The sequence below is a fragment of the Cervus canadensis genome, chromosome 1 (genome assembly GCF_019320065.1).
Source record: "Cervus canadensis isolate Bull #8, Minnesota chromosome 1, ASM1932006v1, whole genome shotgun sequence".
Taxonomy (NCBI): Eukaryota; Metazoa; Chordata; class Mammalia; order Artiodactyla; family Cervidae; genus Cervus; species Cervus canadensis.
In genome coordinates this window covers 48,946,015-49,077,234 of record NC_057386.1, presented here as the reverse complement: position 1 = coordinate 49,077,234, position 131,220 = coordinate 48,946,015, and the positions used below count along the sequence as shown (strand labels likewise).

The following is a 131,220-nucleotide window of genomic DNA, read 5'->3' as shown; positions in this document are numbered from 1 at the left end:
TAAACTCCTTTTAATTAGTTCAGGCCTCTTCACTTCCTGCCTGGATTACCACCATGCCCCCCACAAGTCTCTTGGCATCTTCTTTCTAAAAACAAATCTAGCTCGGCACTCTCATGTTTAAAGTTTTCAATCATTATTAGTTCTCTTCTGGACTAAATCCAAACTCTTCATGATTTGGCCTTGGGGGTTCTTTTTTTAGCCAAATCTTTTCTTACCAGCACCAGGCTTTCCAGTCTTCCCCTGCGCCTTCTGTCTTTCTCTATCCCCTCTCACCTGCATTTCTAGTTCAACCCACTCATCCTTTAAGATTTACTTTCAACTGTCCCTGCTGGAGGTTTCTCCTGAGCCCCTCATGGTAGATTAGCATACTTTACAGACCTCTTTGAGCTTCCCAGGTGGCTCAGTGGTAAAGGATCCACCTGCCAAGCAGTAGACGCAGGTTCGATCCCTGGGTCAGGAAGATCTCTTGGAGCAGGAAATGGCAACCCACTCCAGTATTCTTGCCTGGAAAATTCCATGCACGGAGGAGCCTGCAGACTACAGTTCATGTAGGTCACAAAAGAGTTGGACCCAACTTAATGACTAAACAACACAGACCTCTTTGGCCTTAGGCAATTTGCTCTTTAAACCTCAGCATCACAATCTAGGGATCCCTGGAGCAGGAAATGGCAACCCACTCCAGTATCCTTGCCTGGAAAATCTCATGGACAGAGGCACCTGGTGGGCTGCAGTCCATGGGGCCACAAAGAGTCGGGCATTACTGAGTGACTAACACTTACTTATCCCAACCTAGAAAACTGGAATAATATATCAGTAGTGTGTACTTACCTCAGAAGCTTGTGGCGAGGATTATATAGATAATTAATGCAAAACTAATGTGACAAAATGACAAAATGTGGTCCACTGGAGAAGGGAGTGGGAAACCACTGCAGTATTCTTGCCTGGAGAACCCCATGAACACTATGAAAGGGAAAATGATAGGACCCTGAAAGATGAACTCCCCAGGTCGGTAGGTGCCCAACATGCTACTGGAGATCCTTGGAGAAATAACTCCAGAAAGAATGAAGAGACAGAGACAAAGCAAAAACAACACCCAGTTGTGGATGTGACTGGTGATGGAAACAAAGTCCGATGCTGTAAAGAGCAATATTGCATAGGAACCTGGAATGTTAGGTCCATGAATCAAGGCAAACTGGAAGTGGTCAAATAGGAGATGACAAGAGTGAATGTCGACATTTTAGGAATCAGCGAACTAAAATGGGCTGTAATGGGTGAATTTTACTCAGATGACCATTATATCTACTACTGTGGGCAAGAATCCCTTAGAAGAAATGGAGTAGCCATCATAGTCAACAAAAGAGTCCAAAATGTAGTACTTGGAGGCAATCTCAAAAATGATGGAATGATCTCTGTTCGTTTCCAAGGCAAATCATTCAATATCATGGTAATCCAAGTCTATGCCCCAACCAGTAATGCTGAAGAAGCTGAAGTTGAACAGTTCTATGAAGACCTACAAGACCTTCTAGAACTAACACCCAAAAAAGATGTCCTTTTCATTATATGGGACTGGAATGCAAAAGTAGGAAGTCAAGAAACACCTGGAGTAACAGGCAAATTTGGCCTTGGAGTACAGAATGAAGCAGGGCAAAACGAATAGAGTTTTACCAAGAGAACGCACTGGTCATAGCAAACACCCTCTTCCAACAACACAAGAGAGGACTCTACACATGGACATCACCAGATGGTCAATGCTGAAATCAGATTGATTATATTCTTTGCAGCCAAAGATGGAGAAGCTCTATACAGTCAGCAAAAACAAGACCGGGAGTTGACTGTGGCTCAGATCATGAACTCCTTATTGCCAAATTCAGACTTAATTTGAAGAAAGTAGGGAAAACCACTAGACCATTCAGGTATGACCTAAATCAAATCACTATGATTATACAGTGGAAGTGAGAAATAGATTCAAGGGATTAGCTCTGATAGACAGAGTGCCTGATGAACTATGGATGGAAGTCTGTGACATTGTACGGGAGGCAGGGATCAATACCATCCCCAAGAAAAAGAAATGCAAAAAAGCAAAATGGCTGTCTGAGGAGGCCTTACAAACAGCTGTGAAAAGAAGGGAAGCAAAAAGCAAAGGAGAAAAGGAAGGATTTGAATGCAGAGTTCCAAAGGATAGCAAGGAGAGAAAAGAAAGCCTTCCTCAGTGATCAATGCAAAAAAATAGAAGAAAACAATAGAATGGGGAAGACTAGAGATCTCTTCAAGAGAATTGGAGATACCAAGGGAACATTTCATGCAAAAATGGGTTCAATAAAGGACAGAAACACTTTGGATCTAACAGAAGCAGAAGATATTAAGAGGTGGCAAGAATACACAGAAGAACTACACGAAAAAGATGTAAATGAGCCAGATAATCACGATGGTGTGATCACTCACCTAGAGCCAGACATCCTTGTATGCGAAATCAAGTGGGCCTTAGGCAGCATCAATATGAACAAAGCCTGTGGAGGTGATGGAATACCAGTTGAGCTATTTCAAATCCTAAAAGATGATGCTGTGAAAGTGCTGCACTCAATATGTCAGCAAATTTGGAAAACTCAGCAGTGGCCACAGGACTGGAAAAGGTCAGTTTTCATTCCAACCCCAAAGAAAGGCAATGCCAAAGAATGCTCAAACTATCGCACAATTGCACTCATCTCACACGCTAGTAAAGCAGTGCTCAAAATTCTCCAAGCTAGGCTTCAACAGTATGTGAACTGTGAACTTCCTGATGTTCAAGCTGGTTTTAGAAAAGGCAGAGGAACCAGAGATCAAATTACCAACATCCATTGGATCATATAAAAAGGAAGAGAGTTCCAGAAAAGAGTCTACTTCTGCTTTATTGACTATGCCAAAGCCTTTGACTGTGTGGGTCACAACAAACTGTGGAAAATTCTTTAAGAGATGGGAATACCTGACCACCTGACCTGCCTCCTGAGAAATATGTATGCAGGTCAGGAAGCAACAGTTAGAACTGGACATGGAACAACAGACGTGTTCCAAATAGGGGAAGGAGTACGTCAAGGCCATATATTGTCACCCTGCTTATTTAACTTATATGCAGAGTACATCATGCAAAACGCTGGGCTGGATGAAGAACAAGCTGGAATGAAGATTGCTGGGAGAAATATCAATAACCTCAGATATGCAGATGATACCACCCGTATGGCAGAAAGTGAAAAAGAACTAAAGAGTCTCGTGATGAAAGTGAAAGAGGAGAATGAAAAAGTTGGCTTAAAACTCAACATTCAGAAAACTAAGATCATGGCATCTGGTGCCATCACTTCGTGCCAAATAGATGGGGAAACAGTGGAAACAGTGACAGACCTTATTTTTGTTTTGGGCTCCAAAATCACTGCAGATGGTGACTGCAGCCATGAAATTAAAAGACACTTGCTCCTTGGAAGAGAAGTTATGACCAACCTAGACGGCGTATTAAAAAGCAGAGACATTACTTTGCCAACAAAGGTCTGTCTAGTCAAGGCTTTGGTTTTTCCAGCAGTCATGTATGGATGTGAGAGTTGGACTATGAAGAAAGCTGAGTGCTGAAGAATTGATGCTTTTGAACTGTGGTGTTGGAGAAGACTCTTGAGAGTCCCTTGGACTGCATGGAAATCCAACCAGTCCATCCTAAAGGAAATCAGTTCTGAATATTCATTGGAAGGAGTAATATTGAAGCTGTGACTCCAATACTTTTGCCACCTAATGTGAAGAACTGACTCATTGGAAAAGACCCTGATGCTGGGAAAGATTGAAGGCAAGAGGAGAAGGGGACGACAGAGGATGAGATGGTTGGATGGCATCACTGACTCAATGGACATGAATTTAAGTAAATTCCGGGAATTGGTGATAGACAGGGAGGCCTGGCAGGCTGAAGTCCATGGGGTCTCAGAGTCAGACACAACTGAGCGACTGAACTGAACTGAATGCAAAATACTTACCACAGTACCTGACATATATTAAGTATTGCATATTAGGTGATTAATCATACCAGTTATTTAATCTGATCTATTTCATGAGGTTTGAGGAAACAGACATCCAGAGGAGTCAAAGACTATCTCAAGTGGAATAAAGATCCGGGAGCGGCATATCTGATTTGCTTACGAAGGCTTACAAGTCTCATTTCAAAGTAAGGAAATTAGAGGGAACTGACTTCAAATTTAATATTAAAATAAAACATTTATCCAGAAATAGACGAGGTTGAGAGAATGTTCGGTTCAGTTCAGTTCAGTCACTCAGTCGTGTCTGACTCTTTGCAACCCCATGAACCACAGCACACCAGGCCTCCCTGTCCATCACCAACACCTGGAGTCCACCCAAACCCATGTCCATTGAGTCGGTGATGCCATCCAACCATCTCATCCTCTGTCGTCCCCTTCAGGGCAACTTTCAAGATAATTCAGGATATTTGAGACCTGGAACTAATAAGTGTTCTTATTGTCTCAACTTGCTAATTTACTATTGTTGTTCAGTTGCTCACTCCTGTGGACTCTTTGTGACTCCATGGACAGCAGCACGCCAGGCTTCCCTGTCCTTCACTATCTCCTGGAGGTTGCGCAAACTCTTGTCCCTTGAGTCAGTGATGCCATCCAACTGTCTCATCCTCTGTTGCCCCCTTCTCGTCCTGCCCTCAATCTTTCCCAACATCAAGGTCTTTTCCCATGGGTTGGTTCTTCGCATCAGGTGACCTGAGTATTCGAGCTTCAGTTTCAGCATCAGTTCTTCCAATGTATACTCAGGGTTGATTTCTTTTAGGATTGTCTGGTTTGATCTCCTTGCAGTCCAAGGGTATCTGTTTATTTCTATCTTCAACTAAGTAGTGTCTGTGCATTCACTAAATAAAATAGTTTGTGATGCCTCAGCGTTTTGTTTTCTATTGAATTAAGTACAACATTAAACCATTAACATGACCTTAAGAAAATCAATATTGTCCCCAGGCTGAAGACCGTTCATTCCACAGCTTAACTGGTCCTTAGCTTTAGCTTTTGACTGTAAACTTGTATTGTCCACCACACTAGCACTAGCTATATGTGGCTATAAGGCACTTGAAATGCAACTAGACTAAACTGAAATGTGCTATAAATGAAAATATAATACATAAAGATTTTAATGTTTTGATTGAAAAACAATATCTCAATGATAAATTTTTATGTTGACTACATGTGAAATAGTATTATTTATGTTATATTAGGGTAAATAGAGTGTGTGCATGTTAAGTCGCTTTAGTCATGTCCTACTCCTTGCAACCCTATAGACTGTAGCCCGCCAGGTTCCTCTGTCCATGGGATTCTCCACTGGAGAAGGTTGCCATGCTCTCCTCCAGGGGATCTTCCCAACCCAGGGACTGAACCTGGGTCTCCTGTGACTGCTGCATTGAAGGCGAACTCTTTCCTGCTGAGCCGTCGGGGAAACCCAAATATAGTACAAAAGTAAAATTAATTTCACTTATTTCTTTTTTTCTCTTTGAATGTGGCTACGAAAAACATTTAATTACTTCTTTAGCTCTTATTATTGCTACTGCTTGAGACCCTGGCTTTTTTCAGAACCAGGAGGGGAGCACTATCCTAAGGACAAACAATGCCCTTTCCTGGACTTTCTCAGCCTCAGGTGATGTGACTTTCACCCTTCCTGGAGGCTTGGCATCTCCATTTTCTCACTCAGGATGGAGCCCATAAAAGGATGAAGAAGTTAAAGAACAGTTTTAAATTGTAGATCATTGAATCCACAATTCAGAGTAGAAGACAACCCAAGGCACCTCTAGATTCATCCTGAGATTTCTGGTTGGCTCTGCTCTTTTACTTGAATTACCTCTTGTCATCACAACAGTAAAATGTAGGTGCTATTATGACATAGTAATACATTTTACAAATGAGTAAATAGAAGTGAGGGGACTAGCAAGCATTTTGTGGAGTTTTGATACTACTTTGTTCAACTGTCTAAATGCCATATCTAGCAAGATTATGAATGAGTTCCTTGTATATCCTGTACCTTATCCTTTCATGACCTGACTGACATTCTAGATGCCAAGTATGTGTAGTAAAATGTATTATGGTATGACTTCAACCATGTAGGGAATATATATATATGCATGTATATATATATATATATATATATATATATATACACATACTCCCTATATATACACATTTGACAGTTAATTGTGAATGGTGATGTGCTCATGGCATTTACAGGGGGAGGAGGTAGCATGTGCATTTAAAATGTTTTCACCTTTACACTTTCCTGTGTCTTCCAAACTTTTGACAATGTACACATACTGTTTTTATTTCTTATTCTTTACATCACACAAAATGCCATTTTAAGAGAATGTGGATGGCTATGATATATTGCTCTTTTATCTCCTCCCCAAGATCTCAAGATGTTTCCATTCCTCTCACTGTTGGTGTCTCTTTCTTCCACTTTGCTTCTCCTTTCTTTCTCTCTCAATTTTTCTTTACTTTTTTACCTCTTCCTTCCATTCTTGGCCACCCCCTATCCCTGTCTTTAGGGGAAGATTGATACTCAAATGAAATGCCAGTCAAAATATTACTTCCCATCAGGTGGGTTTCAGGCAGATCCTGTCTGCCTCTGGAGTCCTAAGGAGGGTGCTCAAGTTGGGGGCAGGACAGTGGAGGGCGAGACTTCTAAAAAGATTGGTTTTAGATAAAATAAATGATGGGGGAGAACTTTTCAGAGTGACAAAAGCAGTGGGAGCAAGGGCCTGAGGATTCTCTCTGGGAAAGAGAGATGAGCAGAGGGTCTCTTACCTTGTTGGGTCTGGAGATTGCAGTCTCCCAGTGCAGGAACTTAGTTAGAAAGGATGTGAACTTTAGTTGATTTGAGCTCCTGGATTGAATTAGTCCTGGTTGCATAATTGACTTTGATATGTGGCCTTTGGATCTGAATTGGGTTTAATAAGATTTAACTGCTTCAAAGGGCTTTATAAGAATTCATTTTATCCTTCAAATCTGATTTCAAATGCTACCTACTTTGAGCCGCCTTCTCTGACTTTGGTGCTCCTCCCGCACTCCTATTGTGCCAGTTGATACATACCTTATTCAAGCAATTACCTACATTGTATTTTATCTTATCCTGTGGGAAATGGTTCCTTTGTTGCCTTGCTTCAGGAATCTTTAGTTCAGTTCAGTCAGTTCAGTTGCTCAGTCCTGTCCAACTCTTTGCAACCCCATGGACTGCAGCACATCAGGCTTCCCTGTCCTTCCCCATTTCCCAGAGCTTGCTCAGTGATGCCATTCAACCATCTCATCCTCTGTCGTACCCTTCTCCTCCTACCTTCAATCTTTCCCAGCATCAAGGTCTTTTCTAATGAGTCAGTTCTTTGCATCATGTGGCCAAAGTATTTAGGGTTATGCATATATCTCATTCATATTTGTATCCCAGGCCTAGCACAGACCAGGAACACATTCATATGAGTAGTAGGTGCTCAATAATGATTTTTTAAAGTATATTAACGGCTAAGATTTAGCAAGCACTGTGGCAAACCCTATGTCTGCAATGTTTCATCCACCAGACACTTTAGGAGGAAAGCTACTTTTATTATCCCTGTTTTACAATGAGAAAATTGAAAGCAGGAGAAATTAATTTGATCTAAAGTCAAATTTGATCCAAGATCAACTAGTAAGTGGCAGAACTTCTCCTGTAGGTATTTGGCTTCAAGATCTGGGCTCTTCACTACCATATATGAATCAATACAGGAGGAAGGCTTTTCAATCTGTGGCTGAATAAGGAACATAGAAGAATCCACCATCATTTTACAGAGGCACCTAAGATGAAAAATTATGGTAAAGTCCTAACTCGATGATGTCTCCAATTTTTTGAATCACCTTTACTTCTTCCTCCCTCCCTTCTTACCCCTTTCCTTCCTTTCCCCTCACCCCTCTCTTTCCTTTCCATCTCTCTCCCCTTCTCTCCCTTCTAAAACTTAGGAAAAGTGTCTTGAGTTCCTTCGTTGAAGTATGATCCAATCAAGAACTGAAATGTTTTGTGGGAACGGGAACGAATGTTTAATTTGGCTCCTACTTCTTTCCATTCAGTCGCAAATTCACAAATATCAAGCACCTACTGTGTGCTAGGAACCTTTTTTAGCCACTGGAGATACAGCGGAAAAGCAAAGTGTGTGCCGGTTCTCACGGCGATGACTGTCAGTGGGCATTTTACAAACACTGGGTCCCTTACTCCTCACAATAACCACATGAGGTAATGATGACAACAGTAACAGATAGTCTAAGCAATGTTTATCTGTGCCGGGCACGGGGCTTACCTACATGTTTTCTTTGTATTAACTCATTTACCACAACAACCCGTGAGGGAGACGGTATGTCCTCCTCATTTCACAGATGAGTAAACTGGGACGCAGGTAAGTGATCTGCTCCAAGTTCGAACCCAGGCAGTGTAACTCTAACTCCCCGGCTGTGAACCACAAGGCTATATTGTTTCCTGTATGTTTCTTTCTTAATACCCCGACTTTCGAGTGGCCGGGTCCGGTCTCAGAGCATCTGACGCCCGAGGCCAGGGGTTTGTACTGCACCCCAACGGCCTCGAGGAATAAGTGAGAATGGCTTGGAATTTTTGCAGTACTTTTCTCTTCCAAAGAATTCAAACTGATTTCAACGTAATTCTCAGATCTGTGATGTGAACCCTCTGGTACTGTCAATTGCCCGGCAAGGAGAGAGAGAGAGGGCCGGGGCCCGGGTCACCGCACGCTGGCCGGGGCACCCAGCAGATGGCGCTGTCTCGGTGGCCACAAGCCGGCTGCCCCGTCCCCCGGGGCTGAGCGCCTCCGCTGAAAGCTTCCCGGCCCTCCCTCACTCCCTTCTCTCTCCCCCTCCCCACGGAGCCTGGGCCCACGTGACCTCCAGGCGGCCAATGGGCGAGCAGAGAGGGCGAGCTGGTCCCTGTGGCCGCCATTAAAGCGAAGGGAAAACCCGTGAATTCGGATTAAAGGGGGAAAAACACCGCCCGCTGGGCCCACAAAATGGGGGAGACTACGGCGTCCCGGCAGTGAGGCCGCAGGAGAGCGGGCGTTAGGCCGGTCTGGCTCAGGGACGACACGAAGACACAGCCAGAGAATGGTCTGAGCCCGCAGACGCCGCCACCAACCTCCGCCACTGAGGAGACTCTGGGCTTAAGGACATCGCCGCCGCCGGGCCGGGGGCCTGGGCTTCTCCGGGTTCTCGCCCTTCCCGCCCCTCTGCGGGCGCCTCTCCGCCCCGGGAGCACCCTCTGGGGCTCGGGCTCTGCCCTCTCGGACTCGGTTTTCATTATTTATTCTGTAATTTATTATTTTTTCTGGTGGCAGGGGCACACATCCCCTCCGTCCCCCAAAGAAGGACGAGCGTCCGCGGGCTCCGCGGCGGCCGCAGCCCGGCCGGCGGGGCGAGCGCGGCGCGGCCCTCCCGCCTCCGGCCCTCGGCCCCGGGCGGCTGGGTGCCGGCCGGGCGGCGGGGGCTGCTCGCGGCGGCGGGGGGGTGGGTGGGGAGGGCGGGCGGCCCGGCGGCCTCCTCTTCCACCGCCCCCCCAACCACCACCCCCCCGCCCTCCCCGGTGTCTGTTTCTCTCTCTGGTCGGAGGCGGCGGTAATGGCGGATGGTGGGTTGTGGCGCCGGCGGCGGCTGCTGTGAGGGACGATGAGTTCCTCCTTCGTGCCGAACGGGGCCAGCCTGGAAGATTGTCACTGTAACCTCTTCTGCCTGGTGAGTGCCGGGCGGGGGCCGCGGCGGGCGGGCGGTGGGGGAGGGGCTCGAGGTGCGCCCTTGGGCCGTGGGGGAGGGGGTCCGGGTCGGATCCAGATGCCCGAGTCCCCGGGCGAGGCCCGGCCCGAGCCGGCGCCGCGGGAGCCCCGCACCGGCCCGGAGCCGCCGTCCTCGCCTGCCGTCCCGGGCTGCCGGAGGAGCGTCGGCCTTTTCTCCCGTTTCCGACACTTTCCTCACCCGCAGTCCTGTCTCCCAACTTGGGCTCCTTTCCTGGCAGGACAGCAGCATTTTCCTCTTGTGTTGCTGGCTTAACTATTGCTGGCCTCCTTACTGACCGTGTATCCCTTTTCTGCCACTTTCTATTATTGCCCATTCGCCCACTGCCTGGCTCTGCTCCTCTGTTTTCCCCCAATAAACGGGACCCCGGAACTTAGCCGTCCTTTAATTTTACGTTTTTTTTTTTTTTTAATCAAGATGAGTCAAACTGTAGGGGGCTCGTTTGTTCCTTGGGTGACTTCAGACTCTTAAAAAAAAACAGTGAATGCCATTCCGTAGTTTTTCTTTTAAACTTTGAAAACAGTTTGCTGTTTTGACAGTCTCTAGCCGACCTGCTTTTATTAGAACATTGGGTTTGTGAGAGTGGAGCGAACTTATGAAAGAGATCCTATGGTTCTGGACTAAATATTTTTATACAGAAGGCTGCTCCTCCTCTTATTGAAAAGTAAGGGGAAACTGCTTCTACGGATGGCAGTTGTGTTGGTTGGCCCCGGTCTGGGAATAAAGACTTTGAAAAGTACCAACTGTTGCAAATATTCAGTCTGCAGTTGGATAGGAGCTTAGCGTCATCAATGATTTGAAGTTTCGGTAACTTTCTTTTTTTCATTTTCCCTGTCCTATGAGAAATATTAAGAGAGTGTGTGATAGGTAAGTGAGTTGAGTGGGCGGAGCACAACTAGTTGGCAAGTGTAAACTGCCAGTCATGTATCAGCAGTTTCATTTTTGGCACCTTAAGCTTGCACTTTTAAGTTAGATTAAAGAATTACTGAATTCACGCTGATAATTTCTTTTACGATACTAAATTGAGATCTTTAATGCCCTTCCCCCTTATAAAATGTTTCTTGTACAATATCCATTAATCAGCATCTCTTCAGATATAGTAGACAAACAGCAGGTTTTACATTTCTGTCTTCTCCAACTCAGTCTATTTTTGGTACTTTTAGGATCAGGTTCTTTGAAGATAAGACTAGCAAATCTGACGGTTCTTTGTGAGCAGCTATTTGACTTTTCCTTAAAGGGATGTGTAAAGATTTAACAAGAATGTTTTCAATTGTAGTTGAGATTTCTTTTCGTTAGAGCTGTGACTTCTATAAACATGGAATGATGAATCTTTAAAAGTTAATTTTGTAGCAAGTTTGACACCAAGAAACAAATGTAACCAGTAAGAACAGAACTTAGGACTGAGAACGAATTGTCTACTCTGTGCAGTATTAAAGTCTGTGTTTATATTTAACATTATTAAAGTTTTTTCATTTATCCTTGGGACTCATTTATTGACTTGTATTCAGTGACATGTCAGTATTATATGTTTTCATTGTCTTTGTTCTTTTCCTTTAATTTTTGGTTGTTGAATTATCAGAATAAGCTTTTTTTCCCCTTTCTTTTTTGGTCAGTCTGTTTTCAGTATCCCAAGGGTATGTTGAAAAATTGTAATGTCTTAATGAAATAGGGGAATTTAATAGTGAGGACTTTTGATTTTGAGTGAATATGCAATAATAAAAAAAATCATCCTTTCTTTTCCTCAGGCTGACTTGACGGGAATTAAATGGAAACGATACGTGTGGCAAGGCCCGACTTCTGCCCCCATTCTGTTTCCGGTGACGGAGGAAGACCCCATTTTGAGCAGTTTTAGTCGCTGCCTTAAGGCAGATGTACTTGGTGTTTGGCGGCGTGATCAGAGACCTGGAAGAAGAGAATTGTGGATATTTTGGTGGGGTGAAGACCCCAATTTTGCTGACCTTATTCACCATGACTTATCAGGTGAAAGCAGCTTATCATTTCTAACTTAAAGATACAGCAGTGTTGTATATTTTCCCTAAAAACATTTATATTACAAATTAAGATTTCTTTGGTGGAACATTGTTTACTGTGAAACCAGACAAAAATGCAGCTTCATGTTGTATTTCACTGCGGTTATTTTATTTTACTGAAAATGATGCATTTTATGGCAGGTTTTTTGAGCCTCGAATAACTATTCTTTCACCTCCCAGTTTTCTCATGAATTTCTAGCAGACAGAGCCCAAGGAAAGCATGTTAGTAAATTAAATTAAATTAATTAAAATTAAGAAAAATGGAATCAGGGACCATTTCCTAACAAAGTCAAAAAATACTTTTGAAACCAAGTGTAACTCATGTTTGAGTCAGTTCTCCTATGCTCTCTTCTGTGTAAATATGCACACAGTTGTAGAAGTATCTGGAAACATTGTAACTTTCTCATTTGTTTTTTTTTCCCCCTAGGCATATAGTTATTTCAGTATTTTTATTTGTGGTTGTTACATTATTAACAAATGAAGGCATATGTTAATTTTCTTATTCTTGGAATGTGAGTCTTTTATTTTAGGTACTGTTGCATCAAAGACTGTCTTTGATATGAAACAGTGCCAACTTGTTTAGCTTTTATAGTGCGACATGTGTCATAATCTGAAAAGTTCAGGAAGTAATTTTATTATGAGCAAATTGATAAGATTACTTTTCTCTTAATTTCTTGATATTTAGAACCAAATGTTACTTTCAAAAGAGAAACTATAACTCTTCATGTAATACTGAAGCTTGTGTTTACTTTAGAGTCCATGTTAACTGAATCTTTGATGATAGGAATGTAAATGATTATTTGTTTGCTGCAATGTACCAAAGATTTCAGTAAGATGTAACATAATGATTCTTGACGAGAAAATTTGGGATTTTTGGATAACTGAAAAAGTTTCCTTATTGGAATCAAGTACTCTGGAGTTTCTGTTATTGTCTATTTGATCTATAGAACTTATTTTATTTTTGGATGTATGTAATCCAGGTGACTATCTCAGACAAGCACTTAAGACCAGTGTTTGTGCAGGAATGTGTGTGTCACATTTTTTATCTTCAAATGAACAAACCCTTCAGTCTTAATATTTATTTTTGAGAGTGGTTGCAATTCTTTTATGATCAGTGCTTTCCAGCTTTTCTAATAAGATCCTGCTGGAGAGTCTAGCCCTTAGTTTTAAGTATGTAGTGTGGTTCTAAATATATTAAATGATGAGTTTGTATATATGTATGTGTATATGATGCATGCGTATACGTCAGGGTATAATATTCCTTTACAGCATCAGCAAGGTGATGCTTTGTAATTGTCATGCCAAAAACTAAGCCTGCCAGCTTCCTTTTTCTTTCATTGGCTTTAGGTATGCTTGAGTTATTTTAATCTTGACGTGATTATAAAAACCACCTTACTAAAATATTTGAAGACTGTTTCAACATTATTGATAATATAGGTAAACTATTATGCTGACTTGGAAGTTTCAGACTTGTTAATAAAGTTAGAACATCTGAACAGACCATTTCCCTCTCCCCACCCCCTCTCCCAGATTCCATGAAATACATTTTGTGGACTCAAACATAATCTTAACAGTTATGTAGTATTAGTCTTACATTAGTAGGACTAACATTTTGAAATTAAAAGCCTATTGAAGTTAATTGTGAACTGGCGTGATGTATATTAAAATACTATGTGGGTACTTTTTTTTTCTATTTTAAATAGGTTTTCTCCTGAAACTTCACAGCTATTAAATTTTTTCCTCTAGTTTGCTTGTAAGCATAATTATTTAAAATAGTGCTGCCTATACTTTAAAATATTTATTTGAACCATAATGAAAGTAATTTTGGAAGTTTAGGCTTATCAGATTTTGCTGAATGCCAATTAAGAATTTATCAGTGAAAGCAATGAAAATAGTAAAGCTAAATATATTAATGGTTATATGTAATCATACTTTCTGTTCCAAAGTCTGTCTGGTACTATTTTAAACAGTTTGTGTAGCCAATGGTATTTTTATAATGTTTTAGCTTTTTTTTTTAACCTGTCATTTACTTGAAATGTTTTTACTTAAATCAGACATATCTTAAAGAATAATAAGGTCTTTTTAGATGGAGTATATTTGTCTCGCCCTTTTCTTTGCTCCAGGGACACCGTCTGCCTCCCTTTTGGGGTAATTAGTCTGCCGCTGTCTCTCGAGCTAACCCCTTTTTCATTTCTCCCCATCTGTGGCACTCCGTCCCTTCTTTGAAGCTCCCCTGAGAAGAGAGCAGCTGGGCAGTGGGGTGGCCTCAGCTGCTGGAGGCAGCGCTGAGTCCAAGTGGAGGTGTGGCAGCAAGGGGATGGGAACCGGAAGGGCCCAGGTGGCGACTGAGAGCTGCTTAACGCAGCTGGGCCTGCTGTTTGCGGGCAGTGTCTTTCTGTCTGCTTCAGCAGCTACCACATCTTGTTGCTGAAATATTTGTGATTGTGGCAGTAATGTTGCCGTTCTTGGTGAAAGAAGGCAGGAGCCATTCCTTTTTGCAGACGAGAATTCTCAGTTTTTCATATTAAGTCAGTAATAAAAGTACAAAATTGCTTTTGCTTCACCCCCTTAATTCATTTGTGTCATTCATAGTGTATTTTTTTAAAGTAACTTCTTGTTTTAAAATAGGTATAGATTTACATAAAATTTAACAGAGACAGTATAGAGTTCCCTGAGTTACCCTCACCTAGTTTCTTTTATTGTTAATATCTTCCATCAAAATTGTACATTTTTCACAGCTAATGAAACAATACTGATATATTGGTATTACCTAAAATCAATAGTTTCTTTGGTTATCCTTTATTTAATGTCGTTTTTAAATCCTATGATCTCATCAAGGATAGCATATTACATTTAGTTGTCATGTTTCCTTTGACTGTTCTAAACTGTGACAGTTTCTCAGACTTGCTTTATTTTTAATGATCTTGATAGTTCTGAAGAGTCTGGTCAGGTTCCATAGTGCATTTTTAATTTCTGCCTGCCTCTTACATGTAGCACATGTTTGGGTCACCTTCTTTCAAGTTTTGCTAATGTGTAGAAATAGAATGTAAACTAGTTTTACTGCTAATTGGTAAAAGTCTTTCACAGCAAGCCAAATCTGATTTGATATATACTTTAACCCTCAGCTTGAGGTTATTGTTGTCACTATTGGCTTTTAGTTTTTCCCTTGAAACAAAAATAAAAACAACTACCCCCTCTCTGAGGTTTGTATCTTAAAAAAATTATAGTAGCTAGAATGTGATGAGACTCTGAGAAAACTGATACCCTGAGAATTGAAAAAACAGAATCAGTCAGGGCTAAAAATATTTCTTTTTCCTGGCTCCTGTGGTATTTATGCTGGATTTTAGTGATATATTCAAATACTTTTATTATAACAATTTCATTGTAAATACTGTCAAACAGGTCATTGTTTAGTCTTAGAATTTAATTGTGGATGCTTTTACTGAGGGATATTAATTACAGTGGAATTTAACCGTGACAGCTTTAACAAGATTGACAAATAGATAAATAGCAGCCAAGTAAAGCAGTCTAGTGTTAGTCAACTAAAAATTTATTTTATGCCCCAGGTAGCCTGAAGAGAGTTAATTCATTTCTGTCTTCTGTTGCATAATTTACTTGTGATCCAATTTTTTATGTTTGCTAGGGACAACATTTATGTCTTCTAGGGACAACATTGCCATGCTTTTCTGTGTACTATCAAGCAAGAAAAGTGTATTTTTTTAAATCTTCAAATCAAAGATAAACATAAGAGGCTGCTTTTAAACAATGTTTTTCAGGTTTTGCTGATCAATAATGCTGCCAATTTAAGGCTCTCGGCAATTTGTTGAAAGAACAGCTTATGAATGGGCAATTATTATTCAAGACAGGTGCTAAACTAGACACTTAAACATTTCTCTTTATTTTTTCAAGAAATACATAGCATTTTCAACGGTGATCAATTTTGACCCATTTATTATTTTTTAGTATATGCTGCATTTTAGTAGCTTAGCAGACTTACTTAGGTAGATTCCTTTTTTACTGGCTTACCACTATGAGGATATGTAAAGATGTCAGTTTTGAGAAAATTGAGTACAAATACTTAGGTATGTCAAAAATTTTTTTTGTTTTTATTTTTTTCCCCCTACTCATAAATAATTATTTTGATGACCTGTCACATCCTTTTGTATCACTATAATCTGTATCCTCAAAAAATTATGGAAATCAAATTTAGCATTGAACTTACTCATTGTTCAAATATTTTGTAAAAATTTTTCAAGTAACAATAACGGTTAAGAGTGCTAATGCTAAGGGTAACAGAAAAGTACTAGAAACACAGAATTGAAACTGTTTTCTCTGGGGATACAGATAGAAGAGGAGGGAAACATTTATTTAAATACATTAAGCAGACTTTCTCCATTAGGCTGTGGTTAATTAAGTTCAAAAGAGTCAAGATTTGCCTTGTGTTCCCCTCCCACCCTTTTCTGTTATGCTGGTGTTGAGATACAAGGACTTATTTTAATTAATGTAAGGGGTGTATGCCACTGTGTCTTTGGTGGCTTGGTTGTACCATTTTGTTTTTTATGTCTATGAATATAAGATGTGGAGAAGTACTTTTATTATGGTTACTATAATATCAAGATAGAAACTTGACTTAGTAGGCTTCTTTCTAAGTGACACTCCCCCCCCCCCAAAAAAAAAAACCTTCCGACTTTTCACTGAATGTTATTAGGAATTATTCTTATTTCCTCAGCAGTGAAAAATCAAATTGTTATTTAGTGTAATGGTTGCTTAGTTACCTACCGTATAGGTGAAGATGTGCTTAAGAGATTTGTTGGCCTTAGAAAATCCTCTAACAGGTGATCAGATAGATCATTGTTTTATGCATAACTCCCATTTAGTGTTAATGAGCATTGTGGGCATTTGAGGGTTTAATGTAAAATGAGGATTAAGTTCACCTGAGTTTTTCTAGACACAATTAGAGCAATGAGAGAGAAATGCTTGAATATTAATACTGATTAATTTTCTAAGCTATATTTAGTTTTCTTAAACTATTTAACTACATACAGGTTTAACTGAAATAGATTTTTAAAAATAAAATCTTAATATGTGAAAATTTATAAAAATTATTACAGCTTTTACTGTTTTAAAGATTTTTAACTTTTGGGTAAGAAGGTGAATTCAGTCTCAAGTTTTGAGTGAATAATTTTCTGATAGTTGAAGTTTATAGTGACTGTAGATGTTTGAAATGAAATGGTATCTATGTTTTGGTTCTTTGTTGCTTTAAAACTTAGAAGTAGTTTGAGAAAAGATTTTGGTAGGGGCTTCTTGTGTATGACTCCATTGCACTTCCTTAGAAGGTAAGGATTTTTGAGGTAAAAGGCTATAAAAAGTACACTAGATAGTTTATAAAGAAGTGAAGAATTCCAGCATAATTCTTTTGAAATTAAGACTATGTGTACTTTTAGTAATCATAAATCACATAATTGTAGGTAAAACTTTCAATGTAACTTTCATTTTGAAATGATAGAAGCTGATTAAACTAAGCAGATTGGGAAAGGTTTGATTTTTTTTTTCCCCCCCTCAACAACTCACAGATATGCTTGTGATCTAGACTTTTTAAATAAAGTGAAGCCACTGTGTGCCACTTCCCTTTTCTTCTAGCCTCCTGTTTTCTTTAATAAAGTGAAATTTGTGAAATTTTGGCTTTAATTGGAAGTAGATAAGGATGTCTATAATAAATACAGCCGAGTATGAAGAACTTTCTCTGTTTATTATTAATGATTTAAAAATTACCTCAACTCTCAAATATGGTCATTTTATAAAGCTTTTCTCATTTTTAAAAAGCTTATCTTTTGGAAAAACCAGTTGATTTGAAAGACTGACTATAATTTAGGAAACATTTTAATGAGCAACATAAAATCGACATTAACTTTTGTAGTGGCACAAATTTCTAGTGAAGTTAAAGTCCACTGTTACTGTGCTTATTGTGCTTTTGAGTTAATGTTTATTCTACTCATTTGTTGTGTAAGTTATGAATGTTTGCCATCTGTCACTCTTAATATGTGTCTCTGCTTTTATTCTAAAGCATCATGGTTTATTATTTTTCTATTGGGATGGGATATGCATTTTTAGTGTTGAATTAAGAAAGATTTTTTTTTTTTACTTAAATTGAAAGAAGGTCCATGCTTAAGAAATGTTTTATAAAGTTAAATAGACTATAGGAGTATGCCACACTATTTTATATTTGAAATAGCAAATTAAAATATTGCAAAAGTTAAAATGTTGATGGCAGTAGCTCCTATTTATAGTAGGATTCCTTGGATGCTTTCTTACAGGTATAAATGGATAGAGAGTAAAAAGCTTTTTTTCTGAACCACAAGTATATTTATCTCAAAATGACTATGTTATTATTATTATTATTTTGTAACTTCACTTGGAGTGGTTAATAGATTTGCTGGCAAATCTATAGGTTGCAAAAGCCAAGATCATGGCATCCGGTCCCATCACTTCATGCCAAATAGAAGGGGAAAAAGTAGAAGCAGTGACAGGTCTTATTTTCTTGGGCTCCAGAATCACTGTGGATGGTAACTGCAGCCATGAAATTAAAAGACGTTTGCTCCTTGGAAGAAAAGATGTGGCAAACCTAGACAGCATATTAAAAAGCAAGGACACCACTTTGCCTACAAAAGTCTGTATGGTCAAAGCTACAGTTTTCCAGTAGTCATGTACAGATGTGTGAGTTGGACCATAAGGAAGACTGAGCACCAAAGAAATAGTGTTTTTGAACTGTGGTGCTGGAGAAGACTCTTGAGAGTCCCTTGGACATCAAGGAGATCAAATCAGTCAATCCTAAAGGAAATCAACCCTGAATATTCATTGGAGGGATTGATGCTGAAGCTAGAGCTCTAATACTTAGGTCACCTGATGCGAAGAGCCGACTAATTGGAGAAGACCCTGATGCTGGGGAAGATTGAAGGCAAAAGGATACAGGGGCGGCAGAGGATAAGATGGGTTGGATGGCATCACTGACTCAATGGACATGAATTTGAGCAAACTCCAGGAGATGGTGAGAAGGACAGGGAAGCCTGATGTGCTGCAGTCAGTGGGGTCACAGAGAGTTGGACACGACTTGGCGACTAAACTACCAACATAACTTTCTATCAGAAGTGCCATTTAAAATTTGTCTTTAAATTTTTTAACTTCTCCCCCATGTAGAGAATCTTATACTAAATGGTAAGCATGGGAATCATTTGGTTGAAATGAGACCTAAGGTGGCTGATAATGCACTGCTTGTTAGGCTCTGTGCCAGAAGCTTCCTTTTTATCCATCACTTATTTTTATAGTTGAATCATGGATTAGAATGCTGATGGACATAAAATGTTTTGAGTTTAATTATTAACTGTCTAGTTTCTTTTTTTTTGGCAGGGTGAATGACTGGACAAAGTAACTAAAAAGTGAGTCAACTTAGAAATTGGCACTTTAGGTATAGAGTGTGTGGTATTTCCCTTGGTTATACAAATGTCCTGTTCATTTACGCAGAAACCAAATCAGTATGTTTGTGATATATCATTGCCTTTTTATATAGTGGGAAAATAATTTTCAGGTAATTTAATAGAGTACATGGCACTTTGGCCTTTTATTCTCTATGGATTAGCTTTGAAACCTGATGTTTTAGTGTCTAGAGAGATAGCAAAGTGGTCGTAGCTCAATATTCTGAGGTGAAGTAGGGTTTATGAATTTAGGGATTAAACTGTAATACTTTCAGTTTAGCTCTGAGTAGATATAGCGCCTCTATGTTACTTTTTGTCTCTTTCATTTCTTTCATAGAAGAGGAAGATGGAGTGTGGGAGAATGGGCTTTCCTATGAATGCCGAACTTTGCTTTTCAAAGCAGTTCACAATCTGTTGGAACGGTGTTTAATGAACCGGAACTTTGTACGTATTGGCAAGTGGTTTGTAAAGCCTTATGAAAAAGATGAAAAACCTATAAATAAAAGGTAAGCTATTTTTAACCTCTTACTTGATATTTCTTTAGGCTTGTTAATGATTATAGAATGTGTGATAAAACTAATATCTCACAGACATTCAGAAGGTTAACTTTGGCAAAGTACTATAAGTATTCAGTTTTCTTTGACTCCTTCTTTCTCTGTTTTACACATTTTAAGAATTTTTTTGTAGTATGGATAGGCTGTGTGTCAGTACAGTGGCTTAAGTTTTGATTTGGGATAATAGGAAAAATGTGAGATGAAAGCAGAGACTTACGCATTGAAGTATATATATTTTTTAGTACTAGTGGAAATACATTCATGGTACTCTGTTAAAATTAAGCAGTATTAATATCTGTTTTTAGATGATGATCTATAGTCATGTTTGGGTTGAGGTATCCTCATTCTCAGCATCTTTTTGCTTTAATTAAAGTTATTTAAATTTGTATGTTTCTATGTAGGACATGTTTACTTTTGGGGTGCTTATGATTTTCTTTAGCTTTGAATTGAGCAAATTCATGATGCTAATGTGTAGGATAGTTGCAGTTAGAGGCACAGAAGACTTTTAAGATGTATTCACATAAAAGCTTTAGGTTACTACAGTTCTCTGGTTTAAATAATATGAGGCATAATCTGTTAGAAGATTTAGTCGCAAGCAGTTGTTGAATTAGTTAAGACTTCGAGAGAAATGAAACAGTGGTATGTAAGATGGGATATGGGAAAAGAAAAAATGAAGGAAATTTATTAGTTTCCCTGAAAGATGGATGGTTGTAATCATTGTTGAGATGTCATTTTATGTCAGGTGCACATCTTTTTTCATGCACACATGAAATTTTTTGTAAACTTCCCTTTCTAGTTTCATTATAATTGATGAGTAGGTAAGACATATCAAGGCTTTCATTTTTTCTCTCTGAAAATTAAAATAAACCTTTATTGTCAAAAGAATAGTTGTACAAGGTAGGAGTGCATTCAGTTGTCAATGACAAAAAAGTCCTAACTAGCTTATGTAGGAATTGATTTTTCTTAATAATAGTCTGGAGGAAGATACGTTCAATGATGTCATCAAAACTTAGGTTCCCTGGAGTTTTCTGCTGTTTTATCTCTAGCCTTTGGCTTTTATCGTCATGGTTCCAGTAAGTGTTGCATCTCCAGACTTCACTCACAGTGGATTCCAGGCAGGAAGAGGAAGGGAGGGAGGAGATGAGAAGGGGTGACCGTTGGATCAGAAATTAGATTCTTTTCTGGAAATTTTAGCTGATATGTCATTGGCTATATTGAGATAAATACTCTTTATATGGGAACATTGCCACTCTGAGCAAAATAAACCTTGGTTAGTAAGAAGAAATGGAGAATAGATAGTAGGTAGGCGGTTTTAAGAATTCAAGCTGATTACCAGGAATTAAAAAGAAAACCTGTAATCCTGAGCCCCAACTACTAGATGTGCTCCTCAGAGGCAATCCCTTTAAATTCTTCTAACTTAACTTTAATTTACCTGTTTAAAAACTTACAAGCAAATACTAATTATTGAGTTTTCTGTTACTTCAGTTATTCAGGATTTAATCTTCTATTAATAATTTAGCTATCTTACAATCCCCTCCACCCCAGCCATCTCCCAACTCCCATCCATACCACTTGGAGATTGGCATACTGAGATACTCAATTTTCCTGTCCCTTCTTTTTTTCCCCTTATCTTACCAATATAGTTATGAGATTTGTTTAAAAAAAAAAAAGTACCTATTGTTTCTATTATTATAATTTTATAAATATTTAGTGAGTCATATAGCATGTAGGATTACAATCCATTTCCTCTATATAATTTTGTTTTTCCCAGTGTTAATGTGATTACCTCTTTTTTCCCATAATTACCTATGTCAAGGGTTGGTAAATGACCTCCTCACAGGGCAGATAGAGCCTGCCCCCTGTTTTTGTAAATTTCATTGTAACACAGCCTTGTTCCTTCATTTTTTAGTTACTTTATGCCTGCTTTCACACTCCAGCAGAGTTGAATAGTTGTGATAAGAGACTGATGATCCCACAATGCCTAAAGTATTTCTTTGGCTCTTTACAGATAAAGTTTGCTCATCCCCAACCTGTATACTTACTGGTAATTTGCCCCTAGGCTATCTACAGGAAGTATAAGTCTCCCCTCTACCTTTAAGGAGTTTCTGTAATCTTTTAGTTTCTTCTTACTCTCTCTCAGTATCCCTGTTTGAGCCCTTCATTGTTCTTTTCTGGTTTGGACTTGTTCTGTTAGGCCTGTTTCACAGTAGTCATCTTGGGAATTTGCTTTGCCTTCTTGTCTGTGTTGGGTCGCATATTCCCTGGATCTCATGTTTTGTTTTTTTTGTCTTACTATTTTGGTAGTGCCCATCTACCTGTAGTTTCCTGAGAAGAGAGTACATAAGAAGTAATATTTCTGAGATCCTGGATGTCTGAATTATCTCCTTTTCTACTCTTAAGACTTCTGGGCACTAAAATGCTGATTGGAAGTTCTGTATATGTAAATAGCTATGGAGCAAGCTGCAGGCTTTAGTAAGGTGATTGGACAGGACTTGGCCATTTTTATTGAATGTGCTGTTGTTACAGTAGCCACCAATCAGTTGTAGCTATTTAAATTTCAGTGAATTGAAAAATAAAAATTCAGTTCCTCAGTTGTCTAAACCACATTTCAAATACTCTTATGAGTGCTGGTTATTGTATTGCATAGTATAGATATAGAATATTTCTATCATTGTAGCAAGTTCTTTTGGATGATATTGCTTACACCAGAGCCTTTACACTTAAAATAATGCCTTAGCATCACTAAAGAAGTCAGTTAAGGTTTTTTGTGTTTTTGGGTTTTTTTGTGGGGTTGGGCAGTAACTGAAAGACTACTTTAAACTTCATTCGTAAAGCTTTGTTTTCTTTCATACCCCTGTGGCTTTTACACAGTCCCTTCAACTCCATCTTATTTAAATATAAGCACCATGAGATTTAAGGTGGCGTATTAGTAGCCATTTTATATAGCTGTGGGATATCCTTTGGTTGGGTTCCTCAATATCTTTGAAAACTTAACTTCTAGGGAAGCTATTATGTTTTCTAAGGACTCAATTCCTTTCTTCTTGTCTTCTAAGATGGCACTAATAGAAATATAGTATGAGTCACATATGTATTTTAAAATCTTGCAGTAGGCACTTTAAAGAAAGTTTTTTAAAAAGTGAAATTGATTTTCATATATTTAACCCAATATATTTAAAATATTTCAGTATGTAATTACATATGCAAATGATATGAATGAGGTAGTTTACTTCTTTTAAACTAGGTCTTTGAAATCTAGTATGCATTCCGTACTTTAGAATACATCTCAACGTGGTCTGGCCACATTTACAAGTGCTTGATAGTCATGTGTATATTGGTTTGCATCAACAGTGATGAACCCTCTTGGAATTGTATGCTAAACTGGGAGTGTACTTAAGACTCAAAAATAGGGAAACTTCCATCTTCTGTTAAGATGTCCATTATTTGCTAAGTTGGGCATGGTTACTGTCTTATTTTTCCTCCTTTTAGCTTAGTCTATCATTAATGTCAATCATCAAGATTATTCTGAAGTCCTCAGTGATGATAGTATAGTACTTATGACCTAATGAAATTTCTCTGTGATGTTTGAGTCATTAGGATTTGCATGGTCAGTTTTCCCCATTTTCATACTTTCTAGAAACATTTTTGAGAAAAATTGAGTGTGAGGAAAGACTTTTTTCTCTCTTTTTTTTCCTTCCCATTAAGCTTTTCTTACTGTCATTTCTTACTGTGATTCTTAGAGATTCATACAAATCTGTCTTTTTGAACTGTTGATTTTAGATATGAATGATAATAGAGAAATTTTTTTTTCCTGAAGGGGAGAAGGGAATGAGATACCTTTTCATAAGCATAACTATGTGTTAAATCAGTTTTCAAAACAGACCTGTTAGTCCATTTTATAGTTGTTAAATCTGAAGAATAGGGAGGTTAAGGAACTTGTTGGAGTTCATACATCTTGCAGGTATTGGAGCTGGATTATAGGGCATGAAAAAATGAGACAGATTGTGCCCTGTAGATCGCTGTATCTCCTGTACCTACATGTTATTTTATTTATTTTTTATTATTTTTAAAAATCTTTTGGCTGTGTCACACAGCATTGTGGGATCTTAGTTCCCTGACCAGAGATTGAACCCACATCATGTGATCTGCATTGGGCCACCAGGGAGGTCTCACCTACATCTTTTTAAAGTTACAGAAAATAGTAAAACAGAAGACTTAAAAATACTAGGGAGATGCTATATTTGCTGAGCACTTGAAGTTGTAAACCAAAATAATGTCATTGCTTTCTGAGTATTCTTTACTATATAATGTAAGTAATGTGTTCACTAAGGGAGCTGAAGTATATAAAATTCACAGATAAAGGTGTTATATTCTGGATTTTAATATGCATCTTTTGTTCATTGAGATATGGTAAGGATATTTGATATTGAAATTGTACCTATAAATTTAAGGAATTTAAAGAATCACTCTGAGGGCTACAGAAATATAGATTAATGCAGTGGTTCCCAAACTTGTCTGGATATGGAATCACCTTGAGAGATTAAAAAAATAATCTGTGTATTAACCTGGGAATGTGGTCTAGGCTTTGGAATTTTTAAAAGATCTCTGTGCGATTCTAATGAAAGATAGGCAGGTTTGAAAACTATTTAAATCAGTGGAATAAAAATCTTGAATTAGGATGACTAGGATTCTTTTGTGTGTGTGTGGTATAATATAGACAACCCAATTTACCATTTTAGCCATTTTTTAAGTGTATGGTACAGTGACATTAATTACATTCATACTGTTGGGCAGCCATCACACTATCCAGAAATTTTTCATCTTTCCAGGCTGAAAATTTGCCCATTGAATAATGACTCCCTATTTTCTCCCCCTCACAGCCCCAGGTAACCACCATTCTACATTTTGTCTCTATGAATTTGACTCTTGTAGGTACCTTACATAAGTGAAATCAAAAGGTATTTATCCTTTAGTGTCTGGCTTATTTCACTTAGCAGCATGTTCTCAAGGTTCTTATCCAAGTTGTAGCTTGCACTTTCATTTCTTTTTAGAAAAATATTTGCATATTTCTTTATTTGACTGTTCTGGGTCTTAGTCGCAGCATTCTGGATCTTTAGAGGCAGCCTGCAAACTCTTTAGTTGTGGCTTGTTGGATCTGGTTCCCCAACCAGGGATCGAACCCAGGCCCTGAATTGGGAGCGTGGAGGCAGCCACTGGACTATCAGGGAAGTCCACATTTCTTTTTCAGACTGAATGATTTTCCACTGTACTTTTATACCACATCTTGTTTATCTGCTCATCTGTCAGTTAACATTTGGGGTGTTTCTACTTTTTGTCTATTGTGAATAATGCTGCTATAAATATTAGTATACAGATATCTATTCAAGTCCCTGCTTTCAGTTCCTTTGGGAACATACAAGAAGTAGATTTGCTAGGGCATACAGTAATTCTATTTTTATTTATTTTTTGAGGAATAGCTAAAGTCTTTTCCACTATGGCTGGCCCATTTTATATTCCTGGGAGCAGTGTAGGAGGATTGCAATTTCTACACATCCTCACCAACACTTCATTTTTAAAAAAATAGCAGCCATCCTTATGGATGTGAAGTAGTTATCTCATTGTCATTTTAATTTGCATTTTCTAAATGACTAGTGATGTTGAGCATCTTTTCACCTGTTGGGTGGCTGTGTATCTTCTTTAAATGTCTGTTCAAGTCCTTTGCCCATTTTTAATTGTTAGGATGACTAGAACTTGTAAGTCAACACTCCCTTTATAAATAGGCTTATGATTTTAAGACAAGTCAGTTAATTTCTTTGTGCCTTGAATTTCCTACCAGCAAAATGGGATATCATCTTTCTGTGCCTGCCCAACAGACGTGCTGATAATACAGCACTTCCTAAAGCAGTATACTTAACTGTTAGAGGATTAGAACAGCTGACTGTAATCTGTAAGCATATTTCCATTTTATGTCTTAGAAATAAAAAGAATCTTTTGTTTAATTTCAGTACTTAAGGAACATTTTCCTATAACAGATTATGTGTTCAGGTTTCATCTATAAAATTATGCCTTATTCTTACCTTTTTGCTTTGCTTATTATAGTAAAAGCTCCTGGAGAGCAGTTTTAGTCTCCATAATACTTTATGGTAGCTTAACAGTACCTTGGATTCTTACTGTAGTTGCACATATTTGTTTTAACTCCACTTTTCTAAGTGCTGAGTACTGAAAATAAAGTGGTGTTGTAAAATGATCTCTCTCCTCGAAAGACAAGCCATTGTGAATTTAGTATGGTGGTATTACCTAACCTTCACTTTGGCCTATAATATTTTCTGACTAGCTTACCTTTAGTATAGGTATACCTTGGAGATAATTGCTTCCCTGGTAGTTGGTAAAGAACCCGCCTGCAAAGCAGGAGACCCTGGTTCCATTCCTGGATTGGGAAGATGAAGATCCTCTGGAGTAGGGATAGGCTACCCACTCCACTATTCTTGGGCTTCCCTGGTGGCTCAGACGGTAAAGAATCTGCCTGCAATGTGGGAGACCTGGGTTTGATCCCTGGGTTGGGCACATCCCCTGGAGGAGGGCATGGCAACCCACTCCAGTATTCTTGCCTGGAGAATCCCCATGGACAGAGGAGCCTGGCAGACTGTAGTCCATGGGGTCGCAAGGAGTCGGACACAACGAAGCTCAGCACAGCACATAAACCTTAGAGTCATTTTGTCAGTATCTACAAAATAGCAGCTCAATTTTTATTGTGATGGTGTTGAATCTTATTATTCTATAGCTCCACAGTAAAGCGCCCATCATAATAAATTGGGTCGCAGGAAGTTATTCGGTTTCCAGTGCATGTAAAAGTTATGTTTACACTAACTGTAGTCTCTTAAGTGTGCAGTAGCAGTATTTCCAGAAAACAGTGTACATAACTTACTTTATTACTAAAAAATGCTAACCATTCTCTGAACCTTCAGCAAGTCATGATCTTTTTGCAATAGTAACATCAAAGATCACTTACCATGGATCACCATACCAAGTATAATAATTATGAAAAAGTTTGAAATGTGAAAATTACCAAAATGTGACACACAGACACGATGTGAACATATGCTATTGAAAAAATGGTGCCAACAGACTTGCTCAGTGCCAGGTTGCCACACACCTTCAATTGGTAAAGCCCGCAGTTGTCTGTGAAGCACAGTAAAGCAAGGTATACTTGTGTAAGAATTTCAGAGAATTTATCCCATATTTAGAATGTTTAGTTTTTTTCCTCCTATACATGCACAAACTGGGTTTATTTTAAACCATTTTCTATTACAATTAGATCAGTCTGTATAGGAAACATATGCTAGCAGTATATGGTGTGATGTTTTTCCTAAAATAGGCAACTGGAATTGAGAGCTTGCTGCTAAGTAGGGTAGTACAGAGAGTAGGAGCAGAGAGTTTATTTTCTTTTATTTTTTATTTTTTTTATTTTCTTTTAATATTTTATGTATGAAATGAAACGGTTGAAAGCTGTAGTTTTAAGAACTATAGTTCATTGATTAAATATGAGGATATAAAATACAGGTCTCCAAGCCTCTTTGTCGTTAAAGACTGTGAACTTCCCTGGTGGTCCACTGGTTAAGAATCTGCCTTGCAGTGCAGGGGACACAGGTTTGAACTCTGGTCTGAAAGATTCCACATGCCACGGGGCAGCTGAGCCTGTGCCCCACAGCTGCTGAGCCCCATGTGCCACCACTAAGGATCCCAGATGATGTCAGCGAAGATCCTGCGTGCTGCCACTGAGACCCCAGGCAGCCAGATAAACATTAAAAATAAAGAACAATACACTGTTTTAGGTTGTTGCTTAAACTTGCAGACGTTCTTGAAAGTGTTTGCAATTTAGATTTTGGAATCTGCTGTTGGATTACTGATTAAGCACACGGCATTCGTGATGATCGGTATAGCATGTTTACCTTAAACTTGATCAAACTGCAGTTTACCTATGTGTAGATTATTATTACTTGAGTCACTTCCTTAGTAAAATGTTTCCCTTGACATAGAGTGTTTTATTTATTTTTATTTTTTATTTTTTTGGCAATGATTAGCATTTATTTTTATTTTTTCATTTTTTCATTTATTTTTATTAGTTGGAGGCTAATTACAATATTGTAGTGGTACATAGTGTGTTTTTAGTTATTCCCCTTTAAATTCTTAGTTTTTTGTTGGCAAAATTTATCTTTTAATGTTTTCTGAAAAAATTTTAAAGAGTTATAATGTTAAAAAAATATATATTCATTCTAACTAGTTTAATATGAAATTTTCTTAATTTTTTTTTCACCACGTGTTTTCTGTTATCCGCTCTTTGGAGAAGATAGATGCTTTGAAAGTTGATTTCTGCTTGTTTTATGTCAGTACATAAAATTGGGGTCCCAGATTGCTCAGTGGTAAAGAAGCCACTTGCCATTTGGGAGAGGCAGATTCGATCCCTGGGTTGGAAAGATCCCTTTGTGAAGGAGATGCAACCCAGTCCAGTATTCTTGCCTGGGAAATCCCACAGACAGAGGAGCCTGGAGGGCTACAGTCCACAGCATTGTAAGAGTCAGACACAGCTTAGTACCTAAACAACAAGCGATGTATAATGGGCATAACCCTCTCAGAACACTGTTGGCTTGCTAAGATAAAAATACTATTTAAAAATGATGTTGTGTATATATACTTTCTGTACCTTAGCCTTAAAAGTTATAGAATAATTCTGTCAGAAAAGAGGTCACTCAAAAGAAAAGTGTAAATATGGCTTCATAAGCATTCCCACATCTAGTAAGGAGATTGGTTGCATATATTTGTTTAGATACATTCTTTGAGGAAATTGTGTGGCAGCTTGTGAGTAATTTTTAAAAAATCCTAATGTTCCCTGGAGAAGGACATGGCTACCCACTCCAGTATTCTTGCCTGGAGAATCCCATGGACAGAGGAACCTGGTGGGCTACACTCCCTGGGGTCACAAAGGGTTGGACATAACTAAAGCAAATGAGCAGGCACACATGCACAAGCGTATACCCCAGCTGTACAAGAATGGGCCTAATTCTTACTGAAACGCTTTTTGCTTTCACAACACCCGTTCTCCTCAATGTCGTCTTCTGACACTCAGGCTGTTCTTTCTTGGTCCCTTCTGTGAGTGTCTTCTATTATACTAAAGCTGCAGTTTTTAGAGCTCCCTAGGGCCAGTTTCTCGGAGAAGGCAATGGCAACCCACTCCAGTACTCTTGCCTGGAAAATCCCGTGGATGGAGGAGCCTGGTAGGCTGCAGTCCATGGGGTTGTGAAGAGTGGGACATGACTGAGCGACTTCACTTCCACTTTTCACTTTCATGCATTGGAGAAGGAAATGGCAACACTCCAGTGTTCTTGCCTGAAGAATCCCAGGGACAGTGGAGCCTGGTGGGCTGCCGTCTATGGGGTCGCACAGAGTCGGACATGACTGAAGCGACTTAGCAGCAGCGGCAGGGCCAGTTCTTGGGCTCTGTTCAACATTCCCTCTCTAGATAATCACATTCATTCACAAAAATGTAAATACCATCCACACCCTGATAATCCCCAGATATATAATATAAACCCAAGCCTCCACCACATCATAAAAGCTACTTTGTCAAAAACTGATTTCTTGATCTTTACCCCAAACCTGTTCCTTCTCTAGACTTCTATATGCTCTACCCTGAGGCTCATGTCATCAGATAACTGCTTTAATTCTAGGGACCTCCTGGTTCCCGTATATAATCCATCACCAAATTCCCAAACACATTCCAGATGTTCTTTCCATTTCTACTGTCACTACCCTATATTCCAAGTCACCACATGACTCTCACCTGGGCCATTATTGCTGTAGGTCCTGGTGGCTCAGTGGTAAAGAATCTGCCTGCCAATGCAGGAGACACAAGAGAGACAGGTTCAGCCCCTGGGTTGGGAAGATCCCTTAGAGGAGGAAATGGCAACCCACTCCAGTATTCTTGCTAGGAAAATTCTGTGGACAGAGGAGCCTCAAGGGCTACAGTACATGGCATTGCAAGGAGTTGGACTTAGTGACTGAGCATGTACGCATGCACACATATCCTATGGATTCTCCTCTCTAATAATGAGGTCTTCAAGTAAAAACAAAAAAAATCAGATACTATCATTCTTCTGATTGAAAATCCTTCAATAATTTCCCTTTGCACTTTAGAACAAAATTCAGACTGCCTCGTTGTGTATATTCTGACCTGCTTGTTCCTCTCCATCTTAATCCCAGTTTTTTGCTCCTATCTGTACTCCAGTTGCTATTGGTCTTCCTTCAGTTCTTCCAGTAAGCCAAAATCCTTCCTGCCCCAGGGCTTTTGCATTGCTGATTCCTCTGCCTGGAATGCTTTCCTCTATTTCTTGCCCTGTAAACTGATGCATCTTTCAAATTTCAGCACAAACATCACTCTCCCTAAACCGCCTTCCATCCAAATTAAATTAGTTCCCTCTAGTGAATTCTCTCTTAGCATCCTTTTCTTTTGTATCATTCATTACAGTCTTTTAAGTAAATAAATATGTATGTGTATGAACACATGTATATGTATGTGTGTTTATGTATGTGCACATAAAAGGCCTGCCTCTTCCACTAGGTTGTAAAATTCTTGAAGACAGGGACTCTGTCCATCTTGGTCACCTCTGCATAGCCAACACTTTGCATGGTGTCTGACACATAATGTGTGCTTTATAAATATTTGCTGAATTAATTAATTAGTAAAAGTCTCCTTTTCCATCAATACCCTGTTCCAGAAAGCAACCCTTCTAAGAGTTTTTTTTTTATCTTTCTAGATATGAAAACATATGATTAAAGAGAAAAGAGTTCCAACATGATCTCATTTCAGTATGTTTTCCTAGTACAAATTTTTACATTTGAATTAAATCTAATAAAAATAGCTTTAGAAAGATAATTAAAGAGAAGTAGGGCCTAGATAATAATTAAAAGACAGTAAGAAAGAAAAAGTTGAGATTTGACTACAACAAAGTACATAGAAAGAAGCCATTACCATGTAGACCTTCAACACAGTAAGTTTTGCTGAGCATTTATTATTCCCCCCCCCCCCCAAAGGGAGGTGCACCGTTCCTGGAAGTACTGCAATACCAGGTCGATGCGTGGAGTGGACGGAGCAAGCTCCTATTCCAACTCCTAATTCCAAAAATCCATTTAATATATTGTCCTCGGATAGAGGACGTATCAGATATTAAACTGATAAGAACAAATACTACACTTGATCTTAGCCAAAAGGCCGAGAAGCGATGCTGAGCATTTATTATTACACACCAGGTCATGTGGCTCGTGTCCTTAATGGTTTGCCAGCACCTTTTTTATCACTTTTTTAAAAATTTTAAATTTATTTTTTTAATTGAAGGATAATTGCTTTACAAATATCACTGAGTTTTAAAAGGAAGGTGGTAAAGATTTCTTCAATAAAACTGTTATAAGTGGTTAATTTAGGAGTAGGAAAAATAATTTTGTTATTTCACAAAGGTGTTGAATTTTTAACAAGTTGATTTTAGTAGTCCCACTTTCAGAAAAAGAGATGCACATTTTGCTCAATGATAATTAACTAAAAAAGCCAAAATTATTTTTTAGCAAGCCAGTAGTTTCACATTTATTCAAGTTAGCCTTGTCTCCATAGGCATAGAGGACCTGAACTGTCATTCTAATGTGTTTTTTTTTTAATTGAAGTATATTCTAATTGTGTTTCAATTCATTGCATTAAAAAATCTGTTTTAAAAATCCTAATGTTTCAGCTGGTATTAAGAGTAATGTTTGGTATTACCAAGGGGGTCTGAGATTTTGCACACTTTTTTAAACTATGCTGGGTCTTTTTTGCGGCACAAGGGCTTCTCTTGTGGCACAGGGACCCTCAAGTTGCGGTGCACAGGATTAGGTGCCCTGTGGCACATGGGATTTATTTCCCCGACCAAGGATTGAACCCTCATTCCCTGTATTGGAAGACAGATTCTTAACCACTGAGATTCACACTCTTGATTTGGTATTTTTCTTGAGCTGTGCTGTAACGTAGTCCACACTATTGCTTTGTTGAGAAACTTATTTTCCAGCCCTGCAGTGAGTTCACTTAGGCATGTTTTCTGCATTCCGGATTATTTCAGGCAAAGGTTCTGTGAAGTATTTATCTGTTATATTAACATAGGTTACCATTTTCCTGACTGCTTTTCAGTGTTTGTATTCTTTGCTACCAATTCTGTGATCCCAAAACTGAATGCCACATGTTTAGGTTTTTGTTATGGTAGTGCCTCACCTTTGGTGCCAGTTTTTATATCAGATATGGCTGTGCAATAAACCGCCCCAAAACATAGGGATTTAAAACAGATACATGTTCTCACTAATGTACCTACAGATCAGCTAGGGATTAGTCAGTCTAGTCACTGTAAACCGTAGTGTGGGTAGAGGTGTATTTTGTATGATTCTCATCCCTCTTTAGACCAGTGAACCAGTCAGGGCATATTCTTGTGATGACAGAAGTACCAGAGGGCAAGCTAAATTATATGTGAAATATATAAGTATTCTTCAACCTTCTGCTTGGCCAAAGCAAGTCACAAAGCGAGCCTGATTCAAGGGTTGGAGAAGTGTATTTCACCCCTAATAGGAAGAACTACAAAGTCTGGATAAAGGGAAGAATGAGCAAAACATTACAGAGCTACAGTAATCAAAACAGTATGGTACTGGCATAAAGACAGACAGGTAAACCAATGGGAGAGAGCAGAAAGTTCAGAGATAAACTCTTGTGAATATGTTCAGTTGACCTTTGACAAGTGTGCCAGGACCACTCAGTGGGGAAGGGACATTCTCTTCAAAAAATGGTTTTGGGAAAACAAGTATCCACATATAAAAGAATGAACTTGGACCCTTATCTTATACTGTATACAAAAAATAACTTAAAACAGATTAAAAACCTAAATAAGACCTAAAACTATAAAGCTCCAAGGAAAAAAATGTAGTGGAAAAGCTTCATGTCACTGGATTTGGCAGTGATATTATGGTTATGGCGCAAAAACATAGGCAACAAAAGCAAAAATAGACAAATGGGACTATATCCAACCTAAATTTCTTTGTGCATTAAGGATTGGAAGAGAATATTTGCAATCATGTATCTGCTAAGGTGTTAATAGCCAGCATTATAAAGAACTACTGCAACTCTACAAAATATCAAATAACCCAATTAAAAAATGGGAAAAATACTTCAATAGATATTTCTTCAAAGAATATATACAAATGGTCAATAAGCATAAGACAAGATGTTCAGGACTTTGCTGGTGATCCAGAGTCTGCCTGCCAATGCAGAGGGCCTGGTTCTGTCCCTGCTCTGAGAGGAACCCACATGCTGTGAGGCAGCTAAGTCCGTGAGCTGCAACTACTGAAATCTGCACACTTAGAGTCCGTGCTCCGCAACAAGGGAAGCCACTGCAATAAAAAGCCTATACACCACACCTAGAGAGTAGCCTCCTTTTGCTGAAACTAGAAAAAGCCCATGTGCAGCAACAAAGACCCAGCACAGCCAAAAATATAATAAATAAATCTTAAAAAAAAAAAATTACTCGGTATCGCTAATTGGAGAAATATAAATAAAAACGTGAAAGTCACTCAGTTGTGTCCGACTCTTTGTGACCCCATGGATTGTCGTCCATGGAATTCTCCAGGCCAGAATATTGGAGTGGGTAGCCTTTCTCTTCAGGGGATCTTCCCAACCTAGGGATTGAGCCCAGGTCTCCCACATTGCAGAAAGATTCTTTACGAGCTGAGCCACAAGGAAAGCCCAAAATCATATCAGGGTGGCTACTATTGAAATAAAGAATAGCAAATGTTACTAAGGACAGAGAAATTAGAACCCTTGTGCATGGTTAGTGAGATTGTAAAATAGTACAGTCACCATGGAAAATGTTACGGAGATTGCTCCAAAAATTGAAAACAAAATACCATATGATCCAGCAGACCTTTTTTTGAGTGTGTATGCAGAATAATTGAAAGCAGGATTTTGAAGACATTTTGCACATCCATGTTCATAGCAGCATTATTCTTAATAGCCAAGAGATATACCAACCCAAATATCTTTTGATGGGTGATGGCTAAGCAAAATATGTTACATACATACAACGAATTATTGTTTATCCTGGAAGAAATCCTGTCATGTGCTACACTATGGATGAACCTTGAGGACATTATGCTAAGTGAAAGAAGCCAGTCACAAAAGGCAAATATTGTATAATTCTCCCTATGTGAGGTATCTAAACAAAGGGGTAATTCTTGGTGGATTAAGTGATCTCTGTCTAGAGAGTTTAGTGCAAGGGTCAGATTGTGGAAGGATCTAAAATGCTGTGCTAAGGTTTTAGGAGTTTTTTGACTTAGTCCTGAAGGCATTGAGAAACAATTGATTTTGAGCCTCCCAGTTGCATGATTAGAATTAATTTTTAGATCGCTGGCAGTGTTGTAAAGAAAGGTAAATTAGAGATTCTAACAACTACTCAGACCTTAAAAAGACAAAGAACAAAAAAAATTAAGAACTAGAATCAGTAGGAATTAGTGATGGACTAGTTGAAAGTAGGAAGTTTGGGGAAAAGGAAAAAATTTGAGATGATTTATATATCTGGCTTGAACAACTCTGTAGATTTGATAAGAAAAGGAGTATGGTTAGGGGAAAAAAAGATCAAATGTGGATTTTATTCTACAGTATTTAGTATTGTGTGCCAAGGACCTATTCTATCAATACAGGGATACAACATTGTACAAATGAAACAGATTCCTTCTCCAGTAGAGCTTACATTCTTGGTGACTATAAGAAATAAACTGTGTAATAAGTTAGATTTTGATTATTTCTTAAACCAAAACAAATCCCAGAAGAACAATTTAAAGGAGGGTGATCAGTGAAGACCTCGCTTAGGTGTTTAAAAACCTGAGAAAGGTTGATGAAGGTGAATATAGCTATCTAGAGTGTTCCAGATGGAGTAACAGTAGGTACGAAGGCCTGATGTGTTTAAGGAACAGCAGAGAGGTCAATTGAGGGAGAAAGGGGAAGTATTCGAGAAAGATAAGTAAGAAATGAAATTGGAGAAATAAGAGGTATGGGGGGATAGGCTGATGAAAAGTATCATAGGACGTAATAACTTTAATGGCGTTACCAAGTGTGATTCTTTTTCCCTTAGGAATTATATATATATAAAATGTATGTATCTAAGTTTATTTTCATTATTTAGGTCTTGTTAAGACAGTCTGTTAGTATCTGTACATAATTTTTGTTATAGCACTTAGCATAGCTGTAATTAAATGATTGAGATTAACATAGTGTCATGTGCTTTGCTACAAAACACTTTTTGAATAAAAGGAGTAACACTTGTCTTCACTTGGTTGTTTAATATATAGTGCATTTATATCTGAATATAAGGAGATGTCTATAGTCTTTGTAATTACTCAACCATAGTTACTCCAAAGGACTTAGGTTTTTAATCAGAAGAAATGAGCTTAATTTATTTTTAAATAATGTAAATAATTTTATTTCCTATAGAAAGTTATCACTTATGTCTCAACTGAAGCAAAAAAATAATTGGGTAAATGCATTGTGATATCTTGGATTTGATTCTGGAACAGAAAAAGGACATTAGTGGAAAATTCTGGTGAACAAATGAAAAACTGGAGTTTCTTGTAGTGATGTGCCAGTGTTAATTACTTGTTTGACCAACGAAGCATGGTTATATAAGATGTTAGGGATAACTGAGTGAAGGGTATATGGGGACTTTCTATGTTTGTAACTTTTGTGTAAATTCAGAATTACTCTGGAAATAATTTAACAGCAAAAGCTACTGGGATGGGGAAAATACAGTAATTACTTTTGCTGTAACTTAAATTATGCCCTTGTCTCATCCAGAAAAAATTCAAGGGGTTTATAGATGTATGCAATAGATTTCAAGCTTATTAATGGTTATAACTTAAAGAATTGGTTCTTTAAGATTTTTAGGATAAATGTTTGGAGAAGGAATAAGGTGAGTAGATTCTTCTTAGTGTATAATCTCATTCTTTCCTGGGCCACTCGACTTCTCTAAATTTTATCTTAAGGATATATCTGCTTTCCTCTTGGGAACTTTTATTTTCCAATCTGTATACCCAGTCATATGTAAATTTCCTAAGATGTTCTATTTTGCTTGTAACTTTGATTCTAGAATACCTTCAATTATAACGCTCACCATTGCTTTAAAATAACTATTCATTGGGGATGGGGGAGGGCAGCACATTAGCTGCCTGATTGTGTTCAGCTGAGTTTCAGAAATAATATGATAAAATATGTTTGTATTTATTTTTTACTAGACGGGAAATAAAACATTAGATCATTTTTAATTCTGTTGTACACATAGATTTTTTTTGAAACTATGCTAAATTGTACTATTACCTTTCCCATCAAACCCACTCCCCCTCCTTTATTTATTTTGGTGGCTGTGTCATCATTATGTGTGGGTGTACCTAACTTGTTTAACTGGTTCCTTTCTTTGCAGCTTTTCCTATTATAAACAGTGCTGTGAAGAACATTTTTTATAGCTAAATCTTTGCTTACATCTGTGATTTCTTTTTTTCCCTTTAGATGATAAGGTAGAATTTCTGGGTTAAAGAGAATGTACATTTTTGTGGTGTAACTTCTTAAAAAAGAAAAGCAAATTGACTTTGTTTTTGGCTATAAATCATTACTAAAATACTACTTTTTCTTCTTTATTAGTGAACACTTGTCCTGCTCTTTCACCTTTTTCTTGCATGGAGACAGCAATGTTTGTACCAGTGTGGAAATTAATCAACATCAACCTGTATACCTTCTTAGTGAAGAACATATCACCCTTGCTCAACAGTCTAATAGCCCATTTCAAGGTAGATTATTTTATTGGCATAGTTGCTTGATTTTTTATTGTTGTTTCAAGAAACAAATCTTATTGGTAGAGATTAATGAGACTTCCCCCAATCTTTAGCCTAATGATTATTCTGATGTAGTTTACTTCTTTCCCATTAGAGTATTAAGTCAATTAAATAAATTCTTAATGCAAATATTATTTTTAAAAGTTCTTGTACATGAATGTTAGCATATTTTAAAGTGTTCTTTTAAATAGGCTATAGATGGTATACATGTTATATATATTCAAGGTTATCTTTTTTATCAGTTCACATAAGCCATGTTTAATGTAGGTACATCGGACTTTTGATATAATTCATACCATGAAAGTGGTTGAACTCTAGAGGAAATAATTTTGTAAGATTGATGATTTTAAAGAAAAATATGATTTGTTTGTAAGGACTGTGAGTTCTTAGACAAGTGTGTTCTTTGTAAGGCATTGTGTTCTTGTTTTAGTTCCAAGCTTACTATTTGCTCTTTTAAAATTTATATGGCAGTGTATAATAAGGACTTATATGTTGTTTTTCCTTAAATTGCTTTTTCTTAGTGGAAAGGCCAAGAGAAATCGAAGGATATACAAATATTCACAGTTTACGTTGAAACTATCCATCTGAGATTTTTGGGTAGACAGAATCTTAAGTTTTTATGATAAACTCAGTGTTATACTTTATCTTCACTTAATGAAATACAGTAAATTCATTTTCTCTGGAATTGATCATTATGGGTTTACTTTTCTTTGTTTGAATTGCATGATTATTTGCCATACTATTCAGTGTCATCTTATTTGGTATAATTGTCTTTAGTTACTTACTTAATGTCTGTTTTGGGTTTCTAGTTATCTTAAGCCCATTTGGACTAAATGGCACTCTCACAGGACAGGCATTCAAGATGTCCGATTCAGCTACAAAAAAATTGATTGGTGAATGGAAACAGTTCTATCCAATCTCATCTTGTTTGAAGGAGATGTCTGAAGAAAAACAGGAAGATATGGATTGGGAAGATGATTCTTTAGCTGCAGTAGAAGTTCTTGTTGGTAGGGATTCTGGGATTCTGAGTATTAATCCTAAGTGGGAAATGTGTGACTATATATATTAGTTAGATTTAGCTGAATAATACAACTCTTTAATACCTTAGTGGCTTTTTAACATCAAACATTTGGTTTTACTTTCTTGTACCTTTTCATTCTGCAACCTAGGTTCAAGGAATATCCAGTATCTGGGACATAATATTCTTAAAAGAACAGAGGAATAATAGGAACTGAGCCTAAGCATATTAAGTATATTTAATCTTCTGCTAGGATATGATGTATGTTGCATCTGCTCCCATTTCATTAGGTAAAAACTAGTCATATGGCCAAGTCAGTCATTGGGGAAGGGAACTATAACCCACCTAGAGGGAAGCATGCTAAAGGTGAGAAGAAAATAACTGTGACTGAGTAATATTTGGAGGTGAGAAAGTTGACAGCCTGTGTGATGCAGTATCTTAACGTTTGGTAAAACTGTAGCCTCTGATGACTTGAAAGGTCATCAGAGCCTAATGTATACCTAAAGACCTTGTGGCTGATTAGCTCTGTCCAGGTCAGTTCTGCCTAGGTAGGCTGTATTACATGCATCTTCCTCCTCAGGTACCTAAGTTATAACAAGGTAAACTATATTTGAGACATGCTAATCTGAAGGCAGAGGACGTAAAGTAGGAGAGGCTGCAGTGATCCTGCAAGTGCATCTAAAGTTCTTGCTGGGTTGTGGCATTTGACACATGCATGGAGATTCCAGAGCAAGTTGCACATCCAATTTAACAATGAGTGCAAATGTATACTCCACCTTAGAGAGATGTGGAAAGTGTGGGGAATATATGGTTGAGCAGATGATTGGGATTAGAGTTTGCAACACTGTATTTAATGGATTCATATGGTAATGTTATATGAAGATTACCTTCTTTATTTTTTTAATCAAAGGAGTATCAATATTCAGTTTCAGTAAATATATCACCAGAGTAGTTGCATCAGAAATAGGAAGAAAACACGATAACATGTATTAGACTTTTCAGATAGAGATATATAAAGAAGAAAATATAAGGTCCATAATTCTAGTGCCAGTTACCTTTGTTAAAGTTTTAAAATAAATTTGATCAAATTGGCAAATAAAGTTTTTTTTTAAGTAATACACATTCATGGTTAGAAAATCCAAAAGTGAAACGAGAAAGCTGCTTTCTTCTAAGTCTCTCTCTCGAAAGGTGACCACTACCACAGCTTCTTGTGGTTTCTTTCAGAACATTTTACCAGAAAGAGTGTATATTTATAAAAATACACTAAATGTATTTTTATTTTATATTTAATGTATTTTTATTTTAACAAATGTAATCATTTAGTATCTGCTTTTCCATTATTGCACTTTTGAGTGAAACAAATCCTACTACAAACCCAAAGGTAATTGATTTTCCTCTTTTCCCCCCCTTTTAGCTGGTGTCCGAATGATCTACCCAGCATGCTTTGTTCTAGTCCCTCAGTCAGACATTCCTACTCCTAGCTCTGTGGGATCCTCTCACTGTTCAGCTTCTTGCTTGGGTGTCCACCAAGTGCCTGCTTCCACAAGAGATCCTGCTATGTCTTCGGTTACTCTTACACCACCTACATCTCCTGAGGAAGTCCAAACAGGTGTTGTACTAATCTGTTTCATTAGCTCTAGTGGTAAATCTGTTCTCTTAAATATAATAAACACTGAAAAATAATTATTTTGAAATAATTTCACACTTACTGAAGTGTTTGCCAAGTACAGTATAAAAAGCTCTACTCATTCAGATTCCCAAATTGTTAATATTTGCTACATCACCCTCTCTCTATGCATACATTCCTTATCATGGGTCTTTTTCTGAACCATTTGAGAACAAGCTGCAGACATGATGCCTCATTACGCCTAAGCACTAAGTCTGTTTCCCCAAATTAAGGACTCTCTTCTGTATGACAGCCATTTAGTCTTCCAAGTCAGGAAATTAACATTAATATGATACTACCATCAGTTCCCATCTCCTGTTCAAATTTTTTTGCTTTCTGTATTTTAAGTAAAGTGACCTGCTTTTTTACTTAAAATGTAAGTAGGCTTACCAGATAGCTAGAGCAAGTTGTATGAGAAATCAAAGAAACAGAAAACAAAGTAATACTCTTTTAAACCTGCCTTTATTCTCCTACAATCAATTTGTTTTTTGTTTTCAGTTGATCCTCAATCTGCCCAGAAGTGGATCAAATTTTCTTCAGTATCTGATGGCTTCAGCTCAGATAGTACTAGCCATCATGGTGGGAAGATACCCAGAAAACTAGCAAATCATGTGGTGGATAGAGTTTGGCAAGAATGTAATATGAACAGAGCACAGAACAAGTATGTATTTTCATCTTCAAGTTTAAAAATTGCATGTTGGTAGTTACTTGTAGATAAGAGATTTGAAAGTGTAAGTGCTCATTCATAAGATTTTAATACAAAAAAATTGATTTAAAACTTCAATGTTAATGCTTAATTCAAATTTAAAAAATTTTTATGAATTCTAAAGATTATATAATTTCAAATCTTAGGAGGAAGTATTCGGCTTCATCAGGTGGTCTATGTGAAGAAGAGACAGCTGATAAAGTAGCATCCTGGGATTTTGTTGAAGCCACACAAAGAACAAATTGCAGCTGTTTGAGGTAAGTATTTTTTTTCCCCCGGTTGAATGGTGTTAGTTAGAACATATATGTGTGTGGTAGTTTCTTATGCCATTGCATACTTACGCCCTACTTTGTTTGAGTTAAAAATATATAAACACAGTGTCAGGATTTTTCCCAAAAGAAAAAAAATTGAGGAAAATAAAAATTCAGTAATATGGAGCTAATTATAGAAGTACATACAAACGTATGTCATAGATTCTTACAGTTACCAGAACTGGACTGCGAAAGCTTGAATTCACAGCCTAAAAGAATTTTATACTGAATTATGGAATATACAGTATCTATAAGGTAAGAGGAACACAAGTCTCTTGAGAAAAGTGTTCATAAATGGCACTGTGCTTGAGAAATTTCTCCCAAGGGTCCTCATAAAAAAGATGATGCATGATATACTAGATAAAATTTTTCTCAATCTTTTTTATAGTAAATACAATATTGGGGTTTGTGCAGCAGTTTCTTATAACATCCCTTTGGTCAAGCTGTAGGTGAAATGCTGAACTAAAATTCAGAAAATAAGATTCTACAAGGGACCAAAGCTGTAAAATGCAAGCTTTTTAATAGACTGTATTGATTGAAAGGTCAGTAGAAGAATGAATGTACTTGGAATTCTTTAGGGACTTTGATGAGGTTTGTTTATCACAGGCATGCAGATTGTATTGCCAAGAGTTTATTATTTTAGTCTACAGATTAAAGGTAGATCATATGCTTTTGCAGATGAGCAAACAAATAATGGCACTGACACCTCTAACCAGGACTTGTGAATGAATAGTTGACCAGCCACCTCTTCTTGTCATGGTTGTGAGCCGGAGGGAAGGAGGCATGCAGGTTAGGGTCAGGGTTTTTCTTATATTGGCTTTGAGTACAGTGACACCCCCTCAAGTGTTCTGATGTGTTTTTGCATAGATTAAATTTATATTTATATAGATTTATTTGGGTTAAAGACTACACTTTTAAAATATTTGTCAACCTTGTTAAAAACTTGCCTCTGGCCGGAATGGGGGGAGCTCTCACAATCACAGAGCACAACAGAAAGAAGAAACACTCCTCTCCTTTCCTAGCAAGGACGAGGCCAATGAAAAAACATGGCCTCTGTTTACTATAACCCTCCCATCATCTTTTATTCCTCTATCAAAGTGTTGGCCTTCCCTTGCCATACAGGGAACTCACTCTTTGCTTACCATGTTTGTAGACCCCATATTGCTGTTCTCTGCTTACCCTGAATAAATCCATCTATGCTGGAGGAGGGATGGAGGTGGGCCGTGTGCTCAGTCTTGTCTGACTCTTTTGCAATCCCATGGACTGAGTCTGCCAGGTTCCTTTATGAAATTTTCCAGGCAAGAATACTAGAGTGGGTTGCCATTTCCTCCTCTAGGGGATCTTTCCGACCCAGGGACGGTTGGAACCTGTGTCTCCTGTACTGCATGCAGGTAGATTCTTCACCCCCTAAGCCATCAAGGAAGCCCCAGGTTGGGAGGGCAGGTTGGGATGGGGGCGAACAACAAAAAAAATGCGCCCCTGTTGTCAACAGATTGGATTAAAAATATAGATAAGATTAGTTCCTGTTTAACAGTTTAAAATAGTTAAAAGACATACTCACCTTGGAAGGAAAAATCAAACTTAGTTTTGAAATGTAGGGATTCAGTGCATTATTTGTCTGAGACCAGGGGTTGGCAAACTGATCTCTTGGCCAAATCTGGCTCATGTGTTCGGTATGACCTGTGAGCTGAAATGATTTCAGTTTTAAATATTTGAAAAAGAAATAGAAAATATTTTGTGAAAGTTATGTGAAATTCAAATTTTTGTATCCATAAATAAGAATTTATTGGGACAGAACCTCATCTGTTCATCCATGTACTAACTGTGGCTGCTTTTACAGAGTTGATTAGTTACAGGAGAGACTGTAAAACTCCTAGAGCCTAAAGTATTTACTGTCTGGTCCTTTACGGAAAAAGTTAGCTAATCCCTGGTCTAGGACCAATAGAATGCTTAAATGAAATTAGGCTTTTCTTTCCCTGTATTGAACAGCTCTTCTGTTTTAGTTTTAGGCTTAGTTTAGTTCAGTTTAGTTTTTAGTTTTAGGCTTTGCTTTATTCTTTTTGAAAGATTGACACTCAAAGTGCACATTGGTAAACATAGTTTTAATTCTTGGTCTCTAAGTTAAACTTTTATTTTTAAAGACACACTTTGTCTCAGATTTCCAGAAATTCCTCCGGAATACAGAGATTTCATATGGTGAAATTTCATATAATCTGTGTATTTAACTAACTCTGGTAATTTTACCCCTCTAGTAAATAGTGTTTCTAATCATTTACTTTTTTACTATTGCATTTTGTACTTTAGATTCCTGCTCTATCCCTGCCCCTCCCCCCACTCTGGTTCTTTTTCACTTAAGTAAGGCTTGAAGTGGACTTTGAGTCACCATGTGTGTGAGTCCTCTCCTGCCATAGAATGTAGGAAGTAGGGCATACACTGATAACTGACTGTGCCAGTCAGCCAGCTTATTATCACATCTATCTGTATCTTTTCCCTGCTCTATTTTGTATTGCAGGGAATTAACATTTCGTAGACTTCCTTGCTTTCAACATGTTTTGTTGGTTTCCCCTCCCAATTTTATTGTGATAGAATTGACAGTGATACTGTATGATTTTAAGATGTACAGCATGACGATTGGTTAGGCTCACTTGTTTTTTGGAGTTGACTAATTGGAGGCACTAACAGAAGATTAGTTATAATCTTAAGCTTGGAAGAAACCAGGGTATTTCCCCACCCCTTTTTTGAGCCAGCTCCAGCAATAGCTGTGTCCCTTTATCAGCTGGTTCTTCCCTGGTCCCAGTTACCGTTAGGTAGTTGCTGCTGTGGTTCTAGCATCTTCCCAGACTATTGTGATCTGATGGGACTACATCATCTTATTGTCCTTTCAGTCATAGAAGTGATTGACGCTCCCTGCTGTTACTACTTTCTCTGTTACCTCATTTTCCTAAGTGTTTTTTTTTTTTTTTTAAAATGATTCTTTATAGTAAGTTAACTCTGTGAAAGATAGGACTGGACCCTTCTCTTGGAAATTGATTTGAAAAAAAAGTTGCATAGTTATATAAGCAGTTTGCATGAGTATATGTGATTTTAAAAAATTTAAATTATGCAAATAAAGCTGAAGTACCCCTTGACCGCTCCCTCTTTCCATATCCTACTCTTTTCTCACTAGAAATAATTACTTGCCAGTTAGGTACTATTCTTTTGTGTGTGTGTGTGTAATTTTGTGTGTATATGTGTTTTTCCTCCCAACACAGAAACATAATACAGATGTATTTAGCTTTATTTTTTCACTTAATGTGCCTTCAGTCTCTTCATTCTAGTTTCTTGTGAATCTGCTTTATTGTTTTAAAAAACTTCTTGATATTCTACTGAATACAGCTATCACAGTGTTTTTAATCATTCTGGGATTGATGGGCAAGTAGGTTGTTTCCAAAAGTTTTTAGCTTGTGTTTAACTTTTTAAAAATAAAATAACACTTTTGTGACTATCAGTTACTTGCTAAGTCTTTTTGTTTTTTAAACACTCACTTAATGATAGATGATGTCCAGGGCTCAGGATACATTAGTGAACAGGGCTTCTCTTACGAAGCCTGCATGCTAAGGGGAGTGGGGCAGATAATTAATTTGTTTTCAAAAATAATTCTTGATCTTCTAAAATTATTGAGTGATGAGTGCTAAGAAGGAAATAAAATTAGGTGGCTGATGTGATAGACAGTTGTGGGTGAGGGGACCTTTTAAATACTTTTATTTTGACTTCAGAAAGACTCTACCAGTTTTACTTCCACTTTTTACATACAAAGGTATTGGTTTTTTTTTGTGCTTTCACTGATCTGAGAACTGCCCTTAAAATTATTTTTTTCCCATTATACTAAAACATAAAACATATGAGAAACATAAAATTGTTTTAGTTGGCATTTTTTTCGGTTATTAGATTAAAAATTGCACATTTATGGTTATTAGGCTTTAGTCTGGTGGAATGTTCATAAGAAAATTAGAATTTAGCAAGCTATGTAAGTAGAAAATGATGCAATTATTTTAGATATTAACACTGAAATACTAGGAACTTCAGTTAATAGGAAGCATAATCTAAAGGAGTCATTTTGTTGGATTGTACTTTCAGGACAGCTTCTTTTTTAGAAAGATTTCCCCTTTGTTGACTTCTAGTGTGATCTTCACTTGTCTCTAAAGATTAGACTTTTTAGGTGAAGGTCTATATAGAAGAAAGGGACTATGATTTGATGTTACCAAAGTTTTGGAGAGCCACTGCTGTTCTTACATAGCTCAGATTAATAATTTCTTAGACTTACAGAAGGATACTTTTTGTATCCCTTGTATACTTGGAACACCTTAGATTATTAGAGATTGTTTCTCTCCTTAGTGCCTTGTATAACTTGATGAATTCTTAAACTTTTGGTTTCAGAACTCATTTATACTCTTAAAAGTTAAAGAGGCTCTGTATGTGCTTTTATTTATATGGATTATGTCTGTTTATGGAGCTTCCCTGGTGGCTTAGTGGTAAAGAGTCCACCTCACAATACAGGAGATGTGAATTCAGTCCCTGAATTGGGAAGATCTCCTGGAGAAGGAAATGGCAACCCATTCTAGGGTTCTTGCCTGGGAAATTCCATGAACAGAGGAACCTAGTGGGTTATTTAGTTTATGGGGTTGCAAAAGAGTAAACAACATGTCTGTTTATATAATTTTAGAGAAATTTTAAAACACTGCTTAGTTTATTAAAAAAATAATAAGCCCAGTACAAATTAACAAGAGTAAAATACTTTTATAGAAATCAACTGTATTTTGGAAAGCAAAAAAAAAATTTAGATAGTTGACATTCTTTCATAAATGTCTTTAAAAATTAAAGTATGTTTTACATTACAAGCCATGTGTGGCTTTGGATACCATTCTTGGGCAGGACAGCTTTAGAAATAGAGTTCAATATAAGGCTAATACCTCGGTATAGGAAAAATGCGTATATATATACACACACACACATATATATGAATGTCTGACATAGAAAAGACAAGTTTCTATTTCAGTATAATTTTCTAACAACTAGAGCTATTTGATGATGGAATGCATTTCCTCATAAGGTAATATGGTCCTTGTTGTTGAAAATATTCAAAGAGGGGATGGGTAGAGAAGGGGTTATTCTTAACATTGGATAGGAATTATTGTTTATTTTTTAATAGCCAATAATTTTATTAAAAATTGTAAATGCTATTTAAAAAATTAAATAATGCACATGAATATAAAAATTAAAATGACAAGTTCTCCCTCTTATGTATGTATGTAGATCTGCCTGCTTGCTTTCATTTCCACAAAAGGAATCATGCTCTGTATACTGTTCTCTAACTTGCTTTTTAGAAAAACAGTTATCCTAGATATCTTTCCTTGTCAGCATATATAGTTTCCACTCTGTTTTTTCAAGTTCATAGTACTCTATAATACTGTTGATATAATGCTTTATTTGTCTAGTCCTCAAAGCTGCACTCTTACTGAAGGTTTTTAAAGCATATCTTAAGCATCTTCATTTCACTCCTACTTTAGCTTGCAACTCTTAAAAAAAGTCATTATTTTCTTACATAATTCCATTATCATATCTGATACCATTTTATTGGTATCATCTGATACTTTATTCAGATTTGTATCATAAATATTTTTTTGTGTTTGGTTTGACTTCCAGGATTCAAACAAGGAATGTAGAATTGATTATTAAGTTTTCCAGGTCTCTCTTTTAGTTCTCTTCCCCCTTTTATGACATTGACTTGGTTGGAGAAACTAGATAAGCTGTTCTGTAGAATGTCCCACATTACAAATTTTCTCAATTTGTTGTGTATTTTAACTTGTCCTTTGTTCCTTGTATTTCTGAAAATGGAAGGTAGCTCTAGAGCCATGCCCTCCAATACTAGCTAGCTATGTTTGTAACCACGAGTGGCTATTTAAATTTAAAGTACTGGTTTTAAATAAAATTAAAAAGTTTAATCCCTCCATTGCATAAGTATCATTTCAAATCAGCAGCCACATAAAGAACATTTCTGTCATCGTCATCACAGAAAATTATTTTGGGCACTACTGATTTAGAGGCTTAGTTAGATTCAGGTTTAATATTTTTGGTGAGAATATCTCATAGGTAGTGTTGTGTTGCTTGGTGTGGTGTCACATCAGAAGAGACGTGCCTAGTTGTCCCACTTTTAATAATGCTAAGATTGAGAAGGTGGTGATCAGCCTCATGCCTTCATTGTAAAGTTCTAATCATGTGTTCTGTGAATAAAGACAGTTTTCCTTCTTTTGAAATCTTTTTTTTTCTCTTGACTTACTGAGTTGGCTAAAACTTTCAATAAAATTGTTGAAATGTTGAGAGCTAATATTCTTGTTTTGTTCCTAGTCTTAGGGAGAAATATTTAGTCTTTCATCATTAAGTATGATACTGTTATTTTTTTTAACAGTAGTTGTAGTTTAGTCACTAAGTCATGTCTGAGTCTTATGACCCCATGGTCACATGGTCACATGTGGGGTTCTCCAGGCAAGAATACTGGAGTGGGTTGCCATTTCCTTCTCCAGGAGTTTTTTAATAGATGTTTTTTTACTGGATTAGAGAGTTCTGACAAAACATGGTCCACTGGAGAAGGGAATGGCAAACCACTTCAGTATTCTTGCCTTGAGAACCCCATGAACAGCATGAAAAGGCAAAAAGATAGGACACTGAAAGATGAACTCCCCAGGTTAGTAGGTACCTAACATACTACTGGAGATCAATGGAGAAATAACTCTAGAAAGAATGAAGAGATGGAGACAAAGCAAAAACAACACCCAGTTGTGGATGTGACTGGTGATGGGAGTAAGTCCGATGCTGTGAAGAGCAATATTGCATAGGAACCTGGAATGTCAGGTCCATGAATCAAGGCAAACTGGAAGTGGTCAAACAGGAGATGGCAAGAGTGAACGTCAACATTTTAGGAATCAGCGAACTAAAATGGGCTGGAATGGGTGGATTTAACTCAGATGACCATTATATCTACTACTGTGGGCAAGAATCCCTTAGAAGAAATGGAGTAGCGATCATAGTCAACAAAAGAGTCTGAAATGTAGTACTTGGATGCAGTCTCAAAAATGACGGAATGATCTCTGTTTCCAAGGCAAACCATTCAGTATCACAGTAATCCAAGTCTATGCCCCAACCAGTAACGCTGAAGAAGCTGAAGTTGAACAGTTCCTTGAAGATCTACAAGATCTTCTAGAACTAACACCCAAAAAAGATGTCCTTTTCATTATAGGGGACTCTTAAGTCGAGAAACACCTGGAGTAACAGGCAAATTTGGCCTTGGAGTACAGAATGAAGCAGGGCAAAGGCTAGTAGAGTTTTGCCAAGAGAATGCACTGGTCATAGCAAACACCCTCTTCCAACAACACAAGAGACGACTCTGCACATGGACATCACCATATGGTCAATACCGAAATTAGATTGATTATGTTCTTTGCAGCCAATGATGGAGAAGCTCTATACGGTCAGCAAAAACAAGACCGGGAGCTGACTGTGGCTCAGATCATGATCTCCTTATTGCCAATTTAGACTTAAAATGAAGAAAGTAGAGAAAACCACTAGACCATTCAGGTATGACCTAAATCATATCCCTTACGATTATACAGTGGAAGTGAGAAATAGATTTAAGGGATTAGCTCTGATAGAGTGCCTGAACTATGGACAGAGGTTTGTGACATTGTACAGGAGACAGGGATCAAGACCATCCCTAAGAAAAAGAAATACAAAAAGGCAAAATGGTTGTTTGAGGAGGACTTACAAACAGCTGTGAAAAGAAGAGAAGCTAAAGGCAAAGGAGAAAAGGAAAGATATACCCATTTGAATGCAGAGTTCCAAAGAATAGCAAGGAGAGATAAGAAAGCCTGCCTCAGTGATTAATGCCAAGAAATAGAGGAAAACAATAGAATGGGAAAGACTAGAGATCTCTTCAAGAAAATTAGAGATACCAAGGGAGCATTTCATGCAAAAATGGGCACAATAAAGGACAGAAATGGTATGGGCCAAACAGAAACAGAAGATATTAAGAAGAGGTGGCAAGAATACACAGAAGTATACAAAAAAAGATCTTCATGACCCAGATAATCACGATAGTATGATCACTCACTTAGAGAGCCAGACATCCTGGAATGTGAAGTCAAGTGCACCTGGGAAGCATCACTATGAGCAAAGCTGGTGGAGGTGATGGAATTCCAGTTGAGCTATTTCAGATCCTAAAAGATGATGCTGTGCAAGTGTTGCATTCAATATGCCAGGAAATTTGGAAAACTCAGCAGTGGCCACAGGACTGGAAAAGGTCAGTTTTCATTCCAATCCCAAAGAAAGGCAATGCAAAGAATGCTCAAACTCCGCACAGTTGCACTCATCTCACATGCTAGTAAAGTAATACTCAATATTCTCCAAGCCAGGCTTCAACAGTACATGAACCATGAACTTCCAGATGTTCAAGCTGGTTTTAGAAAAGGCAGAGGAACCAGAGATCAAATTGCCAACATCCGTTGGATCATCGAAAAAGCAAGTGAGTTCTTAAAAAACCTCTACTTCTGCTTTATTGACTATGCCAAATCCTTTGACTGTGTGGGTCACAACAAACTGTGAAAAATTCTTCAAGAGATGGGAATATCAGACCACCTGACCTGCCTCCTGAGAAATCTGTTTGCAGGTCAAGAAGCAACAGTTAGAACTGGACATGGAACAACAGACGTGTTCCAAATAGGGAAAGGAGTACGTCAAGGCCGTATATTGTCACCTTGCTTATTTCACTTATATGCAGAGTACATCATGAGAAACGCTGGGGTGGAGGAAGCACAAGCTGGAATGAAGATTGCTGGAAGAAATATCAATAACCTCAGATATGCAGATGACACCACCCTTATGGTAGAAAGTGAAGAAGAACTAAAGAGCCTCTTGATAAGAGTGGAAAAAGTTGGCTTAAAGCTCAACATTCAGAAAACTAATATCATGGCATCTGGTGCCATCACTTCATGCCAAATAGATGGGGAAACAGAGGAAATAGTGACAGACTCTATTTTGGGGGGCTCCAAGATCACTGCAGATGTGACTGCAGCCATGAAATTAAAAGACGCTTGCTCCTTTGAAGAAAAGTTGTGACCAACCTAGACAGCATATTAAAAAGCAGAGACATTACTTGGCCAACAGGTCCGTTCTAGTGAAAGCTATGGTTTTCCCAGTGGTCATGTATGAAGGTGAGAGCTGGACCATAAAGAAAGCTGAGCGCCAAAGAATTGGTTCTTTGAACTATGTTGTTGGAGAAGACTCTTGAGAGTCCCTTAGACAGCACAGGGATCCAGCCAGTCCATCCTAAGGGAAATCAATTCTGAGTGTTCATTGGAAGGACTGATGCTGAAGCTGAAATTCCAGTACTTTGGCCACCTGATGTGAAGAACTGACTCACTGGAAAAGATCCTGATTCTGGGACAGATTGAAGGCGGGAAGAGAAGGGGATGACAGAGGATGAGATGGTTGGATGGCATCACTGACTCAATGGACATGAGTTTGAGTAAACTCCGTAAGTTGGTGATGGACAGGGAGGCCTGGCGTGCTGCAGTCCACGGGGTCACAAAGTGTTGGATACAACTGAGTGACTGAACTGAACTTTATTGGATTAAGTCCTAGTACTTGCTAGTTGAATCTTTTTATATAAATAAGTATTGAATTTTGTCACATTTTTTCTATATTTATTGAGATAATCATATAGTTTTCTGTTTTATTCTGTTAATATGATGAACAATACTTTTTTTTTTTCTTGTGAATGTTACACCTTACATTCATGGTGCAAATCCCATTTGATTATGATGTGTTCTTAATTTATGAATTTCTCAATTGCTTATCTTTTGTTACTGATTTACATCTGTGTTCTTTTTTTTTTTTTTTTTTTTTACATTTTTAAAGTGAAATTTATTGAGGTATAATTTTAATAAAGTAACACTCACCCTTCTCAGGTGGGCAGTTTTGAGTTCTGACAAATATTTACAACCATGTGATCACCAAGTACATGTGTTTCCTTAAAGAATTTTGTTCTGTGATTTCCTTTTCGTACAGTGTCTTTGATTTTGGTGTCATAATAATGATGGGTTTCTCTTGTGTCATTTCGGTGTAACTGCAGTTTTAACTTTCCATGCTTTTTTGCCCTCCTGTACACAGGTCCTAGACTGCACAGAAGTGTATCTCAGTATGTTCCCTCAGTGGAGAGGGTTAAATGGATACATTTGAGTACATTTTATACCTTTTTATCTTAACTAGAATCTTATCTCTATATTCAGATACTGAGATACTTAAATTATGTAAGGCAAATCATCTTTGCCTATCTGATCACATATTAGCATGAGAGAATTGACTTTTATGAAGCTTTCTGCATGGTCTTAGTTTTAGGCCACTAAACAGAATTTTCCTATGTAAACTTAAATAATTTTAGGATTATGTGTGAAAAACAAATGACATCTGAAATTTCTAATACTGTTAACTTATATACTTTGATACAATAGTTATGCTATAAATATACCTTTCTTTTAACTTTCCAGGCACAAAAATCTCAAACCTAGAAATCCTGGACAACAAGGACAGGCGCCATCTCTAAGTCAGCAGCAACAAGTACTTCCGAAGCACAAGACCAGTGAGAAGCAAGAAAAGAGTGAAAAGCCACAGAAACGCCCCTTGACTCCTTTTCACCATCGTGTGTCTGTTAGCGATGACATTGGCATGGACACAGATTCAGCCAGCCAAAGACTTGTGATATCTGCTCCAGATAGTCAAGTGAGATTTTCAAATATCCGAACTAATGATGTAGCAAAGACTCCTCAAATGCATGGCACTGAAATGGCAAATTCACCTCAACCACCCCCACTTAGTCCTCACCCCTGTGATGTGGTTGATGAAGGAGTGACTAAAACACCCTCAACTCCGCAAAGTCAACATTTTTATCAAATGCCAACACCGGATCCCTTGATTCCTTCTAAACCAGTGGAAGATGGGATAGACAGTTTATCCCAGTCTTTCCCAGCTCAATTCCAGGAAGCTGTAGAACCTACAATATATGTTGGTACAGCAGTAAACTTGGAAGAAGATGAAGCTACTATAGCCTGGAAGTATTACAAGGTCCCAAAGAAAAAAGATTTAGAGTTTTTACCACCTCAACTTCCAAGTGATAAATTCAAGGATGATCCAGTTGGACCTTTTGGACAGGAAAGTGTAACATCAGTTACAGAGTATGTATTTTTTTTAATAGTCAATTGAAATTTAAGGGTGGAAATGATGTAAGTTCTTAATAGGCGCCAGAATGGTTTCAGGGTTGGATTTACAATAATAAATCCTTTCAGTAGTTGAGTATTAATTTTGGATAATTTCTCTACTGTATTTTTTCCTCAGGGGACCTCTTTATTATGAAATATTTTAGTCACATAAAAGTGGAGAAAATAATAACATTTATCCATCAACTAAGTTGGTCCATCAGCCAACTTAAGGATTTTACATACAATTAGCACTACTGTATACTATTATTTTTCCTCTATTCTTCCTTCCACTGTCCTGAATTTGGTATTTATCACTTCTATACATGTTTTTATACTTGTGGCTCTAGTTAATTAATTTCACTTGCTTTCTGGTATTTCTTTGTTATGAATATATTAGCCAAAATTTACACATTTATCTACTTTCTTGAGATGGCATGTTGATTATTTTCAGTTTTTCACAAAAGATGTAGCAGTGAATTTTTTTGTACACATTTCCTTTTACACTTGTAAGAATTCTTCTAGAGAATATAGCAAAAAGTGGAATTGCTGTGCCATGGGGTATATTGATATTCAGCATTAAAGGTTGTTGCCAAATTACTTTCTAAACTATACTAGTTTATACCCTCATCAAACAGCAGAGTTTGAGAATAGCTATTCTACATTTTCCTCAGTACTTGGTATTAAGAGACTTTTAATTTTCTATTCTGCTGCATACAGAATGGCATATTATTGTCTTACTATATGTTTTACAGTTTCCTAGTAATGTTAAGCAGCACTTAAAGTGTTTATGGGCCTATACTTATATTATATTTTAGTCTATTTTCTTTTTTCCCCCCGATTTATTCCTTTCATATTCTGGTTATTAATCTCATATTAGTTATTATGCTTTGGATATAATTTTTAGTCCATATTTAGTCTTTCACCTCCCCCCCACTCTGATTTATTCTTTGTATCTTCTGGCTATTAATCTTGTGTTAGTTAGATGTACTACAGATATCTTCCTCTGTTCTATGGTCTGCCTTCTTTGTCCATAAAGTATGTCATACGTATACATTATGTATGATGTACTTTGGGGCAAAAATAGTCTTATTTTCAGGTCCCCTTTACTTTCTCTGTTGTTCTGATTATCGTCTGTCCCAAAGTTTTTGCATTTTTATCCATAGTGGGGTTTCCCCTAGTGTCTGATTGGAGCGTGGTCGATTACAGTGCCGTGTTATTTTCAGGTGTGCAGCAGAGTGAATCAGTTAGTGTGTTTTTTTTAAAGGTGAAAACCAACCATTATATTCGTTTTACTATTATAGTCATTAAAGCTGTCTACCTATTTATCAATACAAGGCCAAGTAGTGTGCAGAGATTACACTTCCTTCTCTGTCTGTTGTCAGTGAAAATTTTTAGGGTCTTTTGCTTAGAATGTTAAAATTTCACAAGAATGTGTGTGTGTGTGTGTGTGTGTGTATACACACACGCATACACGCGTGCACACATATATATGTAGTGATCTTTTATTCATTCCTTGTACTGAACTTTTGAGGAGAGCTGGTTTAGTTTGAAGTCTTTTTTTTTTTTGTCCCATCACTGGAACTTTTTTCTTGGATAATGTCTCTATTTTTCCCTCCATTCTCTGTGGAATTTCTAGAATTCAGATTTTGAACTTGTATATTTTCTCTCATTTTGTTTTTCTGAGGGGATTCCTCAACTTCTAGCTCTTTTCTTAGAGTTTTAATATTTATTATTCATGTGTTTTTAATTTCTAAATTAAAAAAAAATAGCACCCCGTTGTTAAATGTCCTGTTAACTTTTTTTTTTCCTTTAGAAGTACTGTGTTTTGGTCTTTTTCTTTACTATACTGATTCTCATCATATTATTGTTTCATCTTACACATTTTATTATTTATTTGTTTTGGCTCTGCAGCATATGGAATCCTAGTTCCCTGAACAGGGATCAAACCCATGTCCCCTGCATTGGAAGTGCAGAGTCTTAGCCTCTGGATTACCAGGGAAGCTCCTCATCTTACACATTTTAGAATGAGGGATTAGAGGAGCTGAGTAGAAATTTGTGTGTAAAGAAAGAACCTTGTCAATTGGCAGGACTTACTCATTCAATAAATATTTCAGTATCAGTTGTGTATCAGTTCCAGACACTTTGCTTTATGGTAATGGGGTAGGGGATGTTTTGGCGGGGAGGCCTTATACCTAAACTTTGTGCCTTCAGCAGGTTATCCATTTTTCTTAGAAAAGGAACCTTTTCAGGACTGGGACGGGTGTAGAGGAGGGGGATAAACTAGGAGTTTGAAATTAACATATCCATACTAGTATATATAAAATAAACAACAGAGACCTGCGGTACAGCACAGAGAACTATCTTACAGTATCTTGTAATAACCTGTGATAGAAACGAATCTGAGAAAGAATGTATGCACACACACACAAAGCAGAATCCCTGTACACCTGAAAGCCATAGAACATTGTGAATTAACTGTGCTTCAGTTCAGAAATGGGTATTTTTAAAAAGGAACACTGCTTCTCCATTTTCAGCTTTTTCATTTCTTTCCAGAGATAAAAGGCGTTTTCTTTGGTTTTTAGGCAGTTTGGCTCTCCTGTTGTTTATGTGGTTTGCCTTTAGCCCCCTCTTGCATATTCTAAGCTATGAACTTTCTCTACAGTGTTTCATTGGTTTTTTTTTTCTTTTTTTTTTTCATTTTGCTTGTGTTTCATTGATTTTTGAGCTTCCCTGAGATAAAGTAAAATGCCCGATCCATTTATAGCCTCTCATTTTCCCTACAGAGATGTATTTTCTTTTAAAGTTCCTTGATTATTATTTTAATAGATATATCTGTGTGCTTTGTCTAGCAGTTTGAATTGTAAAAGCATTCTAGTATGACTTTTTTAAAAACTAAAATTAATTTGAAATTGAGGGACTTTAGGATATCCTTCTGATCATAGAAGACGACTAACTTAGTTACTAAATTAGTCAGCAGATCTCTTGGAAACAAGTAGTTCCCCTTTACATGAGAATAAAATCCATACTCTTTTCCTCATCTGTAAGGTTTCTACACAGTCTCCTGTATACCTGGTTCTTCACTTGTATTTACTACTCTGCTATTTGCTTCCTGACTTAACCACATCAGCTTTCTTGCTGTTCTGTCAGAAAGTTAGGGTCATTCCTCAAGGCCTTTCAGTTCAGTTCCATTCAGTCGCTCAGTCATGTCCAACTCTGCAACCCCATGAATTGCAGCACGCCAGGCCTCCCTGTCCATCCCCAACTCCCGGAGTCTACCCAAACCCATGCCCATCAAGTCGGTGATGCCATCCAGTCATCTCATCCTCTGTCGTCCCCTTCTCCTCCTGCCCCCGATCCCTCCCAGCATCAGGGTCTTTGAAACTGCATTATGGTGCTGCGGGGGAGGGGGGACTGCTCACTCCTTTTTGTTCCATCGAACTCGAAATTTACCTTCTCAGGAAGTATTTCCTTGACCACCGTGACAAAACTGGGGCTTCTCTTTAGTCCCCAAGTGACTGCCTATCCTGTGAACTGTTTTCCAAATACATACATATATATATATATATAATTATCTGAAATTGCATATCTGTTAATGGTCTCTTCCCCCATTAGAATGTAAACTCTATGAGGGTAAGAATTTTGTCTTGTGTACTACTGTGTTCTTCCAGCGTAAACACATACACAGGCCTGTGTGCGCACACGTGTACACACCCACACCCCTAGAATAATCCTAGGCATTTAGTAGACACTCAGCAAATGTTGGATGAATGAAATGACAGTATGGCCCTAAATTTGTGATTTTAAAACTTATTTCTTTCTAGATGTCATATTTTCTTATTTAATAAATGTGTGTTAAAAAAATAGTGATGTAAATATTTTCAGTTTTAAGAACGTTAAGAGTGAGTTTTTATGGATATAGTCATTAGATCTAATAATTCTAGCTGTAACTTTTAAGTGTATTGGCTGCTTGTGTGCATGAGTTATCTGTAAGTGAAATGAAGGTCTCTTAGAAATTAATACAGCTTAACCTTAAGAGTCTGTTCTCAAATTACTTTAATGTTTTTCTCATTGAATAAGAATGAGAAGCATAGTGTAGAAAGGTAGCATGCAGAGTAGAATGGTTCTGGATCATGTTTATGTAAATGAAGGAAATAACATGCCTCTCTCTGTTACTGGTCACCATTTTTTCTACCTCATAAAAAGCAAACAGCACAAGAATAGAGGTTTTTAAAAAATGTCTCATGAATGCTGTTTGGTTATGCTAGTTACTAAAATGTGTGTTGTATCATAAATTACTTGTAGATAGAATCCTTGTTTTTGTAATACTAGATAAGAATAGGGTAGGTACCGCAGAAAGTCAGCCTTTAGAGGCTTCGCTACTATATGAACTAGGAAACATTTCTGGAGTATAACTTTTATACTTGGTAGGTTAGAAGTTTTGGTCTTTTATGTTTTAATCATCTGGGTGATTTTTTTTTCCCTGGAGTTACTGTTCTATGGCAGTAGTTCTTAACTGGAACAGTTTCTGGCCGCCTTTCACACACACACACACCCCTCCCAGGTGACATTTGGCAGTGTCTAGAGATACATTGTTTGTCACGACCAGAAGTGTCCTACTGACATCTGATAGGTAGAGGCCAGGAATGCTGCTAAATATGTTACAAGGTATAGGATTATCCTGTACAACAGGGAATTCTCCAGCCTGAAATGTTAGTCATGTTGAGGTCCTTTAATGTCACAAATAACTTTTGACAGAAATAGAAATCTAGAATAAGTTATTATATTAGATATACTAAGCATGTTTAATGATTAGTTTCACGTGCGAGCTCTCCCGTACTCTCTCTTTCCAAACCACAGTAAAATACCTGGCATGGTCTTCTGTGTTTGTATTATGCTGAAACAAAAGTTATTTCTTCTCACAGTTAAGGAGATCTTGTTGAAATAACTTACTAGTTCAAGTGCCTGCTCTTAATATTACTTGAGATGGGAAATCATGAGGATTGGTCATCTCCTTACAACAAGTGGCAAAGCCTGTTGACACAGTCAGATGATGTCCCTTGTCATTAAAAATAAATTCTCTGAAAAGAATTATAAATACCCTAAATTACTATTATACTTCCTTAATGGAATTTAAACAGTCTTCTTAAATTCTTTATAGAAGTATTCTATATTTTTAAAGATGTAATATGTCAAACACATTTCTGGCCATATAGTAATCCATTCAAAAGCCTAGTTTGTTTTATATTTTAAAGGTTTGTCAATGTATGACAAAAACCACTACAATATTGTAAAGTAATTAGCCTCCAACTAATAAAAATAAATGGAAAAAAAAAAAAAATAAAAACATTACAGTTCCCCACAAAAAAAAAAAAAGTTTGTGAATTCCTATTACCCAGTCACAGTAAATTTCTGTTATCCTTTTTAATACTGTGAGTTTTGAAAGTCTTAAAGTGTATAACACTTAATTTTAATGAGGTTAATTAATTAGAAGGTTGTTGCAACTCCTACATTATTCTTTCTCCTTTTGTGGGAAGATTATCTTGTTTAAATTCATATTCCTCAAAGATACATTATCAATTTTAATAAAACTGAAGTTTCTGTAATATACAAGATGCTGTAAGATGTTTGAGTATAAGATAAATTTGGTCCTGGCCCTAAATGAAATTGTAATCTAATGGAAAATAATATTCAATTCTCTGATACAGATATATATAAAATATAGTAGGAACACAGAGCCAGAGTGGAAAATAATTCCATTTATAGAGATCAGAAGCTTTAAGTAGCTTAGTATGGAAAGATTATAGGTTGCTGCTTAGTGGTTTGGTATGTCATGATGAGAAATGAAATCTCAAGAGTAGGGTGGGGCTGTATAATAGAGTAGCAAAATATTGCTTATAAGGTGATACAGGGACCTCCCTAGGAAATTAGAAGGATGCAGTAGGGATGGATGGATTTTATAGATGTGGAGTAGACTAAAGAACCTTATGGCCAGTTAGAATAGATCTAGAATACAAAGCGGAGAAGACAATGGCACCCCACTCCAGTACTCTTGCCTGGAAAATCCCGTGGATGGAGGAGCCTGGTAGGCTGCAGTCCATGGGGCCGCTAAGAGTCGGACATGACTGAGCGACTTCACTTTGACTTTTCACTTTCATGCATTGGAGAAGGAAATGGCAACCCACTCCAGTGTTCTTGCCTGGAGAATCTCAGGGATGGGGGAGCCTGGTGGGCTGCCGTCTATGGGGTCGCACAGAGTCGGACACGACTGAAGTGACTTAGCAGCAGCATAATACAAAGAGTGGCAAGAATGCATCAGTAGAAATAAAAAAGTAGTTTATACTAGTTGACTTTTACAGATGTGTGCCTTTTTAGGAAATAATGAAGGAGAAATTTAGACCTTTATTTTTGTTAGTGGCAATTCAGTTTACATTTGGCATAAATAAATGAAGTTTTCCACTGATTGGTATTAAAGGGTTGTAATAGGTGTTAATAATAAGTAGATAAAAGAAAGACATACTGTTTATTTTGCTAATCAGTTTTAGTTGGTGATGGCCACTTGACTTGTGAAGAGTAATTACTTCATCATTTCTAAGCATTTCCTTTATTCTTAGGCTTCATGTGCAGGAGTTGATGCCAAATTTTTTATTTTTTTTTTATTTTTTTATTTTTATTTTTTTGATGCCAAATTTTTTAGTAGCTCAGTTCAGTTCAGTTGCTCAGTTGTGTCCAAGTCTTTGTGACCCCACTGACTGCAGCATGCCAGGCTTCCCTGTCCATCGCCAACTCCCAGAGCTTGTTCAAACTCATTTCCATCAAATTGGTGATGCCATCCAACCATCTCATCCTCTGTCATCCCCTTCTCCTCCTGTCTTCAGTCTTTCCCAGCATCAGGGTCTTTTCCAGTGAGTCAGCTCTTCGCATCAGGTGGCCAAAGTATTGGAGTTTCAGCTTCAACATCAGTCCTTCCAGTGAACACCCAGGACTGATTTCCTTTAGAATGGACTGGTTGGATCTCCTTGCAGTCCAAGGGATTCTCAAGAATCCTCTCCAACACCACAGTTCAGAAGCATCAGTTCTTCGACACAGCTTTCTTTATGGTCCAACTCTCACATCCATACATGACTACTGGAAAAACCATAGCTTTAACTAGATGGACCTTTGTTGGCAAAGAAACATCTCTGCTTTTTAATACGCTGTCTAGGTTGATCATAGCTTTTCTTCCACGGAGCAAGCATCTTTTGATTTCATGGCTGCAGTCACCATCTGCCGTGATTTTGGCGCCCAGGAAAATAAAGTCTGTCACTGTTTCCATTGTTTTCCTGTCTATTTACCATGAAGTGATGGGACAGGATGCCATGATCTTAGTTTTTTGAATGTTGATGTTTAAGCCACCTTTTTTCAATCTCCTCTTTCACCTTCATCAACAGGCTCTTTAGTTCCTTTTCACTTTCTGCCATAAGGGTGGTACTATCTGCATATCTGAGGTTACTGATTTTTTCTCCCAAAAAACTTGATTCTAGCTTGTGCTTCATCCAGCCTGGCACTTTTTAGTAGCCACTTTAAAGCAAAATTCCTTTTCTAATTTGTTAGAATTTAATTGGAGGATAGAGAGATTGGGTGGAGCTTAGCATATCTCCCACACAAAATATACACATCTGTGACAATTACCTTTATTTTCTTTTTGTGTCTAATTAATTTTAGTCTCTTTGTTAATGATAGCATCTGTTTTAGAATAGTGACTTAAGACCTTGTAAATTTTTTTTTAAAAAGCAAAATTTCTGCCAAGAAACATTACAGTTGCTTTTTGACATTTTTTCAAGAATTTAGTTTTAGTAGAATTTGTGACAGCTTAAAATAATCTGCTATTCTGATTCACAAGGAATCTTTCTAAACCCTGAACAAAGAACTGTACTTGAGCATAGTTCTTGTCATGATGTCTTGGTTGGTATAAAGGATACTTCAGGATATCTTAACCATAATGTCCATTAGTAGAATTAGCTTTTATATTGTATCAGTGATATATCAGATTTTTATTGTATGTATATAGTTATTATAATGCATTATTTGATCTCTAAAAGATAGATTTTACTTTGTTTCATAGAAAGATGTCTATGATGAAATAAACTTGCTTTGATTTACTGTATTCTAAATCTTATAAGTTTTTTTTCTCTTTAAGATTTTTTTCTAAGTCTTCCTTATTTGATATCTTACTTTAATGCAATACAGCTATACTTTTGACAGCTAGCTTGACTCAGTTTAAGGATTGGTTCTGAATATTGGAGATGGTATTAGAAAAGGTACTGTTAATTTTTTGAGATTTATTAAATTCATTTCTTCATTAACAGTTCTTGAATTATAGCTTACCTCCTTTTATAATTGCTAGTTCTAAAATATTGTCACATCTTGTCTGAAAGAATTTCTTTTGAATAAAGACATAGAAGCATAAGCTGTAAGCCATGTTAAATTCTCTACAAGTACTTTTTAGGGTCGTGTGCTGCTTTGTCATAGTGAAAAGAAGGAGATACAGTTAATTAATAAAAGTAATTTTGGTTTGCTTTGGGCATTACAAAGGTTCCTGTTCATGGCTGTACCTAATCATTCTTTTCCAGTTTGTCTGTATTTGCTTTTATATCTGACTGAAATTATCTCTGTAGTTAACAATTTGGCTTTATGTGAAAGTTCCTTTTAGAAAAGGAGAGGTGTGTTGTTCCTGTTCACAAAATTGTCTGTATACTTTATAATTGGATAGTGATGAAATGCTAACTTGAGTTTTTAATCTGGCATCTCTTTAAAGAAAAAAAGCACAGTTTTTATTTCTATTAGTTTTAAATATAGAAGGATGTATAATGTAAATAATTTATATTTTTAATTTATTGTGACTTGATACTCTTGATATCATTGACTTCATTTCAGTTCTTTGCTGTGAGATCCATTCAATAAAATAACAAAAAGTTGTCTTTAGGTATTGCATTTGGTTTACTCATTTTTATTCCTAAAAGAGCCCTGCGCAGTAGGATTTTTTCTTTTTACTGTTACTGCCCACTAGCTTAACAACTACTTATGTGAACAGTGTGGCAGTTTTTATGCTTCTGCCAGAGGACAACTTAATATGAAAATAGATGTTTTATTCACCTCAACACAGAGTAGTCTTTCAGGTTAGTGACTGGGGGTGGAGGGGTAGGTTCTTATACTTTCCCCCTATGAATAGTTATGTGTATTTGCATATTTATTTAAAATCTTCCCTGCCCTAACCCTGCCACTATTTGACCATTTCTTCCAACATAATTTTCACATCCAAGTCAGAGAGCACACCCTCTGTTTCCTATTTCATGACTTGTAAGTATTAAATAAGAAAATAGATATCAAAGTAGATACAAATACTATTTTAATGATTTATGTTGGTATCTGATAGACATTTCAGGAAACATTTAGCATCTAGTACGGTGAGATAGAAAACTTATCAAGAAATAAATGCTTATTTATAGAACAGAACCATTCTAACAGATAACTGTAAAACATATATCCCATTGACAGTTGGGTTAGCACTATGTTCCTATGGAAAAAAGGTTTTGTATATTTGAGATTTCAGTTTGAGGATAAATCTGAGGCACATTGAGATAATAGTGACATATATCATATTTGATAGCATTGTGAGAAAATGTCAGTTATTCTTTTGATTACTTCTATTTCAAACCTTAGTTTATAGGGTATAGAGTGCTTCTAGTGCTGGACATTGGTGAATAGATTAGCTAGCTATGATAGCTCTGTCATTCATAGTTTATAAACTAGCAAATACCTTCATTGATTCCAAACCTTATTTCTCGTATGATTTTTTTTGTCTTGATACCCAGGACAGGCAAGTCACAGCAGTAGTATCACTTGATTTACTTCAAAGTACAACATACTTTATCTTAGAAAAATTAATGCAAACACAGTATCTCAATCCTCTGTGGCTTTTAGATTTCATATATTAATTTAGCAAGTATTTATTGAGCACTTACTATGTGCCAGGCACTACTCTAGGCATTCGGGATAGTTCAGTAAATAGAGACAAAATCCCTAACATTTAGAGGCTTATAGATAGTCTAGTCGAGTGACAGACAGCCATGAGCATAAGCAAATTATATAGTACGTTAAGAGAGAAATACTGTGGAGGGAAAAGTGGAGCCAGATAAGGGGGATCAATGTTGAGATAGTGGGTTTATTTTAAATAAAGTCTCATAAATATGTGACATTTAAAGACTTGAAGGAAGTGAGGGAGTTGACCATGCAGCTATTTGGGGGAACAATGTTCCAGATAAAAAGAACAGTCACAAGTGTGGCTGACCTGTTGAGGAATATCAAGGAAGCCCTTGAAAGAACAGTGAGAGAGGGAGGAATAGAATAGTAGAAGATGAAGGGGAAAAGGGGAGACAGATCATGGAAAGCTTTGATAGGATATTATAAGGACTTTGTTTTTGACTCAGGGTAAAATAGTCATTGCAGGATTTTAAGCATTATTTGACTAGAAGCTGGGCTGTCATCGTTTCGGTAGTGCGGGAATCTCAGCTTTGCAAACCATAGAGAAAATGAGTTTAGGAGTCTAAAAGTGTCATGCAAACCGAAAATGAATCATCCTCTCTTCCCATTCACCAAGCACCGTGGTCTTCAGAGATGTAAGGGTCCTGATGCCTTCAGGGTTTGGTGATCCTGTCAGTTTGTTGTGACTTCCTTGGATTTCACTTTTTTCTGGTGTCTCTTCCTAGTAGTTCATCTTTCTAACTTGAGTGTTGTCTTCTTGCCTGTTCTGTTGTTCTTTGTCATTTTATTGGATATTTTAGGAGAGTATAGAGATACGTTTATCATTCATGAAGTAGAACCAGAAGACTAATAACTTATTTTCCAATGTGAGTAGTAAAAACCTCTGAGATAACTTGTGCTGAAACTCCACTTGACATTCTAAAGGTTTTGCTAGAATTATTTACAGTTGATAAATAATACAGTAGAAAATTGTTATTTTCATGAAACACAAGTCAGCCTCTTAAACTTTTTAAACTTAAAGTATATCCACTCATGGCAGTAGGAAAAGGATAATCACTTTAATTGTATAAAGGTGTAAAGGTATAAATTGTATAGAAGTAGATATAAATTTTATAAAGGTATAACTTGTATAAAAGTACAGTAGTCTCACTGTTTAGCACAAATTTTGAGAGTTCCTGTGCTGAAGCAGTTTAGATATGAATCCCTTTCAAGTGAATGAATTTGTACAGGTTAATGCACTTGAGTATTTGGAAGTGGAGTCAGTTACCAAAAGACAACACATTTTGGTGAAAGACTGTGAGACCAGGATTTTAGCTCCATTTCTTTGTTGCTGAATTTGAGACTTCAGTAAATCACATAATCTTTCTATGCCTCAGTTTCTTCATTTGTCAAATGGAGGATTGCAAGTTAGATCATCTCTAAATAATTTTTTTAAGAAAATAATTCTGAAAGCTTTATGATACTTAGTCACTTTAGAAATTTTTATGCTTTTATGGAGAATATAATTAATTTTTCTAATTTTTTTTTATGCAGGTTAATGGTGCAATGTAAGAAACCTTTAAAAGTTTCTGATGAATTAGTGCAGCAATATCAAATTAAAAATCAGTATCTTTCAGCAGTAGCATCTGATTCAGAACAAGAACCTAAAATTGATCCATATGCATTCGTTGAAGGAGATGAGGAATTCCTTTTTCCTGATAAGAAGGATAGACAAAATAATGAAAGAGAAGCTGGGAAAAAACACAAGGTGAGTAAGAGAAAGTACACCAAAGCGTCACTGATGTTTTGTAGCTCTGCATATGGTACCACAATTCTCATTTTAAAAAAAGATTCTTCATTTTAACTTAGAAAAAAATTTCTTAAAAATAGATTAATCAGGCACATTGTACAAAATTTAAGAACTTATATGGCTTTGAAATTATTACTGGTCTCTGATGATAATGAATATATCTTTATTATAAAAGTTTTGAGATTAGAGAAAAAGGACATTAGTTTGTTATATTGAAATCAGAACACTTAGGTAGATGAACTGCTTTGATTCTGAGTTAAACTATGCTCTAAGTGAATTAACAGTTTTCAAAAATGCAGTAAAATACACATCACTCTGTTTATAAAATACATGATATTTTGAATATGTGACTCAAGAAGTAAAGTCTTATATTAATAATGTGTCTTAAAAATTTTTTTTAATAAAATATTTGAGGATCTATTAAGCACAAGATAACTGCTAGAGAAGAGTTTTGCCTTAAACACAAAATTGAAAATTGAAGGCTATAAAATTACAAAAAGGACCCAGTAATATGTTTAATTCAAAGAATTCATTTCACAAAGTTTTGCTTAGCCTTTTTGTGTGCCAGGTACTTGACATTTTGTTCTTTTGTAAATATGAAAACAAGTAGCTGGGAATGTAATAGATTTTGTAGAAAGAACATGGACTTTGAAATTTGACAGATTTAGTTTGAAATCCCAGCTCCACTACTTACTAGTTTATTTCCTGGGTTATCTGTAGAAGTATTTTTTGTCTGTAACTTAAGATGAACATACTTACTTATCCTGTAGGTTAGTTGTGAGAGTTATTGATAATGTCTGTAGAACACCCAGCAGAATGATCAATACATCAGTTCAGTCGCTCAGTCATGTCTGACTCTTTGTGACCCCATGGACTGCAGCACGCCAGGCCTCCCTGTCCATCACCAACTCCCGGAGTTTAGTCAGACTCATGTCCATTGAGTCGGTGATGCCATGCAATCATCTCATCCTTTGTCGTCCCCTTCTCCTCCCACCTTCAATCTCTCCCGGCACCAGAGTCTTTTAAATGAGTCAGTTCTTTGCATCAGGTGGCCAAAGTATTGGAGTTTCAGGTTCAGCATCGGTCCTTCCTTTGAATATTCAGAACTGATTTCCTTTAGGATGGACTGTTTGGATCAATACATAGCTACTCAATAATTGGTATATTTTATTATTGGGAAAATATGTATTTCAATCTAATATGTAATATTGTATGCAGGTAGAAGATGGGCCATCTAGTGTTACAGTGTTATCACATGAAGAAGATGCTATGTCATTATTTAGTCCGTCTATCAAGCAAGGTAAAACTTATTTTCCAGTCAAAGTACTGCATTCCAGGATTGTTACTTTAAAGTAGTCTGATATTGTTGGACTTTTAGTATTCCTTTTTGCATAGTTCATGTTTCATAGAAAGGGACTAATCTTAAAATGATGGATTTTAAGGAGAAGGAGCCTCAAGTGATAGAAATACTGTTTTGAATTGTGGAGCTGCTTTCCTTTGTTTAACAAATAAAAATAACTCCCTTATCTGTAAAAGAAGGAGATAGGATAAGATCATTACCTAAGATCCCTCTCAGTTATAAAAACTCAGTTTATGAATTAGACTTTATTGTAATTTGGTTGTCCTTTTCTCCCCCTCCCCCCAAGTTAGAATAATTATTGCTGAGCTCCTTATATTAACGTAGTTTTCTAGCACTGTTCTCAGCACTGGAGGTACACTGAAGACTCAACTTTGAAAGCATCTGATTTGTCCTCCTTGTAAGTAGAAAAGAGAGACAGGTTGTATTGTTTCTTTTACAAGATCTGTTTAACTTCTGATGGAGGCAAAAGAAATTGTTCTTTGGTATGTATCTATTAGGGACAAAGTTTTGTTTAGCATTTGTAATAAATAGGGAGGATCCATTAGACTCTTTGTAGTCAAAAACGAAATAAGAAAAAACGTCCATCTGAATAAGAAAGAGATGATGGTCTTTCATGAAATAAATTTAATGGTCAGTGGTTGTAAGTATCTTGGTGAGTTAACTGTTTAGGTTTTTTAGTCTGTTTACCTGCCTTAGGATAAAGGAACTGTGTAATTGTGCCTGTGGTGTGGCTTTCTCAAAATGTGGACCATCTGACACTGAGCATCTTTTGAAGTGAAACTTGGGAATCTTGGTGTATTCCAGATGACTTTTACACACTAAAATTTTAGAACTTCTGCTTTAGTCAATCTTTAGGATGGATTTGCAAAGGCACTTGGAAAGTGACTTTAATCTTTCTGAAAGGGAGGGTTGTTTCAAGTCATTTAACCATCCTGAGGATGCTTTGGAAGGTTTATACACCAACTGCTTTTTTTTCTTGTGTGGGAATGCAAGTGGAATATAACTTTCCTTTGTATTTTTATTTTTTCTATAGTAGTCATATATTTTTCACTAAGACTGGGGAGAAAAGCAAAAAGGAAAATAAAATTTTAGAACTGAATTGAAACTTAACTAAGAGGTAATTAAGTGCGTACTTAAGTTCCTGGCACTGGGCAGAAGTGGTTTATCCATTAATGTGCTCTCTCACATTTAATTCTTGTCATACTGTCAGTGCTGGCATTGGAACTCAAATTAAGATAGTCTGTCTGACATAACTAGAGAACTTAATTATTCTGTGCTTCCTTTATATTTCAGAAAGATAAAAAGACTAAAAATGTCTGTGTTTAATTCTGTTGTCCTTACAGTTTTATTTGATGCATTATTAATGTAGATTACTTAGTTATGTTGTGGATTATATAACCTGAGCTTCCTATATATGGTGAGCTTCCTTGGAAAGGTGTCACCATATATTTACAATTTTTATTTCTATTAAAAAAATCTATGGATTTTAAGCAAATCAGTTTCTTTATTGCATAATACCCTTACAAATGTAAATGTACATGTCTAGCTTAAATAAATAGAAAAATACTTATTTGGTCAGTAGTAGAATTTTTTATTTTGTTTTTCTAATTGCCATCTGTAGATGCTCCCCGCCCTGCTGGTCATGCCCGACCTCCATCAACCAGTTTGATTTATGACTCAGACCTGACTGTCTCTTATACTGACCTTGATAATCTTTTTAATTCTGATGAAGATGAACTGACAGTAAGTATCCTTACTAATGATTACAATTATAGTTTATTTTCCTCAGTTTTATAAAAGTTTTTCTTCAGAAGTGATATGTGACTTGAATACTATGTTTTAGCACTGAACGATAGGAAATAATTTGAAATAAAATTTCTGTAATTGATGTCCTTTTTTTAACCTCCCTTATGTTTGAGGTGGTGGTTTTTTTTGTTTTTGTTTTTTTTGCTTCACTGTGCTGCTTGTGGGATCTTGGTTCCTCAACCAGGGATTGAACCCAGGCCCTTGGCAGTGAAAGTGCAGAGTCCTAACCACTGGACCACCAGAGTTCCCTAAGCATTCCATATATAATGTAACCTATAAACTTTAAGGGTTTTTTTTTCCTTTACTTTTTATGTTTGAAGGACATGTATAATTAAGCTTAATTTGATCTTGGCCATATGTTCCTTTTCTGCAGTCCTTAGAAAGCAGAATATTTACCTAATCTTTGATCCTATAATTTTAGAAATGACCTGAGAATTGACTCAATCAGAGAATAAATAATTAACATTGAAGTTATATGCCTTGTCAGTTTATTCAGGAATTTGTTTGGTACCACAGTCATTATTATAAGACATCTATATACTATAATAGTGAAAGAGGAAGAAAAAGTAATATTTAATCTTTAACACCCATTTGCAGAGAAAGGTGAAGATAAAAGAAATTAAAGCTTAAAATAAGAGTCCCTAGAATGTGAAATGGCAACCCACTCCATTATTCTTGCCTGGAGAATTCCATAGACAAAGGAGCCTGGCAGGCTGCAGTCCGTGGGGTCGCCAAGAGTCAGACGTGACTGAGCGACTATCACTCAGAATGTGAAATCTTTGGGAAATTAATGAATTGAGTGTTGCATTATAAAAGGGAATTCCTTTTTCATCTGTATAAAGGTAGCTTGGAAACTTCTATCGTACATTTGGTCTCTTCAATTAAGTGATATAATGCAGATATCACTATACATAAACTTCTACTCCACATCCCATAATATAGTGTAGTTTAGATAACTGGATGCCTGAAAACAGGGCTTCCCTGCTGGCTCAGCAGCAAAGAATCTGCCTGCCAATTCAGGAGATGTGGGGTTGATCCCTGGGTCGGGAACATCCCCTAGAGAAGGAAATGACAGCCCCCTCCAGTATTCCTGCCTGGGAAACGCTATGAATAGAGAACCTGGCAGGCTGCAGTCCATGGAGTCACAAAGAGTCGGACATGATCTAGCGACTAAACAACAGTCCCTGAATACTGTGGTACTTTTGTGCTTTCTCCCTGCTGCTGTTCATGTGTCAGTGTTAGAGCTGACAGCTTGGTTTCCTTGTATCCTGCTAGCCACTTTGTTTTAGGAACCAGATTGTCAGCTCTAACAACACTGAGGACAGATCGGAGATTTTAAGACTTGTTTTGTTCAATGTATTAAAACTTGCCTTTAGTTAGGGATCCTATTGTTTTGTCGTACAAGATCTTTCTGAAGTTTTGCTTAGTTTAACCTTTCGTAGCATATTTGTAGGGGCTAGAAGATTATTAAGAAAGATAAAAATGTAAAAGGAGTTTGGAGAGGTTATTGATTATAAAGGATATTTAATGTCTTTTCTTTAAAGAGACAAATGCTTTCTAAGTATCTTTTACTAAGAGGCAGTTCCCAAATTCTGTTAAGTTTTCTTATTATTTTTTTGTTATTTTAATAGGTTTTAATGTATTTTGAAAGTAATGGTTGTTTTCATGAAGGAACTTTTTCCTCTCTCTGTTAATTTGGAGTATTATTATAATCATCAGATAAACTAATCTGGTTTATTGATACGTAAAATTTTTTTATGTCTTCAAATTGCATCTAGTAGATATTTGGCTACGGCACCAATGGGCTCTACTTTCAAATTACATCCAAATGATTACTATCTTGTTCACACTGGATTTAAATTTCAGAGAAATATGTATGTGTGTGTGTGTTTTTTTTAATAGCCTGGATCTAAAAAATCGGCGAATGGATCAGATGATAAATCCAGCTGCAAGGAATCAAAGACAGGAAATCTGGACCCATTATCTTGCATAAGTAAGCTTACCAAATCTGTATTCCAGATAAATCTGCAAACTTTTAATCTCAATAATATCTCCCATCCCTTTGTTTTATACACAAAATAACTTCTTTTTAGTCTTATGTTAAAATGTGTGTTTTATTAACTATAGGCACTGCAGATCTTCATAAAATGTATCCTACACCACCATCACTGGAACAACATATTATGGGATTTTCTCCAATGAATATGAATAATAAAGAATATGGTAGTATGGATACAACACCTGGAGGAACTGTTCTAGAAGGAAATAGTTCTAGTATAGGAGCACAGTTCAAAATTGAGGTTGATGAAGGATTCTGTAGCCCAAAACCTTCTGAAATTAAAGTAAGTATTTTCTTTTTCTAGAAAAATAATTCACTTCTACATTTTTATATAGAATTGGTTTACTGCTATATTCAAAAATCCTCTCATAATGAAAGAGTAGAATTATATTTACATTTTATTATTCTGTTTAAAAAAGGAAAAAAATGTTAGTTACTTTGTTTTGTGTTTTTTTTTTTTCCCTTGAAAGACAAGATGCTGAAAATCGTGTTGTTTATATTATAGGATTTTTCTTATGTGTATAAGCCTGAAAATTGTCAAGTTCTAGTGGGATGTTCCATGTTTGCACCTCTAAAAACTCTACCAAGCCAGTGTCTGCCTCCTATCAAATTGCCAGAAGAGTGTATTTACCGTCAGAGCTGGACTGTTGGAAAGTTAGAATTGCTTTCTTCAGGGCCTACAATGCCATTCATCAAAGAGGGGTATGATTTAAATTTATATTATTGGTATAGTATATGAATACTTGTGTAGCTTTAATTTTTTTTCATAATTAACACCTAGTATATTGGTATCTGGAAAAAGATACAGGTTTTTGATAATTTTTTAAAGTTATTTTCTGATTAATAGTTGATAATGGTGTTTGATATGGTTAAAGTAAAGTATTGGAACACTAAAAACCAGAAAACTTTGTATTTGGAAGCATCTTTTGTTTTGGTCTAAAATTCTAATCACACTTATTTTTATATTTGCCATATTTCACACACTTTTTTTTTTCCCACACACTTTTTATATTTAAAATATCTCTGAAATTGGGGTGTCTTATAATTGGTAACATCTTAAAATTGCCACTGTCCTTTTCTACCCATAAACATCTCTAAAATCAGGTGTTTTTTTTTAAATAGTTAGTGGCATCTTAGAATCAATGAAGTGTGAGTATTCCTAGTACAAGAACTGTAGAGATAGTAATCATGGATATATAGATGTGGAACAGTGTATACAAATTTTATTTATTTATAATAGAACTAATTAGTTGGATTTTACCACACAACAATCACCTGGAGTGGATATATTAACCAAACATATATTTTAATTGTACTTACAATTTTTGGACCAATTGTGTTTTCATAATTTTCAGTGTTACTGAGAAATATTTGGGAAATCTTTAGTTGTATTTCACCTTACTAATATTAATATGTTCCTTTATGTATGTTTTTTTATTTTCTCTTCCCCTGATGACGCTAGTGATGGAAGTACTATGGATCAAGAATATGGCCCTGCTTATACACCTCAAACTCATACTTCCTTTGGGATGCCTCCTAGCAGTGCACCTCCTAGTAACAGTGGAGCAGGAATTCTTCCTTCTCCATCTACCCCTAGGTTTCCAACTCCAAGGACCCCAAGGACTCCAAGGACTCCTCGTGGAGCTGGTGGACCGGCTAGTGCTCAAGGTTCAGTCAAATATGAAAATTCAGACTTATATTCACCAGCCTCCACCCCATCCACCTGCAGACCCCTTAATTCTGTTGAACCTGCAACTGTTCCTTCCATCCCTGAAGCACACAGTCTTTATGTAAACCTCATTCTTTCAGAATCAGTTATGAATTTGTTTAAAGACTGTAACTTTGATAGTTGCTGTATCTGTGTTTGCAACATGAATATCAAGGGTGCCGATGTTGGAGTTTACATTCCAGATCCAACACAGGAAGCACAGTATAGGTGTACTTGTGGCTTCAGTGCTGTCATGAACAGGAAATTCGGAAACAATTCAGGATTATTTCTAGAAGATGAACTAGATATTATAGGACGCAACACAGAATGTGGCAAAGAAGCAGAAAAACGTTTTGAAGCTCTCAGGGCTACTTCTGCTGAACATGTTAATGGAGGACTAAAGGAATCCGAAAAATTGCCTGATGAATTGATACTATTGCTACAAGATCAGTGCACTAATTTATTTTCACCTTTTGGAGCTGCAGACCAAGATCCCTTTCCCAAAATTGGTGTAACTAACAATTGGGTACGTGTTGAAGAGCGGGACTGTTGCAATGACTGCTACCTTGCATTGGAACATGGGCGTCAGTTCATGGATAACATGTCAGGAGGCAAAGTTGATGAAGCACTTGTGAAAAGTTCATGCTTACACCCCTGGTCCAAAAGAAATGGTAAGTATGCTAATGAAGTAATTTTTCCATTTTGTTTTAGTTGTATGACTTTTTCTTCTTAAGAAAAGGTAATAAAGACAGTTTCCCATTTAGCTGATAGAGACACTTAAATGTGCACTTAAAACTCCTTCAAGAATGACACTTTTAAAGGAAGAACTTCCGAGTAGTTTAGTTTAATTTCAGCAACAAAAGTATGGTTATTATAAGTCTGTAATTATGTACTTGTGTAGGAGTATAAAAGGTACTTTGCACATGTTAATTAGCAGAAAATTGCTGGTTGTCTGCTTTGTTCAGGATTCTTTCACTCATTAAATATTTATTGAGCAACTAGTATGTGCCAGGGACTGTTCTTTTATAAACTACAATATTAAAGCAAATGTATTTCCTGCCCTTTCTGAGCCTATAAGACTCAAAATAACAAATTTAAATGAAAGTAATTATATGGTATCAGATGGTGACAACTGCTTTGAGGGAAAAGCAGGGAAAGGAGTGGGAAAAGACAGGACAGAAATGTGTTACTTTAGAGGTATGTTTAGAGAAGATATTACTGAGGGACAGCATTTGAGCAAAGACCTACATAGAGACGGGGAATGTAAGCTGTGTGGCTAAACGAAAGAAATGTTTTCAGAGAGTGCAGAGACCGCGAGTAGTGTGCTTAATGTTTGAGAAACAGTAAAGAGGCACTGTTGCTGGAATGACTTGGGCGATGGGGGGACTGGTAGCAGTTGGAAGTCTAAGCGATGGCTGAGCACCAATGTCATGTGGAGTCTAATGCACCATGTTTAACTGGCCTTTATAGTTTATTCCGAGATGGCTAGGACAGTTTTGAACAAAGAAGTAAGATGATCCTTACTCATCCAAGTGCATATTTGGAAATACAAGTTTTAAATTGAGAAGAGTGGTTGGGGATAGAGATTAAAAAATTTTCTGTGTGTGTTATCAGTGTTTTGAGCCTTCACAGTGATAGCTCAGTGGGTAAAGAATCCACCTGCAATGCAGGAGACATAAGAGACGTGGGTTCAATCCTTGGATTGGGAAGATCCCTTAGAGGAGGAAATTGCAAGCCACTCTAGTATTCATGCCTGGAAAATTCCATGGACAGAGGAGCCTGTTAGGGGGTCGCAACCCCTCCTCCATGGTGTCGCAAAGAGTTGGACGTGACTGAGCACATGACACCTACATGGCACGTATCAGTGTTTTAAACTGTGGAGCTGAATGGAAAAGCAATGTCTTTGCTTTTCAGTGTGCTGTCTAGGTTGGTCATAACTTTGCTTCCAAGGAGTAAGTGTCTTTTAATTTCACGGCTGCAGTCACCATCTGCAGTGATTTTGGAGCCCAGAAAAATAAAGTCAGCCACTGTTTCCCCATCTATTTGCCATGAAGTGATGGGACCAGATGCCATGATCTTAGTTTTCTGAATATTGAGCTTTAAGCCAACTTTTTCACTCTCCTCTTTCACCTTCATCAAGAGGCTCTTTAGTTCCTCTTCACTTTCTGCCATAAGGGTGCTGTCATCTGCATATCTGAGGTTATTGATATTTCTCCCGGCAATCTTGATTGCACCCTCTGCTTCCTCCAGTCCAGCATTTCTCATGATGTACTCTGCATATAAGTTAAATAAGCAGGGCGACAATATACAGACTTGACGTACTCCATTTCCTATTTGGCACCATTCTGTTGTTCCATGTCCATTTCTAACTGTTGCTTCCTGACCTGCATACAGGTTTCTCAAGAGGCAGGTCAGGTGGTCTGGTATTCCCATCTCTTTTAGAATTTTCCACAGTTTATTGTGATCCATGCAGTCAAAGGCTTTGGCATAGTCAATAAAGCAGAAACAGAAATATATGCACAGTACATCATGCAAAATCCCAGGCTGGATGAAATGCAAGCTGAAATCAAGATTGCTGGGAGAAATATCAACAACCTCAGATACGCAGATGACATCACCCTATGGCAGAAAGTGAAGAGGAACTAAAGAGCCTCTTGATGGAGGTGATAGAGGAGTTGGCTGGTTTAAAACTCAACATTCAAAAAACAAAGATTATGGCATTTGGTCCCATCACTTCATGGCAAATAGATGGGGAAACAGTGACAGACTATTTTCTTGGGCTCCAAAATCGCTGCAGATGATGACTGCAGCCATGGAATTAAAAGACGCTTGGTCCTTGGAAGACAAGCTATGACCAACCTAGACAGCATAGTAAAAAGCAGAATACCAGTTTGCTGACAAAAGTCCATATAGTCAAAGCTACGGTTTTTTCCACTAGTCATGTATGGATGTGAAAGTTTAACTGTAAAGAAGGCTGAGTGCCAAAGAACTGACGTTTTTGAATTGTGGTGTTGGAGAAGACTGTTGAGAGTCCCTTGAACAGCAAGGAGATCTAATCAGTCAGTCCTGAAGGAAATTAACCCTAAGTATTCATTGGAAGGACTGATGCTGAAGCTGAAGCTCCAGTACTTTGGCCACCTGATGCAAAGAGCAGACTGACTAGAGAAGACCCTGATGCTGAGAAAGATTGAGGGTAGGAGGAGAAGGGGATGACAGAGGATGAGATGGTTGGATGGCGTCACTGACTCAATGGACATGAGTTTGAGCAAACTCTGGGAGATAGTGAAGGACAGGGAAGCCTGGTGTGCTGCAGTGCGTGCGGCTGCAGAGTCAGACACGACTGAGCAGCAGAACAACAGCAACAGTGGCAATTCTGGGTGGTTTACCTAGGGAGCACTGTGTTTATCACAACAAAGACTGATACGACAGACAACTCTGCAGCCGTGAAGATGGGTTTTATCCTAAGGACTTACATTGAGAAAATAATTCAAAACAAGAAATATCTTTATATTTCAGTTTAAAGTTTCAATACAAAGACATGCTATAAAACCTAAATTTGCAATCTTGGAGTACTTTTTCATTAAATTATAACAGCTTCATTAAATAGTAGCAAGCTCCTATTTAATACATTAGTACCTTTGCCCCAATTGTTTCCTCTGCTTTGGACAGAATACCTGTTCTTCCAGGTATTTACATGAATAACGCTCTTATCTCTTTACTTTTGTCAGAAGTCATCTTAGTGTAAAATTGCAAACCACTCTTTATCTCCCCCATCCTGCTCCTTTTGCTTTCTCCCCCTCAGTTCAGTTCAGTTCAGTCGCTCAGTCATGTCCGACTCTGCGACCCCATGAATTGCAGCACGCCAGGCCTCCCTGTCCACCACCAACTCCCGGAGCTTACTCAAACCCATGTCCATGGAGTCGGTGATGTCATCCAGCCATCTCATCCTCTGTCGTCCCCTTCTCCTCCCGCCCCTAATCCCTCCCAGCATCAGGGTCTTTTCCAGTGAGTCAACTCTTCACATGAGATGGCCTCCTCCTCCTAGTGTTTCTCCCCCTAATGTTTGCTTATTACCTTCTAAGCATATTGCATAATGTATTAATTATTATCTCTCACCCCATTAAGTTCACTCTGTGCAAGTTCTGTGTACAAGAAAGGATTTTTGTCTGTTTTGTTTGTTATGTCCAAATACCTAAAATAGTACCTGGTAGTAGATGGCATGTAGTAGATGGCCAGAAGTCCAAGGTGTTGAAATATTTGTTAGAATTAAGAGTTCGTAATTTAACGGTAATGTTTATTTTTCTCAAAATAGGAAAAGCTTTGTTCTAATTATAAAAAATACATACTTTCTGAAAAGAAAGTTAAGAATCTGATATAGATGAATAGATGTAAAAATTGCCCCAGCCCCATCGTTACACCACTGCATGATCACTCTAAGCAATTTTGGCATATCATACAATTCATCCTTTTGTAGTGAACAACTGAATGGTTTTTAGTTAGCACAGACTTGTGTAGCCATCACCACGATCAATTTTAGGACATTTTCATCATCCACAAAATCTGTATTTATTAGTGATCACTCCTGTTTTCCTCCAACCACCCCCTCCTTGCACTGGGCAACTACCAGTCTACTTTCTGTCTTTATAGATTTGCCTCTTTTATATACTCCATGTAAATAATATTATACGCTATATGGTCTTTTGTGATTGACTTCTTTTTCTTAGTGTAGTTTTTCAGGGTTCATCCAGGTTTTAGCATGGATTAGTACTTAATTCATTTTTATTGCCAAATAAGATTCTATTTATGCATATACCACATTTTATTTACCCATTCATCTGTTGATGGGCATTTGGATTATTTCCCCTCTTTGGCTGATATGAATAATGATACACTGAACATTTGTGTACAAGTTTTTGTGTAAACATATATTTTTATTGGTCTTGAGTGAACTTGATAACTCTGTTTTACCTTTGAGAAATTGCCAGACTCTTTTCTAAAGCAGCTGCTCCATTTTACATTCCCGTTGCAGTGTGTGAGGGTTCCACTTTTTCCACATTCTCATTAACACTTATCATCATGTGTTTGTAATTATTACCATCATCATCATCATACTGGATTGTGAAGTATTATCTCATCGTTTTGATTTGCATTTCCCTAATGACTAATGATGCTGAGTGTCTTTTCATGTGTTTATTGCCTGTTTGTATTTTTTCTTTGGAGAAATGTCTTTTCAGATCCTTTGCCCATTTTTAAGTTAGGTTTTTTGGTCTTTTCATTATTGAGTTGTGAGTGTTCTTTATATCTTTTAGATATAAGTTTCTTAACATCTGCACATATTTTCTTCTTTTCTCTGGTTTGTCTTTTCACTTTCTTGATGGTGTCATTTGAAGCAGAAGAGTTTTTAATTTTGATGAAGTTCAGTATATTACTTTCTTTTGTCCTTTTTAAAGGTTTGTACTTTTGGTTTGTACTTTTGGTGCCATATCTAAAAAGACTTTAATCCTAAGTCATGAAAATTTACTTCTATTTTTTTCTATGAGTTTTATTGTTTTATCACATATTTACATCTATGATCCATTCTGAATTAACTTTGGTATATCATGTAAGGAAGAGTTTCAGTTTTATTCTTTTGCACATGAATATCCAATTGCCCTAGAACCGTTTGTTGAAAAGATTATCTTTTCACATTAAATTGTGTTGGCACCTTTGTCAAAAATTAATTGACTGTAAATACGAAGTTTTATTTCTGGATGCTTATTTCTGTTCTACTCAACAGAATATCTATTCTTCATGATCACTCTTAAAAATTAGTATATTCTAAAACCATTGCTTTCCAACCAGATTTCAGCTTTGAGACCTTGCACTTGTCATAATATGCAGTTATATTCTTTTTCATGCATTCCTCCCCACAAGATGATAAGATCCCTGAAGACGTGAATAAGAATGTATTTCACAGTATTCCCAGCAGCTAGCATAATTCCTGAACCATAGTAGGTCTTTGTTATATGTTTTTTTATAATGAAAGATTGTGAATGAGAATCTCTCTGAATTAGAATCAAACTGTAAATTCCTGAACTTTACTCAGATCAGAATTTCTCAGGGTAAGCTCTGTATATGTGTTTTATAAAAGTTCCCCATTTGATTATGATAAACAACCTTAGCCAGTGACAGCTTTTTCTAGATTTTATGTAAACACATATCAATACACAGTTCTATTTGTGTAAAATATCTTCCAGTTTTAAAACCTATTTTTTATTTACTAGTGTATTATCAGTCCACTTTAAATAGCTCTTATCATTTTAAATAGTATTTTTGTTATGTATATACTAGTTTATTAAGTATAATAATTATTCAACAGTATATCTGAAATTATTTCTGGTTCTGTACACTATTTATAGATATAGGGAATTAAAGCAAGAAATTATAAATTAGGCAATAATAATAATGAATTAAAGTTGAATGATTTAATGTAACAGAGTGCTCAAAGAAGATGTAATGATACAACTGAGCCATGCTCAAGGGACAGATTAATTATATTAGGAAGATTTCATGGTTTTTTAAAAAGTCATTTGATGTTTAAGAGCATCACCTTTCATATCCATTCTAATAGTTGGTCAGAAATGTGGATCATAATAATTTGATAATCTGTAAATCTATTAAGTCTAGGTTTATAAAAATATGTGTGGGTATTTTTTTTTTTTTTCCAGTGGGTTTTGTCATACATTGATATGAATCAGCCATGGATTTACATGTATTCCCAATCCCGTATAAAAATATGTGTGGGTATTTAAGTCTAGGTTTATAAAGTATGTGTGGGCATTATGACACTATCTAGCAGTGTGAACAAGTTTATTATCTGTTACTATGCAAATTATATACTTTAGAATTGTTACAGTTTACTATTTTTCACAAATTAAACTTTAATCATTGTAACCAGTGTTATTTATCTGATCTTTTTACCAAAGTAGAGGTATATAAAGTGGATAATTAATAATCCATTTCTGTATGAGGTAGTGTTCTTTCTACTAAGGTACCTATGAGCACCAAAGACAATCAAAATAAATGCAAAAAGGAAGAAATTGATTTGATTTATAAATCGGTTAATGAGCTAATGAATGACTTTATAAAGTTATGATAAGTTTTTAATTATGTTTCTTCTTGGTTTTAAATACCTAGAAAAATCATCTCTATAGGTGATTTTAGTGATAAAGAACCTGCCTGTGAATGCAGGAGACATAAGAGACATGGGTTCAATCCCTGGTTCAGGAAGATCCACTGGAGGAGGGCATGGCAACCCACTCCAGTATTCTTCCCTGGAGAATCCCATGGATAGGATCCTGGCAGGCTACAGTCTTTAGGGTTGCAAAGAGTCAGACACAACTGAAGTGACTTAGCATGCACGCACAGATCATTTTAGATAGAACTTAATATAGTTCTCTATACAAGCAGATGCTTATATGTATGGAATTTAAAAAGATGGTAACGATAACCCTATATGCAGGACAGAAAAAGAGACACAGATGTATAGAACAGACTTTTGGACTCTGTGGGAGAAGGCGAGGGTGGGGTGATCTGAGAGAATAGCATTGAAACATGTATATTATCAAGTGTGAAACAGATCGCCAGCCCATGTTGGATGCATGAGAGAAGTGCTCAGGGCTGGTGCACTGGGATGACCCAGAGGGATGGGATGGGGAGGGAGGTGGGTATCGGAATGGGGAACACAGGTAAATCCATGGCTGATTCATGTCAGTGTATGGCAAAAACCACTATAATATTGTAAAGTAATTAACCTCTAACTAAAAATAAAGAAAAAAAAAAACCACAAGCAGATGCTTAATCTTGGTGATGTAGAGCTGAACTTATTTTCCTAGATGGATTTCTTTGTTATCTTAAAATTTTTTGTGTGTTGACAATAGCAATTCTTCTTTTTTTAATGGTTGTAGATGTGAGTGTGCAGTGCTCACAGGATATACTTCGAATGCTCCTATCGCTTCAGCCAGTTCTTCAGGATGCTATTCAGAAAAAAAGAACAGTAAGACCTTGGGGGGTTCAAGGTCCTCTCACTTGGCAACAATTTCATAAAATGGCTGGCCGAGGCTCTTATGGTAAGTAATTTACAATCATACTTATTGACTTATTTCATATCAGTTCTCAGTATCTTTACCTAACTTTAATAAGCACGTTTATCTTCCTTATTTCTGTGGCATATGCTTGACTTAAGGCCATTGTGGTCAATCTCAGCCTTCCTCACTTGAAACATTTTCAGCATTCAATTTACGGAATTTTCCAACCTCACTTTAGAAAGAACAGCTTGCTCTTACATGTTACACTGACCAGTAAGATTCTTTGCTAAGAAAGAATCATATTAAAAGGATTGATACACTACTTTTCTTGTAAGTTACCATTTTACATACAAAATTGAATGAAAAATGAGATAAAAAGAAAAGGATAATACTAGTGATAAGAGGCCCAAAGGTCTTCCTTTAGGAAAAAAAACATGAAATTTGCCAGTTATGACAAGAGTAACTCCCACATAGTACACAGTAGATTTGTGATCAACTGTAATGGAAGGAACATTCAAAATACTTAAACTATCTGTTGAACATTGTCTCTAGAGGGGAAAAAATTGTCTGTGAAAGATGAGATGTAATTGGAACTTTAAAATATATTTGGAATAACAGTTTTTAGCATTGAAATCCTTGAGTTTTTTGCATGGTTTTAGAATGCATCATGTACAGAAGTAGTAGATTTGCTCATATTTTCCTTTTCCTCCTTTTATTAATGGGTAAATAATTTAAATTTCATTAAAAAAAAAAGATATTTGGGGCTTCCCTGGTGACTCAGTGGTTAAGAATCTGCCTGCCAATGCAGAGGACACAGGTTCTATCCCTGGTCCTTGAAGATCCCACAAGCCACAGAGCAACTAAGCACATAAGCTAGCACTGTAGAGCCTGTGACCTGCAACTATTGAAGTCCAGGTGCCTAGAGTCCATGCTCTGCAACAAGAGAAATCATTGCAATGAGAATCCTATGCACTACAACTAGAGAGTAACCCCCGCTCGCTGCAATTAAAGAAAGCCTGTGTGCAACAACAAAGACGCAATTATAAAAAAAAAAAAAAAACAACCTTGATACTCAGTGAAAATTGCAGTTTAATGATAGTACTTTTAGTTTCTTTTTATTTTTTTCTGTTTTTTTAAAAATAATTTTATTGGCATATGGTTGGTTTACAATGTGTTAGTTTCAGGTGTGCAACAAAATGATTTAGTTATACATATATTTGTTCTTTCTTAGATTCTTTTCTCATATAGATTATCACAGAATCTTGAGTAGGGTTATATAGTAGGTCCTTGTTGATTATGTGTAGTAGTGTGTATATCACAAGCTTCCGATTTATCCCTCCCCCCTCCATTTCCCCTTTAGTAATAGTAAGTTTGTTTTCAATAGATGTAAGTATGTTTCTGTTTTTGCAAATAAGTTGATTTGTATCTTTTTTTAAGTAGATGCCACAGCTGAGTAATATCATATGATATTTGTCTTTCTCTGTCTGACTTATTTAGTATAATAATTTCTAGGTCCATGCATGTTGCTGCAAATGGGATTCTTTCATTCTTTTTTATTGCTGAGTAATATTCCATTGTAGGGCTTCCCAGGTGGCCCTAGAGGTAAAGAACCCACTTGCCAGTGCAGGAGACATAAGAGATCTGGGTTCAATCCCTGGGTTGGAAAGGTCCCCTGGAGAAGGGCATGGCAACCTACATGGCAACCTAAGCATGGTATTCTTACCTGGAGAATCCTGTGGACAGAAGAGCCTGGCGGGCTACGGTCCATAGGGCTGCACAGAGTCAGACGTGACTGAAGTGACTTAGCACACAGCACACACACATTCCGTTGTATATGTATGCACTGAGCTTCCCAGGTAGGCCAGTGGTAGAGAACCTGCCTGCCACACAGGAGACCCAGGTTCGACCCCTGGTCAGGAAGATCCTCTGGAGAAGGAAATGGCAATCCACTCCCATATTCTTTTTTTTTTTTTTTTTCTTTTTAACGCCAATATTCTTGCCTGAGAATCTCATGGACAGAGGAGCCTGGTGGGCTATAGTCCATAGGGTTGCAAAGAGTCAGACACGACTTAGCAACTAAACAACAATATTTGTACCATGTCTTCTTTGTCCATTTCTTTTTCAGTGGACACTTAGATTGCTTCCATGCCTCGGCTGTTGTAAATAGTGCTGCAATGAACACTGGGGTGCATGTATCCTTTGGGATTATGATTTTCTTCAGATACATGCTCAGGAGTGGGATTGCTGGATCATATGGTATTTCTAAGTTTTTTGAGGACCTTTCATATTGTTCTCCATAATGGTTATACCAATTTGCATTCCCACATACAGTGTAGCAGGGTTCCCTTTTCTCCATACTCTCTCCAGCATTTGTTGTTTTAGTATTTTTACATTGTTTTTAAAAGTCAAAATGGTAGACACAGAGTTCTGCACCTTACTGATCAGTAACATAAGGAGCTCTCTTTTTTTTTTTTTTAAGGGCTGCATATATTGCATTATTCTTTACATATGATGTAATTTTTACCAGCCTACTCTGTTTATGGATATATATTGATTACATCATTATCATTACAACTATTTTTCTATAATGTACACAATCCCTGGCTTAAAGCATGTGTGTATTTCTTTTAAAAAAATATTGCCAAATTGCTCCTTGCCATAGCAGTCTAAGCTCCCACCAATAAAATGCCTGTTTCCCCAAACCTTTGCCAGTAAGGTGCTGAGTAGATCGGAGAAAACGGTGTGTTTCTTTATAGTTTGAATGGTAGAATGGTACAGACTGTAAGGGTAGATTTCCTGAATTCTAATCCCATCTGTGCCACTTCTTGTGTGACACTGGACAAGTCATTAACTCTTCTATTCCTGCTTTCTCACCTCTAAAATCAAGTTAATATTAGTATCTGCCTCATGGTTTTCATGGGGTTAAGTTACTTAATATATGTAAAGATCTTTAAACATTATCTGGCATGTAGCACTTGCTATTAATTATTTTAAATTCCTTGCTCTTAATGAGATTGAGCATCTTTTTATGTGTAAGGTATTTCTGGGTTTTGTGAACTTTGATATTTCTGGATTTTGTGAACTTTGTTCGTATCCTTTGCCCATTTTTCTGTTATGATGTTGATCATTTTCTTATGGATTTATAGGTTCCCTTTCTATGGGAAGAGAATTAACCTTTTGTTATATGTGTTGCAAATCTTTTCTTCTGTTTTGTTTTTAATTGTTTGGCTTTGCTAGTAGTGTTTTTTCATGCCACAATTTAAAATTTATATTGTCAGATTAATCGTTTTTATTATTTATTTTTTAGTTTTAAATTTTATGTTTATTATTAATTTTTGCCCTTGCTGTTTGAAGCAATGAAGATTGCTGCGTGTGGACTTTATCTAGTTGCAGTGAGTGGGGTTGCTCTCTAGTTGTGGTGTGCAGGCTTCTCATTGCTGTGGTTTCTCTTGTTACAGAGCACGGGCTCTAGGTGCGTGGGCTTCAGTAGTTGTAACACATGGGCTTGTTGCCCCCTGGCATGTGGAATATTCTCAGACCAGGGATTGAACCCATGTCCCCTGCTCTGGCAGGTGGATTCTTGACTACTGGACCACCAGAGAAGTCCAGATTGATCGGTTTATAAATGTACAGGTTTTACATTATGCCTGCAAAGATTTTCTCTAGTCTAAATTTATTCAAAATAAAATGATGATGATATTGGTTGAAAGGGATTAACAGGTACAAACTTCCAACTATAAAATAAATAAATCAAAATAAATAAATAAATCAAAATAAATCATGGGGATGTAATGTACACATGGGGAATTCATTCAGTAAAATTATAACAACTTTCTGTGATGATGAATAATAATAGATCTTATTTTGGTGATGATTTTATAACGTATAAAAATGTCAAATCACAAAAAAAAAAAAATGTCAAATCACTATGTTGTACACCTGAAACTAATATTTTAAAAAACTCTGCCTCCCATATTTTATTTTGTACTGATAAGTTTTTCACCCAAATTAATTTTTTTCATTTAAGTGAAGGTATAAGTCACATGTTTCATACAGATGGTTTAGTAAATTTCTAACTGTAAAAGTCTCAGTCACTGACTTTTAGGCATTTTTGTCTTTAACTAAATATTTTTACTGCTAATAATAACTTCACTAACTCCTGACATTTAAATGTTCCTCTTTTAGATCTTTTCTTTTTTTTTTTTTTTTTTAGATTTTTTTTTTAGATCTTTTCTTAAAATACGTCTTTTCTTATTTAGGAACTGATGAATCCCCAGAACCACTGCCAATCCCCACGTTTTTGTTGGGTTATGATTTTGATTTTCTGGTGCTTTCTCCATTTGCTCTCCCTTACTGGGAGAGACTTATGCTGGAACCCTATGGATCTCAAAGAGATATAGCCTATGTTGTACTCTGTCCAGAAAATGAAGCCTTGTTAAATGGAGCCAAAAGCTTTTTTAGAGATCTTACTGCAATATATGAGGTAGGTGCTTTAAAAGGTCATTTTAAAACACCTTATGATTTGTATGTTTATATATAAAATATATTGAATATTTCAGTTGATTGGTAAAGAAGAATAATGATGTCAGGCTAGATGTTTAGTTCTTGTACCAGCAGGTTACATTCTTTACAGCTTTGACCCAGATCTTTGTTAGATGTGTGTGCCATGACTCACAGTGGAAGTTGCTATACTGAGGGGAAAACATTGGGTGCATATACATCACATTTAAGATCTTTTTCTGAAGGAAAGGGTAATGTTGTTCAATGGCTAGGAAAAAAATTACATTTTAAAAAATTCTAGTCTTAAAAAAAAAGAATTATTGTCTTAATTCTCCAGGACCTCAGGTTCTTACTTTGCTCATTGTAAAATACAGCTATGATAGGCCTCTCTAAGACTCATTTTCTTTCTGAAATTCTTGGCTGGTCTTTTAAGTTATAATTCTTATGTTGTATTGATCATTGAGAGCAATGATTATAAATTTTAAGTACTCTGGAACATAAAGTCTTCATTTTGTAGTCATTCCTGAGTATCCTGAGGGTATTGATTCTAGGATCCCTTGCAGATACTAAAATCTATGGATGCCCAATCTCTTATATAAAATGTCATAGTATTTGCATATAATCTACACACATCCTCACTTATACTTTAAATCTTCTCTAGATTACTTACAATAGCTAATGCTATGTAAGTAGTTGCAGATGTGGGAATTCAAGTTTTGCTTTTTGAAACTTTTTTGATTTTTTTTTTTTAATATTTTTGATCCATGGTTGGTTGAATCTGTGATTGCGGAACCTAAGAATATGAAGGACCGATGGTATTTTCCTTTTCCTACAAATACTTGGAAGTCTAGTCTTTAAAATTTCTTTTACAACCTGAATCATTATTTTGTGCCAGTTTCGTTCCTCATTAATGTTCTACTTAATAAATTGCAAGGTATCTGTAATGTGTCTTGTAAAAGTATTTCCAAAGTGTGTTATTTAGAACGCTAGTCCTGCAAAATCTTCTGAGAAAAAAATTCCATAGTTAGATAGGTTTGGGGAGATATTGTATATCTGTTTACCTTTTAGAGATTCATTATACATGTTAGATTATTAAAGCCTTTGAAATTCTTACAGTAAAGAAATTCTTTGTCATAAATTTTCGTAACCCAGTGTTGCAAACCTATTTGAAATTGGACTTCCTATAACAAACCATAGTGGCCAACAGAATTTGAGGGAGAGCTGGATATTTGTAGTTATATACATGATTTGAAATAGTTATACAACTTAAAATGGCTGCAAATTTTTGTTATTCAAAGTACGTGGTTTTAGTGCTGTTATCTAGGTGTTTTATTTCATTGGAGATAACTTTGATAGAAATTTAATGGATTTCTAATGTAAAAAGCATAAAGACCTATGGCACTTTTTCTCCTTTAATATTTTTATTCCAAATGTTAATTATAAATGATAAAGCTTATTTTTTAAATAGCTTCAATGCTTTAGTTTATGATATGTACTAAAAAAAAATAGCAAATTCACTAATTCTGATTTCTGTGTGTATATTTATAGTCTTGTCGATTGGGTCAGCATAGACCTATTTCTCGATTATTGACGGATGGGATCATGAGAGTTGGATCTACTGCATCAAAGAAGCTATCAGAAAAGTTGGTAGCAGAATGGTTTTCTCAGGCAGCTGATGGTAACAGTGAAGCATTTTCTAAACTCAAGCTTTATGCACAAGTCTGCAGATATGACCTAGGTATTGAATTTATATTTGTTGTATAAGGCCAATTTTAGCAAAGTATGACCCAGTCAACCAACTTTTTGTAAATAATATTTTAATGAAACACAGCCATTCATTTATTTACAGGTTGTCTGGGCCTCCTTTTGTGCTATTAAAATCAGAGCTAAGTAGTAGTGACAGAGACTGTGTAACTTGCAAAGCCAAAAGTATTTACTATCTGATCCTTTACAGAAAAAAATTTGATCACTGCAATAGGGCTCCTATCAAGTAGGAAGATATGTGTTTTTTGTGTAAGTTTATTAACATTAAGATTCTTGATTTGTTAATGGTTTAGAGATAAAAACAACTTGTAGTTCCCTCTATAATATCGGAAGATAGTTCTTTGTTGGAATTAAGAAAATGACAGTTATTGAGACTTGTTTTTAAAACCCTTAATTAAATATCAATGGACTTACTTTAGACTTAATCCAAAGAGACACAAAACCAAAACATTGAACCTCATTAGACATTCCTATCATTTGAACCCCTTAATTTGAACCCCTCTGTTTTATATTTAATTAGCCCCCAGTATAGTCACTTTTCAACTTGTGACCAGGGAACTCTTCAATGGTTTAATGAAATTTTGCTGGATATTTCATGGAAATCATTTTTTTAATTTTCTATCTGTTGGTTTTTCAGTTGAAAGTGGTTTTCAATTCCACTCAGAATTCGTTTTTTTTTTTCACTTTCTAGGGGAAATAATAAGCTAGTGTGTGCTACACTGTTAGCAGGCAACTTAGGGAGAGGGTAATTACTGAAAAAGTGTCCACTAGTTATTATTCACATAGTAAATAAAGAACCAATTAGTGAAATAAAGAATTAAATATCCTGCTTGTTTTATTATCTTTAGGTCCTTATCTTGCTTCCCAGCCATTGGACAGCTCTCTACTATCCCAGCCAAATTTAGTTGCCCCTACAAGTCAGTCTTTGATTACACCACCTCAGATGACGAGTACTGGAAGTGCTAATACTCCGTCTGCCACCCCAGCACCTACAGTGAGCAGCACTATGACAGTGACTTCAGGTGTTGCAATGTCTTCTTCAGTTGCCACAGCTAACTCAACCTTACCCACAACTTCAGCTTCATCTTCATTGTCCTCCAGCTTGAATAGTGGAATGTCATCCAATAAACTACCTTCATTTCCACCTTTCGGCACTATGAACAGTAGTGCTGCGGGATCCATGTCTACACAAGCAAATACAGTTCCGAGTAGCCAGCTAGGAGGGCAGCCTCCCTCAGCTCTGCAGACAGCTGGCCTTTCTGGAGAGTCATCTTCGGTTCCCACTCAGCCACATCCTGATGTGTCTGAAAGGTATCTTTAAATGTACTGATTTTGCAGAAATATAAATATATGCCGCTTCTGTCTGAATAAGAATATAGAAGAGCCTTTGTTCTTACCCTTGAAATTTTAGTTTTTAATGTTGAATATTTTACCTATAAAATTATGATGAAGACTTTTCATAAAGTCTTTATCGTATTATCTCAGAGTGGGAATGAAGACCTTGAAAACTGTCTAGTCCAGTTGTCCTGTGATGTTTGAGTCTATTCTGTGACATAATTGTCAATTATGTGCAAATCACTGCAGTGATCTATAAGTCACTATTGAATGACCCTGCTCAGAGGCATAAGAGTTATACCAGGGTTTGAATCTTCGCTCTGTCGTTTACTGGCTATATCACTTCAGGAAAGTTACCTAACCTTTTTGAGCCAGTGTTTTCTTATCTGTAAAGTAGGAGCAGAAGGATATAATGTGCATTGTGTACCTCAGAAAATCCTTCCAATCACATTAGTTATTTTTAACAACAACAATGATGGGATGGCAGCTCTGTTCCTTTTATGAAGAAGGTATTCCCCTTTGATTTATAGGTTAGGTTAACCTGAGCCTGATTATGTCTTTCAGCTCCCACTTGCAGTTTTCCCCAAAGTTATAAATGTTATTAAAAACAAACTCTTAATTACCCAGCTAGATCCTTCCATCTTTAATATCTATAGATTTGGAGTTTTAAAAACTCATACCGCCATCAAAGAATGAAGCTTAATCACCAGTGAAGTTATGAAGTATGAAATGAATGTGTATTTTCTAAAAATGTAGTAGACCACTGACTAAGTCTGGAAAACTGGTTTCTTTTTGGTCTAGCTCTGCCTCTAGACAGCTTTGTGATCTCGGGCAGCTCATTTAACTTAACTTTTGTCTTAGTTTTAGCACATAAGCACTACGCTGTCTGACATTTCTTATCCTCTGTGGTTTTAAGAATTCTCTTTCTTTTAATTGCAAACCTCTTAATGACAAGGGTCTTTGTACACCATGAAATTGTGAACATTTATGATTCTGTTTGGAACGGTGTCCCTCATTTCTAGAGAGGCTCTCGATAGCACCCCACCCCCAAAATGGGGAGAGGATAAGAACTTCCTTTGATGCTATTTTAAGAAGGTGGAGTACAGCTTTTTCCCTAACTGTCTTATTTCTCCTTCAAATTTTAGCACAATGGATCGGGACAAAGTGGGCATCCCCACAGATGGTGATTCACATGCAATCACTTATCCACCTGCAATTGTTGTTTATATAATTGACCCTTTTACATATGAAAATAAAGATGAGAGCACTAATTCTTCTAATATATGGACTTTGGGGTTACTTCGTTGTTTTCTGGAAATGGTCCAGACTCTTCCTCCTCATATTAAGAATACTGTTTCTGTACAGGTAAGAATGATAAATGTTACAAGTTTTTTTAAAACAGTTTGGTCCTGATAGACATTTCACAGCTAGATTGATTTTCTAAAAGCCAGATTCTATCTATTGACTTCATTTTAAATGATATTAGAAATCTTAGAGAGTTTATAAAAGATAAACTTGCAGTTATACCACAGTAATAATGGAGGATAAAAAGATTGCATTAAGTAGGGTAAATGTTTCTCCTGTGTTACTTTTATATAAACTAATTTTTAAATTCTTTGGCTTAAATAAGAAAATCAAGAATGGACTGATAAAAGCTAGAGTTCTAAATGAGACTGGTTATAAAGTAAAAGTAGAGAAAAATCACATTAAGTTGTATGCAGAGAATTTGAATTATTTCTTTATAGACTACAATAGGATTATGGCAGTCAGTGGCAGTATTAATCAATATAGCTGCTATGTAGAAATGTTTAAAGATTTTTACATAACTCATTAGTATAATTGAATATTAAAATCTATATACTAGATAAGAAAATACAATTTTTTATTTTACTTAGGTTCTGTTTAAATTTTCTAATAAAATTTTTAGAGTTTTAAACCCACTATTCTTTTTTTATCTCTTGTTAAAAATTTAACATTTGTAATATTTGCCTTTAATTCTTAGATTGTTCCCTGTCAGTACCTGTTGCAACCTGTGAAGCATGAAGATAGACAAATCTACACCCAGCATTTAAAATCTCTGGCTTTTTCGGCCTTTACCCAGTGTCGGAGACCACTTCCAACATCAACCAATGTGAAGACATTGACTGGTTTTGGTCCAGGTTTAGCCATGGAAACAGCTCTTAAAAGTCCTGATGTAAGTATGTTTTCCGTAACCAAAGTTATTAAATGACTACTTTGGATGTTATGCAAAACTAAGTGCAGGTTTCTTTTTAGTTCTTATTTTCCACTTATCTTGTAATGGGTTTTTATTTTCAATAAAAAATTTTTCTGCGCTTGTATGGTGCCATAGTAACTTAACATTTTATTCTACAGAGACCAGAGTGTATTCGACTTTACACACCTCCTTTTATCCTGGCTCCAGTGAAGGATAAACAAACAGAGCTAGGAGAAACCTTTGGGGAAGCTGGACAGAAATATCATGTTCTTTTCGTGGGCTACTGTTTATCACATGATCAAAGATGGATTCTTGCATCTTGCACAGATCTATATGGAGAACTTTTAGAAACTTGTATCATTAACATTGATGTTCCAAACAGGTATTTTTATTTTCTTAAATGTATCATTACATTAAGTCTTGGGATTATGGGTACTTTTCATTTCTTTTATAGTGAATATTTATATTGTATTGTGTAAGGGAATTAATAATTTTGATTAATCTGTTAAATAGACAAAAGAGATTAAAGCCCCTAAATTGTATATAGTAAACCTTGAGGTAATGATTTTAGGCTAACAGATTTTGAAACATGGGACTAGAAGGTCATTTGCAATTTAAAATCCAGTAAAGCTTCTAGAACATTTATTTTTCTCATGTACCATCTAAGATACAGTCCCTAATAAACGAAATTAACTTTATTCACTGAAAATTTTGGGCTTCTCTGGTGGCTCAGTGGTAAAGAACCCACCTGTCAGTGCAGGAGACATGGGTTTGATCCCTGGGTGAGGAAGATCCCCTGGGAAATGAAATGGCAACCAACTCCAGTATCGTTGCCTGGGAAATCCCTGGAATGGAGGAACCTGGCAGGCTACAGTCCAGAGGGATACAAAAGAGTCAGATATGACTTAGTGACTAAACAACAATGAAAAATTTTACTATTTAAATATTGGAGTGTCTTCTGAAAATGGTGGCCCTCTTTAGAATTCTTCTTGATAGTAATTAGGTATCATGACTAGTTATTCATGAAGGCTGTAACTAAGAGTTTACAACAGATGAACCTTGTATTGAATTGTCACTTAATAGACACACTGATACCATATTTCAAAGCTAGTGAACATTGCCTAAGAGAACATGAAAGTCCATGAAGTAACTTTTGATTTTTCAGTTTTGGTTCTCTCCTTTATTTTCTTCTTTCTTTTATAAACATTCTGTAGTTTTAAGGTCAGAAATTGGTTATATGCCAAAAAAAAAAAATTTGCTTATTTGGCTATAGTGGCACTGAAGAAGCAGATATAGAAACATTGATCTGTGAAGGATGAGAATGAGAACAGAGAGAATAATGCTGCCTTCCCAATACAGAGATGGTGTGCTGCCATTTTACTGAAAGTAAAAGTGAGGTGATGGTTAAGAGAGTCAGTGCTAGAGTCATAGCGATCTGGATTAAAATCCCAATCCTGGCTTATTGGCTGTGTGATCTTGAGAAAATTACTTTACCCAACTGAGCTATAGCTTACTTTTCTGTAAAATCAGGAGGATAATTTTATCTGCCTTATAAGGGTTCTTAGGATGAAATGAAGTGTTACATATAAGTTAATTGGGCATGCTGCTTGATACACAGTAAGTACTCAACAAATGATAGCTACTATTGCTCAGCCAGAGAGTGCTTATGTACTTGCCTAATAAAGGACATGCATGCAGAAAATAGCATTGTTTGTTCTGAGAAGTATGGGAGGATTTGTTCGATATATTTCAATTTAAAGTATGAAGCAAGGGTTGGCAAACTCCAGTTTGGGGGCCATATCTGGCCGCACCTATTTGTGTAACTGTTGTCCGTTTCGTGCTGCAGCAGCAGAGTTGAATTGTTGTAGAAGAGTTTTGATGGCCTGCAAAGCTTAAAATATTGGCCCTTTAAAGAAAAAGCTTGCCAGTCTCTGGTGTAGAGCACTGTCTCTGATGAATTTTGATAATTTGTGAATGGTGTTTAATTTTAAGTATATGTTTTAGCATGTATTAAACGAAATGTAAACTAGCATACCAAACCTTTAATTTTGTATGTATTCTTATTTAGGAGTTGTGAAAAAATGTCAAGCACTAAAATGAAGGAACCAGTTTTTCACAAATTTGAGCTCTTTTGAAATGTCATCATAGGAATTTTAGAAATATTTATGACTGTCTCTATTCCATACAACAGAGCTCGTCGGAAAAAAGGATCTGCTAGAAGATTTGGTCTACAGAAACTTTGGGAATGGTGCTTAGGACTTGTACAGATGAGTTCATTGCCATGGAGAGTTGTAATTGGCCGTCTAGGAAGGATTGGTCATGGAGAATTAAAAGGTAAAATTGTGTTTTTATTATTTAATACTTAAATTTCTGTTTTATGTTAATTCATATACTATTCAGATCATATCTAGGAATAGGTGCTGAATAAAATGCAAAAGGTAATAAAAACCTAGTTTTCTGTCTTGCTCTTTAAAGAGGAACCACATATGTCTAGCTGCCAAATGGCCTAACTCAAATTTTAAGAGAACTTATTCCAATTTTAAATAAGTGCTATTACTACTATTCTTGCCATCTCCCAGTTTTATCCCCTTTCTGCTTATTAGTCAACTTATCCTATGTTCAATAGATACTGTTACCAGCATATACTGAAGTTAGGGGGTAAAAGATGTTGAGACATATCAGTAATAGATTTTTGACTTGATGACTCTTGAGGAATACATTAATTTCAAAACCATTATGTTTTAACTTTTGTTCTCTAGGTTGTTAACAGTGCTTTTATTTTGGGTATTACTATTATTATTATTTACTGTTGATACCCACAGATTGGAGCTGTTTGCTGAGTCGTCGAAACCTGCAGTCTCTAAGTAAAAGGCTGAAAGACATGTGTAGAATGTGTGGTATATCTGCTGCAGACTCTCCTAGCATTCTCAGTGCTTGCTTGGTAGCAATGGAACCCCAAGGCTCTTTTGTTATTATGCCAGGTTAGTTATCTTTAGTTTATATCAGATTTAATTCTTTATGTACTTAAGTTTCTAAGTGTTATGTAAAATTGATTCTTCATTAATTAAAAGAAAAAATACCTTTCATTTTCTTTTCAGATTCTGTGTCAACTGGTTCTGTATTCGGAAGAAGCACCACTCTAAACATGCAGGCGTCTCAGCTTAATACCCCACAGGATATATCATGTACTCATATACTTGTGTTTCCAACTTCTGCTTCTGTGCAAGTAGCTTCAGCTACTTATACCACTGAAAATTTAGACTTAGCTTTCAATCCCAACAATGGTAAGTGAATTGTTCTCTGAAAAGTGAAGTCTCTCAGTCATGTCCGACTCTTTGCAACCCCGTGGACTGCAGCCCACCAGGCTCCTCCATCCATGGGATTCTCCAGGCAAGAGTACTGGAGTGGGTTGTCATTTCCTTCTCCAGGGGATCTTCCCAACCCAGGGATTGAACCTGGATCTCCCGCATTGTAGGCAGACGCTTTAGCATCTGAGCCACCAGGGAAGTCAAATTGTTCTCTAGAGGCTTGCAAATATAAAATAAATCTGGGTGATTCTGACTGATTATAGACTGGATAATGCTTCTCAAAACATCTGTGTCCTGTGTATATTCCTGAAACCTGTGACTGTTAACGTTATATGCATGCTCTTGCAGATCTGAGAAAAGATCTAAGATGGAGAGATTACTCTGGCTTATGCAGGTGGGCCCGAAATGCAATCTTATATATCCATAGAAGAGGGAGACAGAGAGAAATTTGACTGTACACAAAAGAGGAGAGGACCGTGTAGTGGCAACAGAGGAAATCAGAGTCAGAGAGAAATGACTATGCTGCTGACTTTGAAGATGGAGGAAAGAGCTTGAGCCAAGGAAAATAGGAATAGATGTTAGAAAAGACAAGGAAACAGATTTTTCCCCTGGAGCCTTGAGGGAGAGCATACCCCTGCCTGTACCTAGATTTCTGGCCTAATGACTAGCATTTTGATTTCAACCCAGTAAAACTGATTTTAGACTTCTGACCTCCAGAACTAGAAGAAAATAATGTTCGTTGTTTCAACAAGTTTGTGGAAATTTGTTAAACTGCTACAGGAGACTAATACCATTCTTCTACTTTATTGATATCAGAACTAATGCTGTGAATTATCCCATAAATATTTACTTATTTTTTGAATTGATTAATTAATTTGGCTACACTGAGTCTTGCTTATGGCATGCGGACTCTTAGTTGTGGCTTGTGGGTTATAGTTTCCTGGATAAGAATCAGACTCAGACTCCTGCATTGGGAGTTCAGAGTCTTAGTCACTGGACCACCAGGGAAGTCCCTGATGTTTGCTTACATTAAAAGGCAACATTGATCATAAAATATTTGTACAGTTTATGTACATACTGTTGAGTTACCTGTATGTAAACTTTGCAGGTCATTTTATATTCTATTCTATTTTGATTTACTAAAATAATAGAGTAATTTATAACTTTTCTAGATGTACTTATATAGATTGCATTTTAGTACAAGAGAAAATAAGTGATATTGCATTGTTTCTCTGAGAAAATGACACATCTCTAAAGTCAAAAGTATGGGTAATAATTATTCTCCTCTTTTAATGTGTATGCAGTAACTTGAATATTTTAATAATAAAGAATTAAGGAATTTGTGAAGCGACTTAACAGCAGTAGCAGCAGCAGTCTCATTTTAAATACATTTTCATTCCCAGCATTTGTGTTAGTTTCCTGTTGCTATTTGTAACAAATTACCACATGCTTATTGGCCTAAAACAACACACATTTTTTTTCGTACAGTTCTGGAAATCAGAAGTCCAAAATTATTCTTACTGGGCTATAAATACAAAGTCAAGGCGTCTGCAGGGTTGATTCTTTCTAGAGGCTCTAAGGGAGAATCTGTTCCCTTGTCTTTGACAACTTCTAGAGACCATGTACATCTCTTGCTCATGGTCCCTTTTTTCATCTTCAGTGCCAGCAAGTTAATACAGTCACATCTTCAGTGACTCGAAGCATTCTTTAACCCTCTTGTTAGGACCCCTTTGGTTACATTGAACCCACCTGGATAATCCAGAATAATCTCCCCATCTCAAGACCTTTTGTTTGATCACATCTGTAAAGTTCTTTATCGTAACATATTTACAGGTTTCTGGAATTAGGATGTGGGCATTTTAGGGAGGGACCATTATTCAAAGCAGTCTCATGTTTATTTATGCATAGTTGATTATTTGTATCTTACCACAATACTTGGACATGGTATACATTCAGTAGATGTTGATTAAATTAACTTATTTTGGCTAAGATCCATTGTTTGAACCCTTTCTTGTAAATGACCGTGGGATATGAAAAATGGAGTATTTAATTTTTTCTTCCTTCTTCATAGATGGAGCAGATGGAATGGGTATCTTTGATTTATTAGACACAGGAGATGATCTTGACCCTGATATCATTAATATCCTTCCTGCATCTCCAACGGGTTCTCCTGTTCATTCTCCAGGATCTCATTACCCCCATGGAGGTGACACTGGCAAGGTAACCCTGTTATAAAAGTTCAGTTTATCTAAATGTCATTCATTATCTTAGTAATGGACTATATCAATGAGAAAGAACACTTTTTTCCCTTGAAAATTAGCAAGAAAATTAAAACAGTCCATTCATGTACTTCTACCACGGAGACATCAATAAGCTGAGTTGTACATTATTAACAGGGTCTTTAAGGTTCTGCTTTCTCTGACTTTGTATTTTCTAGACTACTTGGCATTAATCCTTCTTTAAGTTTTCCTGCCACTTCACCACAGCTTCTACTTAGAAATAGAATTAGATTATCTAAAAAACAGGGTATGACTCTAAGAGCTGCCACTCATATCAAAGCTGTGGACAAGGAACATAAAGGAAATAACTGATTTTCCCATAAAAATAGAAAGAGCACAGACCCCTCCCCTTTTTATTTTTACCACTTACGGAAACATTCTGTCTTGTCCTTCTGTTTGAACTCAAAATTATTTGAGCTTCATTTGAATAACATCATTATTTGAATGAAATTATATATGTAGTGGTTATTTGATTATTATAACGTGCATATGTTTACATATGTTTAAAGAAGGATCTTCGTCTGACCTTACTTTGCATCCTTTCCTTTTTCTTTTTTAACTGGAAAAGAATTAAATGATGGGAAAAAAGAAACAAATAAGGAAAAGCACCAATAATCATACCACTTTAATAGAACCAATTTTGTGGTTTCTTAGTTCCCAGATCAGGACTGAAACTGCATCCTTGGCAGAGAAAGCGTTGAGTCCTAGCCACTGGACCATCAGGGAATTCCCTTAGCAATTTTTTAATTACGTTGATCCTTTACCATAGTTTGTTTCCATTGCTGTTCAGTTCCTAAGTTGTGTCCAATTCTTCACCACCCCATGGACTGCGACACGCCAGGCTCCTGTATCCTTCAGTATCTCCTGGAGTTTGTTCAGATTTATGTCCATTGAGTCAGTAATACTATCTGGTTTGTTATATCATTCCCCAAATATTGGACACTTAAATCTTTTATTTTTTTTCTGTTGTAAGTAATAATTGCAGTGAACGTTTCTGTGTTGATATATCATTTTTCTTTTTACCTATTTCCTTAACATAAATAGCAAAGAATGCATTAACTAGTCTAAAGGCTATGATCCTTGCCATAATGCCTTCCAAATAACTCTTAACTGCATTTTATAGATAGTGCTACGTGAACAAAGATAAATTCAGTCCACCTTTTGGATTGGGATACAATCATGAATTAGTTGAGAGGGTATTAGGAAATAAGTTAGAAAGTTCGTTGAATGTTTTGTACTTTTGAGTCAGCTACAAAGATTTATACACACAGTCACACACTGAACATGGGCTTGACCTAATAATACAAACTTGTTAAAATAGTATATTTTCTTAAAACTCTTAAAATTCATTTATTTAATGCTATTACTAATTAAGATATGTAGCAAATTGACTTTTTAAAATGTCCTTCAGTGGAAAAGGAAATGGCAACCCACTCCATTATTCTTGCCTGGAGAATCCCATGGAAGGAGGAGTGTGGCAGGCTACAGTCCATGGGGTCACGAGAGTTGGACACAACTTAGCAACTAAACCACAGGCATTTTAACACATTTTGCCAAATTTTCTATCTTTTTATTTTGAAATGATATTTATTGTAAGAGTTTGGAATGAAAATTATTGTTGAAAATAATTCAGATGACACTGGACCATTGCTGATGAATTTTATTAAATAAACAGATCTTATCTATAAAAGAAAATAAAATGTCCTTCAGTATTTTTTAAATTGAAGTAATTAGATAATAAGACTGATAGTAATAAACCATTCTATATTTATAGCTATTATATAGCAAATGAACTAACATATTTTTAATTTTTCTCTTTTTAAGGGTCAAGGTACTGATCGACTACTTTCAACAGAATCTCATGATGAAGTAACTAATATTCTTCAGCAACCATTGGCCCTTGGTTACTTTGTATCAACTGCCAAAGCGGGTCCCTTACCTGACTGGTTCTGGTCAGCATGTCCTCAAGCACAATATCAGTGTCCCCTTTTTCTTAAGGTATTGCTCTTTTTTTTTGTTTTCTGGCCAGTTCCTGAGTGATGCTGATTGACCGCTTAAGTCCTAAGAAGTATGGAAGTGAAGTCTTTAGCTTTTGTCTGAGGTCTTAAATGCATTGCCACATATAACTCTCTAGATAAAATAACAAAGAGAATAATTATGAAGCAACTCTAATTCTTAAATTTATATTAAGTTTAAACTTTTAAATAGCTTTAAATGGACTATCTGAGACCTTTGCTCTTAATTAGTTTTAGCTGCACATTTAAAGTTTAGAGCTAGAAGAAATCTTTTATTAAAATACCTTTAATCTAACCTTTTCATTTTCTTAGCATATTAACAGTTCAGAAAAACTCGTTTGTCCAGAGTCATAAATTGGTAGTAGCTTGATTAAAACCTGAATCATTTAATGATTATATAATGTTATTCTTTGAATTATATCATAGTACACTCCTATTATGCCTCATTATTTTGAGAACTGAAGAAGGATTCATAATCTTTATAAAAATGTTTGCTGTTTAGATGCATTTCCCTACCTCCTTAAAAAAGCTTGCTAGCTTTGTATAAATTGCTGTGTTAAAACTATTGAGTGGTTTTCAAGTAATGGTATTCTCAGACCCATAGTGACTTATTTTATCAAAACAAATTCATTATCAAGTGATATAACAAGGTGGTAGAGATAAATCATAAAATGGTAAAATGAAATGTGAAAGCCCTATCTAGAGTTTGTTCCTGCTGCTACTACTACTTTTCCAAAATAACAAATGAAGATCTGATTTCACTTATTCTTGTATAAACCTACCAGAAGTTGACTGGTTTATTCCATAAATTATGCTAACTTAACTACTTGCCAACTGATTTTTATTTGTAGGGTAAAAGTTGAATAGTATGTACTTTAGTTTTTTAAGATTATATTTAGTGGGTACTTGAACCAATAAGCTTGTTGCTGTCTTTTAAGCCTGTTACTATTAAATCTGATTCCCTTGGCTCACATATCATTGAGTCAGTGACATTTTGATTAAACAGTGAATTTCTGTAGCACATTAATGAAGGATACAAGAGCTGTTGATCTGAATTGACTGTTAGTGAGATAATATATTTAGAGAGTGTTGGCCAAGGTGATAGTTTTAGCACAAGAGTTTTCTACCCCTTCCAGTATATGTGTAGTGGTCTTGTATCTCATTACAAGAATGTATTCCCAGGGGGATTTCTGCACTTCTGTAGTAGTCCTTGGAGTTTCTACAAAACAGAGGGTTCTTTGGTCCTTTAGGAAGTGCTCCATGTGCTTTCTGCTCTCTCTTTTGTTATTACCATACACATTAAAAGCTCTGAAAAACAGCAGCAAATAATAGTGTTTCACAGAACATGTTTTTAAGAAACACCACTTTATAAGAAGTCCAAGGGACTATCCAGATTCTTTTCTACTCAATATTTATTTGCAGAGAGGATAGTGTAAAGTGGGCATTCACCCTCAGATACAGTGTAACAAGATTAGGACTTCTGGTCTGAATTACCAGGTAAGGCATAACTTACCATAATTTTGTTCACCTTTTTTTTTTTATACATTCCATTTTATTTCTATATCATAGGCAATAAAATCATTTGGTATGTTTCTCTTGGCTTGGGGAAAAAAAGGTTGTTACCTAGATGATTAAAAAAATCTTTTTATCATTGAAATTAGAGCACTACTACTAATTACATTCATTTATTTGTTGTAATCTGCCATATGAGAGACTTTTGCTTATAACTCATAAATCTAGGGCCCGTGGGCAGTTGAAACATATTTTTGATTATATTTCTAAATACACAACACAAAATTTTATACATATTATTGCAGTTGTAGAGGAGAGCGCATCTCAATATAAAATAATACCTTTTATAGTCGTACAGAGAATGAGATCTGTCAAGAGTTTCTGCAGTCAGTACTATGTCTTTTCATAGCTTAACACTGTTATATATTTTGACTTACAAACTAAACAGTTCACTTTCTTTGATTGAAATGTGAAGAAGAGTACCATATTCCTTTCTTTTATTTACTCTTCATTGCCATACCTAAGTGAGTGTATGAGTTGTTACTAAACCTCCATTATGAAACTGAATGGACAAAAGAATGCATCTGTGCACTGTATTACTTAAGTTGCTCAGTCAGTCAGTTCAGTCACTCAGTTGCGACTCTTTGCGACCCCATGGACTGCAGCATGCCAGGCCTCCCTGTCCATCACCAACTCCAGGAGCTTGCTCAAACTCACGTCCATCGAGTTGGGAGATGCCATCCAACCATCTCATCCTCTGTTGTCCCCTTCTCCTCCTGCCTTCAATCTTTCCCAGCATCAGGGTCTTTTCCAATGAGTCAGTTCTTCACATCAGGTGGCCAAAGTACTGGAGTGTCAGCTTCAGCATCAGCCCTTCCAATGAATATTCAGAACTGATTTCCTTTAGGATGGACTGGTTGGATCTCCTTGCAGTCCAAGGGACTCTCCAGAGTCTTCCCCAACACCACAGTTCAAAAGCATCAATTATTCAGCACTCAGCTTTCTTTATGGTCCAACTCTCGCATCCATACATGACTACTAGAAAAACCATAGCTTTGACTAGACGGACCTTTGGCAGCAAAGTAATGTTTCTTCTCTTTAATATGCTGTCTAGGTTGATCATAACTTTTCTTCCAAGGAGCATGCGTCTTTTAATTTCATGGCTGCAGTCAACATCTACAATGATTTTGGAGCCCAAGAAAGTAGTCTGTCACAGTTTCCTGTTTCCCCATCTATTTGCCATGAGGTGATGGGACGGGATGCCATGAACTTCATTTTTTGAGTGTTGAGTTTTAAGCCAACTTTTTCACTCTCCTCTTTCACTTTCATCAAGAGGCTCTTCATTTCCTTTGTGCTTTCTGCCATAAGGGTGGTGTCATCTGCATATCTGAGGTTATTGACATTTCTCCTGGCAATCTTGATTTCCTGCTTGTGCTTCATCCAGCCACTGAAAGTAGCTCTGCGTAAGATTTATAGCTTTACAGGTAAAATATGTGCATATGCTTGCTTCTGGTACTTTTTTCAGGCTTCCCAGGTGACTCTAGTTGTAAAGAATCCCCCTGCCAGTGCAGCAGACATAAGAGATGTGGGTTCGATCCTTGAATTCAGGAGATCCCCTGAAAGAGGGCATGGCAATCCACTCCAATATTCTTGCCTTGAAAATTCGCTGTGGACAGAGGAGCCTGGCGGGCTATGGTCTACAGGGTCGCAAGGAGTCAGACACACTGAAGCTACTTAGCACAGTACTCTTTCAGCCCTGGACCTAGGTTAATTCGCATAGTCTGTGTTACAATACAGACTGTACTCAGGTTATCAGTTTTGTGCTTTCTTAAACATTTACTTCACACATCTGGGCAAGTTACACATAGAAAATAATTAGAAATCCTTTCTGTGGTCTCAAAAGCCATGAAACTGAACAAGTTTTGTTATGCACTTAAAAATTACATAATGAATTACACAAGAAGAATAGCCATGTTTATAGTGGCTCCCATTCACTACGTAAGTCTAAAATGTATTTCGTCAAGGACGAGACCTTGGGCAGACGAGGCGACACCAGCAGATTTCCCGCTGGCTGACCAGCCCTGTTCCTTTCCAGGCCTCTCTGCACCTCCACGTGCCTTCAGTGCAATCTGACGAGCTGCTTCACAGTAAACACTCCCACCCCCTCGACTCAAACCAGACTTCAGACGTCCTCAGGTACTGTGCTGCTTACTGCTGAGCTTGGAAGGAATGGCATGTTCATCCTTACAGATTTTTCTCATGTTTGGCAGTAGTTTACAGTTGTTGTTACCTTTGGATCTCTAGTTGAATTATTTATCATTCAGAATGAGTGCTTTCCTTTCTAATACATGTAATCTACCTCTGAGAACAATTTTAATGAAAATCAGTTTTCTTTAATCTCCCCAAGACCCTCTATTTCATACTTTAACTTTTTTTGTGTGTGTGACTTTTAATCTTATATGCCATCTTCGAATTTGCTTCCAAAATTTACAATGTAGGTACATATATGACTTACTTAGTTTACTTGCTTTTCAGGTTTGTTTTGGAACAGTACAATGCACTCTCCTGGCTAACCTGTGACCCTGCAATCCAGGACAGACGCTCATGTCTCCCAATTCATTTTGTGGTGCTGAATCAGTTATATAACTTTATCATGAATATGCTGTGATCTTCATTTGATGGAACTGTGCAAGAAAAGAACAAGGAAAAAGATTTTGCTGCAAGATTAAGTTACAGTTATCTTCTCAGTGAAAGTCATTTGTGATGGGGTCTAATTCTTATTACTTCAACAAATATTGTTTTGACTTGGAGGGAGGGGCGATAACCCTGTTATTTTTCATTGACTATACTGAACTCTTTAGGATGATGACTGATCATACACAACGTATTATAACATTTTCGTAGCAAAATTAACCTTTTTTTTCCAGTCACAGTATTTGTGAAAAGTAATGAGCCATAGTACCCAGTCATGTTAAATGAATATTAAAAGCATGGAGAAGGAAACATGAGGAACAATGAATTTCAACATATGGCTTCAGAACATCAAGATGTTCTTGTATTGGATTATAGTATCTAGTATTCAAAAATGCCTGCATCTCTTATTTATTGTAAGTTTTTAAATGTATAAATTGTCTTATATTTCTTAACCTCTTTTATAAAAATTTTCCTAGAAGGTTTATACTGCCTTCTTGCTTTAAAGCAATTGGTCTAAAATATATGTAATCGTCTTAATTAAAAAGTTGCAGTAGGGTTGCTTTTAGAGTATTATTTTTTTGTAAGGGGGTGGGTGGGACAGTAAATTTGTATTGTCTTGATGTACAGTTTAATGGGGATAGAGGGGAAATAATGTCCATACCATTGTGTGTGGAGGATTTACAGCTAAGCTGTAGTTGCAGAGTACATGTACAGTAATGAAGTTCACTGTGTTTATAAATTGAAAAGGTACCGGGTCTTACAACATTTTATATATCAACCACACCTTTACAGAATAACATGATGGCAATATACAAGTGATATTGTTAGGTGGTTTAACTTAGAATAAAAATGAGAATTCTTCAGTTATATTTTGTACTATGGTTTAGGGCTATGACTAATATTTCAGGCCATTTCCAGTGAAAGAAACTTAGTTTTACAAGAAAAACATTTGCTACTGAATGCTTAAACTAATTTTGGTGTTTAATGTTACATGCTTAAAATTTTTTGTTTGTTTTAACAGTGGCACATCTAGGCATGGTAGTATTATTAATTATGAAAATTATCTTCAGGATCTGCTATAGGTTGAAATTTAGCCCAGCTCTAGGCATTTTACAAATTATTTTAAGAGCAGTCACTCTTGATTGTTTGACTTTTTTTTTTTTAATTAAAGATTGGGAATGTGTATGAGAGTATGCATATGTATGGGTGTGTGTGTGCAATCAAACTGTGGTGTAAATAGATTCTCAGTGAATTCTGGTATTCAGACTATTCCACTAGTTAAAGAACCATTTTCTAAACCTAACCTGTTTCCTTTTGCCTTTTTTATTTATTTAATTTTCTTGGTTTGGAGATGACAGTCCCAAACACCAGAGTCTGTACTTTTCTATAACACAGCTCAGAAAAGGCAGGGCATATGCCAAGGAGGTTCTCACCTCCCTAAAGAAGGGACTTGAATTTTAGGGACTTTAATTCACCCCTTCCTTCAATACAGCTTTCCCTCTTCTTGTTTGCACATGCCAAGATAACTGCTTTTATGCAGCCTTTATCCCCTTAAAAAATCCTTTCTACAGTGCTGCTCACAAGAGAGTCCAAGTTAGCCTCCTACCTGTGTAGCTGACTTAAATTCACAGTCGCCAAGTCTACCTGTCTTTCTTGGAAGCAGTCTAGCTAAATTCTGAATTTGTATGTTCACTAATTCTCTACAAGGACAAAATGGATTGTATTTACAAAACTGTAATTTGGTATGTTTTGTTATTTTTTTTTTTTAACTGAAACTTGTTTTGTAAATACTATATGCTTAGCTTAAATATCACTTTCTTATGAAAAATGTAACTTCTTCAAATTGTGTATATTAAAACATTAGCAAGTCTTGTTTTTCCTATAGAGAAAACACAATTGGTAACAAAGGTTTTCAATCATTTGTTCAAAATTATAATGCAATCCCAGTGGTCAGCCTATTTTGAAGTGAAAATTTAAAGGTCACATCTGTGCATTTGTTCTTAAATTATGCTAACACACTACAGATTATGTTGGCATGTTTTGTTCTGTACTTAAAAAAATACTTGTCTGAGATTTGAGGGGAAAGATGCTTATTTGAAATTTGTATTAAAATGGTATTCTTTTTTTATATATTTTATTATCTCAATAGTGACTCTTTAAAAAGTATACTCTCGGTTGTTTAAAATCACTAATCTATAGTAACCACACCTCAGTTTGAAAACAGATTTTTAAAAAATTATTCCCTGACAGTTTCTTTTTATATGGAGCCATAAGAAAGGAACCCATTACATGATTCCTTTTTATCTGGGAATCAAGGAATAGTTCCCAAATATATAGGATTTACTGATAAGATTTTTTTCTTCCCTTCATATATAAATTCACACTCAAATGGAAAATTATTAAATAGCCATTCGAAAAGGTTAGGAAACTTGTTTCAGAAAAAAACAAAAAATTAAGCCTTTCGTTCAGAATGATGGATCTGACTTACTAATGTAGTCACAGACAAGTATGGGTAGTTTTGTTTAAATAGGTAAGCAAAGTGATATACTTTATACCAGTTGATCACCAACACCATGACTTCTTTGTTACAGTGCTAATGTCTGTTTTTTGTGCAGTTATCCATTACAAAGCAGGGTGGGAGTTGAGTATTTTGGCATTTTAAAGGATTAGTTATATAATGTCTGCTTCCAGCCAGTGAGAAACATCTAGCCATACCTTTCTTATGCAAGCCATTCAGTTATCAGGACTGTGAATTAACACTGTATGAATAAATTTCTGTACACCTTATTGTTTGGCCAGAAGGCCACCAAGTGTACTTATATGTAATCCTTAAATTTTAAAGTAGCTGTAATTTTTAAATCTTTCTAACTTTTCTTAAACCACTAAAAATTAAGCTCTTACTACTTAGTCAACTATCCTCAGCTGTATTCGTACTCAATTGTCAGTATGGCACAGATTACTGTATTAAAATATTCTCCTTTCGTCTTCATATTTACCTTCTGAGGTAATTTTTTAACTTAATGTGTTACTACAAAGATTTGCAGATCTTTAATCAAGCACTATGTTAATACTGTAATATCAAAATACTATGTTGCGTTATTTAAAATGTTCAAATTGAATACATTAAAACGAAGTTTTTAAATGCTGTTGCATCATATAATTTGCTACTCATCCACTATGGCATCACATATCAGTCTATTAATACATTTAATGTTGCATGAGTGATGTTTTGGTCTGGGTTTCCTCTTTGTCTAAATTAAGGAAAAATGTTTTTGACATAAAATTCTTTTGCTTCCCTGCACCCCTCAAAAAAATCTGCTAGAAAATCTTAACCATTCAGTTTTTCTTGATGTTTTAATGGGCCCAGAACTGTGGTTTAAATTTATATATATATATATATATGTTTTCTTTTTTGTGGAGTATCAATTTAAAACTGGATTTGGGACCTAAAATACTCCTCAGGTTGATGTATTCATGAAGTTTTAAAATAGCTTTAGTTTTCAGAGTAAACTGGATTTGTGGACCTTAAAGTTACTGAGTTTAAACTATAAATTGTAATGTCATTACTGGACATGTCAGCATCAGCTCTCTCAAAATAGCTTGGTCACTTTATGAAGGGGCGTTTTAAAGTTGTTTAGCAGTGACATTTAATATGGTCCAATTGCTTTTTTTTTTTAACGTGACAAAAAAAGAATAAGGAACAAACACTATTGCTGCCGAATGCCATAACACTGAGTTGTACAAATTGTGATTGAGGAAATGAAAAGGTTTATACTTTTTAAAAAAAACAAAAACAAAAAAAACTTCAAATGGAATAAATTATTCATGAAGCCTTCATTGTGGTGTCTCATTCTCTTGAAAATATTTCCATCTTAAATTCATGTAAAAAGTAGTAGTGGTATTTTTATGTCACTTATAAATGAAAAGGGGCAATCTAAAAACTGATAAGTTTTTCTTTGAAGTATTTTACTTTGTAAAAGATTTTAATCATACGTCAGTGTATAGTATACAGGAAAATTGTGTTTATACGTATAAATTCCTTTTAGGCTGATCAGATTCATATCAGTTTTCTAGTCTAAACAAGCTACCTTGAAATATTTTTAAAGATTGTACTATAAAAAATTGCATAAGTGTTATTGAAACATAAGCAAAGTAGGTGGGTGGGAGGTCCATTGGTTTGTTTTTGTTTTTTTTTTGCAACACAGAATGGCTTGTGGGATCTTAGTTCCCAGACCAGGGATTGAACCTAGGCTTTCAGTAGTGAAAACGTGAGTCCCCACCACAGGACTACCAGAGAATTTCCAGACAAGTGTTGTTCACATATAAACGACTGAAAAATAGCTCTGCCGATTTTGTTTAAGCAGCTGTTCAAAATATTTTTGTCCAAACTTAAGCTGAGTAAGGACAAATCCCAAAATTATTGTGCTCATTTTAAAATTGGTGGTCATTTCTGAAAGCAGAAGTAAAAAAAGAATCCTTTAAAAAGGTGTGAATGTCATTGGAATTTCTATCTTAATTTTTTTTCTGTCAAGAGAAGACAGAAAAAAACTATAAATATGTATTTATATTACATCTGATCATTCTCTACCTTTTAAGACAATTTAGCACTCAGTTCAGTTCAGTCACTTAGTTGTGTCTGACTCTGCAACCCCGTGAATTGCGGCACACAAGGCCTCCCTGTCCATCACCAACTCCAGGAGCTTGCTCAAACTCATACCATTGAGTTGGAGATGTCATCCAACCGTCTCATCCTCTTGACCCCTTCTCCTCCTGCCTTCAATGTTTCCAGCATCAGGGTCTTTTCCAGTGAGTCAGTTCTTCGCATCAGGTGGCCAAAGTACTGGAGTTGCAGCTTCTGTATCAGTCCTTCCAATGAATATTCAGGACTGATTTCCTTTAGGATGGACTAGTTTGATCTTGCAGTCCAAGGGACTCTCAAGAGTCCTCTCCAACACCACAGTTCAAAAGTATAAATTCTTCAGTGCACAGCTTTCTTTATAGTCTAACTCTCACATCCAAACATGACTACTGGAAAAAACCACAGCCTTGACTAGACGGACCTTTGTTGGCAAACAAAGTCTCTGCTTTTTAATATATTGTCTAGCCTGGTCACAGCTTTTCTTCCAAGGAGCAAGTGTCTTTTAATCTCATGGATGGAGTCAGCATCTGCAGTGATTTTGGAGCCCCCCAAAATAAAGTCTCTCACTGTTTCCATTGCTTCCCCATCTATTTTCCATGAAGTGATGGCCCCAGATGCCATGATCTTAGTTTTCTGAATGTTGAGTATTAAGCCAGCTTTTTCTCTCTCCTTTTTCACTTTCATCAAGAGATTCTTTAGTAGTGCTTCACATTCTGCCATAAGAATGGTGTCGTCTGCGTATCTGAGGTTTTTGATATTTCTCTTGGCAATCTTGATTCCAGGTTATGCTTCATCCAGCCCGGCATTTCACATAATGTACTCTGAATATAAGTTAAATAAGCAGAGTGACAATATATAGCCTTGTTGCACTCCTTTCCTGATTTGGAACCAGTCTGTTGATCCTTGTCAAGTTCTAACTATTGCTCCTTCACCTGCATACAGATTTCTCAGAAGTAGGTAAGGTGGTCTGGTATTCCCATCTCTTGAAGAATTTCCCACAGTTTTGTGATCCACAACAGTTAAAAACTTGGGTATAGCCAATAAAGCAGAAGTAGAGGTCTTTCTGGAATTCTCTTGCTTTCTCAATGATCCAGTTGATGTTGGCAATTTGATCTCTGGTTCCTCTGCCTTTTCTAAATCCAGCTTGAACATCTGGAAGGTAACAGTTCACAAACTTTGAAGCCTGGCTTGGAGAAGTTTGAGCATTGCTTTGCTAGCATGTGAGATAAGTGCAATTGTGCAGTAGTTTGTACATTCTTTGGCATTGCCTTTCTTTGGGATTGGAATGAAAAGTGACCTTTTCCAGTCCTGAAGCCACTGCTGAGTTTTCCAAATTTGCTGGCATATAGAGTGCAGCACTTTCACAGCATCATCTGTTAGGATTTGAAATAGCTCAACTGGAATTCCATCACCTCCACAGGCTTTGTTCATATTGATGCTGCCTAAGGCCCACTTGACTTCTCATTCCAGTATTTCTGGCTCTAGGTGGGTGATCACACCATCGTGGTTATCTAGGCCATGAAGATCTTTTTTTGTATAGCTCTTCTGTGTATTCTTGCCACCTTTTCTTGATACTTTCTGCTTCTGTTAGGTCCATAGCATTTCTGTCCTTTATTGTGCCCATCTTTGCATGAAATGTTGCCTTGATATCTCTGATTTTCTTGAAGCGATCTCTAGTCTTTCCCCTTCTATTGTTTTCCTCTATTTCTCTGCACTGATCACTGAGGAAGGCTTTCTTCTCTCTCCTTGCTATTCTTAGGAATTCTGCATTCAAATAGGCATATCTTTCCTTTTCTCCTTTGCCTTTCGCTTCTCTTCTTTTCACAGCTATTTGTAAGGCCTCCTCAGACAACCATTTTGCATTTTTGCATTTTTTTTTTCTTGGGGATGGTATTAATCCCTGCCTCCTGTACAATGCACAAACTTCTGTCCATAGTTTTCCAGGTAGTCTGTCTATCAGATCTAATCCCTGAATCTATTTCTCACTTCCACTGTATAATCATAAGGGATTTGATTTAGGTCATACCTACATGGCCTAGTGCTTTTCTCTACTTTCTTCAATTTAAGTCTGAATTTTGTGATAAGGAGTTCATGATCTGAGCCACAGTCAACTCCAGACAACATAGTCTTATTGACTGTATAGAGCTTCTCCATCTTTGGCTGCAAAGAATATAATCAGTCTGATTTCGGTATTGACCATGTAGTGATTTCCCTTTGTGGAGTCATCTTTAGTGTTGTTGGAAGAGGGTGTTTGCTATGACCAGTGCATAGTCTTGGCAAAACTCTGTTAGCCTTTGCCCTGCTTCATTCTGTACTCCAAGGTCAAATTTCCCTGTTACTTCAGCTATCTTGACTGCCTACTTTTGCATTCCCGTCCCCTATAATGAAAAGAACTTTTTGGGTGTTAGTTCTAGAAGGTCTTGTAGGTCTTCATAGAACCGTTCAGCGTCTTCAGCATTACTGGTTGGGGCATATACTTGGATTACTGTGATATTGAATAGTTTGCCTTGGAAACGATCAGAGATCATTCTGTTATTTTTGAGAGTGCACCCAAGTACTGCATTTCAGACGCTTTAGTTGACTATGAGGGCTAAACCATTTCTTCTAAGGGATTCTTGCCCACAGTAGTAGATACAGTGGTCTTCTGAATTAAATTCACCCATTTCAGTCCCTTTGAGTTCACTGATTCCTAAAATGTCAATGTTGACTCTTGCCATATCTTGTTTGACCATTTCCAATTTACCTTGATTCATGGACCTACCATTTCAGGTTTCTATGCAGTATTGTTCTTTATAGCATCAGACTTGACTTCCATCACCAGTCATGTCCACATTTGGGTGTTTTCATTTTGGCTCTGCCTCTTCATGCTTTCTGGAGTTATTTCTCCACTCTTCTCAAGTAGCATATTGGGCACCTACCAACCTGGGGAGTTCATCTTTGAGTGCCTTTTCATCTTTTGCCTTTTCATGCTGTTCATGGGGTTCTCAAGGCAAGAATACTGCAGTGGTTTGCCCTTCCCTTCTCCAGTGGACCATACTTTGTCAGAATGCTCCACCATGACCCATCTGTCTTGGGTCATGGCCCCACATGTCATGGCTCATAGTTTCATTGAGTTAGGCAAGGCTGTGGTCCATGTAATCAGTTTGATTAGTTCTGTGATTGTGGTTTTTGTTCTGTCTGCCTTCTCACTGATAAGGATAAGGGGCTTATGGAAGCTTCCTGATGGGAGAGACTGCCTGTGGAGGAAACTAAGCCGTACGTATGACTAAAAATAACTGCAAATCAAGTTTCTTTTTGGGAGATAGGGAAGGGTACTCACTTGTTAATCAACTACATGCAAGCTTTCTTTACTGTTTGTGGTTTTCACTTGAAAACCAGTCTAAAAAATCCTATTTTGATCTTCAGTACTTGTGAAGAATTCAAGCTGCTTAGAAACAGATATGTTCCTTACCTTAGGCAAATGTACTTTTTACATTGTGACCCACGGCATTCTACATTATGGCGAATTCCAAGACTTGAAAGCTCAAGATGCTAGTGAATCCCTGGGAATCTTTTCTTTTTTTTTTTTTATTTTTTTTTCCAGTGGGTTTTGTCATACATTGATTTAATCAGCCATGGATGGGAATCTTTTCTTGCAAAACTTACTGCCACATTCTCCATGTGAATTAAGATTAAGAGGTAAAACTGTGGAATATGGTGAGCATTTTGAGATGTTCTACAAGTAATATATTGCACATGCAAACAAACGATCTTGACCTCTTGATAGTAGCACATTATTTACATCAGTGTACAGGTATACCTCATTTTACTGCACTTCGCTTTTTGCACTTGGCAGATTTTTACAAACTGCGTTTTTTTGCAAATAAAAGGTTTGTGGAAACTCTGCGTTAAGCAAGTCTTATCAGCAGTATTTTTCTAACAACGTTTACTCCATGTCTCTCACATTTTGGTAATTCTCACAATATTTTAAAGTTTGTTATTTATATTTGTTGTGGTGATCTATGATCTTTGATGCTTCTGTTACTATTCACTGAAGACTCAGATGATAGCATTGTTTAGCAATAATGTATTTTTTCATTAAGGTATGTACATTGCTTTTTTAGACATACTTTTGCACACTTAATAGACTACAGTATAGTGTAAATATAACTTCTATGTACACTAAGGAACCAAAAATTTCACATGATTTGCTTTATGACAATATTCACTAATTGTAGTGGCATGAAACCACACCCAAAATATTTCTCAGGTATACTTGTATTTGCTAATGGATTTGATGAGATTACTTGAAATAATGGCTTATTACCAAAGTTATAAAAACTTTTAGTACACTTCTGGAATCAAAATTACAGCATGTTGTAACAAATTTTTTGTTTAATGAGTTACCAAAATATGCCTGAAACAGAATTGTTACTACAGAATTGTGAAATATTTGGAGTCTATAGGGTCACTGTAGGTTTTCAGGAAATCTAGAGGCAGAACATCTACATCAGGATAAAGTTAGAAGTGTTGTTTGAGCTCTCTTAAAATAATCTGTAGTAAATAACCTTTGAAATGTTACAGTTTCTAGGGAAACGGGCATTTAATGGAAAACCGTTATATCTCAAGTATGTTGAATGAAATGTCCAGGCTTTGCTTAACAAGATATTCAGGGTGTATTGCTCCACTAACAACTAGTTCAGATAAGTCAATTCCCCTTGCCCCCAAGAACATATAATTAAGAATATCAAAGTCCAAAGGGCACACTGAGTTATTTGAAAGGTCCAGAGAAGTAAAGGGGCTTCCCTGGTGGCTCAGATGGTAAAGAATCTGCCTGCAATCCAGGAGACCTTGGTTCGATCCCTGGGTTGAGAAGATCCCCTGGAGAAGGGAATGGCAACCCATTCTACTATTCTTCCATGGAGAATCCCATGCACAGAGGAGCCTGGCGGGCTACAGTCCACGGGGTCACAAAGAGTCAGATAGGATTGAACAACTAACACTTTTCACAGAAGCAAAAACAAAAGAGAAAGAATCTTTGGTTTCGGCTCATTGTAATAGATAACTGTTGTGAATGTATTCCTGAGTCATCTATACTGATAATTCTGTAGTTTTCAATGTCTTCTGTGTATACTCTCAGAGATATCACACATGGGTTGAAAAATAAAGAACCCTCATTCTCAGAGTCAGTTCAGTTCAGTCGCTCAGTCATGTCCGACTCTTTGTGACCCCATGAATCGCAGCAAGCCAGGCCTTCCTGTCCATCACCAACTCCCGGAGTCCATCCAAACCCATGTCCATCGAGTCAGTGATACCATCCAAACATCTTGTCCTCTGTCATCCCCTTCTCCTCCTGCCCTCAATCTTTCCCAGCATCAGGGTCTTTTCCGATGAGTCAACTCTTTGCATCAGGTGGCCAAATTACTGGAGTGTCAGCTTCAGCATCAGTCCTTCCAATGAACACCCAGGACTGATCTCCTTTAGGATGGACTGGTTGGATCTCCTTGCAGTCCAAGGGACTCTCAAGAGTCTTCTCCAACACCACAGTTCAAAAGCATCAATTCTTCGGTGCTCAGCTTTCTTTACAGTCCAACTCTCACATCCATACATGACCACTGGAAAAACCATAGCCTTGACCAGATGGACCTTTGTTGGCAAAGTAATGTCTCTGCTTTTAAATATGCTATCTAGGTTGGTCATAACTTTCCTTCCAAGGAGCAAGCGTCTTTTAATTTCATGGCTGCAATCATCATCGGCAGTGATTTTGGAGCCCAAAAAATAAAGTCAGCCACTGTTTCCACTGTTTCCCTATCTATTTCCCATGAAGTGATCGGACCAGTTGCCATGATCTTCGTTTTCTGAATGTTGAGCTTTAAGCCAACTTTTTCACTCTCCTCTTTTCACCTTCATCAAGAGGCTTTTTAGTTCCTCTTCACTTTCTGCCATAAGCGTGCTGTCATCTGCATATCTGAGGTTATTGATATTTCTCCTGGCAATCTTTTTTTTTTTTTTCTCCTGGCAATCTTGATTCCAGCTTGTGCTTCCTCCAGCCTAGCGTTTCTCATGATGTACTCTGCATGTAAGTTACATAAGCAGGGTGACAATATACAGCCTTCACATACTCCTTTTCCTATTTGGAACCAATCTGTTGTTCCATGTCCAGTTCTAACTGTTGCTTCCTGACCTGCATACAGGTTTCTCAAGAGGCAGGTCAGGTGGTCTTGTATGCCCATCTCTTTCAGAATTTTCCACCGTTTATTGTGATTCACACAGTCAAAGGCTTTGGTGTAGTCAATAAATTTGCTGGCATTCTCAGAGTACTATAGCTATAACCAGAAATTCTGTTTAAAATTATATGAAGTGTTTCTTGATTTTTCTTTCAGAGTGACCCACCAGATTGTTTCAGGAGTGGCCTTTTGTGGAGTTAAAGTTTGATGTTTTAAAAACTTCTTTACTCTGTCAGTCCCTACTACAGGGGAAAAAATTCTTAATGAATGATACATTTCGACAGTTCCCAGTCTATGTAGTGTCTTATAGGCTTGCATTCAGAATGCCAGAGTTTGTCTTGTTTCTGTTTTGTTTTTCTTGAATAAATCTACTTTTAACTAAAACCAACAATCTTCCTCCACAGAAACCAGCTGGTTCTTAATAGTGTTCCTCGTCACTGTGAATTGCACTGCCGTCCTTGCAAGGTGTGCAAACCACAAACTCTTTCTCGTAACCAGTCATCAAAAACTGTTGGTCTAAAAAAAAAAAACAACAAAACTGTTGGTCTTATCTTTTTACTATCAAACATGTCCATTTCTATCTCTGTTGGCCTGACCTTAGTCTAAATTAGCACTGTGCAACTCCATACAGGTATTAGGTAAAAGAATCTTATCTGGGTGGACCTCTGCAATATCCTCCCAACTTGGTCTCTATACTTTCAGTATGTTTTCAATTTTTATTTATGTGTTTATTTTTGGCTTCCCTGGATCTTTGTTGCTTCTTGCAGCCTTTCTCTGGTTACAGTGTGAGGGCCATTGTGGTGGCCTCTGCTGTTGCAGAGTATGGGCTCTAGGGCTTGCAGGCTTCAGTTAGTTGTGACTTGCAGGCTCCAGAGCATGGCTCAGTAGGTACAGCACACGGGCTTAGTTGCCCTGCAGCATGTGGAATCTTTCCAGGCCAGGGATCAAACCCATATCCCCTGCATTGGCAGGCGGATTCTCAACCACTGGGCCACCAAGGTAGTTCTCAGTATGTTCCTTAGTTGGTAGCATAAAACCCTTTATGGCTGCTTCTTGCTCAAAAGCTAGATATCAAAAGTCTTAGATGATCTGTCCTCTGCCTCCTCCTCTACAAGCTTCAAAATGGGCCTTTCTCTTGTGTTCTCCTAGCTTCCTAGGCATTTGAGTTCTCTGAAAGCCCCATGGTTATTCTCATCTTAAAGCCTCATCCTAATTACCACATATACCCTAGCCTCAGATCAGGGTCTCTTGTTATATACTCTTATTGTAACACGCTATGTTTTATGGTGTTTCATAGTGTTTTTGCAGTTTATGATTTGTCTCTGCTACCAAACAACTTCATGAGGGTAGAAACTTCCATCTATTTTGCACACGGTTTGAATGCAACACCTGGCATGTAGTAAGGCACCAAAATATTTTTTGAATAGATTTCTTGTAATAAATACCAGAAACTACAGAACTTAGCATTAGTGTGAGTTTTGCACATAATTAAAATGAATTTATACAATTTTAATTACTTGGAACATTTACTTTCTTATTAGTAGAAATAGTTTAGGGTCACTGGATTAGGATTTTTGCCTAGTTTAGCTCTTCCTTTCTTGTGACTTTAGACAAATCATTGAAACACTCGAAGTCTCAATTTGCTCATTTGTACATGAACTCAACGGTAACCATGTCTTCCTAACCAGCTTTGTGAACCTCAAAGGAAATTGCAAAAAATACTGAACTTTGTAAATACAAATACAAATGCTTTTTTGACTCTGCCAAAGCATTTGTGTGGGTCACAGTAAACTGTGGAAAATTCCGAAAGAGATGAGCATACCAGACCACCTGACCTGCCTCTTGAGAAACCTGTATGCAGGTCAGGAAGCAACAGTTAGAACTGGACATGGAACAACAGACTGGTTCCAAATAGGAAAAGGAGTATGTCAAGGCTGTATATTGTCACCCTGCTTATGTAACTTACATGCAGAGTACATTGTGAGAAACGGTGGGCTGGAAGAAGCACAAGCTGGAATCAAGATTGCCAGGAGAAATATCAATAACCTCAGATATGCAGATGACAGCACGCTTATGGCAGAAAGTGAAGAGGAACTAAAAAGCCTCTTGATGAAAGTGAAAGAGGAGAGTGAAAAAGTTGGCTTAAAGCTCAACATTCAGAAAACGAAGATCATGGCAACTGGTCCGATCACTTCATGGGAAATAGATAGGGAAACAGTGGAAACAGTGGCTGACTTTATTTTTTGGGCTCCAAAATCACTGCCGATGATGATTGCAGCCATGAAATTAAAAGACGCTTGCTCCTTGGAAGGAAAGTTATGACCAACCTAGATAGCATATTTAAAAGCCAGAGACATTACTTTGCCAACAAAGGTCCATCTGGTCAAGGCTATGGTTTTTCCAGTGGTCATGTATGGATGTGAGAGTTGGACTGTAAAGAAAGCTGAGCACCGAAGAATTGATGCTTTTGAACTGTGGTGTTGGAGAAGACTCTTGAGAGTCCCTTGGACTGCAAGGAGATCCAACCAGTCCATCCTAAAGGAGATCAGTCCTGGGTGTTCATTGGAAGGACTGATGCTGAAGCTGACACTCCAGTAATTTGGCCACCTGATGCAAAGAGTTGACTCATTGGAAAAGACCCTGATGCTGGGAAAGATTGAGGGCAGGAGGAGAAGGGGATGACAGAGGATGAGATGACTGGATGGCATCACTGACTCGATGGGCATGAGTTGAGTAAACTGCGGGAGTTGGTGATGGACAGGAAGGCCTGGCGTGCTGCAATTCATGGGGTCACAGGGAGTCGGACATGACTGAGAGACTGAACTGAACTGAACTGATGTTCTCTAGAAGAGTTAAGTCCAGAATGAGCTAAAGCTTGCAAGAGAAAAAAAGATGTTTAATGGCAAACCCAAATATGTTTCTAGCAAGAGCAAGGATGGAAAGCATGCAGAGTATTTAGTACTCAAACTTTAGCTCCCTTCTGTCCCAAACTACTCTGACTAAAAAGAAATCAGTTTGAACTGTCTTCAAGCTCTAAAATGTAAAGTAATGTGATGGAGTTAAGATCTGATACAGTTAACTGTTTTAAAGTAGTTGCTCAGTTCACCACACCCAAATGAATTACATCCTGGGTGCTGAAAAAACTTGCAGATATGAGTTCAGAAACACTGTGGGAAAATGAAGGGTTCTGAAAGAGAGGAAATGTACAACTTTCCTAGTTTTTAATGTTTTTCTAAAAAAACTTAATGTAAATGTATGTTATTGCTAGAAACCAGTAATAAATGTGCTTGACTCTATGAACAAGATCAATAGAAGCCAGGATAAAGCATTATTCACTAAAGCACTATTTGTTCAATAAACTGATTATTTACACTAGTAATGAGATATAAATCTTTGACCTTAAGCCCTCAGTCTACTGAGAAACATACTTGTAAACATAGTTTGATAAGCCCTTTAAAGTGATATGAATGACAGTGCAGTGCATCTATAAGAGGGAATTGCTGAAATCAAACTCATTACACTTTATTTTCATAGCACTGATAAAACTATGGAAATGCACATTCAGCAGCTTATTTAATAAGATTTCATAATTCATATTTGAATTAATTTTAATAACCAATAGTAGTTGTCATACTGTATGTCAAAGGCAAAGAAATTGAATCCTGCCCTCAAAGGACTTACTTTCTGGTGAGAAGGACAAACAAAATCCTAATGATTAGTGTAATATGTGAAGCCCTATGAAGAAAAGAAGCAATGAGTGTCTTGAGAGCCCTAAAGAAGGATACTTAAATCTAAGAAGAGATAAATGATTTGTCAGGAAAAGTTTCTTACAAGGTGAGAAAAGGATTTCTTACTAGAGGTGAGATTTAAAGGATACTTGAGAGTTACCATATAAAACACATGAAAAGAATAAAAGGCATTACAGATAGAAGAATAGTAGGGGAGAACATGACGGATTTGGGATACAAACAGTTCAAACTGACTAAAATGGAGGTACAATTGTGGGTTATGGCAGGAGTCCAGGCTAGAGAGAAGTCAGACCGTGACAGATTCTTTGAGTGCCACCTTAAAGAAAGTGAGCTTTATCCCTAAGCAGAAAATTGCATTAGTAGTTGGGATGATTCATAATTGGTTGAACAGTCATACCCAAAAAGGCTTGATTGGTGGAGCTATGTCAACCTGGAGAGATGTCTCTAATGTTATACTATAGAACCTTGGTTAGACCCAATTCTACTCAACATTTTACTTATAAAATTAATGTAGATGTGTTTAGTCAAAGCAAATGCGTAGTAAGTCACTTCAGTCACATCTGACCCTTTGCAACCCTATGGAGTGTAGCCCTCCAGGCTCCTCTGTCCATGGGATTTCCCAGGCAAGAATGCTGGAGTGGATTGCTATGCCCTCCTCCATGGGATCCTCTCAATCCATGGATCAAACCCTTGTCTCTTCTATCTGCATTGGCAAGCTGATTCTTTACCACTGGTGCCACCCGGGGGCCCTTAGCTAAAGCAGATAGCCAGTATAAAAGAAGAGTCCAAAAGATTCCAGCAGGCAGAAACAATTGAGGAAACCTTATAAAATAGACACACTGTTTAGGATAATTATTTAAAAATTCCATGTGGCAAAAACTGGAGCTAGATGTCTCCTAAGATCCCTTTAGTTTTGAAATTCTGTGATTCTATTTCCAAAGAACATTGGTGCCCTTTAAAATATTTACCCAACTATTCTAATTTCTTGAAGCTCACTTACAGGGCAATAATTTACATAAAAGTACCTAGTATGGAGTAGGTTGCCATTTCCTCCTCCAGGGGGCTAGGAAGGCCCCTTGGAGGAGGAAATGACAACCCATTTGAGTATTCTTGCTGGGATAATCCCATGGACAGAGAAGCCTGGTGGACTTTTCGGTGGGGTCACAGAGTTGGACACAACTGAGCACTCACACATAGTAGCCTTCAGAGGAAGCAGATCTAAAACTTGAAAGTTCATGAATAAATATTTTTTCACTAGGATGTCTGAGTTCTATATAATGATTACAAAAATTATTTCATTGGCAAACATTACAATGTTTTTCCCCATTATCTTCATTATCCCCACCATAGTTTGGTCCCAGGCAAATAACCGGGAGGGAACACAGCCCCACCCATCAACAGAAAATTGGATTGAAGATTTACTGAGCCTGGTCCCACCCATCAGAACAAGACCCAGTTTTCCCCTCAGTCAGTCTCTCCCATCAGGAAGCTTTCATAAGCCTCTTATCCTTCTCCATCAGAGGGCAGACAGAATGAAAACCACAATCACAGAAAACTAACCAATCTGATCACATGAGCCTTGTCTAGCTCAATGAAACTATGAGCCATGCCGTGTAGGGCCACCCAAGATGGATGGGCGGGTCATGGTGGAGAGTTCTGACAAAATGTGGTCCACTGGAGAAGGGAATAGGAAACCACTTCAGTATTCTTGCCTTAAGAACCCCATGAACAGTATGAAAAGGCAAAAAGATAGGACACTGAAAGATGAACTCCCCAGGTCGGTAGGTGCCCAATTTGCTACTGGAGATCCATGGAGAAATAATTACAGAAAGAATGAAGAGAAGGAGTCAAAGCAAAAACAACCCCAGTTGTGCATGTGACTGGTGATGGGAGTAAAGTCTGATGCTGTAAAGAACAATATTGCATAGGAACATGGAATGTTAGGTCCATGAGTCAAGGCAAATTGAAAGTGGTCAAACAGGAGATGGCAAGAGTGAACATAGACATTCTAGGAATCAGTGAACTAAAATGGACTGGCGTGGGTGAATTTAACTCAGGTGACCACTCTATCTACTACAAGATATCCCTTGGGCAAGAATCCCTTAGAAGAAATGGAGTAGCCATCATGGTCAACAAAAGAGTGTGAAATGCAGTACTTGGATGCAGTCTCAAAAACGACAGAATGATCTCTGCTTGTTTCCAAGGCAAACCAGTATCACAGTAATCCAAGTCTATGCCCCAACCAGTAATGCTGAAGAAGCTGAAGTTGAATGGTTCTATGAAAACCTACACAACCTTCTAGAACTAACACCCCAAAAAGATGTCCTTTTCACTATAGGGGACCTAAATGCAAAAGTAGGAAATCAAGAGATACCTGGAGTAACAGGCAAATTTGGCCTTGGAGTACAGAATGAAGCAGGGCAAAGGCTAATAGAATTTTGCCAGGAGAACACACTGGTCATAGCAAACACCCTCTTCCAACAAAACAAGAGAAGACTCCACACATGGACATCACCAGATGGTCAATACCAAAATCAGATTGATTATATTCTTTGCAGCCAACGATGGAGAAGCTCTATACGGTCAGCAAAAATAAGACTGGGAGCTGACTGTGGCTCAGATCATGAGCTCCTTATTGCCAAATTCAGACTTAAATTGAAGAAAGGAGGGAAAACCACTAGACCATGCAGGTATGACCTAAATCAAATCCCTTATGATCATACAGTGGAGGAGAAGGGGACAACAGAGGATGAGATGGTTCGATGGCATCACTGACTCAGTGGACATGAGTTTGAGTAAACTCTGGGAGTTAGTAATGTACGGGGAGGCCTGGCGTGCTGCGGTCCATGGGGGTCCCAAACAGTCGGACACGACTGAGTGACTGAACTGAAACACTGTAATGTAGATTTGAAAGATTTTTGCTGATTAAGTGGATATAAGGGGGAGAGGTTGGAGGCTAGGATGATTTCCAAGTTTCTGGTCTGAGCACCTGTGGGTGTTGGTGATGTTTACTGAGATAAAAATTGGAAGAGAAAGTTACTTGGAGGAGAATAAGTATCAATATTCATCACCGTTATACTCTAGATGTCTCATTCAGGTTGGATGTGATTTGCCGGTCTCTGTAGATCAAGATGGATCTACGTGTTGTTCCTCCATTTGTGATTACAGGATCATAAACAGAATTGGAAGAGAGCCTAAAAATCACTTAGTTCAGAGGCTTCCGTGGTGGGTCCAGTGGTTAAGAATCTGCCTCCCAATGCATGGGACCTGGGTTCAATCCCTGGTTAGGGAGCTAAGATCCCACATGTGGTGGGGCAGCTAAGCCTGAGCTCCGGCTGCTGAACCTGCCTGCCACAAAGTACTGAGCCTAGATGCCTCAACTAGAGAACCTGCATGACAGAATCTACAAAGCCACTGTGTTGCAACTAGAGGTCTCTGTATCACATGGAAAGATACCTGCAACATAGCCAAAACAAGAAAGAAAGCAAGCACTTAGTCACATCCACTTCCTCCTGTCATTTAACCACCAAAGCCATGTTTGAATTCCCTTCACTCTTCTTATAAAATGATCATCCAGGAAGATTAAATTGCTTAACTTCTAATTTTCAATTCCCATAATTATAAAATGGAGATTAATATTGCTTACATCAGAAAATTAAATCAGATTATAGCTATAAAGCACTAGTACCTAGCAAATGTTCAGTAAATGTCTTTTAATAGATATCAACTTAAAAATGATAGTGTTGTACAGTTGGTAACCCATTAGTAGATTGTGAAATCAATTTTAGTGTTCAGTGACCATCAATTTAAAGAAGTGAAATAGAATATGTACATGTAATTTGTATTATTTCATAAGATGTTTGTTTCCATATAAATGTGGATATATATGTATATCTGTGTCTTGGGTCACAATGTGAAATGTATTACTGAGGGCCAGCTGGAAAATGGTTTGAAAAGCACTGCAACACAACACACATTAATTCTTTTGTTCCTTTGCTTATTTTTCATGTTGAAGGCAAGACTTTGTTTTTAAATACATTATCTGATTGTCAAAGTTTTGGAAACTATTAGGTTGGTGCAAACATAATTTTGGTTTTTGCGTTGTTGAAATGTGCCATTTGGTAATAGAATACAACCTTTAAAAAATGTGATTATGTTAGCATCATTTTAATGCCAATTTCTTGCTTTATTTTTTTGCTAATCATTTATTACTTGCTGTTTATTTTATATTTATTTTCGACTAGGAAAATGATATCAGACAAAAAGCAAATTTGAATGATTTTCTTATCTAAGTTCAACATGGATCATAAAGCAGTGGAGACAACTTGCAACATCAACAGTGCATTTGGCCCAGGAACTGCTAACGAATGTACTGTGCTGTGGAGGGTCAAGAAGTTTTGCAAAGGAGATGAGAGCCTTGAAGATGAGCAGCGTAGTGGCCAGGCGTGGGAAGTTGACAGCGACCAATTGGGACAATCATCAAAAGTGATCCTCTTACAACTGCAGATGTTGCTAAAGAACTCAGTCACTTAAGTCTCTCAGTTGTGTCCGACTCTTTGTGACCCCATGAATTGCAGCACGCCAGGCCTCCCTGTCCATCACCAACTCCCGGAGTCTACCCAAACCCATGCCCATCGAGTCGGTGATGCCATCTAGCCATCTCATCCTCTGTCGTCCCCTTCTCCTCCTGCCCCCAATTGCTCCCAGCATCAGGGTCTTTTCCAATGAGTCTCCGAAGAACTCAACGTCGACCATCCTATGGTTGTTCGGCATTTATAGCAAAGTGGAAGTGTGAAAGAGCTTGATAAGTGTGTGCCTCATGAGCTGTGAGTGTGTTAGTCTTTCAGTTTTGTCCAACTCTTTGCAACCCCATGGACTGTAGCCCAACAGGCTCTTCTGTCCATGGGATTCTCCAGGCAAGAATATGCTGACTGTAAATAAAAAAAAAAAAATAGTATCGTTTTGAAGCTTCATCTTTTTTTTTTTTTCATCTTCTCTTATTCTATGAAACAACAACAAACCATTTCTTGATCGGATTGTATATCAACCCAACAACCAGTGACAACCAGCTCAGTGCCTGGACAGAGAAGAAGCTCCAGAGGCCTTCCCCAAGCCAAACTTGCACCAAAAAAAAAAAAAAGGTCATGGTCACTGTCCGGTGGTTTGCTGCAGTCTGCTCCACTACAGCTTTCTGAATCCCGGTGAAACCATGACATCTGAGAAGTATGCTCAGCAAATTGATGAGATGCACCGAAAACTGCAACGCCTGCAGCCAGCATTGGTCAACAGAAAGATTCCAGTTCTTCTCCACGACAACCCCTGACCACATGTAGCACAACCAGTTCTTCAAAAGTGGAAAGAATTGGGCTACAAAGTTTTGCCTTATCCGCCATATTCACCTGACCTCTTGTCACCTGACTACCACTTCTTCAAGCATTTTGACAACTTTTTGCAGGGAAAACACTTCGACAATCAGCAGGAGGCAGAAAATGCTTTCCAAGAGTTCCTCAAATCCTAAGGCGTGGGTTTTTATTCTACAGGAATAAACAAATTTATTTCTCTTTGGCAATAATGTTTATTTTATTTTATTTTTTAATAATGTTCATTATGATTCCTATCTTGATTAATCAAGATGTATCTGAGCCTAGTTATAATGATTTAAAATTCATGGTCAGAAACCTCTACTTTTTTTTTTTTTTCCAGAAACCTCTACTTTTGCACCAACCTAATATAAAGTGAAGAAAGCTGAGTGCCGAAGAATTGATGCTTTTGAACTGTGGTGTTGGAGAAGACTCTTGAGAGTCCCTTGGACTGCAAGGAGATCCAACCAGTCCATCCTGAAGGAGATCAGTCCTGGGTGTTCATTGGAAGGACTGATGCTGAAGCTGAAAGTCCAATACTTTGGCCACCTCATGCGAAGAGTTGACTCATTGGAAAAGACCCTTATGCTGGGAGGGATTGGGGACAGGAGGAGAAGGGGACGACAGAGGATGAGATGGCTGGATGGCATCACCAACTCGATGGACATAAGTTTGAGTAAACTCCGGGAGTTGGTGATGGACAGGGAGGCCTGGTGTGCTACAATTCATGGGGGCGCAAAGAATGGGACACGACTGAGAGACTCAATTGAACATAAAGTATGAAGTACTTTATTTCTGTAAAATACTTTTGTTTCAGTACCTCGCATAATATCTGGTGAATAGAAGGTGTTAAATACACATGGATTGAACCAGAAACCAGAAATATTATGCAAATATATAAAGGCTAGAAGTTCTTGGTCTTCTGTGTGGTCCAAACTCCTTTGAGAAGTTGTTGACAGTTTTGGACCCTCTTTCCAGAAGCAGCTCAAGAATTCACAATTCGGCAGGGATTCTAGAGAACTCCTGAAATGCCATGCATCATCCACGAAAGATCTATGCTTTCTGAGAACCCAAAATAACGATGTTTAACTCATGACTGTGTTTTGAGATGAAGAGCAGAATAATGCTTCAGAGTTAGATTACTTTTTAAATTCTCCTGCAAACCCCAGGATTCTAGAACTGCGGTGCTGGAAAGGCAGAAGCAGAGATGGAAAGCTGTAACTGGTTCCATTTGGCCGTTCTGGCCAACTGAACAGTGGGCCAACTTGAACATTTTACATAACGCTGTCATTTGAATGGCACAGTAATCCGGTGATGATGACAAGGCAGCGCGAGGAGCCTTAATGATTTAGCTAATGGGATTCAGCTGGTATGCTCTGGAAAGGACACTGGAAACAGCACGACCCTACGCCTTCCAGGGTGAAGTGGCGCGAACTGAGGCGGAGGAAGGGGCGGGGCCGCGCACGCGCGCCGCTGCGTCACCGCCGACGCCTCCGGGTGTCCTCTCGCAGCCAGCCTTCCTCTCAGTCCAGTACGGTGGCCGACCGGAGCCAGACGCTGGGGATGAATGAAGGTGCTGCGAGCGGGTGGAAACAGTCTCCTCAGCTTTCCCGTCCCTGCAGTCCAGGCTCTGCCTTTGCGCGGTGTCCCCATCCAGCCCCCGTCGCACCGCCGGCCTGACTGATCCCGACGTGTGGGGTTTTTGGTGCCCAGGTCGACTCAAGGCAGAGCTATAGGGCTGGGGAAGCCGGGTTCTCGCCTAGGCCCAACCTCGGACCGCGCTCTCGATTTCTACCGCGCCCCGCCTGTAGGGCGCGGAATCCGGGTGGGGTCCCGGGAGGCCGGAGGGTAGACCTGAAGGTATGAGGCTCCCGCTTCTAAGGCCTCGGAGCGTTTCGGGGTCCGTGTCCGCCAGCGGCCCGACTTTTCTCCTGCAGAGGGACTGGTTGGTTCACGTTACGCCCGGGGGCGAGACCTATGAGCGCTCAGGTCTCCTCGCCTCTGCTCTCTCAGCCCGCCCCTCTGTTAAAAGGCCAGCTCCTCTTGCTGAAAAGCAGAAGGTTTCTGCCCACGGCTCTTGTTACGCATGATTCTGCTAGTCTGTAGGTCTCAGAGGGGATGGCTTTGGCTACTAACTTTTTTGTTTCTGATTACTCTTGAGAAGTGCTCAAGTGGGATTCAGGATTTCTCCTTTCTGCTAGGAGCTAATTGCACCTCCGCAGCTGTTTTCTTTTCTCTTTTTTTAAACCTAGCAACATAGGGGATATAGGATAGAGTTCTGGTCTCCAGAGCTTTGAAGCTGGCATAGCTTCTGGCTGGTGAGGTAGTTTACCAGTGCTTCTACCAACTCGTGGAGGGTGGGAAAGAGAAACGTAACAGTTCTTTACATGTGCTGGGTAGGCATGCGAAACTAAAGAGGTATTGAAGACTAGCATTGTTAGTTATGCTGTTCTTTTACTTTGGATTATGGCCCTCAGATGACTGCTATAGTGGAGAAGGTGTTGCACTGGGATTTAGTAGAGGAGGGTTCAGCTTTAGATTTTGCCACCGACTAGTAATACTCCTCTGGGCCTGTTACTTAATCTGTCTGGCTTTCCTATTCTTTCTCTGCAAAATGAGAATATTAGAACAGAAGATCCCCGAGGCTGGAAGACGTTAATATACTGTCTTCTTTCTCATTTTCCAGATGGCAGTAGAAGCATAGGGAGTTAGTAATTGTGCCAGGAATATTGCCAACATATAAGATAAACCACATTTTTAGAGTTTTTAAAAAGAGGGGCATTCGTATATGTGCAGTTACACCCCTACTTACCTTGCTTTAAAAAAAAATCCTTTAAAAATTTTTTTTATTTATTTTTAATTGAAGGATTTATAAGTATTGCATTTACTGTAAGACTTTACAGTATTGCATTGGTTTCTACCAGACATCATCGTTTTTTCTTTTTTTAACCACTAGGATCAACAGTGATCATGACCGAGTGTACAAGCCTTCAGTTTGTCAGTCCTTTTGCTTTTGAGGCAATGCAGAAGGTGGATGTTGTTCGTTTGGCATCTTTAAGTGATCCAGAATTGAGACTTCTCCTGCCCTGCTTGGTGCGGATGGCACTCTGTGCACCTGCTGATCAGAGCCAGAGCTGGGCTCAGGATAAGAAACTTATCCTTCGTCTTCTCTCTGGAGTGGAAGCTGTCAATTCTATTGTTGCATTGCTGTCTGTGGACTTTCATGCTTTAGAACAGGATGCCAGCAAAGAGCAGCAGCTTAGGTAATGAATATTGTATAATATGTGGGTTGGTATTTACTTGGATATGCTAAAAAAAAAAAAGGGAGGAAATCAATTTTTTTTTGGAGCTTTTAGGGCTTATTGCAGTGCATTCTTCCAAAAAAGAGAAGATTGGGACTCTAAACTTTGGAGAGCATTTTTTTTTTTAAGTTATTTTTTATTTATAATTAAAATTCTAGGATCATTTGAATTCTGTATTGTGAAATGTGCTGAGAACCTTGGCTGTATATACATTTGTATTCAGGCCTTCCCTGGTGGCTCAGATGGTACAGTCTGCCTGCTAATGGAGGAGATGCTGGTTCAACCCCTGGGTCGAGAAGATCCCCTAGAATCAGAGATGGCAACCCACTCCAGTACTCTTGCCTGGGAAATCCCATGGACAGAGGAGCCTGGCGGGCTGCAGTCCGTGAAGTTGCAAAAACAGTCTGAGCTGACTTAGTGACTAAACAAATGTTGCATGCAGGCTAAAATCATTAGGCCAGTTACTCTCAGTGGGAAGCGGATAGAGTAAGTTCCCCTAGAGCAAAAGGGTTTATTGGAGTCTCCTGGGAGGCTTGTTGAGCTTACATTGAGTTCCCCAGATTCGAGGCATACTTTGTCCCTCCTTGCCCATTGTGGATGGTTGTGAGCCACTGTTACTGATGGAAGTGGGGTGTTAACCTGTCAGTTATGATTGGAGTCTTTACACAGGTTGTGACTCTCTGAAATAGACAAAATAGTATTCAGAAGTAATACATTCATGAAATATATCAAAAGAATTCATACATTCTTTTGTAGATTATTTCTGTTAAAGATAGTTTTTATGCTTTTATTTCTGTGCCAGTGTCCTCATAATTGTTTTACACGTGTGTATTTTATTAGGCATAAACTTGGAGGAGGCAGTGGAGAGAGCATCCTGGTCTCACAGCTTCAGCATGGACTGACTTTAGAGTTTGAACACAGTGATTCACCTCGTCGATTGCGTCTTGTGCTTAGTGAACTGTTGGCAATTATGAACAAGGTGCATTTATTTTAATCACAGATCAAAATATGCATGATTTGATGTCTACACATAAGAGATAGAAACAGGCTCGACTTCCCTGGTGGTCCAGTGGTTAGGAATCTGCCTTCCAGTGCAGGGGAAGTTTGATTCCAGGTCAGGGAACTGAGATCCCAAATGCCAGGGGCAACTAAGCCCATGTACTGCAACTGCGACCTGATGCAGCCAAAAAAAGAAAAGAAAGGTAGAAACAGGCAGGAAGGCAGGCAGCTTGCATCCTCTTGGACACATATCCTCTTTGTTAATCAAGTGTCTTCCTTTCAAAGGCTTGAACAGATATTAAATGCCTCCTTTTGAAGGCTGTTTTATAATTACTGTTTTCTCTCATTTTTGCCTGCTGTGCATTCTCTATCATAAAGTGTTTTTTTTTTTTTTTGTCTGTATGGGATCCATACGATGATTTCTTAATAGATACATAGTTCAAGACTTGTAAATCACCAAAGTTGATAATAACTCTATAAGATATGATTTCCCCCAGAAAATATGTGAAGTATGTACATGATTCTTAAAAATGTGTGTGCTTCCTTTAGATACTGAGTGAATTACATACATCATACATAACTGAGTGGGGAATATTGAGGCTGAATTGGATGTGGGATATTTGGCTAGCCTCACTTACTAGATGACTGAATAGTTTCTGTGTACTAATGAAGGTTATTCAGCCTTTTGTCTCAGCAAAAAGATGTTACTTTATTTTTATTGAAGATTTGCAGTGTTTTATTTCAGGTGTACATAGAGGACTTTGGGTGATGATGGTTAATTGAAACTCTGAATTTTAAATTTGTGAATGTCAGGAGTTATCATACAAATTGGATCTTCACATTAAGATGTCTTATATGAGATGGGGCTCAGAATTTGAGAAACAGATGTTTTTTACTTTGAGAATCTCAAGGTCAGTTACTTTATAATAAAGTTTAATTTTATAAATTGTGGACCAATAAAACCTAAATTCTGTTTCCAAAAAAAATACCGATAAGGGAGAGATTTGCTTAGTTCTAGATAGTTTTTAAGATATGTTATAAATCTTTAAAAAAATTTTTTTTTAAGATATGTTATAAATCTTAATTTTTTTTTTCCTATTACAAAGTTATTTACCTCAACTCTTTTCCCCATGTACTCATACTCTTTAATTTTTTCTTTTTCATTTTCTTTTTTTCTTTTTCTTATTTTTCGCTGTGCCATGTGGCTTGTGTGATCTTAGTTCCCTGAATAGGGGTTGAACCTGGGTCCTTGATAGTGCAAGCATGAAATCCTTACCACTGGACTTCCAGGGAATTCCTGATAATCTTTAATTTTAACTAATATTTTCCTATATCTTTTTCTTAATGGCTCTAATGAAATAAGTGACCTAGGTAGCATTCCTAGTTCATTTCTTTGGCTTGTCTTTAACTTCAGATGTCTCCAAATATTTATGTAGAAATAAATTAGTCAGACTTATAGTGCATGTCTGGAATAGTAGTGTGACTGACTAATTGTGGTTAAGTTGGTACAAATTCATCCAGTCCTGCATAGTCTTCTACAGTATATTAATGGCTATTAAGAGACATGGTCTGTAAGCTCAGCAAATACTGCAAGCATAGTAAGGGATCCAATTCATTACCTGAAATTAAGAGAGCTCACCATTTTTCTTTCTTTCTTTTTAAGGTATCTGAGTCCAGTGGAGAATTTTTTTTTAAATCATCTGAGCTATTTGAGAGTCCAGTCTACTTGGAGGAAGCTGCAGATGTACTTTGTATTTTACAAGCAGGTACTGTAATGAATGCTAAGACATATTTCAGATGCAGTTAAATGTTCCTGTTAAACGATAACTGTGTAACTTCTTAACCTGGAATATTGTGTTATTTGAAAGTTCACCTAATTAAGTATATACCTGAAAAGTTTAGGTCAAAATGACTAATAGTAGCACAATGATTAAATAAATTATATTATTTCCATAGTAGAGTGCACTCTGCTGCCATTAAAATGGTGTGTATTTGAAGAACTTTAATCGTTTTGGAAAATGTTCACAATATATGTTAAATGAAAAAAGCAGGTGGCAAAATGGTAAGTAGAATAAAATCCCAGTTTTGTTAAAAGTACAGTGATACCCATATAGATTAAAATCAGATCTTGCAAATTACTAACTTTAAGTGATGGGATTAGAGCTGATTTTATCTTTATTCTTTGTGCTTTTTGTATTTTTTGGGTTCTTTATAAAAAGTGTGCATGATCAGAATGAGAAGATAGAAGATATAGAAATGCAGAGAAACTTTTCATGAAAGTAACTTCTTTGACTAACACCGTCCACCACAGCAGCGATGATAGTGTTCTGTATACTGTGTTCAGTACAGTAGCCACTAGCCACATGTAGTTATGGAGTACTTGAAATGTGGCAAGTGTGACTGAGGAGCTGATCTATTTTTAACTTAATTTAAATAATCACATGTGGCTAGTGGCTGTCCTGCTGGACAAGTCAGCTCGAGACTGTGAAAAGAAAGTACCTTAATTTAATTGCTTTTAAATAACATTGGTGAAATGTCAAAGATGTTTAATGTATAATACAATGAAATATCACTCCTTAGTAATAACACTGATTTTGTTTTCTTATAGAGCTCCCTTCCCTGCTTCCTATAGTTGATGTAGCTGAAGCCTTGCTCCATGTTAGAAACGGCGCCTGGTTCTTGTGTCTGTTGGTGGCCAATGTTCCTGATAGTTTTAATGAGGGTAAATGCAATTTTAAAGTGGAATATTGGGGACTTCCCTGGTGGTCCAGTGGTTAAGACTCCATGCTTCCAGTGGAGAGGGTGTGGGTTCGATCCCTGGTCAGGGAACCACGATCTCATTTGCTGTGCAGCATGGCCAAAAACAAAACAAAAGAAAACAAAACAACAACAACAACAACAAAAAGGGATATTAAAGAGATTTGTTTGGGCGTGTGTGAGACCTATTTTTTGAGCTAAGAGGAAACATTTATAAGGTTTTATCTGAGATTTTATTTTTTGAAAATTTATTAGTGAATGCTGTAGAAATGGGCTTTCCAAGTGGCTCAGTGGTAAAGAATCTGCCTGCCAGTGCAGGAGATGCAGGTTTGATCCCTGGGTTGGGAAGATCCCCTGGAGAATGAAATGGCACCCCACTCCAGTACTCTTGCCTAGAAAATCCCATGGACAGAGGAGCCTGGCAGTACACGGGGTTGCAAAGAGTCGGACATAACTTAGTGACTAAACAATAAACAGTTGTAGAAATACTGAGTTTAGAGAATTCAAAATTGTTTAGAAATTACAAATGTAAGTACAATGAGTATGCAGCGTTTTTTTTTTTTTTTTTTGCATTTGTCACCAGTGCTATAATAGGGAAGTAAAAAATATTAAAGACATAGAGGCTATAATTTCTGTGCTCATTGAACAAAGAGGAGAGGACATTTATCTGTGAAATAGCCAGAGGGTAACATGAGATATATGGATTAGAAATACCAACAATCAGACTTCCGTGCTTTAGCCTTATTGCTGTCATTTTGCAGAAAAGTATAGGGTAGAAATTGCGAAAAATCAACTAAAATTTTCACCTGTGTTTCAAACTGCTAGTGACTGAAGATTGTGGTTTGGGTCTGAGTGATATAAAAATTACATTTATTGAGCAAGATGTTTTGCGAATTGAGAGTCAAGGAGGAAAAAGCGCTAGATCTGGGGTTCATAATTTCTGACTTTGTGGCTCACTCTTTGTGTGATCTCCATCAAGGTACTTAACTTGTTACTTGTGAAATGGAAGTATTAATATTATTTTCTTTTTGTTTCTAAGAGATTTACTGGTTATTCCATGAAGGTTTAGGTTGACTTTTTCTCTTAGCTCTTTAAAGATGTTATTCTCTTGGCTATGGTCATTTTTGTCTCTGTTCCTCTGTATGTTTCTTTTTTCCCTCTGGCTACTTTTATTTATTTATTTTTTTATCCTTTCTGGCAACTTTTAAGATTTTTTTCTTCATCACTGGTTTTCAGAGATTGGATTATGATGTATCTTGTTATGATTTTGTGTTTCTCCTGCTTGGGTTTCACTGATTTTCTGGGTTTATAGTTTTCATCAAGTTTGGAAAAGTTTCTTCAAATATATGTTTGTCTTTCATTCTCTTTCTCTTTCTGAGACTCTAATTACAAGTATGTTGAACTACTTGATGTTCCACGGATTACTTCATTTTATGAGGCTCTTTTCACTCTGCTGGATTTTAACCAGTTTCTATTGCTATGCTTTCAAGTTTCCTGATCCTTTTCTTTTGTAATATCTAATCTGTGTAAATGAATGATTCTCAAGGCTGAAAACATTGATTCTGACATCTTACTTACAAAGCTTAAGGTAACAGAGGCTACTAAATGTTCAGTTTGTAGGGGCCTGATCAAAAATGGAGAACGACAAGATGAAGAGAGTCTTGGAGGAAGGCGGAGGACGGATGCTTTACGCTTCTTGTGTAAAATGAATCCTTCTCAGGCCCTGAAGGTCCGAGGCATGGTGGTAAGAGATCTTACTATTTTTATGAGACCAAAGCCTCTATTTTAGGACCAGGAACTTTTTTTTGAATCTTGCAGAGATTTGGAATTACAGTTATATACCAGATATATTACGTTCCTCTCTAGGTTTTTGTGCTTTGTGCTATGTCTTCCCCTAAACTTTAGATGTTTCAGATTCTGGATCATCCTGGCCCTTTTCTTTATGATACTGAGTTCAGTTTGTTTTCTTTGCTTTGTTAGGTGGAAGAATGTCACTTACCAGGTCTTGGAGTGGCTTTGACATTGGATCATACTAAAAATGAAGCTAGTGAAGATGGAGTGAGTGACTTGGTTTGTTTTGTTAGTGGTTTGCTTCTTGGAACAAATGCAAAAGTCCGGACCTGGTTTGGAACTTTTATCCGAAATGGACAGCAGGTGAGGGAGAAATGTGTGTTTAGGTCAAGGATCAAGCTATGTTAGTAGTTAGTAAAGGAGGAAGAAACACTTTTAGAAAGATGTCATTAGGCCAGTGGCTCTCAGACTTCTTAGTCTCAGGACTTCCTGAGATTTTACAGTAAATCATTGAGGACACAAAGAGCTTTTATGTTGGTCTTTATCTATTGATATTTACCATACTAGAAATGAAAACTGAAATTTTTGAAATATTTATTTAATTCATTAAAAAATAATCCCAATCTTATTAAATGTGACAACATTTTTTTAATAGAAAATTAATTTTTTTGCAAAAGAAAAATTTACCAAGTGATATCATTATACATTTTAGCAAATCTCTTTAACATCTGGCTTAATAGAAGTCTTTGGAAAAGCTACACTTTATACTTGTGGGAAAATGAGTAAAAAAAGTCTGTAATGTTGAGAGATTTCTGACTTTCTGGACCCCATGGAAGTATATTGGTCATCTCCAGATTTCTGGGTCAGACACATGAGAATTGCTATATTAGGTCATCACCATAAGTTGTTATTGTAGTCTATGAATCACATATATACACACACATGTGTAAATTATTGTGGTAAAATATATATATATATAGCCATCACCACTGTTCATTTTCAGAACTCTTTCATCATCTGATAGAAACTCTCTACCAATTAAGCAATAATTTCTCATTCGCCCTTCCTCTCAGTGTTGGGTAATCTCTCTTCTACTTTCTCTACCTATGAATTTGCCCATGCTGGGTACCTCGTGTAAGTGCAATCATACAATATTTCTCATTTTGCGTTTGGCTTATTTTTACTTGGCACAATGTTTTCAAGGTTCATGCATGTTATCGCAAGTGTAAGAATTTCTTTCCTTTCTAAGCCTAATATTTTATTGTATGTATCTACTACATGTATCCCTTTATTGATGAATATATATTATATTTTACAAGAGTTTTTAACTTGCAAAATATTGTACTTTTTCAAAAAACATCTCATGATAACTGTGAACAGAGTTCTGTCCCTACACAGAAACTAATAATGCAGAGTGGTTTTTAACTTGTTGAGGTCTGTGAACTTGACATAACAGGTGTACTGCTTAGATCCTTCTAGAGTCTGTTTTTTTATGCCATTAATTCACCATACTTTTCTTTATCCAAGTTCTTCTTATAATCCATTTGAAAACTAATTTAATTAATTAATTAAAAACTAATTTGAAAATTTGCAAGAGGTTGACATTTTTTGTGTACCTTGCATATTTCAGGCACTGTGCTAAGCTCTTGGTATAAGCCTCTTGTTTGTAATTATTCTTTGTGTCTAATACTGGTTTTAAAACAACATTTACCATATTTTACTCTGAAACACTCTAAAAATAACAACTTTTCCCGAGCCGTTTGTAGTTTAGAAATGCTTTCATACTTATCATCTTTGTTAGTTCATTCATCTAACAGATACTGAGTGCTTGATATATGTCAGGCATGATGTATCAGGCCCTCCTGAGTATGAGTAGATGTTGTCACTGCCTGAAGAGCTGTGGGGGTGACAGGCGTATAAACTCCTAGCTCCAGCAGTCCTGGGAATTAAATATTGTTAATCCAATATTAGTTTCCTTCTCATGTAAGGAAATTGGGGCTCAGAGAGGTTAACTTATGTATCTAAACGTACATAGTTAATTAATAGCAGGGCTGTTGTTTAAATCCAAGCCCCAAATCTGAGCACTTTGTACTTAAGACTCCACTAGTCTTTATGTGTTTGAAATCATCATTTACATGATATTTTGCATTTCAAATCATCATTCATTTAGTATTTTCTGGACAACCTGCCCAAATTAGGGTGAG

The 131,220-nt window shown here is 37.1% G+C and overlaps 2 protein-coding genes and 1 non-coding gene across 6 annotated transcripts in view; 2 read left to right on the top strand and 1 right to left on the bottom strand.

Moving 5' to 3' along the window:
- The first annotated feature begins 9,543 nt into the window (after positions 1-9,543).
- Positions 9,544-104,050, top strand: MED13 (mediator complex subunit 13). 2 transcript variants are annotated; one of them, XM_043482308.1, is made up of 30 exons: positions 9,544-9,755; positions 11,558-11,792; positions 19,649-19,817; positions 36,607-36,752; positions 37,607-37,804; positions 39,230-39,424; positions 39,980-40,142; positions 40,334-40,444; positions 51,076-51,759; positions 63,337-63,550; positions 64,811-64,892; positions 66,574-66,695; positions 68,661-68,751; positions 68,886-69,100; positions 69,323-69,519; positions 70,280-71,196; positions 78,472-78,633; positions 82,851-83,074; positions 84,640-84,829; positions 85,704-86,166; positions 87,336-87,555; positions 88,193-88,384; positions 88,564-88,787; positions 90,597-90,739; positions 91,228-91,386; positions 91,504-91,689; positions 93,785-93,933; positions 95,817-95,990; positions 99,615-99,715; positions 100,055-104,050. In XM_043482308.1, the coding sequence occupies exons 1-30, from the start codon at positions 9,690-9,692 to the stop codon at positions 100,185-100,187; spliced, it is 6,525 nt and encodes a 2,174-aa protein (XP_043338243.1). In that variant the 5' UTR covers positions 9,544-9,689; the 3' UTR covers positions 100,188-104,050. The 2 variants fall into 2 exon arrangements, with proteins under 2 accessions (XP_043338243.1, XP_043338252.1); XM_043482317.1 differs by lacking the exon at positions 9,544-9,755 and adding an exon at positions 19,247-19,275 and having other exon boundaries at positions 11,690-11,792.
- Positions 30,950-31,140, bottom strand: LOC122425830. Its single transcript, XR_006265018.1, has one exon. It is a non-coding gene; the product is annotated as a U2 spliceosomal RNA (small nuclear RNA).
- A 17,601-nt stretch (positions 104,051-121,651) lies between the features above and the next one.
- The window catches only part of INTS2 (integrator complex subunit 2), a 51,805-nt gene continuing 42,236 nt past the window's right edge, over positions 121,652-131,220 (top strand). Inside the window, exons 1-7 of one of the 3 annotated variants that reach the window (XM_043482261.1) lie at positions 121,652-121,740; positions 123,124-123,430; positions 124,310-124,448; positions 126,132-126,234; positions 127,077-127,190; positions 128,839-128,969; positions 129,206-129,379. In XM_043482261.1, the coding sequence (XP_043338196.1) occupies positions 121,731-121,740; positions 123,124-123,430; positions 124,310-124,448; positions 126,132-126,234; positions 127,077-127,190; positions 128,839-128,969; positions 129,206-129,379 (978 nt within the window). In that variant the 5' untranslated portion in view covers positions 121,652-121,730. Of the gene's footprint in view, positions 122,028-123,123; positions 123,431-124,309; positions 124,449-126,131; positions 126,235-127,076; positions 127,191-128,838; positions 128,970-129,205; positions 129,380-131,220 lie in introns of all 3 variants that reach the window. The other 2 variants (XM_043482279.1, XM_043482270.1) reach the window with 2 other exon arrangements.

Excerpts from the sequence above, each read along its gene's own strand:
- MED13 (XM_043482308.1), top strand. The coding sequence starts at position 9,690 with ATGAGTTCCTCCTTCGTGCCGAACGGGGCCAGCCTGGAAGATTGTCAC. Across the intron at positions 78,634-82,850 it reads GGCTGGCCGAGGCTCTTATG|GAACTGATGAATCCCCAGAA; the intron begins GTAAGTAATTTA and ends TTTCTTATTTAG. Across the intron at positions 83,075-84,639 it reads ATCTTACTGCAATATATGAG|TCTTGTCGATTGGGTCAGCA; the intron begins GTAGGTGCTTTA and ends GTATATTTATAG.